At 37.9% G+C, this 144179-nt stretch overlaps 1 pseudogene; it reads right to left on the bottom strand.

Moving 5' to 3' along the window:
• Positions 1-55486: 55486 nt before the first annotated feature.
• Positions 55487-125844, bottom strand: LOC148110637 (small ribosomal subunit protein uS5-like; annotated as a pseudogene).
• Positions 125845-144179: the final 18335 nt, after the last annotated feature.

The raw sequence follows: 144179 nt of genomic DNA, 5'->3' as shown, positions 1-144179 counted from the left end.
AGATTGGATATGAGCAGAAACAAGATAGGAAACGGGATTGTGCGGATACAGGTCAAGGTGTGAAATTCCCTGCAGAAATTCTGGCATCACTCTCCTCTCCCCCCTCACCTCAGAACCTCTGAGCTATTCCTTCAAAGTTACCTACTCTTTCCATCCTGAAACTCTCTCAATGTAAACTACTGACACATCCTATGTACTTGAAAATCCTTACGAATTCCATTTCAATAATTGTTCATTTTCCTGAATACACCAACCCAAAGCAGAGGTTATTTTTAACAGGTAGTCCTATGCTTTTGTTTATATAATATAATGTGATAAGGGAAACATCTTAGAACAAAAGATAAAGGTGGTCCCTCCCCACAAAAGAGGTAAAATCCAGAATCACAGCATGAAGTGTTCCATACATCTTTCCTCAGTTCTTTTTATTATATTGTCAAGGTCTTGATACTCGTTTTTCCATCCATGACACCTTCACTTTTCATATCTGTGTGGCATTCAAATCATTTCTTGAATATAACATCCCCAATGCTTTACCGAATGTGTCTCTTCTCTAAAAAACATGTGTATTTATATACTCCTGTAGCCCCCTCATTTACTTTCCATTACTAAATTAAGAATGAAATATTAGGAGACTTAAAATAAATCACATTACTCTCCCTTGTCCAACTGGATAGGTTGATCATTTTCAAATACAATCACGAATGCTGTTTTAGTACAAAAGAGTTCTTAATTTTTCAAACCCAAATGCACTGAGTTATTTTAAGCCCTGCTACCATCCGTCAGTTGCCTGGTGTGGAAGAGCATATAACTTAGATAAAGCTGGAGCGATCACCACAAATCAGCAGGGAGAAGGCTGCTTACAGCCGTGATACAGGCTGGAAAGTGCCCCGCTCCCCCAAAAAACCTCATGAAGAAATTGATGTGCGTTAAAACTAATAGTTTTCAGTGGTTCGTGCCATCTGTCATCACACCGGACCACACAATTAGGAGATGAGAAGAAATGCATCTTTTATGCTGATGTCCCACGACATCATTTTTTAATTTACAGGCATTGATAAATTTCATTTACTATCAAAAATTAATCCATACATTTAGAAGTGAAAGCAGTGGTGAGAAAGTTTCAAATGAAGTTTCAAGTATCTCTACCTTGACCAAAAACCATCTAAGTTTTAGAAACATTTCTAACCTTCTACAGAATGAAAGCATTTCTCCTATAGTATGAGTTTTAGGTAAGGAACTTTATTTGTTCAACGGTCCCTGTCTTCATTAGGAAACATCTACCCACAAACATTATGTCTGGGTTCACAAATGCAGGTAGCAGGCCAATCTGAACAACTCCAAATGTTTTCCAAATACCAATTAAATTCAAAATGAGATTCCACTGCATACCCACCAGAATGACTAAAATTGAAACAAAGGTTACAAACGTTGGTGAAAATATACAGTAAATGAACTCTCATATTGTTGATGCTGGCACAAATTCATAAACTGGTGAAAAACCAATTTAGAAAACTGTAAGTACTAACTGTGAAAGCCAGTGGTGTGTTTAATGTTTAAGTGTTCAACAACGGATTCTCGGAAAGGGGTTGGGGGTCTGATATGCAGCATTTGCCTACTTCCATGGTGTATATCTCCCCTGACAGCCAGGTTCAAGCACTAATGTGACAGGAACCTGGGAAGAGATGCGCAAAAATAGATTCACATGACCTGGTACAGGCCATTCCTTCCTTCTTTCTTTCTTTTCTTTCTTTCTTTCTTTCTTTCTTTCTTCCTTTTTAAAGATTTTATTTATTTATTTATTTATTTATTTATTTATTTATTTATTTATTTGACAGAGAGACAGCCAGCGAGAGAGAGAACACAAGCAGGAGGAGTGGGACAGGAAGAAGCGGGCTCCCTGCCTGATGCAGGGCTAGATCCCAGGATCCTGGGATCATGCCCTGAGCCAAAGGCAGACACTTAACAACTGAGCCACCCAGGTGCTCTTCCATCTTTCCTTTGACTAGAGCTGAGTCTTCCCCATAACTTTAAAATTTTGCTCCTAATTATAATCCCCCACCGCAAAGTACATATATGTGTTCACCAAAAGCAACCTACAAGAGTGTTCACAGCAACACAATTTTTAAAAGCCAGAAACTGGCAACCGCCCAAATGTGCAAGTTTGGGGGAAAGAATAAGTTATTCTGTCTGCATACAATGGAATAATAGTCAACAATGAACAAATTACTGCTGTGCACAATGTCACAGGTGAATCTCTTAAAACACAGTGTTGATCAAAGGAGTCTGATGGCAAAGAATAATGATTTCTTATACATGAAGTCTAAAACCAGATGAGCCTAATCGGTAGCGCTAGAAATCAGAATAATGGTCACCTTTGTGGAGTGGTAGCACCTGTGAAGGGGGACAAAGGAGGCTTCATAAGCGGGAGATGGAAACACAGGTGTGTTCTTCCTGTAAAACTTCCTTGAGCTGTGAAGTGATGATTGTGCACTTCTTTTTTTCTGAACGAATGTTACACAACAATTAAGTAAGTTTACTTTAAAAAGAAAACTTTTCAGACACAGCAATTCTGTGAGTTCATTTTCCTCAGTGGTTCTTCTTTATATTATCTTAACTGTGCATCTTTATAAGTGGCATGGATGTTAGAGATAGATTGGACTTCCAGTCCTGGCTTTGCTGCTTACAAGCTATGTGACTTGGCACATATTACCCCTCTAAGCTTCAGTTTTTTCATTTTTTTATATGAAATCATAATAATATCATAATATCTCTTTCATCAGTACATAATGAACTAAAATAATATATTGAAGTGCCAAATATAGTATCATTTCTACAATCCATAATGCTCAGAGAAGTCAGGTTAATCTTTTTTTTAAGAAAATATACATCTTATTCTATTAGTCTTTTCCTTAAAACCCCCCAGTTACTTGGAATAGAATAAAATCCTTACCATGGTCTGCAAGTCTCTACATGGCCCCTGCCCTCCTCTGTGACTTCAGTTCTTGCTATATTCAATCTCACTCCCTGCATACCAGCCATACTGCCTGTTCTTTGAACTCACCTGGCTATTGCCACAGTGCCTTTGCTCAAGCTGCTGTCTGCTTGGAATCGAGCGCCACATACATGCAAGTTCAATTCCATCCTAAGGCAGGTCTTACATCAAAAATCATCTTCTCAGAAAAAGACCTTCCCTGAACACTCAATAAAGTAGTCTCTTCAGTCACTCTCTATCCCATTGCCCTGTTTTATTTTCAACACTACCTTTACTGGTTGTTGAAATTACATCAATGTATTGTCCTTCACCCATCATGCTAAGCCAAAAGAAGGCGGTGACAGTGTCTTATTCACTACTTTATCTTCTGGCATTAGAAGAATGTCTGGCAGATAGTAGATGCTCACTAGCTAGCTGCTGGTTGGAAGAATGGATTAATTGATGATTAAACCATAGGTATTTCCCTACCCCACCTCCATAAAAAGAGTCAGTGTTTCCCTCAAGGTTGCTCTCAATGCAATGTGGATTAGAGAGGAAGAAAGGGCCCCTTGGAACATCCTTATATCTCAAAAGAGTTTATGAACCAGGAAGTATACTGACTACATTTGCTTCTTGAATCATTCAGTCTTTATGTGATAATTCTCATTTCCTTTCTATTATAGACCTTAACTATCAGGACAAGATCAAGAATCACCTAAAAGAAAAATGTGGTATACCACCTCAAAATGGTAAAATGCATGCATATGACAGAATAAACGGTTTGAAATTGGAATCACTAAGGACATTGACTCTCATACATGGGATGCTGTGTTACACGTCATTTTTGTAACTGCATTATACCTCTTAGGGAACCACGCTTAGGGCCCTTTTTCTCCCCTGGGACTTCTCCTTGCCTTCTACATGACTCTTAAAATCAGCTCTTCTTGCTATCCCTGGGAAAACAGATCTTTAAAATCTTCGTCATTTTTCCAGGTGTAAATTGAGCAATCCTTTCAGGATACCAAAAATATTGCTCATCCCCACAGTCTCTCATCTCCTGCAATTTGTATTCTCTTCCTTATTATCTAGTCTGGGGCTAAAATAATTTATTAAAATTAAAACCAATCACCAACATGTAAACCAAATTATCAGAGGGAGTTTTTCCAATGTTTCTCTAAGCTAAATATTTAGATCTGCTCTATTCAAAATCACTTATGTTTGAAATTATTTAAAAACACGTTTAACAATCCCCAGAGGTATGAAAATGATATATAATCATTCTACCAAGTTATGAAAGCTGATACAAAAAATTTTATGTCACCTAATTAATTTGGGAGCCATCAGAAGGATTATAGTTTGAAACAACAATGAATTGTTATCTCCAGCTGCAATTTTTTTAAGTTACCTTATTAAATGGGGTTTTAACTCAGTCTAACACAAGGGGTTTCTGCTTTCTTATAGCTAGCATAAATAGAGATGTGCTGGGAGTGGGGCAGGAAAGGGTGCAGAAGAGAAAAATGGAAACACAACAATGATCTAGAAACATTATAGACTTAGCCTGGTAGGAGTGTGTCTGCTTTAGAGTGAATTAGTATAGAGGAAGAAAGATGTTGATGCCTTTGATCTCTGAGAAACCCTGGAGAGGCAAGACTAACACAGTTCAGAGTTAAAAAGAGATTAAAAACAAAATGCTTAGAGGAGATGGGGTGGCAAAGAAAGCCAGAACTTCTCAGAGTAATGGGAGCCAGCAAACATAGGAACTATGATCAGTCTCTAACTTCCCACACTTCATTCAGAGCTTTCTTCAAACTGCTGAAACCATGTTACTTCATAGCATTTGGGCCAGCTTTATGAAATATTTTTCTTAAACTGACTCGCAAAGAATGAAACTTCCCTTCAGTATAATTAAATAAATGTTGCTAAAAGGAAACTCTTATAATGAGTGTAGAAATTAGATCATTTCTTTTCTCAAGAGGCAGCCTTATTTTATAGTCCAGATGGTGATGCTGACCCTTATTAACACAAATTAAATTGCACATATCACCTAAATTGTGTCACATAGCTTTATCCAAGAAAAACAATGAATATTAACTGCCCAGCTTGACACAGAAATTTCTTCTCCGATAAAAGAAAGGGCACTCATCAGAAAAGATCAATCTTACCCTCTTACATTGAGATCTGAATCAGCCAGGTAATTACTACCTAAATGTAAAAACATAATTTTTGTATCAAAAACGTGTTGGAGAAAACCAAATTAAACCTATTAGTCTAATTTCAATTGCTTTGAGGAATGATGTCCCTGATACAATTGGATGTCCCAGTACAGTTAAAAATTAAAATGAATGAAGAGAAAATTACATGTGAGATGTTTCATTCATGAAATCCAACAAATGGGAGTTCCCTTTATTTAAAGTAATAAAGTTCTTGGGGTGCCTGGGTGGCTCAGTCGTTAAGCATCTGCCTTCGGCTCAGGTCATAATTCCAGGGTCCTGGGATCGAGCCCCACATCGGGTTCCCTGTTCTGCGGGAAGCCTGCTTCTCCCACTCCCCCTGCTTTTGTTCCCTCTCTCGCTGTCTCTCTCTGTCAAATAAGTAGATAAAATCTTAAAAAAAAAAAGTAATAAAGTTCTCTTCATTTAAAAGTTTGAAAACACATTTCAGTTGGATAATAATCATGCTGCAAATTATTCCTGACACGATCAAGGGTGAGAAACTCTATAGAACAAACATCAGAAGACATCTACACAAAGAATGACATGAATTTCTGACAAAGTCACACCAGATGCAAAGAAAAGCCATTGTAACGAAGGCAAATATGGCAATATCCCTAAGTACACGAAGCAGTGACTGACTACAGGAGACTGACTGAAGAAATCCACACTCAGCACCTGTTATTTTATAGCAATGGTTAACTTAACAATGTATGTAAACTGTAATAATTTTTCCATAATGTAAAATGCACTCAAAAAAATTACAAGAATCAAACTCTAGATTTGGACCATTTGGTGTATGACAATCAAATTATTACCCAGAGCAGCTGTGTAGGGTATTGGTTAGGAACGCAGACTCTGCAGGTGAACTGCCCAGATTCCCATTCCACTTCTGTTGGCATTGACCTTGCCCCAGTGACTCAACCTCTGTGGGTCTCACAGGGATAATGCCAGTGACAGCAGTGCTCATTTTATATCCAGATGCCACAATATCTTTCAGTCGTTCATTTGTTTTCTGATTTTACCACAATATGGTGCCACGTTTTCCACTTTGCAAGACTGGAAAGGGGTATTTATCCATAAATCCAGAATCCACCACATTCTCAGTAATAACTTTATAATAACTAAACTGCAAGAGATGGTAAGTAATTAAGAATGCCAAGCCTCAAAAATAATTCCAAGGGGGAAACATCATTACACTCGTGTTATGAGAGGAAACTAAGGTTTAGAAGTTGAACGCTCCCGAGATAACAAAGCAGCTAAATGGCAGAGCTGCTCTTTAAACCTAGCCTGTAACACTCCAATACCGCCCTGCAATAATAGTTCCCATAAACATTTTTATTCTGCAATAAAGATGTATAAGGACACCCATATTTTTATAATCTAGCACAGTGGTTCACTAAGTGTGATCTGGGGACTCCTGGGGGTCCTCAAGACCTTTGCAGAGAGACTGTGAGGTCAAAACTATTTTCATAATAATATGAAAACATTATTTGCCTTTTTTATTCTCATTCTCTCGTGAGCAGACAGTGAAGTTTTCCAGAGGCTATGTGACCTGTGATGTCACAACAGATTGAATGCAGAAGCAGATCTAAGAATCCAGCTGGCTTCTATTAAGCCAGACAACAGAAAACTTGCAAAAATATAAAGCAATGCAAACTTCTTGCTAAAGTTCTTTTTTTAGTTTTAGAAAGTAAGATTATTTTTCATTAAAATGTTATTTATGTCAACATGTAATGAGTTTGTTACTTTTAAGTATTCAATACATATTTTTTTAATTTTTTCAGTTTTAAGTTTGTACTAAAAATCTCTAGACGTGACACACATAAACAAAAGCTCATTGGGGGTGCCTCAATTTTTAAGAGTCTAAAAGGATCCTAAGAACAAAGAGTTTGAGAACCTTAAAGAGCACTCGGCATTTATGACATTGTCAGTACAGGAGCATAGGTGAGAAAACAAGACTATACAAGGAGTGGTTTTCAATGAGCGCCTAATTTAGCCTGGCAGTTAGCTCAGCACCCTGAGATTGAATGTCATTTTTATCACTGCATCCACCCAAACTGAGGGCATTTTTCCATGATGAAAGACTTTCCAAGAGACAATCATCAGGTGATACTGTGATTTTTAAAAATTGTATGGGTGTAAAATGGAATATGAATTAGGAAGTGAGAAGTTGAATGCCTTTTTCATGAGGTTTTAATGTGTGTGCTTTAACAGGGCTTCAAATTTTAAAAGATTATCAAGGAATTCCTTCAACACAATATATTGAAAGAGATGAAGAGCTTAGCCTGCCATAAACTACGATAAGTCTTCCACTTAAAAAAAAAAAAGTATATATGTGAGTTATAAAAATGTAACCATAATGAAATTGTATATAATTGCTATATTATACATCACAGTATGTGTTATATACTATGAGATATATAGAGATACAGATAATCTGAATAAACTAGTTAAGTAACAGAAAAGAAATTAGGAGATCCCCTTGTTCGGTGTCACAACTTTCTCAATATGTGGGTAGCCAGCTAAATGTTCATAACACAAACTAATATCCTTGTATATAACATGTGTATATTTAGACTGTGCTCGTCATCTCCAGTTTATCAGCAAAGTAACCATAGAAGATTTGTAGACCAAAGGTTTTTTTCAACTTTTATTTTGTGTCCTTTGTGGGTTTTTAGAAATTTTTTTTCTGCCTTATTTCCCCTATGTAGAGAATAGTAGAGCATGGACAGAAATAATTCTCACATACTTAGACCAACGCTAACGGTTAAAATATGTAATAAGCACAGCCTTCAAGAATGAAAATGATGAGGAAAATATATTAACAAAATGATAGCAATTTGCTAAACAAAGTCTGGCACATCCACATCAAATAGAGGGGTAGGAAGAATGCAGTCATAAAAATATTTGCCCCTTTAATAAAACAGGATCGAAATACTTTACATCAGACATTTTGACTCTAAGCTTTCTCAGAGCCACTATTTGACTTAAACTCTTTCAAGTATAAAAGAGCAATATGCAAAAGGAAGACCGTGAAAAAGAAAATGTGCCAAGCAAAAGGCCATAACCTACTTCTCAAACACAAAGAAAACATAATCAAATGCTTTGAGTCTTCCACAAACAGGAAGTCATTTTCTTAAAGCAGGTGGTGGTGTGGAGGAAAGAAAGAAATTTGAGTTTAATACGTAATGCTATTAGAGTTAGCGAGCATGAATGCAAGACTATTTTTCTCTTTGATTTACATAAAGGTCAACTCCTGACTGAAAAATCTGAGTTGCAGGTGGGATATTTAGTTTCCTAGATGACCTCCAACAGTCACCCAAGACGCACATCGGCATATGAAATAGAGCTGTTTATATTACAAAGTACAAAATGATCATATAGCAAATAGGATCCTGAAAATGTCCTTTAAGGTAACAGAAATTTTCACTTATAAAATAAATTTAGAGTAGATCAAAACACTTAAAATGCATACCATTAATCCTGAAATTCTACCTTTAGGAATGTATCCTAAAGAAAGAATTTGACAAAGGCTCCAAAATGTTATGAAGAGGGAAGTTTATTTCAGGATTGCTTAACAACAGAGTGTAATGGCCAGTAACATCAATTGGTTAAACAAATGATGGTACACCCACATACGGAAATATTAATACAGTCATCAAGAATAATAATGATGACGTTTGTTGAAAAGAAATGTGTTAGCAAAATATTGTCTAGTTAAAAAGTAAGTTAAAGTCAGGACAAAGTAGCATAATCCTTGATACCATCTTGGCTAAAAAATTATGTGTGTGTGTTTATCTCAAAGATATATAATAAGTAATTAAAGGATTAAAAGTTAATCTTTGATGAAATTATAGATTTCTTAGACAAACTAATTTTCTACTTTGTTCTATAATAAGTATTGCTCTGTAATAATGAATACGTTTTTATAAAAATTATATAAAAGGATATTAATCCATGAGATCATAGCCAACTTCACACAAGTTAAGAGAGAAAAGTTAAGAAAGTTTCCTGATCCAACTAGTCATTTCTATGACAGACTTTGCAAATATCCTCAGGACAATCTTTCTGGGCTGACTGACATGTTTTTTTCTTTCCCTCTAAAATAAGTTGAAAGATAATGCAGTATCCTGTGCACACTTTTTCCTTAGAGCTTTATTTTCCAAACCACACCTTAATTTACGAAACAAGAAAGCATGCCATAGATTTATTTTTGTTCTTGAAAGAATAAAAGTTCTTATTTAGGTGATTTTATAATAGAGTAATAACTCTAAAGTTAGATACATAAAAATAATTGACCATTCTCTTCCATCACTGTCAAATTACTTAGAGCATGTGTTTCATCTTCTATATAATGTTGGAAAGAATGATTTCTTCAGGGCACCTGAAAGCAACAACCAGTAGAAGCCTCTGCAAGAAAAGCAGACTTTGTTAGGATTACATGTGTCTGGATGCAGAAAAACTTGCTACACCTGACTGATTACAAGGAATCTGAGCAAATAACAGATCATCAGGATCAATTTCTCTAAACAGACCAGCAGATGCCCAGAAAGTTAGTCAATTTGACTCATGGTTTAATAGGCTACGTTTATCCAACTATCCATAGCAATAATGTTAAGAGTATTTATTAATAGTCAACTACAGAACTACAAAGCAGTTAATCATTAGAGCAAATTCCCATCCTCATGAATAATTTTTTTTCTATTGTATCTTAACCAGTTGTACTGATCCAGCAGGAGTTGAAATTTAAAACCAATCAAATTGATTCCTTTGTTAACAGGACCCAAACTAATATGGGTCATTGAAATTAGCGGATGTTTTTTCTTAAATCCAACGTCCTCCTCCACTGACTCTCTTTATCAAAACAGCCAATAAGCCAAACTGCAAGATAACCTGAGCTTGCCTTCTGCTTCTGGTTGAAATGCTTAATTAGAGTGCCCTAAATATAGACCCAGAAGAAAAGAATCTGTACCATCACAAAAAACTGCCCTTAAGCTAACAACTAAATTATTTAGAATCAGCTAGACTCATCAGAAGATGAAAACCACAACATGTTAACAGAAACACTTCAAACAAGAGCTGTCAAACTTGCACAAAACCATTGTTAGACATGGAATAAAATGAAACTGGAAACACCACTAAATTTCATTTAGTTTGTCTGGCAAAGTGAGTTGACTCAATAAACTTCAGCCTTACTTTCCTTATCTCCCTCCTCATCTGGATGCAGGAGCCCAAAGTGGAAGGAAGAGAATATGACTAACCCCTAATAGTGCGCATTTAACTGACACACTATCTTTAATCACATTTTTTCAGAATTCTACCTGCTCACAAAATGGTGCTTGAATTACAAATAACTTAGGGTGAAGGGAAGCACAGAAAAATTTATATCATGTAAGCGCCAAGAAAATTTTCTTTGACAATTTCCATCTGGCACATTGCATTTGACAGTGGCAATTCTCGTTCTCTTGTATGATGTAATGTATCATGACTGGTGTAATCCAGGCAGATCATCTCAAAGGAGCATTCTGCCAAGAACACCCAATGGGAAGTAACTTTTTTCATGGGTAATGCATGTATTACAGATAAATGCTATATTTTATGTTCCCTGACATGATAATGCCTAGAGCTATGACATACAAAGCATTTTTGTCAAATTATTTTATTTTTGTCATTTAGCTAGTGTATAAAGAAATATTCTAATATCATAGTTATATCATATGTATAAAATAAGTAGATCATGAAGTTCAGGCTGGATGCGGAGTGAGAGGAGGGAAAATTATTAGAAAAATAGTGTCTGTTCATAATATTGTATAATTCCTTTTAACTCTTGAGACATTTTATAAATATCTCAGATAATTGGCATCAAATTAACCAAACTGCCTGTCTCCATAACCCAAATTCACTGAGTAAATATTTGGCTCTTCAATTGATTCATTGTTTTAGTTATCTATTACCGTGTAACAAACTACCTCAAAATGTCAGGGGCTTAAAACAACATTTATTATCTCACAGTTCTCTGGATCAAGAATCCAGGTACAACTTAGGTGAGTACTCCACCTCTGGGCATCAATCAAGGAAGACTCCAGTCATCTCAAGATCCAATGGGAAGGATTCACTTCCATGCTCATTTATGTGGTGGTTGGCATGATTCAGATCTTAGCACACTGTTGGACTCATGCCTCAATTCTCATGAGCTATTGGCTGGAGATTTCCCTCAATTCCTTGCCATGTAGGCCTCTCCACAGAATAGCTCACAATAGGGCAGTAGCAAAAAAAAGTGCAAGAAAGAGAAGAATGCTAGCAACCCAAACTCAGAAGTGATATTTCATCTCTTGAGCCATTTGCTGTCCATTAGAAGCAAGTCATGAGGTTCCGCTCACACTCCAAAGGACTCCACAGAAACGTGAATACCAGAAGGAAGAGTTCATTGGGAGGCACGTCACAAGCTGCCTACCATTTACTCACACTTTTGTTATAAAAATGAACAGGCTGAATAATACTTTTACCCATGTAATTAACACATATTAAATCACGACTGCTTGTTAGAGAGTCACACTTCGAAGAAAGTGATTTGTTTTACAAAAAAGCCAACCGATGCCATTAGCAAAGAGTCTAAACTTCCATCAAAGAAAAAAGTTGAGGAGTTAAGATGGCGGAGGAGTAGGGGACCCCTTTTTCAGCCAGTCCCCTGAGTCGAGTTGGATAGGTACCAGACCATCCTGAACATCCACGGAATCAGCCTGAGACGCAGGAAGATACATCTGGATCTCTACAAATGAACATCTCCAGCACTGAGTATTGAGGTACGAAGCGGGGAGCCGTGAAACCACACACAGATATCGGAAGATAAACGGAAGGGGGAGGAAGCCGCCGCGTTCAGCGCTGGGAAGCGGTAGCCACCAGCAAGGGGGCGCGGGTGGACTCACAGACGGCACCCGCAAGACAGCAGACTGAGACCCTGAGCCAGGAACACGTGCGACCAGACTGAAACACAGCTCCGGTGTGCTCACTGGAACCAGACTGAGCCTGGGAGCTCCAGGAGCACGCGGGGGCGGCTGGCGGTTGGCAGTGTTAGAAACACAAAGGACAGAGATGCGCTGGCCTGGGAAGTGAGGGCCGGGACGCCGGATGTGGGGCGCACATCCCGGGACACTGCAGGGTTGAGCAGCACCAACAGAAACAGAGTTAAAGTGGCCAGAACATCAGTGGAGAACGGTCTGTGATCCCTCTGTTCTGAGACAGAGGCTGAGATTCGGCCACTGCTGCTCTGACTCTCAGAAGAGGCACAGCAAACCGCCAGGGAAAGCCACCAGAGAACAAATGCCTGGAAATACCAGCTCACAGTGTGCCCATCCCCATCCCCCCTCGCAGGGGACATGGAGACTCTACCTAAACAGTGTTGCCTGAGTATCAGTGTGGCAGGCCCCTCCCCCAGAAGGCAGGCTGAAAAATCAAGAAGCCCACATCCCTAAGATCCCCATAAAACAAGGGCACATGGCCTGGGTCTCGGTCAATAATTTAGGTTCTGGACAACCCCGCAACCTCTCCTCATCAGAATGATGAGAAGGAGAAATCCCCCCAAGCAAAGAAAAGACAATGAGTCTGCCACAGAACTAATGGATATGGATATGGATATAACCAAATTATCAGAAATGGAATTCAGAGTAACAATGGTCAAAATGATGTGTAGACTTGAAAAAAGTATTAACGAAAATGTTAATGAGAATATAGAACCTCTAAGGGTGGAAATGAGAGTGAATCTGGCAGAATTCAAAAATTCTATGAATCAAATGCAGTCAAAACTAGAGGCTCTGACGGCCAGGGTAAATGAGCCCCAAGAACGTATCAGTGAATTGGAGGATGGGTTACTAGAAAAGAAAGCTAAAATAGAATCTGGACTCAAAAAAATCCACTCTCAAGAATGTAGGTTACGGGAGATTACTGACTCAATGAAATGTTCCAATGTCAGAATCATCGGCATCCCCAAGGGGTGGAGAAAAACAGAGGTCTAGAAGAGATATTTGAACAAATTGTAGCTGAAAACTTCCCTAATCTTGCAAAGTGAACAAACATTCATGTCCAAGAGGCAGAGTGGACCCCTTCCAAGCCCAACCACGACAAACCTACACCACGTCACGTCATAGTTCATTTCGCAAATATTAGATCCAAGGATACAGTATTGAAAGCGGCCAGGGCAAAGAAATTTCTCACATACCAAGGCAAATGTATCAGAATTACATCAGACCTGTCTACACAGACCTGGAATGAGAAAAAGGGTTGGGGGGGACATTTTTAAAGCTCCTTCAGGGAAAAACATGCAGCCTAGGATCCTTTATCCAGCAAGGCTGTCATTCAGAATTGATGGAGAAATAAAGACCTTCCAGAATCGCCAGTCATTGACCAATTTCGTAACCATGAAACCAGCCCTACAGGAGATATTAAGGGGGTTCTATAAAAGTAAAAAGGCCCCAAGAGTCATACAGAACAGAAAGTCACAATCTATAGAAACAAAGACTTTCCTGGCAACATGGCATCATTAAAATCATATCTCTCAATAATCACTCTCAATGTAAATGGCCTAAATGCTCCCATAAGACGCCACAGGGTTGCAGATTGGATAAAAAGACATGACCCATCCATTTGCTGTCTACAAGAGACTCATTTTGAACCTAAAGATACATTTAGACTGAAAGTAAAGGGATGGAATACCATCTTTCACGTCAATGGACCTCAAAAGAAAGCTGGGGTAGCAATTCTCATATCAGACAGATTGGATTTTAAACTAAAGACTATAGTTAGAGACACAGAGGGCACTATATTATTCTTAAAGGATGTATCCAACAAGTGGATATGACAATTATAAATTTAAATATAAATATAATAATAATAATATAATATAAATTTAAATAAAATTTAAATAAAATAGAACACTACACCCCAGAACCAAGGAATACTCATTCTATTCTAATGCCCATGGAACATTCTCAAGAATAGACCATGTTCTGGGTCACAAAACAGTTCTCAACCGATACCAGAAGACTGAAACTATTCCCTGCATATTCTCAGACCACAACGCTTTGAAATTGGAACTCAACCACAAGGAAAAATTTGGAAGAAACTCAAACACTTGGAGACTAAGAACCATCCTGCTCAGGAATGATTCGATAAACCAGGAAATCAAAAATCAATTTAAACAATTTATGGAGACCAATGAGAATGAAAACACAACGGTCCAAAACCTATGGACACTGCAAAGGCAGTCCTAAGGGGAAAATACATAGCCATCCAAGCCTCACTCAAAAGAATAGAAAAATCTAAAATGCAGTTTTTATATTCTCACCTCAAGAAGCTGGAACAGCAACAGAGGGACAGGCCTAATCCACGCACGAGAAAGCAGTTGATGAAGATTAGAGCAGAAATCAATGAATTAGAAACCGTGAGTTCAGTAGAGCAGATCAACAGAACTAGAAGCTGGTTCTTTGAGAGAATTAATAAAATTGACAGACCACTGGCAAGATGTATCCAAAAGAATAGAGAAAGGACCCAAATTAATAAAATTATGAATGAGAAAGGAGAGGTCACGACCAACATCAATGAAATTGGAAGGATTATTAGAAACTTTTATCAACAGCTTTATGCCAATAAATTAAGCAATCTGGAAGATATGGAGGCCTTCCTGGAAACCTATAAACTACCAACACTGAAACAGGAAGAGATTGATTTTTTTAAACAGGCCAATTAGTTATGAAGAGATTGAGTCAGTGATAAACAACCTTCCAAATAACAAAACTCCAGGCCCGGATGGTTTTCCTGGGGAATTCTACCAACCATTCAAAGAAGAAATAATACCTATTCTCCTAAAGCTATTTCAAAAAATAGAAACAGAAGGAAAGCTACCAAACTCATTCTATGAGGCCAATATTACCTTGATCCCCAAACCAGGCAAAGACCCCATCAAAAAGGAGAATTACAGACCGATTTCCCTGATGAATATGGATGCCAAAATCCTCAACAAGATCCTGGCTAATAGAAACCAACAGTACATTAAAAGGATTATCTATCATGACCAAGTGGAATTTATCCCTGGGATGCAAGCGTGGTTCAACATTCGCAAATCAATCAGTGTCATAGACTTTATCCAGAAGGTAAAATTCAAAAATCATATGATTCTCTCAATAGATGCAGAAAAAGCATTTGACAAAATACAGCATCCTTTCCTGATTAAAACCCTTCAGAGTGTAGGGATAGAGGGTACATTCCTCAATCTCATGAAAACCATCTATGAAAAGCCTACAGCAAATATCATACTCAATGCGGAAAAGTGGAAGCCTTTCCCTTAAGATCAGGAACACGACAAGAATGCCCACTCTCACCATTATTATTCAACACAGTACTAGAAGTCCTTGCAACAGCAATCAGACAATAAAAAGGGATAAAAGGTATCCAAATCGGCAAAGAAGAAGTCAAACTATCTCTCTTCGCAGATGACATGATACTCTATATGGAAAACCCAAAAGAAGCCACTTCCAAACTATTAGAAGTTATAGAGCAATTCAGTAACGTGGCGGGATACAAAATCAATGCTAAGAAATCAGTTGCATTTCTTTACATGAATAATGAGACTGAAGAAAGAGAAATTAGGGAATCCATCCCATTTACAATAGCACCAAAAACCATACGTTACCTTGGAATTAACTTAACCAGAGACGTAAAGGACCTATATTCTAGAAACTATAAATCACTCTTGAAAGACATTGAAGAAGACACAAAAAGATGGAAAAATATTCCATGCTCATGGATCGGAAGAATTAACATAGTTAAAATGTCCATGCTACCCAGAGCAATCTACACTTTCAATACTATCCCAATCAAAATACCGATGACATTTTTCAAAGAACTGGAACAAATAGTCCTTAAATTTGTATGGAACCAGAAAAGGCCCCGAATTGCCAAGGAACCGTTGAAAAGGAAAAACAAAGCTGGGGGCATCACAATGCCGGATTTCGAGCTGTACTACAAAGCTGTGATCACAAAGACAGCATGGTACTGGCACAAAAACAGACACATAGACCAATGGAACAGAATAGAGAACCCAGAAATGGACCCTCGGCTCTTTGGACAACTAATCTTTGATAAAGCAGGAAAAAACATCAGGTGGAAAAAAGACAGTCTCTTCAATAAATGGTGCTGGGAAAATTGGACAGCTACATGCAAAAGAATGAAACTTGACCACTCTCTCACACCATACACCAAAATACACTCCAAATTGATGAAAGACCTCGATGTGAGACAGGAATCCATCAAAATCCTAGAGGAGAACATAGGAAGAAACCTCTACATCAGCCAAAGCAATATTTTTCATGACACATCTCCAAAGGTAAGAGAAACAAAAGATAAAATGAACTCGTGAGACTTCATCAAGATAAAAAGTTTCTGCACAGCCAAGGAAACAGTCAAAAAAACTACGAGACAGCCCACGGAATGGGAGAAGATATTTGAAAATGATGCTACAGATAAAAAGACTGGTATCCAAGATCTACAAAGAACTTCTCAAACTCAATACGCGAGAAACAAATAAACAAATCATAAAATGGGCAGAAGATATGAACAGACACTTTTCCAATGAGGACATACAAATGGCTAACAGACACATGAAAATATGTTCAAAATCATTAGCCATCAGGGAAATTCAAATCAATACCACACTGAGATACCACCTTATGCCAGTTAGAATGGCAAAAATTGACAAGGCAAGAAACAACAATTGCTGGAGAGGATGTGGACAAAGGGGATCCCTCCTACATTGTTGGTGGGAATGCAAGTTCGTACAGCCACTCTGGAAAACAGTGTGGAGGTCCCTTAAAATGTTAAAAATTGAGCTACCCTATGATCCAGCTATTGCACTACTGGGTATTAACCCCCAAAGATACGGACGTAGTGAAGAGAAGGGCCATATGCACCCCAATGTTCATAGCAGCATTGTCCACAATAGCTAAATCGTGGAAGGAGCCGAGATGCCCTTCAACAGATGACTGGATTAAGAAGTTGTGGTCCATATATACAATGGAATATTACTCAGCTTTCAGAAAGAACGAGTTCTCAACATTTGCTGCAACATGGACGGCACTGGAGGAGATAATGCTAAGTGAAATAAGTCAAGCAGAGAAAGACGATTATCATATGATTTCTCTCATCTATGGAACATAAGAACTAGGAAGATCGGTAGGGGAAGAAAGGGATAAAGAAGGGGGTGTAATCAGAAGGGGGAATGAAGCATGAGAGATTATGGACTCTGAGAAACAAACGTATTGCATGGTGCACTGGGTGTTATACGCAACTAATGAATCATCAAACTTTACATCAAAAACCAGAGATGTACTGTATGGTGACTAACATAATATAATAAAAAAACATTAAAAAAATGAAGAAGTTAAGTTCTCATAGTGTGAAATACGTATCACTTTTGCAGGATCATTCTTTTTAGGTTCTCTACTTCAGTCATTTATGTCACATTTCTTCCTTTCCCTGACAAGATGATGCCAAAATTAACACCCAGTGCTGAGAGAATTGGTGACCCTTCAGTATGATATGCTTATCAGTCATAGGGTCACTATCATTGAAATGGGCAGCAACAGAGTCAAAAGCGCATATTGAGTTCCATATACATTTACATTTACATTTACTTCTTCCATTTACAGCTAATAGAGCAGGATTTTCCTCTACTTACTTAATAAACATACAGTGAAATAATAAGTAGATAACACTAATATGTCCGTATAATAACTAATTCATATTGACTCCTTACTATCAGCCAAGCACTGTTCCAAAGCACTTAACTACGTAATACACTCATTTACATATATACTTAGTAATGTATGGATATCTACATGTAAACTCAAGACATCTTTATTAATTCATGGCTATTAATATTACTGAGATATTTCTATTTATAGTGCAATTAAATGAAAATTACTCAACTCTTCCAAAGCCCAAAATTTCTGCCAGTCGCCTTCAATCAACACTGAGACCCACTAAGTAATAAAAGATGTCAAGACAGTTACATGGTAAATATAAAGTGACTCTGCTTACTTTGTACTCAACTAGACTGGTTTACACACATTTTGAATTTGCTTCTTCCGAGTGAATAAAATAGTATGCTTGGAGAGTTGGTTACTTTATTTCTGCTGAAAGACATTATTTTTAAATTCCCAGAATTGCTTTATTTAACCCTGAGGTTATTTGTTTTTGCTCTCCTAACAATACATAGACACATTCAGGTAGAATGTTTGAATGCTTTTTCATTTGCTTTTTCTGTACAAAATTTATATTAATACTATATAAAATATACCCTAAGATATATGTAGTGTCTTTTTAAACTTAAAAACAGTAAAATAAATGTTATATTTTCAGCTCTAAATGTTGATTGAATGCTTACTACTTTCAAGGTGCTCTACTCATGCTAAAATGTGCTTTAAATTTTTCCACTTTTATAAGTTCTATACTTTGTTAGAAACTTCAATACAAACAAATTCATATGTTGATTTTAAATAGCAGCAATATGAGAAAAACAAAAGTCAGCCTTTTATACATTATTGAGACTTCTAATACGCAAACTCAAAAAAGGTGTACCTTACCACTTGCCTTAAAGATTAGCCAGCTACTGAGTTGTCATGCAATCACAGAATCACTTTTTCTCCCACGTTCATAATTAGTTGCATGGTGCATATATTTTTTTTCCACAAAAAGGGAGCCATTTTACTCTGAACACCATCTATGTTTATGCAGAAAATAATTTCTACCACTACTTTCTTTCGCAAAACAAATGTATATGCAAATATATATATTACTATGTTCAACATTCTCGTTTTCAGATTACACAAATAATCAATTCCTATTTAGTAAGGCGATAATCCTAGTTTTTTTCCCTACTCTTTTCAATGAAACATTTGGAAATATACTTTAGCAGATGTGATGGCTTGTATGACATTGAAGAATGTCCATGTTAAAGGACAAAAGCAGAAAAGAACAGTTCAGGGAATGAAGAGAAAGGATTCTTTAGAGAAGTAAAAGATGTTAGTAAAGAATGTAGAATTAAGAAAAAGAAATAGCAAGACTTTCTGGTGAATCTTCTTGCAGAAATATTTCACTTAAACGTAGTGTCTGCTAAAATGAGAAAGAGACGAAAGAGACTCCCCCAGCCTGCACCACCAGGCACTGACTCACTCAGCACCTGAACTGCATGGAGGTCCAAGGCAAATTAGACAAAGTGACTCCAAAATTCATATGGAAGTACAAAGGATCTAGATAGCCAAAACAATTTTGAAAAAGAATATCGGAGGACTTATACTACCTGACCTCAAACTCACTATAAAGCTATAGTAATCGATAGTATGATATACAGATCAATGGGACAGAATAGAAAATCCAGAAATAAACCCTCACGTTTATGGTCAATTTTTGAAAAAGGTGTCAAGCCAATTCAATGGGAGAAAGAATGGCATTTTCAACAAACGGTGCTGGGACAACTGGATATTCATACACACACACACAAAATAAACTTATACCTTAACTTCACACCATGCATGAAAGGCAACCCACAATGGATCACAGACCTCAGTGAAAGCTAAAACTATAAAATTTCCAGAAGAAAACATAACAGAAATCTTTTTGACCTTGAGTTAGGCAAAGATGTCTTATAAATGACACAAAAAGCATAACACATAAAAGAAAAAATTGATTTAAGTTGAACTTCATCAAAATTAAAAACTCCTGCACTTCAAGATATAACTGAAAAAGAAAAAGAAAAAAAAGACATAATTAAGAAAATGAAATATCAACACAGACTGGGAGAATACTTTCAGTGGTTGAATTATATTTTATGTAAACTATAATTGAATAAAATTGTTTTAAAAAAATCCTCAAACCAGGGCTTATGAACACCCAGAGGTACAGGATTAAATACAGTGGTGCCCTCTGAAACATTGATTTTCCTCACTGATAATTTCATACATTAATGTTAAACATTATCGTCTCGTGAAAACAAACATACGTGCTATAGAAATTGATAATAATTGAAAACAACCCAAATGAGAACAGAGGATATTTATTCAGAGCTTGCTATAACAAGGGAAGCAGCACCCATCACTTGGGTTTGGAGGAAACTCAAAGGCAGGTGCAAATGTGGGAAAGCTTCCTCAGGAAAAAAAGGGAAAGCTTCAGGTGTGCTCTGATTGGAGGTCATTGCTATGGTAAAGGTAGAGGAGACTCACTAAAAGCGGGTCATCTTCTGTGATTGGTTTGGAGAGCATCTCTGGCTTTATCTGGATGGTCCTGAGTTGGAAGTTGGGGCAAAAAGAGGGAACTTGACAGTTACTGAGGAAATCCTTACCACTCGGGCCATTTGTTGCATGGGGTTGTGGTTTGGCTTCCAGAACTGTTTACTAAAGAAATTGTGGTTTGGCATTCAGGTTTCTTACACAGATCAGAATTCTATTGTCATATATGCTTTGGCAACTGTCTGTTTCTACATTCAGTTTCTCAAGAGCAAAATACGAAGTCCGACAAGCAAAAGACAAACATTGCATTAGGTCAGATAAACCATCCTTTGCTCCCTTCTTCCTCTTTTGAAAGCCCCGCATGCTTTCATGCAAATAGACCTCCAACAATCAGCACTACTGGTTTTTCAGATAATCTAAAATTGTCTTCAATTCAAGTTGATGTTACCACTTCTCCCAAATTTGACATGTATTTTTGATGAGTGGGACAACAGCTAATTTTTAGGGAAAGGCCTCCTTGTGCCTCTCACATTTCCTCCCTCTGCACAATCCACTGAGAATAATGACGGGGGTCACATTTGTATTTTGCGGCTTCTCCTATTTTAGAAGCTTTATATGATTCTTCATAGTGTTTTTGTTATTACTTATAATAATGGGAATAAGAAGAGTTATCGACAACTCTGCAAGTGTTAGTTTAATCCCATTTTAGGAGAAAACTATCATTAATATGTCAGTTCAAAACCAGGGAAAGCAAGTGTTGGTAAGGTTAAAGAATTTATCCAAGGTCACCAGGTGCATGACCAATCAGGAATTCAACCCTAGGTGTGTGTGACTGCCCAGCCACATCTTCAACCACAATACCAGTTACTGGAGAAAGCAATGATGTGTCTCATTGGAGGTATTCTTTCTAGATTCAGATATAGAGAATAGTGGCTCACCTCACTTCTTCGGCACGTTCTGTGAATGCTCTGAAGTTCCGTTGTTGTCAGCTGTTTTCTGCCCTTCAAGGCACACCTGGCACATCGTAAAACATGTCTTAGGCAATTTTCCTCAAATTTAGAAGCAAAATTCCTACCAAGTCTTCTGATCTCTGTTAGTAATGTCAGCGGCACCCAGTTTCTCAACCCTTAATCATTTGTCTGGAACAAGTATTGATTTATAAAGATACAGTTAAGAATGTTACTGTATCTAATTTTATTGTATTGGTTATTTGGATTTCTGCATGTGCCACTGAAAGTCGCAAAACCCAGAAAGTTTTCAGAAGTCCTCGTTGTGAAGAAAGGAGGTCTAGAAGCATTTTGTCTCTTGAACATTTTCACCTCTTGTTTCCTTTAGGGGTCCCTCCATACCCACCTCCTGCCCACCCCATTCACACCTAACGCACTATTAAAATATAGGAGGGTGGGGCGCCTGGGTGGCTCAGCCGGTTAAATGTCTGACTCTTGGTCTCAGCTCAGATCTTGATCTCAGGGTCATGCGTTCAAGCCTAGCACTGGGCTCCACCCTGGGTGTGGAGTCTATTTAAAAAAAAAAACAAAAACAAAATACAATAAAGGAATGTGGGTCAGGTTATTGAAAGTATCCTCCAGGTGCCCTTGCTCCGTGTATTATGTCCCCAGGCCTAGCCCCCATTCACTGTTGCTACCGCTTACTAGTACAGTTAGTAGATGGCAGTTTTAATTTAAATAAGTCACTTGTAAATCCATGAGTTACTCCTGAAGAGAACATGCACAGCCTTGGCCTATTAATTTCTAGTAATAGTACAGATTTTTACCCTCTTGATTCCATTTCGAGCATAAATCCCACTTTTCCTACAGATCCAAATCTCCTACAAAACTGTGCTTTGAGGATTGTGTTACTACAAACAAGCTGTTTGGTTTCATTTCAATTAACTTATTAATCGGGTTTCACTCCCTCACTCTTCCTGGCTACACTGCTTATCTGAGCTATGCCTTCTCCCTCTCACTCCAGGGGACTAAGAACTGTTTCCTTAAGGGCATCATTCACAGAGGACCTCATGAGATTCTCACACCAATTCTCTGAGGCTGAATCGCTATATCAGAATCGCTACATCCCCCAAGGATGTTTTCTCTCTTGCTATGTAGACTATCTTCTATTGAGATTATGATTAACAATAATAATAAATATAGAATAAGAGCTATTACACCTCAAAAATCTAAGGTATCCTCAACAGAATGTATCCCTTGCAATCCAAAAATTTCATATTTCAAAATCAGCACAGTGACTTCTTGCTCTCAGCTCCTTACCCTAGAAAATCCTCAGTGTGATGTCATTAGTACCAAGGGGTGTTGAAATAATTTTAATAGTAATAATCAGAGTGTCAATCATACAAATGATTTACTTTCTCTTCTAAATTAGAATAGATTCAAGGTTATCCCCTGAATAGTACCACTCCCTCACTCACTTGCTTTCCTATCTGCTTTCTAAAATTGGAGAAATAGTTGAAGTTGCAGGTAAAGAGAATTAGACATAACCTGCAATTTATTTTTCCTCTGCCACATCCCTTAGTGAGCTATCATTAATGATACGCCATTTATAACTATAGCAATTATGAATCATTATAGTGCTTTTGGTGCTGATTTTGTATTTGGTTCCATTTTCCTTTTAGTTTTACCCACGGATAAATTTTTATTAAGAAAGGAGAGATAAAGAAACCATAACAAGGCATTTACAGCATAAGTTTTCAAGTATCTTCTTTGTACAGGAAAAGGAAAACTTTTTTCAAAGGAAGACTTTTGTAGAACCCCAAAATACAAAACAGATAAATGTGAAATTGCTCTAATTCAAACCCTGGGCTGGGGACAAGGCTGCCCACTTAGCCTTTAGCTGTTCCCCTTTGCTGACACTTGAGGCACATCCTTAGAACCCCAGGATTCCACCGACCATCATTTTAAAACCAGTGGTCTCCACTGGCCTGATACATGAGCCATCATGATGCTATTGACATTGAGTGACAGTACAAATGACCAAATCAAATGAAGACCAAGTGATGATGCTGGTGATATTAGCCATGATGTTCTTCATGTGATAGGTTAAAAATCCATAAATATTCTTAGCTGGCAAGAAGATATATTTAATAATAGTGCCTTCTTTCTTTTTCATAAGTAAGGTCCTTGTACAGAGTGGAGCCCAACACAGGGCTTGAACTCAGAACCCTGAGATCAAGACTTGAGCTGAGATCACAGCCCAAGTGCCCCAATAATAGTGCCTTCTTGAAGAGCTATCTGCCCTCCCATGTTCACTACAGCATTATTCACAATACCTAAGATATGGAAACCATCTATATGCCCATCAACAAAATGAATAAAGAAAATGTAATATATATATACACACACACACACACACTCAATGTGTGTGTCTATTGTTGTACACACACACACACTGGAATATTATTCAGCCTATTACTCAGCCTTCAAAAAAAAAAAAGGAAATACTGCTATGTGCAACAATATGGATGAACCTGGAAGACACTATACTAAGTAAAATAAACCAGACACAAAAAGACAAATACAGCATGATCTCACCTAACCTATATGTGGAATATAAAGGAGTCAAACTCATAAAAACAGAGAATAGAAGGGTGGTTGCAGGGGTGGGGGTAGGGGAGGAGAAAATGGGGAGACATTGGTTAATGGTACAATGGTATAATTGTGTATAATATTTGTTGTTTTACATCTCCATAACTTTTTCAGAAAGTCAAGATCCAGATGGGTCTGAGTGTGTTGTGGCAAGAAAAGAACATGTTGAAATAACTCTTTTCCATTGTTTGAAGTACTTATTCTTAATCTATCCTATCTTTATTATCCTCTCATTCAGGCCTTGATTCAATTGTTACAAAACTGATTCAATGAGTTAGCAAAATAGAAAGATGTTATATTTTAGGCACTTTGTAAAATTAACCACATACCAAAATGTATCAGGAAAGAAAATTTGTCAGAGAAGGATTTGTTCTAAAATAGAATCTTTTGCATTTAGAAGTCAGATTAAAAAAAAGTGTTGAATTCAGTACAAATCTACCTCAATTTATGATGGGATTACATCCCAATATCCCAACACAACCATCATAAGTCAAACGTGCATTTAATACACCTAACCTACCCATCATCATAGCTTGGCCCAGTCTACCTTAAATGAGCTCAGAACACTTACATTAGCCTACACTTGGGCAAAATTGTCTAACACAAAGTCTATTTTATAACAAAGTGTTGAATATCTCATGTAATTTATTGAATACTGTGAAAAACAGTGAAAGTGAAAAACAGAATGTTGTATGTGTACAGAATGGTCATAGTTGTATCGGTTGTTTATCCTCATGAGCACATGGCCGACTGGGAGCTGTCCAGCATCATGAGAGAATATTTTACCACATACGACTAGCCCAAGAAAAGATCAAAATTCAAAATTCAAAGTATGGTTTTACGGATTGTGTGTTGCTTTTGAATCATTGTAAAGTCTAAAAATCATAAGTTGAACCATCATAAGCCAGGGACCATCTGTATTCTTAATCATTTTTCTAAGATCATTTTTTTCTCCAAAGTATATGGTTAAAAATTTGGAAACAATGTCATCATGCTTCTCACTATGCTTTTTTCTTCTGCGGTACATCTTTCCGGTAGCCTGCTTCACACCACTCTCTGGGATGTGTAAGTAATCCCCATAGAAAAAAAGGAGACCCAGCTATGTTCTGTACTTTCAAATTTTAAAATACAACTGTTTCAATACACATAAGATAAAAGAAAAGAGGAATAAAAATATTTCCCTCTTAGTTTAGACCTTGCTTGGAAAGTGGGTAGGGGTAGCAATCATAAATTATGAATAAAATTTAAAATGCAGATGGTGATTCTATCAAAGTATATCAAAATCTTCCTAAAGGTTATCTCTCTCAAAGTAGGGACTTGCTGCCTTTTTTCCATATTTACTTTTCAAGTGGCCAAAGCAAGAATTATTCCCAGTATAAAGGAAAATCTTTGAGAAGTGCCTTATATCTTAATTTCCAATTCATCCTTGTTAGGGTTTATCTTCTTGATCCCAGAGAAAAATTCCATTTCAGAAGAAGTAAACCATGGCTAGTTAGCAAACACCTAAAAAGTAGATTCTCAATTTTGACCAAAGTGATAACTGAATAGTAAGTGCTCAATATATATACTTGTTCAACTAATTAACTAATTACTATATTAGACTTTTTTTTTCTCAACTACTGTATTAGACTCTTAAGAATTTCCCTTTCTCATTGGCCTTATGACAATACATTGGATGGGAAAGAAGACACAAAACATTCAAACCTAAGTTTTTTTCCTCTTCCTCCTGAGAAGTCAAAAGCTAAAATTTCTTTATCCTTAGAGTTACTGGAGAGATTCCTTTTTCCAATTTATTCATCTCTCACTCTCTTTGTGTATTCTTGCTGGTCCACATACACATTACTAAACTTTCGGCATGTACAGAGATAAATTTTAGATTAAGATATATACTATTTGTCTTGCTGTAATATTGGACTGTTAGCCTTTTCAATAGTGTTGTTTTAACTTACGTATTTATTTATAGCCCAATTCATCCAAAAAGAGTTTGGAATTTCTTACTCTCCTAAGTCCTTTGTGTACCTTATTTAATTAATCATATCCACTACTTACCCAGGAACTGTGGGGTTTAAAACCATGAGGAACAGGGTGTTCCTGCCTTCTAAAAATATAGCAGCATAAAAAGATATAAATATAAACCACTCTAATAACTGATATACTAAGTCTAAGATAAAATGCACTATGAAAGTACTTGGAAGAAAAGAGACATTCTACCAGAAGTCAGCTAAAATGCATGGCCATTCTACTCTAATCCTGATGGCATTTGCCAGTACTGATTCATCTCAATGTCCCACAACTTCTACATCAGCATATATGCGTTTGTGTTTATAGGAATGATTGCATATCATCAAGATATGGTTAAATTGTTTAATTTTAGTCTTTATACTAAGGTTAGGAAGTATATAATATAGTTTTCAGAATTTCAATTAGGTTGAGCTCAAATCATCTTTTAGCTTATTTTTTAACCTTACAGATGTCCAAAAATAGCATTTATCCAGAATACCTAATTCCCTTAGGACTCTGGATAAACTGAAGATGGCTGTGCGTTTTTATTGTTTCACTTTAAGCTTTAATTCTTTTAAGTATCATGTCTTTAAATAAGAATTCTCAATATGATTATATACATTGCTTAATATAATTCTGGCCAAGTACTAGGCATTCAATTTTGCTGATATGGATACAATTTTAAGTATCTCAGTAAGTAGTCATTTCATGCAAAATTCAGTTCAATTCAGATAATATTGAGAAGAGCATGCATTACATCTCATCTGTAAAGAAAACAAGGTGGAACAATCTAAATACCTTTCAAAAAGGAAACTGTATAAATTATAGCACATAAATACAAAATATAGTGCTTCCTTGGGTGTCTGGGTGGCTCAGTCGGTTAAGCGTCTGCCTTCAGCTCAGGTCATGATCCCAGGGTCCTGGGATCAAGGCCTGCATTGGGCTCCCTGCTTGGAGGGGGTCTGCTTCTCCCTCTATCCCTCCCCCCTACTTGCGATCTCTCTCTCTCTCTCTCTCTCTCTCTCTCTCGCTCGCTCACTGTTTCTCTCTCTCTCAAATAAATAAATAAAATAAAAATATAGTGCTTCCTTTAATAAAAACTGAAATACAGTAATACATTCTTATATGGGAAGGTATCTTCAAGTTTTAGCTTCTAACCAAGATGGGGTAAGAGAAACCAGAATTACATTGCCCTTCCCCCAAAATAAAACAACTCAAAAAACAGACAAAACACGTGAAACAATGATTTTTAAGACATTGAATATCAGGCACTGAAGGACAGTGGTCCCTGAAGGATAGAAAACAAATCCTATGACTTTACTACAAAATATTTCCAGGCCATGGTACAGAGTGAAGGAACCCAGATTGAGCCCATTAGTTTCCCTAAAGTAAGAGGAGAGATCTGAAGGCTCGGGAAGTCAAAGGGCCTAGAGTTTGTAGGGTACAGTACCCTAAACTAGAGAGACACACAGAAAAAGAGCTCTGAAGATTGCAGAGGGTGGCCCTCAAGTCTTTGGCTGCATACTCACCAATACTGACACGATTATCTACATAGAAAATAGTGGATTCTACAAAAAAGTTACTAGAATTAATAAATCAGTTTAGCAAGATTACAGAATCAATATATAAGTTCCACAAACAAGAATCAAGTGTATTTCTGTATATTAGAAACAAACAATTAGAAATTGAAACTTATCATTGAAAAAAATAGCATCATAACCCATGATCAATTGAGATTTATGCCAGGTTAGCAAGTCCAGTTCAACATTCAAAAAAATCAGTTAACATATATGATACTAAAAGTACACATAACGAATGCAAAAATCAAGGAGTGGGACTATACCAAAATAAGGAGCTTTGCACAGCAAAGGAAATAATCAGCAAAATAAAAAGGCAATCAACATAATGGGAGAAAATATTTGCAAACCATATATCTGATAAGAAGGTAATAACCAAAATATATAAGGAACTCATACAACTCAATAGCAAAAATAAAAGATAAAAAAACCCAAATAGCCTGTTTTAAGGATGGACAAAAGACCTGAATACACATTTTTCCCAAATAAGACACACAAATGGTAAATGGGTACATGAAAAGATGCTCAACATCACTAATCTTCAGGTAAATACAAATGAAAACCACAATGAAGTATCACTTTACACTGTAAGGATGACCATTATCAAAAAGACAAGACATAAGAAGTGTTGGCAAGGGTATGAAGAAAAACGCTTGTATACTGTTGGTGGAAATGTAAATTGGTACAGGCATTATGGAAAGTCCTCAAAAAAATAAAAATAGAACTACTGTATGATCCAACAACCCCATTTCTGGGAATATATCCAAAGGAAATGAAATCAATAACTCAAAGAGATATCTGCACTCCATGTTCATCTGAAACATTAGTCATAATAGCCAAGATAATGGAAACAACCTATGTGCTCATCTATAGATAAATGGATTTTAAAAATGCTTCTCTCTCTCTCTCTCTCTCTCACACACACACACACACACACATGCACAGGCACACATGCACACACATACAAACACAATGAAATATTATTATTTAGACATAAAAAAGAAGGAAATTCTGCCATTTGTGAGAACATGAGTGAACACTGAGGACATTATGCTAAGTGAAATAAGCCAGATCAGAAAGACAAATATCAAAAGATCTCACTTATATTTGGAATCTAAAAAGAAAAAAACAATGGCAGATTCATTGAACCAAAGGGTAGAACAGTGATTACTAGGAGCTGCAGGGTGAAGAAAATGGGGATGTGTTGATCAAAAGATACAAAGTTTACACAGTTATGAAAGTTATACAGTAATGCAAAGTTATACAGTTATTCAAGATGGATATGTCCTGGAGATATAACATACAGCATAGTGACTATAGTAAGTAATATTATATTACATACTTGAAATCTTCCAAAAGAGTAGATCCTAAATGTTCTCAACACACACACACACACACACACACACACACACACACACACACAGAGGTAACTGTGTGAGTGATGGGTATGTTATTAACCAGATTGTGGTAATCATTTCAAAATGTTCATGTGTATTAAATCATCACATTGCACACCTTTAAAATTTTTGTACGACCTAAATATGTACTGTTTTTGTCAATCATACCTCAATAAAGCTGGGGGAAAGAAAGAAAAAATCAATTAATATAATTTATCACATCAACAGGCTAAAGAAGAACAATTACATGATCATATCAATAGATGGAGAAAAAAACTGATGAACTCAATACCTATTTATATTACCAACCCTTATCAAGCTATGAATAGAGAGGAACTTCCTTAACTTGTTAAAGAACATCTACAAAAAACCTATAGCTAACATCAGACTTAATGTTGAGAACCTAGAAGCTTTTCCACTAAGATCAGGAACAAAATAAGGATTTCCTCTCTCACTATTCCTTTTCAACATCACTCTGGAAGTCCTGGCTAACTCAGTAAGACAAGAAAAAGAAATAAAAGATATACAGATTGCGAAGGAAGAAATAAAACTGTCTTTGTTTGCAGATGGCACAATTATCTATGTAGAAAATCCAAAGAACTGACAAAAAAAATTTCCTGGAGGGGCGCCTGGGTAGCGCAGTCGTTAAGCGTCTGTCTTCGGCTCAGGGTGTGATCCCGGCGTTATGGGATCGAGCCCCACATCGGGCTCCTCCGCTGGGAGCCTGCTTCTTCCTCTCCCACTCCCCCTGCTTGTGTTCCCTCTCTCGCTGGCTGTCTCTCTGTCAAATAAATAAATAAAATCTTTAAAAAAAAATTTCCTGGAACTAATAAGTGATTATGGCAAAGTTTCAGGATACAAAGTTAACATACAAAAGTCAATTACTTTCTCATATACCAACAATGAACAAATAGAATCAGAAATTAAAAATATAATGCCATTTACATTGGCACCCCCCAAAGTGAACTGCATAAGTATAAATCTAACAAAATATGAACAAGATCTATCAAAACTAGAAAACTCTGATGAAGGAAATTAAAGGAGAACTAAATAAATGGAGAACTATTCCATGTTCATGGGTAGGAGGACCTAATATTGTCAGATGTCAGTTATTTCTAACTTGATCCATGGACTGACTACAACCCCAGTCAAAATCCCAGCAAGTTATTGTGGATATTGACAAACTGATTCTAAAGTTTATATGGAGAAGCAAAAGATCCAAAATAACCAACACAACACTGAAGGGAAGAGCAGTCAGAGGACAGACACCACCCCATTTCAAGACTCACTATAAAACCACAGGAATCAAAACAATGTGCTATTGGCAAAAGAACAAATAGATGAATGAAACAAACTAGGGAGTCCAGACATAGACCTATAGAAATAGAGTCAACCGTTTTTTGACAAAGGAGCAAAGGCCATTCAGTGCAAAAAAAGATAGTCTTTGCAACAAATGGTACTAGAACAACTGGATATTCATTTGCACAAAATGAATATAAATATAAAACTTCCATCTTTCACAACAATTAACTCAAAATGATTCATAGATCTAAATGTAAAATACAAAACTCTAAAACTCTTAAAAGACAAGGTAGGAGAAAATCTAATGGACGTTGGGTTTGGTGATGACTTCTTTAGATAAGTCACTAAAAAGGCATCATTCATGAAAGGAAGAATTAATAAGCTGAACTTTATTATAATTAAAAATTTATGCTCTACAATAGATACTGTCAAGAGAATGAGAAAACAAGCCACAGACTGGGGGGGAAATGTTTGCAAAAACACATCTGTAATAAAGGACTGTTACACAATATATACAAAGAACTCTTAAAACTCAACAACAGAAAACTAACAACCCGGTTAAAAAATGGGCAAAAGATCTGAGCAGACACTTCACCAAAGAAGATATGCAGATGGGAAATTAGCATATGAAAATATGGTCCACATGATACATTTTTAGGGAATCGCAAATTAAAACAACAAAATAACATTGCACATCTGTTAGAATGGCAAAAATCCAGAACACTTACACCCCAAATGCTGGAGAACATGTGGAGCAACAGGAACTCTCATTCACTGCTGGTGGGAATGCAAAATAGTATGGTCACTTCGGAAGACAGTCTGTAGTTTCTTACAAAGCTAAACATACGCTTACCACATGATCCAGTAATCATGCTCTATCGTATTTACCCAAAGAACCTGAAAACTTATGTCTACACCAAAACCTTCATCAGGATGTTATTTATAGCAGCTTCATTCATAATTGGCAAAACTTAGAAGCAATCAAGATGTCCTTCGGTGAGTGAAGGGATAAAGAAACTGTGATACATCCAGACAATAAAGTATTAGTTAGCACTAAAGAGGAATGAGCTATCAAGGCATGAAAAGATAGGGAAGAAACTTAACTGTGTATTACTAAGTGAAAGAAGGCAATATGGAAAGGCTACATACTGTATGATTCCAATATATATGACATTCTTGAAAAGGGCAAAACTTATAGACAGTAAAAAGATGAATGTGTTCCAGGGATTAGTGGGAAGCAGAGATGAATCATGAAGCACAGGGAGTTTGTAGGGCAGTGAAACTTTCTGTATACTATAATGGTGACTAAATGCCATATGGATTTGCTAAATCCATAGGATGTACAAGATCGATAATGAACTCCAGCATAAACTATGAACTGTAAGTGATTATGATGTGTCAGCGTAGGCTCATCAGTTGTAACTAATGGACCACTCCAGTGGGGGGTGTTGATAGTGAGGAAGACCGCGTGTATATGGGGAGAGGGAGTATATAGAAACTCCTGTAACTTTTTGCTCAATTTTGCTGTGAACCTAAAATTGCTCATTAAAAAAAAAAAACCAAAAAACACTCCTCTTCATTTTAAAGATGGAATCTAAAAAACATGAAATGCTGAAGGATAAACCAAACTGCCAAAACATGGAAAAGACCGGCACCCTTAAAACTACAAAACACCGCTGAGAGGAATTAAAGATCTAAGTAAACAGAGAGCTATACCATGTAATTAGGTGGAACATTCAATATTGTTAATATTTCAGTTCTCCCAAATTGACGTGTAACCTATCACAATCAAAACCAAAATCTCAGCATAAGTTTTTGTAGATACTGACAAACTGTTTCCAGAATTCATATGAAAATGCAAAGGACCTAGAATAGCCAAAATAACTTCTAAAAAGACCAAATTAACATTTGGAGGATTAACATTATCTGATTTCAAGACCTATTATAAAGCTACAGTCATCAACTTGGTGTGATAATAACATAAATGCAGACAAATAAATGAAAGGTACTGATTATAAAATCCAGAAATAGATCCACACATCTATGGACAACTGAATTTCAACAGAGGGGCAAAGGCAGTGAAGTGGAGTGTAGGAGTGCTGATAGCACTGACTGCTTTCTAGGCCCTCCATCTTATTCATGTCCAGTGGATGACCTCTCCTGGGGCTACACATTTCAGGCCCCTTGGAGATTAATATGTATACTTAGAAATGATTAGCAAAGCTGGAATGTAGAGCCGCCTCCCCTGAACCTGTTAGAGATAACATAATCTTTCCCCGTCCTAATGCACAGGTGGCACCATGAGATCTAATTAAATGTTAGCTGTCAATTAAGAGCATGCAGACCCTTTGAGGTGCATGGGAGCCCTCTGGTCTCATCACAATGCCCTCCTGGCATCCCCTCGTTCTATAAAATCCATAGACTACGGTCTGGACTTTGCAGAGCAGAGCTGCACAGCTCTGGACTGACATCCAGCCAATCCTCCTGGTCAGTAAGCGTCTCTGAGAAAACTTTATGTACGGAGTTGCCTGCTTGGTTTTTTCTGTCTCAAAGTGCCTTCTCAGTCTGGAGAATACTTTGCAGTCCCTCCCCTCTTCCACCTTCTACCCACTGGCAAGCCAGGCAGGAGACAGAAAAGGAAACAAGTGTGGGGAAAGGGACCATGAGGGGAAAGCCCCACTATCTGGGGGAAAATCCTAAGCTGACCAGCTCCCCCCTCAATGCTCTGTGCATGACAAGACTCCACAGAAAAGGAATTACAAGTAAAGAGACGGTACTTTGAGATCTATCCCGTCTCCCTGCTTGTAACAAGCGATACAAAGTTCTTTGCTTTCAACACTCCCTTGGGTTATGTTGAATTTAAGGTACCTCAAACGATGAACCCCTTAAGTTTGGTTATAAATTTTGGCCACCCAGGTGCGCCCTGTGGATGGTTTGTGTGCCCGGGGAGGGAGGGCAGTCTGGGAGAAGGAGCAGAGCAGTTGCCGCAGCAGCTCACCTGGTGCTTACTTACTTACTCTAGACGACTGGTCACCTTGGGTGCTCCACGAGGACTGTCCCACTTGGTTCCTGGCGACTGAACTCAGCCATCCCACGACCTTGGACCTTTGGGGTGATGTGGCTGCCTGAACATCCTTTGTTCAGACTGAGGGGATTGGCAGATATGTGAGCTTGTGACCTGCCACAATCATTAGTGCTCTCGGTTTTGTTAATTGCAGAGACTAAAGGAACGCTCAGGGGGAAATGTTTAAAAGAAAGACCCAGTCAGTAAATGCCCTGTGGGATTAAATGCCTGCTCAAGTTGAGCCTAGGGTGAAGGAGGTCAGAAGAAAGGTTTTTAAAGGATTGTACTAGGATGGTTTTAACTCTCAAATGGCCTAAATGAGGATCCTTTAAAATACGTAATTACTGTATTTGCGGACCCGATTTGAGGAAAAGCTGGCTATTGAACTAAACAATCTGAGTGGGATGCATATTTTGATTGGTATGTCCAAGTTTCTAAACGCTGACAGGAAACTATCCTTGCAGGAAACTAATAAAATGGACCCAGAGAGGAGGAAGCAAATTGGGGAAAATGGAATCTGAGGAGTAGATCAACTTATAACGTTATTTAACTTGCAACCCACTTCTTTGAAGTTTAGAAAGCAGCTTTCTTACAAAATTTACAAAGCTAGAAACGCAACTCTAGAGGCCATCCAAAAGTCACCTATTCCTTTATTGATCCCAAATCTTCCCCTATTTATCTTAAAGGCTTGTACATTATTGGCTTCAGGAAACCGAAGTCCTTTCTGGGACAACTTGTGTTCTTTCTCCACCCCTTTTAAGTTATACAACTTGCCCTGTCCTTGAAATGTAAACGTAGCCCACAATCACCTGACACTGAAGGGGAAGAAAAGGTGGGATGGGGGTGGGAAGAAGACTTTTTAAAATACAAACTGCTCAGATGGCCCTTGAGTTCAAACTCTAGTACAGTCACCTCAAGACTCATTTCAGGGACAAATACAAATCTTGAAAATCTCCATAACTATTAGTACCTATAGGGTCTTTACATTTGTCTCTGTGTATATCCACATATGTAGGTTGTAGACATGAGATATTTTTCGACCTCCGGTATTGCGAAAGTTACTTTGTAAAAGAGCTCTGTTTAATTGGTTTAAAGGCAAGCGGTTACAAGAATTGGGCATTCTAAAGCTCCAAAAGAGGGACACTAATGCAAATGTTTTTCAAGTTCATGTGATCTGGAAAAATACTTAGTATTAAAGCTAATATAAGGTGGTTGTTTTAACAGACATGTGTTCAGTTATCAACATTAAAATTATAAAAAAAGAACATGTTTCTGGAAATTATAAAATATATTCATGAACTTGCCAATCCAAAGAATTCTGGTGTAACAGTTCACAATTGCTTACTACTTAGTTTTCACTGGAACGTTAAGTTTCTAAGAATTAAGAATTCTAACATGTAATTAGACTACTAGAAATAATAAGGGAAACAACTGTATGCAACCAAAGGAAGGCATGTGGGACGCCTAGGTGGCTCAGTTGGTTAAGCTTCTGACTCTTGATCTCTGCTCAATTCTTAATCCCAGGGTTATGAGTTGAAGCCCCGTGCTGGGCTTCATGCTGGGCCTGGAGCCTACTTAAAAAAAAAAGAAGTAAAACTATGTGTTTTTGGTAAGAAAGGTATGAAAAAGGGGAATACATTTTTGTTGAGAGAAAAGAAAGTAATTTTGTCCTAAAATGAGACTGGATGCTTGGAGGGAAAACTTAGGACAAAATCTAAATAAAAAAGAAAGTTGTAGGAAGTTTGTGAAATAGGAACCTTTGGAAAAGATTTTTATGCATGGTCAGGACCAAGACCAGAAAGAAAGAGATTTAGAAGTACTGGTATAAGACTAGAATTTGTTTTTTCTCTGTTAAGATAAAGTTTTTGCAGATTATTGGTCTACTCTTGATAAGAAATTGTAAACAAACGTTTTTTTCTCTTTGCCCAGAAAAAAAACAAACAAAACAGTTTCTATATTTTATCTTTATCAGGTCTTCAATTACTGAAGAAAACTGAATCTTATCAATATTAAAAGAAGTAAGTTTTGCTAACAACTATGTCACCTTTTATATTTGCCTTAAGAATCTCTTATTGCCACCTTGGTTAATTAGGTAATTAAGTTTTATAATGATCTGTGCTCCTATTTAGGCCTCTGCTTTAAAATCTTCTGATATTTTTAACGAACTTCCCCAAGTTCAAATTATAAATGAAATTCTTGATTAGTTAGTCTTGGTATGTCAAGTTACATGGGAAGTAATGTCAAATAAGTGATGATAAATCTTCTTAGGTTCAGTATCTGGAAGAATTCCATAACTATTCGAGAAATCATATAAAGTTCCTAAGATTTTGATATGTCCTGGTATAATGTCATCACTTGTAATTCTAAGTATTGAAGTGTATGTCACAGAAAAAAAAAAACAAATTTTCTTGTCCATTGCATTATAATAAACTTTCATCAGATCTTTAACCACGGCCATTTTTGAGTCTTTTGTCATTTACAGCTATTGTTCTGATGCTTTTGCTAAATGTGTTTCATCTTCAAGAAGACTCATGGAGAGAACTTTTGACAAATACAGGTTTCTTATACCCTGAGGATCATAAAACCAAGCTGAGTAAGAATTTCTGGCACTAATGGAAAATCTGCATTCAAACAGAACAAGAGTTATTAACATGAGACTTAATGAATTGAGGAAAATGATTATAGTTTTTATGACTCTTCTTTAAAACATTGCTGGTTCTCTAATGTTTACTCTTCCACATTTAAGGAAACAGTTATCCTTTTCTCCCTACCTGGTCTCTCCAAAATTTGGAAACTCTCAGTGAATATTCTTACCTTCTTTATGTTTTTTAAGATTTATTTATTTGAGGAGGGTGAGGGGCTGATGGAGCAGGAGACAGGTATTCTTACTTTCCTGGCAATTATAGTTATTTGCTTAAGTTCGATAAGAATCTGTGCTCCTATAACAGGACACCATTGGAAACATTGGTCATATTAACAAGGCTTTGACTAGAATGTCATATTTGTGAGAGGCATGCATAGACTCACATATGACCAGATAGCTTTAAGGAGCTAAGGTTGGTTTTATGGAGCTAATGAAGACCCTTGGAAATATCCACCTGGTACCTAGCTTACCGGGTTCCTAGGGGCCTTACCAGGTGGGTAAAGAAGGTCACTTCCTGGCAGGCTCAGGAATCTCAGAATGTTTTGGAGACCTGGAGAAGAAAGGAAGTAACCCAAATATATAGATCGCAGGCAAGTCTGATGGCAAGTATTTTTGCTTGGTTCTTAGCCTCAGAAGGCTGTTAAATGCTTAATCTGAAATTCCTTATGGAAAGTTCCAGCAAAGCTGATTTAAAAGAACCTATATGGCCAGCCACTATTTTTGCTGTACTTATGTAAATAATTAGGCCAAGTTTGTTAAAACTGGACTTGTTTCACAAACAGATTAGTCTTAGTTTGGCTATCTTTGATGGAAATGAGGGTGACTTTAGAGACAGAAAAAAATTGTGTTTCAATATTTTTATGGGTGTTAGATTCTAGTTCTGATTAATTGTCCTTGACTATTTCTTGTTCACCTATAAAACTGGGCTGGATCCTGAATTCTTCTGGTTTCCTTGCATATCTGGCTAATTTTCTACCTATAGGCCTGACTTTGAGAGCCCACCTGTTGGCCCACCTCCTGAAATGAGACAGCTTTTTAACTGAAGTGACCTCGTTACAAAGTGTGAAATGAGATGCTGTCTAAGACTTTACATGAGAGTTCTGAAACAATGGCTCTATGAAGGATGGGGGTTCAGCCTCGTACCAGGGAATATCTAAAACTGGATGCAAGGCAGTTTCATTCCTCCAGTCCTAATCTATGCCCCTTTCCAGCAGGAAGTAGCTAGAGTGGTTGTCATACCATCCCTCAAGAATGAGTAATGGTGAAAAGCCAGGGATGGTAGTGGTTCATGGGGACCAAACAGCTACTGCATTGTTACTAAATGAAGATTTACCATATTTATTGCCTCTAAAATGTTTGTCTTATTGCGTTTAGCCTCACACAGGTGATGTCCCTACCTATTGCCTCAGGTAATATCTCCCTGACACCACTTATGTTGAAATTCACACTCACTCTGACTGCTGGGTCTACAGAATGCTGAACTTAGTGTCCCATATGCAAAAACTTATTGATCATGTCAAGAAGATCTCTTTTGCTAACGCCTTCACTAGGTGGCTCACCTCTTTACAAGGTCACTGTGGAAGCATAGTTCCAAGTATTTTGTCTTACAGGTCTATTAACCTCACATTGCTGTCTATATTTTTCCTGTGGCATAGGGATGCAAGTCACTTCCTGATATCTGGCTATAGGGTCATTGCAGAAGAATGGCATGTAAAAGATTGCACTGGCCATAAAGATGTCAGGGGTGGAGAGTAGGAATGCTGACAATACTGACTAGATCCTTGGCCTTCCATCTTGTTCTTGTCCACTCAATGACCTGTCTTGGGGCTACATGTTCCAGGCCCCTTGGAAATTAATATACATACCTTAGAAATACCCACCATGTCTAGAAGGTAGAGAGACTTGCTTTGGCCTCCCATGAATTTGTTAGAGATAACATAGTCTTTCCCCTTCCTGATGGGGACACCACGAGATCTAACTAAATGTTAGCTGTCAATTAGGTGCATACAAACTGTCTGATCTCACTACAGTGCCCTCCTGGGCATCCGTTCACTCTATAAATTCTGTAGAGCAAGGTCTGGGCTTTTTGGAGAACAGCTGCAAAGGTCTGGATTGTCGTCTGCCTCATCCTCCGTATCAGTAAGTTACCCTGAATAAAACTGTGTCACCTGTATGAAGTTGCCTCCTCATTTTTCAGTCTCAAAGCGCCTTCTCCGTTTGGAGGATACTTTATAGTCCCTCCCTTCCTCTACCTTCTACCATGGAGAAAGCATGGTCTTTTCCAATAAATAGGGCTAAAAACAACTGGATATCTAATGAAAAAAATAATTTAATTCCTACCTCAACAAATATAAAAATTAATCCAAAATGGATCACAAACCTAAATTTAAAACCTAAACCTATAGAACTTTTAGAAGACAATATAAGAGAAAACTCCTGTGATCTTGGCTCAGGCAAAGCTTTTTTACATACACAAAAAGCATAAGCCAAAAAACCAAACTTGCAGCAGCCGTGGAAAACAGTATGATGATTCCTCAAAAACTTCCTTATCCAGCAATTCCACTTCTGGGTATATATCCAAAATAATTGAAATCGGTATCTTGAAGCGATACCTGCATTCCCATGTTCACTGCAACATTATTCACTATAGCCAAGATATGGAAGTAACCTAAATGTTCATCAATGGATGAATGGATAGAGAAAATATAATATGTACATACAATGGTATATTATTCAGCCTTAAGAAAGAAGGAAATCCTGCCATTTGTGACAACATGGATAAACGTGAAGGACATAGACTAAGTGAAATAAACCAGTCACAGAAGATATCTGCATAATTCCATTTATATGAGGAATCTAAAATAGTTAAACTCTTGGAAGTGGAGAATATAATCATGGTTGCCAGGGTATAGAAAGAGGGGAAGTGGGGAGCTATTATTCAATGGGTATAAAGTTTCAATTCTGCTACATGAATAAGTTATAGAGATCTGCTGTACAACACAGAGCCTATGCTCAACAATACAGCATTTTAAGCTTCAAAATTTGAGAAGAGGAGAGATCTCATGTTGAATGTTCTTACCACAAACAAAACAACATAAAACAAAGGGACCCACAGAAATTCCAGGAGGGGTTAAATATGTCTATCACCTGGATTGTGGTGATGATATCACAGATGTTTGCATGTGTCCAAACTCATCAAATTTTACATATTAAGTATGTACAATTTTGTATGCTATTTATACAACAATAAAGCTGTTTTAAAAAAGAACAAACTGATAAATTCAACTTAATCAAAATTTAAAACTTCTGCTCTTTGAAAGACATTGTTAAGACAATGAAAAGTCACAAACCAGGAAAAACTATTTGCAAATCATATGTCTGATAAAAGATTTATACCCAGAATATATAAAGACTTCTTAAAGCCCAATAATAAGAAATAGCCTAATATTTTTAATGGGCAATCTGAACAGACACTCCAACAAAGAAGATATATGAATGGCTATTAGTACATGAAAATACTAGTCATTACGAAAATGCAAAATAGAACCACAATGAGATACCACTACATATCTATTAGAATAGCTGAAATTTTTAAAAAGACAAACTATAACAAGTGTTGCCAAGGACACAGAGTAGTTAAAAGTCTTATACAATGCTAGTGGGAATATAAAAAGGTACAAGCACTTTGGAAAACAATGTTGCAATTTCTTTAAAAATTAAACCTATAAAGGGGTACCTGGGTAGCTCAGTCGGTTAAGCATCTACCTTCAGCTCAGGTCATGATCCCAGGGTCCTGGGATCCAGCCCTGCATCGAGCCCTGCATCAGGCTCTCTGTTCAGTGGGAAGCCTGCTTCTCCCTCTCCCTCTGCCTGCCTCTCTGCCTACTTGTGCTCTCAATCTGTCAAATAAATAAATAAAATATTTTTAAAAAATTAAGCCTATATATACCTTTTGATCATGTCAATCTACTTCCAGGTATTTACCCAAGAGAAATGAAAGTATATGCCCTTATAAAAGCTTGCATAGGAATGTTCACAACTTCAGATTCAGTAACCAAAACTGGAAACAACCCAAATGTCTGTCAACAGGTAAAGGGAAAAACAAAAGTGTGGCATAGCCACACAGTGAAACACTACTAAGCAAAAAAAGGAAAAAGAAAGTCAAGAAATGAAATATTGATACACATAATGACATGGGTGAATATCAAAATAATTATGGTAAGTGAAAGAAGCCATATGAACAATGAGTGCATAGTGTATGGTTCTCTCTATATGAAATTCGAGAAAATGCAAACTAATCCAAAGTGACAGAAAGCAGATCTGTGGATCCCTGAGAAGAGGAGAGAAAAGGGAGAAAAAGAAGGCTTTCAAAGGGGCACAAGGAAATGTGTGGGGTAGTGGGCATGTTCATTACCTTGATTGTGCTGATTATCTGACAAGTACATAAATATGTCAAAATGTACCCAGATATGTGCCGTTTATTATATGCCACTTTTACTCCAATCGAGCTGTAAAGAAAAATGAATAAAGATTAGAGCCCCAAACAAAATAAAAAGTCGTTCTGATCACACTGCCCTTCTGGGCTCCCTGACTTATACTGGTAGCAGTAGCTGCAACCTGTCAAAGCCTCTGATCTGGCAAGCCGTGTGTGAGGCCACCATGTGTTCCTCACAGCTGACCACTGGCCACCTCTGCTCCCCTGCAGGGTTTCTGTGACCACTAGATTGCATACACAACTCCTTCACAGCATTCGGAATTGCAGTTATATTCTTATATGCCAAAGTTCATTTAGAACGATACAATGCCGGGGCGCCTGGGTGGCTCAGTTGGTTAAGCGTCTGCCTTTGGCTCAGGTCACGATCTCAGGGTCCTGGGGTCCTGGGATCCAGCCCGGAACCAGGCTCCCTGCTCAGCGGGGAGTGCTTCTCTGGCTCCCTCGGCCCCTCCCCCACCATGCTCTCTCTCACATGTTCTCTCTCTCTCAAATAAATAAATAAAATCTTTAAAAAAATAAATAAAATAAAAAAGAACAACAATATAATTCCTTGTTCATCTTTATCTCCCCAGGTCTAGAAGGACACCTGGTTGAGGAATAAATCTTCAAGTCAGGGAATAAACTGTTAAAAATCTTTGTGAAGTGTTTCCTTCTAAGGTGCTTAGATTCTCGTTGGGGATCTACAGTTCTTGGAAAATGTCTTTTTTCCTTGGCCCCACATAGTATATACTGTGCCAAAAATAAATTCAAGAGCTGAAGAATAAACTCAATCAGAATTTAAGGGGTTATATATAAAGCTCAGACTCCAAAAGATCTTTCACAGTCCGTGTACTCAACACACACACACAAAATTTAACTTTTGACTCTGTTGATACTACAGTGTTCAAAACACACCATGGTTTGAAAAAGCCATATTTGACACTAGGTTTCTAAACAGTCTTTTTTCCTCCTTGTATAAATGGGCCTTAAGTGGTTACCGTTTTACCTCGATGAAAACAAAGAGCAGGCAATTTTTCCAGACAGAAAATTGCTGAGAGATATGGTTAAAGTGTGTGAGATGAAGAGCACAGAACTGACAGGCCGCACAGCAGTTGGTAAGTAATGAAAACAAGAACCGAGGCAGAATGTCCAAAGAGCCAGGGAAGAGAAGGGTTCTTAGCTTATAAATGGGGAGGAGTGATTTGCCTTGTAACCTAAAAGTGGATTTGCCATGTTAGTGCAATTCAGTTCCATAAACACTTCTCCGAAAGTGTCCTTTCTGAGCAGCCAAAGAACATTTTCATAGCACCCACCATAAAGGTAAGCACCTTGGACATAGACCATCTTCTGAAAAGATTTATACTTATTTTGTATGATGACATACCTTATAACCTCCAAGCTACTTTTACTGGCTTTACGTCAAATGATCTTCACCCCACAGTCATGGGGGAGATAAGGATGGTGTTAGCACCTCCATTTCACAGGGACTCGGAGCGGCCAGGGATGGTGCCCAAGGTAGCTCTGAATTAGTGATTGAGCCTGATCTAGAAACAGACCCCATTATTTTATCTATACTCTTTCCACTGTCTTCCTCTTTATTCTTGCTGACTTTCAAGAAATTTATGGATGTCATCTCCTCCCAAACCGGGAAAAAAAAAAAAAATCCCTTACCTAAACCCTTCAGGGTTCTACCCAATTTCCCTCTTTTCTCCTTCTCTGCCCGGCTTCTTGATTGAATTCCTTGTTGATACTCACATCCCTGCAATCTGGCCTCCCTCCTTACCACTCATGAAATTGCCCTCTTAAAAATCACCAGCAATTGCTAAATATTTCTTCCTCCCTCCTTCAGCATTTGGCCCTGTTAACGATAGTTTGCTTTTTCTAAAAACTCCAAACTTGCTGAACCACCAGCCCACAAGGGTTTAGGAAAATTAAATGATTCCAAGGCTTTTTAGACTGCAAATACCAATAGTAAATTATTTTTAAAGAACCTTTATTACAGGCTCCTGTTTTGTAAATGAGGACTAGATGATTTCATATATTTGGTCTCATTTGATTTCACAATAATCCTGGGAAGCAGACTTCGCCATCTCTATTTTACATCTGAGAAAAGCTGGATTCAGGGAAATTTAAAAGCCGGATCCAATGTAACAAAGTTGCGTAAGTGGCCCCAGTTTCCTGATCATAGTGTTTTTTCCTTCTTGTCATAGGTAGATCTCCCTTCCACGGCCTGGCACTGTTAGAGAATGAGATGCTTTGTATAAATTAATTTTCCAGATAACAGGAGTTTACCAATAAAACAAAAATTTTAAACAAAGTGTTTTTAAATCATTTTTTACAGATACCTTGCCAAAAATGTGTTCTTCTACAAAGATCATAAACATAATTTAACTTCTCCTTAATGCCACAGTCATACTATGAACATCTGTTACATTCTGTGCAAAAATTAAGTTCTATATCCATTTTTTTGTATTTCTGCTTATTCATTCAGCATTAGAGTCTTGTTAAGATCTGCTGATAGTTTGGCTTTTTATAATTATTTCAAACTATATCTATTCTACATCGCTCTTTTAAAAACTATTAACTAGGTAATAAAATAGCCAATGTACTATGAACTACTTGGAAAATATAAGTCAAATTCTTTCTGTGTGAGATTAAGAGTGCAGTGTTTACCTTTGGTTAAGGGCTACTTTTAGACATGTTTGGGGGGGGGCTGTTTGTTTGCCTGTTTGTTGGGATTTTTTTTGCCCTGTTTAGTGTTTCCTGTGGCACTAATGAGTATTTCACTAAGAAAGAATTGCATGGGTAAATACATTTAGAAAATGTTGTAAATTCCTTAACCTTGGGTACTGTGAAGACATTCAATCTTCTTTTTTCTCTAACTGTGAAAAGTCCCCCAGTATTTCCCAAATATACTTGACTGTAGGACCCTTTCTTATATCACAAGAACCATGTAGAAAACATCATTCTACAAGTATGAAGTTGTTGCAAGACCAACCTCTGGATATAAAGGGTATAAAAAATTCAAGTAATAATGAATATTTTTAAAAGATTTATTTATTTATTTGAGAGAGAGAGCACAAGTGGGGGTAGGGGCAGAGGGAGAGAGAACCCTCAAGCAGACTCCCCATTGAGCACAGAGTCCAACACAGGGCTCGATCCCAGGACCCTGAGATCATAACCTGAGCTGAAACCAAGAGTTCGACGTTGAACTGACTGAGCCACCCACACATCCCACAAATATTTTTAATGTTATGTTCTTTCTAAAGGAAAACTAAAAACAGAGAGGGAGCCAAACCATAAGAGACTCAACTATAGGGAACAAACCGAAGGTTGCTGGGGAGATGGCATAACTGGGTGATGGGCATTAAAGAGGGCACTTGATGTAATGAGCACTGGATGTTATATGTAACTGAAGAATCACTAAATTCCACCCCTGAAACTAATAATACACTATATGTTAACTATTTTGAATTTAATGCTTTTTTTTTATTTTTTTTTTATTTTTAAAGATTTTTTTTTATTTATTCAACAGAGATAGAGACAGCCAGCGAGAGAGGGAACACAAGCAGGGGGAGTGGGAGAGGAAGAAGCAGGCTCATAGCAGAAGAGCCTGATGTGGGGCTCGATCCCAGATCGCCGGGATCACGCCCTGAGCCGAAGGCAGACGCTTAACCGCTGTGCCACTCAGGCGCCCCTGAATTTAAATTAAAAATTTTTAAAAATACAGAACATAAAAATTCTTTCACTCAAGTAACATCTTTTCATTATTATCAATGAGTTTTATATGATTTTTTTCATACTGTGTTCATCCTATTGGTCTTTCTATATAGTCATTTATAACCAGCTAGCTGTTGATAGCTAAAGAGATGATAGATACAGATATAAATGTAGATCTAGCTATAGATATTAGGTTTCTGTCTTACTCTATCTTGGGAATAGAGTCTTACATGTATCTTACTGTCAACAAATGCTAGCTATAAATTTTTATGAAGTCAGCATTGAATAACAAATATTTAGACAAACAATTTTTTTAAAAAAAATAGTGAAAACAGGATAAAACCCTGTTCTAGCCATCAAATTTTACCAGCACATGGCATTTTCACTCTCTCATTTACCATTTAGCATTATCATAATGGTGCTGTGATTCCTATTATTCCCAGGCTTCAGTGACCTGAATCATCATAATACTAACAATAACATGAGTAATAACATCAAATGAATCAGAATATTGACTTTCCCATAAGACAATATTTTAGATCTGATCTAAATGAAGTTCATTATTTAAAAAAAAAATCAAATTAGAAAAACATGGTGGACAGGAGGCTGAAGGGAGAAGGAGTATAGAGATAAGGAAAAAATTGTATTTTTCGTCCAAGAAAGATTTTGGTGCTAGATGATCGCTAAGCAAGTAGACCAATGACAGATCAATAAAACTGAGGTTCAAGGAGGTTAGGAATTTCCTAAAGTCAAACAACTAATCAAAAGCAAAGCTAGAACTAGAATCCAAATCTCCTGGCAGCCTAGCTGCTGGTATGGGTTTCACTGCACATAGTTTCCAACATAGTTTATTGGCATAAAATTATAGCTCATTATGTTTTCTAAGATTTTAAAAAAGGACCTAAAAGAAAACAACACAAAGGATACAATAAAAGTCCTTCTGTCCGATGCTATTATAGCCAAGAGTTATTTCCGCAAGATATCAATATTCAGTAAATAGATGAATTTCGGTTTGGTACCTTCAAAGTGGAGCGAGAATGTATCACTTCCTTAGCAAACATTGATACAGTGTTTCTTACATGTGGGCACTGTTCTAAGTGCTTTTCAGACATTAACTCTTTTAGCCACTGTATAATGGAGCATTCAGCCGGCTTTTGTCCCTGATTCCTGGGAAATAGTCTCCAAATCCATGATATATCCCAAGTGAGAAAAGTGTCTTTATTATTTATGGGGGGCCCTCATAGTTGATGGTAATGAGATGATTCATGGAGCACCCCAGAATAGTTTCTGTGAAGGAAATGACTCAGAACAAGGGCTGGCCATGTCACACAGACCAACCATGTGATTAGAGGGTTGGGGCTTTGAGCCAGGTGGTATTAGTCCAAACTCCGAGTCGCAGAGAGGGCTGGGAGACTTGAGTTCAACTGTGTGGTCAGTTACTTAATCAACCATACCTCTGTCATGAAACCCCAATTAAAACTGCGGGCAACAAAGCAGCTCAGGTGAGCTTCCTTGGTTGGCCATACTTTTGAGTGTTGCAACACATCGTCGTAGCTGGTGGAGGTAATGATGTCTGGAACTCCGTAGGGAGACGACTGGAATCCACCTCGTACTTGGGCTCCTCCCAGACCTCACCCTAAGCATCTGTCCCTTCAGCTGGTTGTGATTTGTATAGTTTCCCTCTAATAAAAGTGCAGTCTTAAGTATGGCACTTCCTGGAGTTCTGTGAGTCATTCCAGCCAATAATCAAACTTGAGAGGACCGTGAGCAGAAATCCTCCGTTTGTAGCCAGGGGCTCAGAAGTGAGGATGGCCTGGGACCCCTCACTTGTGGCTGGTGCCCTAAGTGAGAGGAGGAGTCTTACGAAAAACTGTGCCATTAGCCTGTGAAGCTTGGCCGAACTCCAGTAATTAGTAAAAAACATAAGTCATTGCAGCCACACTGGTTGAAACTGGGGCTATTTATTATTCCTGTTTTACAGATGAGGAAACAGGCACTGAGAGTCACCCAGTTGCCTAGGGGGTGAAGCAGTTTTCAACTCCGACAGGTCAGGCTCCCGTTTCATGCTCGCCATGATCTTGCCTCGTGCAAAACCAAACAAAATAAAACTAAACAAACCCAAGTGCAGAATGTCTCAATATTTTTTTCAATCCTTTATGTTTCTCTCACCCACATCTACTTGGAGAGCCATCTTTTTTAGCAATTAAATTTTATTGCATCTCTACACATCATTCAACTTAAATTTTCGTGGAAATAATGTGCCCATCTTTTTGCATTTATATTTCATCAGTTTATGTGATGTTTAAACAACTGACATAATTTCAGGTGCAACTGGCATAAAGAGATTTGGGGGAAAACAATACTTCTGTAAGCGGACAGTTCACATGGGGAAAGCAATGTGTCACGGCTTGCTGGAGGGCAGTCTTCTAACGGCGAGTGTGCACCATGTCCGGGCATCAGATTTATGGACAAGAAGAATTACGGAGAGCAAGAAAAGCATTCATGAAAAAGAGGAGCTAGGTTACGAGAGGTCTAATGTGTAAAAGAAAAAGTCTGAAAGGACCACGGCTTCTATTGATCCTTTCCACTAGCTCACTTCTGTGAATCTTGTTCTCACTCATAATGGTATCTATTCCTTTGGTCTTCCCTTATTATTCCATTCTATTACTGCTTTCCAGATTCCCAACATCGAGGCAGAGCCAATTTAGTAATTTAGGCACGATTCCATCATTAAGCCCGGCAACCTGACCAGCACCATGCCAGGTGCTTTCACATATATCACCTTCAGTAGACCCATTTGACCAAAGAGACATGGCTGAGAACTGAATTTGTGTCCTCTCATTTCCCGTCCACCACCTCCTCTCACATCCTGTGCCTCTCTACCCACTGTGGATCGCGACCGTTTCAGTGATGACCTCACTATCGCTCTGGAATCTGTAGGCCTCTCACTTCACCTTACTGACTTTATCCAACCTTGGGAAATATCCTGGGTTCAAAAGCACAGGGACATACAAATGTTTTTAGCTATGGAATATTGCTGGAGAAAGGTTCCACATGCCCAAGCTGTCTGAGTCACTCCCCGATTTCTCCAACTGAAGGAAATGATTTCTTCTGGGGAATTATCACAAAGTTGTATAATGATCTTTAAGCATTTAGAAGTATTTTTGTACATATCTTATTTGCCTTTCTTAGACAAGTTTCCATAAAACTCTTATCCACTCATTCAACAAATATTTAACTCATGCAGTTCCTTGTCTATTAGTGTATATGATCTTGATTAAATTACCTGCACATACAGATGGGAGAGCTCCTGCTTGCCACTTCTCTACTTTATCAATATGCTCCAAGAATCACTTAGGTATCGTTTACTGAGAATCGTACAACTAGCCTACCCACAAAATGGGCAATAAATTCTTCAAAGAAGGAGTCAGTTTCTCATTAGATTTAAGAGGCATATTTGCATTATTTTATCAATAAAGAAATAAAAACAGGTATGAATTCCTGTATAATAATTTGAAGTTATAGCAAATTTAGTTGCAGCTCTGCTTTTCAGAATCAATACAAGCAGAGTCACTGGAGTGTTAGTGATTTAGTTAAGCCTACTATCCCCCCTAGATAGCCCATTTTAAATTTCCCTTCTTCTTGATTTATTCCTCAGGTGGTAAAATCAAACTGCTCTCAGATATAACTAGCACTTAAGTCCGCTGACAGGACAAAAAGCTACAATACGACCATAACCAGGAATTCTTTTTAAATTTCAAAAGAGTAATCCTTCATCTTCAGCAACATAAAGGCTAGCAATGACCTCAGAAAACATCTCCCCAGACTCTCATATTAATTAACTCCTTTCTCCATAACCAGAAGGATGGAATCCACCCTGTTGGAAATACCATACATGCCCACAGTTCGTGGCAGGGACTCCCATGTTTACAGAATGTGGCCCAAGAAAGCTGCTGGAAGTAGCTGCTAGACAGAGACTCTAGAATGAGGTCTAATGCTGACCTATCTCACATTCTATTTTGAGTTTCCCCTATGTACTTCATGTCTTTATTAACCATTCATGGGATGTTGAAATGACATCTTGTTAAGTTCACAACCTACATTAATTCTAAGTTTACAATCTGGCACAACTTGCCTTAGAATATAGTTATGTTTGAATAAGGAATGGCATTTTGGAGAGCCCTCAAAAAGAAGGAAGGGAAATGGAAGACTTTTTGAAGGGTCTTGAAACTCCTTGTACATAAATACTTTTCACAGACTAGGCTTTTATAGATTGTATGGATTGGGAAGAGATGGAGTAATTATTTTCCATGAAACAAAGGCTTAATCCTCATGGGGAGAAATTCTTGACTAAAAGCAACTGATACCTTGCCAAATTCAATCTACTCAAAGTATATCCATTAACTATTCTGCTGAACCCCAGCTTTACGGGGTCCTACCATCCATTAAAGCTGACTCACAATGAGACCAAGGCTCCCAACGTAGAGGTCACTATGTTAAAAATGGAAGTCAAAACACATAGGTATCGTTCCTCTTCATGGCTAAAGCGATGTTATTGACAATAGCTTTATTCCAAGACCTAACTGCGTCTCAGTTGTAATTAGTGATTGAGTAGATCTTTGACATACCTCTAAAGCAGCATGCTAGGGTGATGGATGCTGAATAAATTTAGTGCGGTAATCATTTCATAATATGTGCATATATCAAATCATTATGTTGTATGCCTTAAAATTATATGTTACATGGCAATTATATCTCAATAAAACTGGGGGGAAAATAAAGCAACATGCTCGGTGGTGATAGTGGTGGTAATGATTGTTTTAACAGAATATATAATCTCCAGGAAAACACTTATTAAAAAACAATAGTTTTTGTTACTCTGATAGCCAGCCTCCAGGAGGGCCCCAACAATCTCTGCTTCCTGGTATTCATATGCTGGTATAGTCTGCCACGTTGCATAAAACAGACATTGGTAACTAATGGGATGTTGCACAAATGACAGTGTAACCTCCAAGCTAGATCACAAAAGACATTAAGACTTCCATCTTGCTTTCCTTGGTCCCTCAATTTGAAGGAAGCTAGCTGCTGTGCCAGGAAGACACTCAAGAAATCCTACAGAGAAATTCACATGACAAGAAACTAAGGCCTCCTGCCAACAGCCAAGCAAATTAGCCATCTTGCAATCAGATCTTTAGGGTCACATGAAGCCTTCAGATGATTGCAGCCCCAACTTTCATCTTCACTACAACCTCATAAGAAACCTCAAGCCAGAATCACCCAGCTACACCACTCCTGACTCAAGGAAACCATGAGATAACTGCTTGTATTAAAACAATGTGTTTGGGGCTAATTGGTTATACAACAGTAGAAAACTAATACAGTTACCAACACAAAGATGATTGACCAAGGTAGAAATACAATATTTGACAAATGAGTAAATATTCCAGTCAGAAAACTGTTGGTGGTAGAGAGCCCTATGCCTTCTCTTTTCTGATTATTGATATCATCCATATTTTAGCACTCTGTAATGAAGTTCCTGAGTTTCTGCCCTAAACCTATGAAGATAAGTAACAAATTGAGTTGTGGGGACAACGTTAAAGTGTAGATAGTGCTAAGTGTTAATTTAAAAAAAAAAAGACAGATATAGGATGAAGGTTGAATTGTTCTTAGTCCAACTGGTGTGAAAACCTTTCAAAATATAATGTATTTGCAAAGAACATGAATTAAAAATGAATATTCTATTTGGATTTCAAAAGACATTTGATCCTGTATCTTAATTTTACCAGGTGAAGCCAATGTTGGACTCTGCTTTCATCTTATCCCACATAGCCTGATGAATAAAAAGCAATTACATGTTCCATGGACAAGAATTCTTTATCCTAAAGGGATTATATTTATTAATTTTCTTTACTGAAGGTGTAATTGGACATTTCTAGGTTTCAGAAAAGCCTAAGAATCGAGTCTCTGAAAAACCCTAGGCCTGAAGTCCAACTAAATGCTCATTAGTCCTCTCCCCTTTAATTTGTTATTTCTACCCCCAAACCTTATCAGTGCCTGTGGCCCAGTCTTCCAGATGCCAGCCTTTCTTCTTCTAGAATCTACACCAGGAAAAATGTGGCAAAATGAAAAAGCAGTTGAAGCTTCAGGGCCTAGGAGCACCTGATAAGGTTTCCCTCATGTTGGCGTTCCCCCAGAATTCTGTTCTGAGACTTTGATTCTTCTCTTTCACGTCGCTTTTTGTTGGTGTCTCAGGTTCCATCTCTTCACACTCTACCTTAATGGTTCTTAAATTTTCAGGGTAAAATTTCATAAAACCTCAGAATACCCGTCCCCAGAAAAATGCACATAAATGTTAATTTTTTTTAAGAAAGAAACAACCAAGAAACAGACCCTTAACTATAGAGAACAGACTGATGGTTACCAGAGGGGAGGTAAGTGTGGGGATGGTAAAATAGGTGAAGGGGATTAAGGAGTGCACTTGTCATGATGAGCAATGAGTAATGTATAGAATTGCTGAATCACTGTATTGTACACCTGCAACCAATGTAACACTGTACATTAATTATACAGAAATTAAAAAATAATAATTAAATAAAATTTTTAAGTTAATTTTTTCATACAAATTGTGAAGGTTCAAGACTCACTAAAGCCCATGTGTGCGTTCTCCAGCTAAAAAGCTTCAACAATATATATTTTCCTTAGATGAACTTAACCAGTATCATAGCTTCAAGCCTATATTTCCAGCCCAGGCACCTTCCTAAGTCCTACAACTCTACCTCCAACAACCCACTGGACATTTTAACTTAGAGGCTCCATTCTCACTTCAAATTCCAAAATCTTCTCCTCTTGTCTTCTCTATTCAATGACTAGGATGACCACCCAGACAACTGCCCACACCAGAAAACAAGGAGACATCCCCGACTCTCTCTTCTCTTCACTCTTCGCATACCATCTATTACTGATTTTCAAAATCCACCCCTTCTTAAAATCTCAACTCTCCTAGTTTATAGCAACAGCCTTCTAATTGCTCTACCTGCCTCCAGACTTAGCACCTGCTAATCAGTCTGAATCCTAAACTATCATTTTAAACCCAAATATAATCATGTCTCCCCTCCCTGCAAAAATAACCTTAATGTATCTGCATTTGTTTCAAGATAAAATTAAAAGTCCCTGAGTGACTTTGTATGACCTCCCCCATACGCTTTCATAGTAACACTTTCTACACTTAACATGTAATGTGTTGTTTCTCTTCCCTACTACAATGTAAACTACTCTCAAAAATAACTTTTAAAATTTTAAATTACCCAAAAATATGTATTGTAACTTTTGACACAATGCAAGCAAGAATAAAAAGAATAATAGACTCCCTCTTTCCCCAGTACTCTCACTATAGATGTGCACATGTAGCATAGAGATTGCTCTTTTTCATAGACATATAGATAGATATCTTCTGCGTCTGCCTACGTTACAGGCACCAAATAATTTTTTTTAATAAATTGGTTAAGTCATAGAGCATTATGGGATGAAAGCCTTCTAAATCAGATGGAGGATGTGCATTCCCTCTCTGCCCCTGCTATTCAAAGAGTGGTCTGTGAATCAGAGCCGGAGGACAGTCAGGAAGCGACTACACTGGGAAATGCAGGATGTCAGCCCTGGTTCAGACCTGGAGATTCACAAGATCCCAAGGGTATCAGAAAGCACCCTGAAGTTTGAGGAGCACTGCACTAAAGCACACTTCCAAGCAGCTGCCCTGACTCACCCACAGTCAGTCTACTTAAAACACACCAGTAGAAGCCATCTCCTAGTGACGTAGGCAGATATAGTAAAAGAACATCTAAATATCAAAAATCATGTTGGTCAGATTAGTGCATCCTAGTAGGTGCTAAATACAATGGTTTTGGTTTGTGTGCTGAGTCAAAACACCGCACTCTCTGATACCTGTAGTTCAGTTTGGGGATTTTCAGCGAAAGCTGGCCTTGACTATGTGGCTACAGCAGAAAGCAGAGCCAATCAGAGACTGTCAACATTGGCTTTCATCAAGGAGAGTGGTTTCTTTCCATTAACACAATTGGAAGTTAACTATTAAATCATCAACATATTAGGTAGGACCACTTCAGAGCAAAGCAACTATTAATATATGTGTTTTCTAATACACAGGCAGCAAGGCAAAATGGAAAATGTGGCAGTCCGAAATTTGTTTTTGGTTCTGTCACTGTGCTAACTTATTGATTTTTCCAGCCCTCTGACCCTAAAATGTCCTCACCTGTAAAATGGGAATAAGACTCTCTACTTCATAAGGTTATTGTGAGGATTAACATGATATTTATAGTGCCTGGCACATAAGAGGCACTTGATAAAGGGTAGCCACTTGTAAATATGATGATTTCATTTAATATTCTCAGAATCTTCACTCGCTGCTTCAAAATATGTGCCTAACCTCAGAGAACAGATCAATCTAATAAAACACAGAAGTTTAACCTGGGCACCAACACTGTAAAGCTTTGATATCCACATCCTCCTTCCTGCATTCCCTGCCCATTTCCTTGGTCTGTTTACTACACCCTACAAACATTTCTACTGTGATAGCACTTAGTTGTTATTTGTACTTTCTTTCTTTGTAGCGCATCTTTCTCCTCCCTCTATACAGCCCACTCTCTAAAGTCAGAGGCTTAACACTTTTTCTCTGGAGAAACCTCTACATCTAACACAATTCCTTACACATACCGAGTAGTCAATAAATGATTGAGGAATAAGTTAATGAATAAACATCAAACCCTCCAGAAACTTTCTTTGCCAATGATCAATAACTCCCTATTGCTCTGTCTTTGGTAGAAAATCATTAACAAATTCTCAGCTTTTCTTCTGTGACCACCTCTTTGGAAGTCTCCACCTTCTTCACCTACTCTCCCCACCCTCCTTTCCCAAACCCCTACACACTTAGGCCACCTCCCCCCCTTTTTTTTTTTAATTGAGGTATGATTGACATACAACATTATATTAGTTTCAGGTGTAAAACATAATAATTCAATATTTGTATATATTGTGAAATGATCACCATAGTAAGTGTAATTAACATCTGTCACCATACATATAGATTTTTTCTTGTAATGAGAACTTTTAAGATTTATTTTCTTAGCAACTTTCAAATATGCAATACAGTATTAACTATACTTGCCATGCTGTATATTACATCCTGATGACTTATTTATTTTAGTTTTTATTTATTTTTCAGTAATCTCTATTCCCAACATGGCGCTCAAACTCATGACCCAGAGACCAAGAGTCACAGGCTTTTCTGACTGAGCCAATCAGGTGCCCCATGACTTAATTATTTTATAACTGAAAGTTTATAACTTTAGACTCTCTTCTCCCATCTCACAATCCCACCCCTGACCTCTGGTAATCACCAATCTGTTCTCTGTATCTATGAGCTTGGTGTTTCTTATGTTTGGTTTTATTTTGTTTAGATTCCACATATAAGTGAGATCGTATGGTATTTGTCTTTATCTGACTTATTTCACTTAACATAATGCCTTCATGGTCCATCCATGTTGTTGTAAATGGCAATATTTCATTTCTTTATGGCGGAATAATATTCCGTTGTAAGTATATACCATATTTTCTTTATCCATGTATCTGTTGATGGACACTTAGGTTATTTCCATATCTTAGCTATTGTAAATAATGCTGCAAAGAACATGAGGGTGCATATACGCTTTCAAGGTAATGTTTTTGTTTTCTTTAGATAAACACTCTGAATCATATGGAAGTTCATTTTTTAGTTTTTTGAGGAACATCCATGCTCATTTCCATAGTCACTATGGAATACTATGTTGTCACTCAAATACTATGTTGAGTAAAAATGGTGAGAGGAGACATCCTTGTCTTATTCTTGATGTAGAGAATCTTCATCTTCTCATCCGCATCTTCTCACTGTTGAGTATGATGTTAGCTGTGGGCTTGTCATATATGGCTGATGTTGAGGGATGTTCCCTCAATACTTACTCTGTTGAAATTTTTTTATCACAAAAGGACATTGAATTTTGTAAACTGCTTTTTCTGTATCTATTGAGATGATCACATGACTTTTATCTTTCATTTTGTTAATGCAGTATATCAGGTTGATTGCTTTGCAGATGTTGAACCACCCTTGCAACCTGGAATAAATCCTATTTGATAATGGTATCTGACCCTTTTAATGTATTCTTTTAAGATTTTATTTATTTATTTATTTATTTATTTATTTATTTATTTAAGAGAGAGAGCACACACACATGTGTGCATGCAAGGACAGGAGGTGTGGAGAGGGAGGAGAGAGACAAGCAGACTCTGCACTGAGCATGGAGTCCAATATGGGGCTTAATCTCATGACCCTGAGATCATGACCTGAGCTGAAATCAAGAGTTGGATGCTTAACCAACTGAGTGACCCAGGCACCACACTCTTTTAGTGTATTTTTAAATTTGGTTTGATAATATTTTGTCGAGGATTTTTGTATCTGTGTTCATCATGGATATTGGCCTGTAATTATCCTTTCTTGTGGTATCCTTGTCTGGCTTTGGAATCAGGATAAAGATGGCCTTGTAAAATGAGTTTGTAAGTATCCGCTCTTCTATTTTTTGAGAGTGTTTAGGAAGGATTGGTATTAATTCTACTTTGAATGTTTGGTAGAATTCACCATTAAAGCAGTCTGGCCCTGGACTTTTGTTTGTAGGGAGTTTTTAACTACTGATTCAATCTCCTTACTAATAATTGATCTTTTCAGATTTTCTATTTCTTCATGATTCAGTATTAGAAGGTTGTATGTTTCTAGGAATTTACCCATTTCTTCTAGGTTGTCAAATTTGTTGGCATATAATGGTTCACAGAAGTTACTTACAATCCTTTCTATTTTTGTTGTATAGTTATAACCTCTCTTCTTTAATTTCTGATTTTATTTAATTGAGCCCTCTTTTTCTTGATGAGTCAGTCAGGCTATAGGTTTATCAATTTTGTTTAACTTTTCAAAGAACCGGCTTTTTGTTTTATTGGTCTTTTCCATTGCTTTTTTTTTTTAGTCTCTACTTCATTTATTTCTGTTTTGATCTTTGTTATTTCCTTCCTTCTACTAACATAGGGCTTTGTTTGCTCTTTTTTTTCTAGTTTCTCTTAAAAAAAAAGACTTACTTCATTTTATTTTTCTTGTATAAAAACTATTTGGTGGCCACAGATACTGCCTGGGTTCTCTGCACAGAGACTGGTGTGGGTCCTTAGATGTGGTCAGTGAATTCTTGATAGGGAGACTTGGTGAGTACATGTCTTTCCAGAGTTCAGGGGTGAGAATGCTGTAGGTCTTGGATATGACATTAACGGTAGCCTTGGTGAAGTCACACAGGGTGGTGGTACAGCCCCTGGCCAATGTGTATCAGTCGTTGATGCTGGCCATCTTAGGCACAGTGGCCTAGATGATGACAGTGCCTCTGGGGTGGGGGGTGCAGGGCACTAGCACAGAGCCACAGTGGCAGTTCTCCTTGCAAGCAAAGGTATGGGGCTTGCTGATCTTGTTCCCCCAGTAGGCTTACTGCACAGGAGAGTGTAGCCAGATGTCGGCACCATAGATAGCAATGGCTACCTCCTGGGAGCACTTAACCCCCAGAACAACATGTCCATTGTAATCCCTGATGGTGACAAATCCCTTGATCCTGGTCCACTGGCCAGCACAGGTCTGCTTTTACACAGGCATGATCTTCAAAACCTGTGGAGTTATTCTTAGAAGATGTATTGTAAACCCTAAAGAGTGAAGCATCAGCAGCATTCCTGTTCTCGGGCTATTGAACACAATGGCCTGAAGGAACAGGATCCCATCATCTCCTGGGACAGGGCATAGATATGGGGCTATGAAAGAAAGTAACACTCAACTCCCCTTCCTGCCTTGGGCTATTGCTAGCATGAACATCTGGTTCCTCCCTTATCCCTTAACCCCCTCCCTGAGTGCCCAGGTGTAGGGGAAGGAGCAGGCCTGATTTCCAGGTTCAAGATAATTGCCATCTATTTGTATTCCTTCCCCATACTTTGATACATCTGTCCTTGCTTTGCTGATTAAAAAAAAAACTAAATAAAAGCTATGTGCAGAAGTCAACTGCAGCCATTCTCCCTTGTAGAGGCAGCCCTGTGTGACCCCTCAGATTGGTGTCTGAGAGTATTTTTTCTGTGCACCACAAAAACTTCATCCTAGAGGGACACCCCAAGAAAACATCAATGATCTCAAATTACTTGATGGGAAGGAAGAAGAGATAAATCTCTTCCACAGACTTGATTTCCTGTCTTTGACCAGTTTGGTGATGGAGATCTACTCCTTGTCCTCAGCCTTGACTCTCAGAACTCGGTGGCCTCAGCACCAGCTCCAGATGCCACTGCTGAAGCCTCTAGAAGCCACCACAGCCTCCCACCAGGGCCCCCTAGAGACTCTGGGACCTCCTGCCACACTAGCATCATCCACTATTTGGTGTTTTCTTAGTTTTTCTTCTCTCCCTCTCTATTGCTCTTTCCTTCCTAAAGAGTCTTAATTCTTCAATTGCAACAAGGGAGATGAGGTTGTCTTTTGCTCAGGTATATCACTCAGTACACTCTAGTCAGAAATAAAGCTAATAGAAGGAAATCTCTATATAAAGACCTTTTTACCTGGTCTGCCCACCATGGGCACCTGATTCTTATTTTTAAGAGACACGAAATCCACCCAACTTACTTAGTCTTTCATTTAAAAAAAGCAGAGATTTGGGGGATTTCAGTGTTCTGTTTTCATTCTCTTTCTCTCTCCCCCACTGCTGTCCCCACCCCATTTGACTATTCAACAGATCCTGAAATAGGTTTAATTACTTATTTAATAGCTTTCATGATATTTGTGCTTAAAAACTCACAAGGGGGAAAAAGGTGATTATAAACATTAGGAATACAAAATTTAAACGGAGTCAACCAGAATTTTGCCTCATGGGTGGTTTTATTACTTCTGAGGCAGGTGAAGAAAAAATGGGCTCATAGAGGTTCCTCACTCATTGCTAAGAACTCCCTGTAGGCTCTCAGGGAAGACAGCCTCTCCTTGTGCTTCACTGAATGCTATTTTCAGTCTAATTTTTTTTAAATTCCTGTGCTTTAATCTACCTATTTTCAAGCTGAATCTAATAAACTGTTGGTAGTAGAAATAAGAGGCAGTCCTTAAATCAATATTAATTCCCCAGAGATGTAAAAAAAATTAAGTCAGGATCAGATGGAATTTAGTTCTTATTTTTACAGTCACAAGAAACAAATGAGCCACTCCTGAGATAGTTTTAGATCAGATTTAGAACACCAAAGACCTTTTATATTTCCAAGCATTTTGCTTAGTTACTTTTCTGGGCAAAATTTCAGGATCTTGTAGCATATTTAAAACTCCCATGACACCAATTTCATTTTCTTTTAGTTATTTAATAGACTTTTTTTAAAAAATGTGATGCCAATTCTTACTTGGCAGAATCTACATATCATTTCGAGCCAATTCTTCATTTTCACATATTCTTGGGATTAGAGTAAAATTGCCAGATTTAGCAAATAAAAATGCAGAATGCCCAGTTAAATTAGAATTTCAGATAAATAACAAATAATTTTTTGGTGTAAGTATGTTCTGTGCAATATTTGGGTCATAGTTATACTGAAAAATCATTCAGGTGACTTGTAACAACAGAAATCTTCTCTTACAGTTCTGGAGGACAGAAGTCTAAATCAAGTCGACAGCAGGACCACAATCACTGAAAAGTCTCTAGGAGAGAATGCTCCCTTGCCTCTTCCAGCTTCCGGTGGCTCAGGCATTCCTCGGTTTATGGCTTCATAACTCCAGTCTCTACCTCTCCTTCCACATCACATTCTTTAGTTTTTCAGACCTCTCTACCTTTACCAGGACATCAGTCATTGGATTTAGGGCTCATCCAGTTAATCTAAGATGATCTCATCTCAAGATCCTTAATTACATCTGCAAAGACCCTTTTTCAAATAAGGTCGCATTCACAGGATCCAGGTATTAAGACATGAACATAACTTCTGGAGGCCCACCATTCAATCTGCCACAGAGGAAAATGGCTAAAATTCCGAACACCACCTGAGGCTGATAAATTCATGGCTCAGTTGTAACATGTAATACACCCAAGTCAGAAATGAAACTAATAAAGTAAATCTGTATAAGGCTCTGTTTACCTGATTTTTCCATCATGGACACCAGATTTTTATTTGTAAGAAGCATATGAAATCCATTTACTCACTCCTTCAAGGGACCATTTGTTAAGGTCTTTTTATGTGTCAGTGTCCAAGAATCAGAGGTAAATCAAACAATCTTAAGGAATTCTTTCTCATGAGGAGACAATGGACCAATCAATAAGCAAACAAATAGGATTGTTATTAATTGAATAAGTGCTGTGAAGGAAATAAACAAGGTGGCTGGTAAAGAGTAACTGGGAACAAGATGTGCTGCTTAGAAAGAGCATCAGCAAAGGTTCTCAGAAGAGATGACATTTGCGCCGCGTGTCAAGAGATGAGGGTAAGCCAGCCACACAAAGATCTCCACAAAAGATTTCTTGGAAAAGGAATAGTGGGTTTAAAGGTCTGAGGTTGGGAAGGGATCACTGTGCTCTAGAAAAAGGCAAATGCCAGAGTGGCCAGAACATAGTGACCAGGTAAGAGCATAAGACAAGAATGGGGCTGGATAGACTAGAGCTGGGTTATTGCTGGGTCTTTTTTTTTTTTTTTATGATTTATTTATTTATTTATTTGAGAGAGAGAGTGAGCACACGCTTGAGTGGGGGAAGGTACAGAGGGAGAGAAAGAATCCCAAGCAGACTCCCTGCTAGGCCCCGTGTGGTGTTCAATCCCAGGACTCACACGAGATCTTGACCTGAGCCAAAATCAAGAGCCAGATGCCTAACCCACTGAGCCACTCAGGTGCCCATTGCTGGGTCTTATGGCTCATGGTGGAAAATTTAGACTTGACTCGCTAGAAATGAGAAGACACCAAGGGCTTAAAAAGAAGAATGATGAGATTTGGTTTACATATTTAAAATTCAGTGCGTACTATGTGAGAAATGACTTAGCGAGGCCAGAGGGAAGCAAGGAACCAGTTAGGTTACTATAGTAGGCCAGGCAAGGGATGTGGAGTATTGTTAGGCATATAGAAAATAATGGAAATCATTTGGAAGTCAAAATATCAGAACTCACTTATAGATTACATATTGGTGGTAGAAGACAGAAAAGGAAAAGATGGGCATAATTTATAGGGCATTAATTTTCCCAGTTAGAAAGTACATCACTCAGGTTTATGGGCATAAGTTTTCCCAGTTAGAAAGTACATCACTCGGGTTTTCTTGCAGTTCAGTGTGACCATGTAAGTTCTAGACAAGAGGATGTGAATGGAAGAGATATGAGCAATCTCTGGGTCACATCTGCAAAAAGGGAAGCTCAACTTTCCTCTTTCACTCTTCTAGATGGCTGGGAAACAGGACACTTAAAGGAACTGCCTTAGAACTAGAGAAAAAAGTCACATGATGATGGCAAAGCTGTCCCACCACCCAGCATTCTTGGATGGTCCCATTGATTAGGTCATGCTATCTGCCCGGGACTGCCTGCCTACTTTATTCTCTGGTATGTGAGAGAGAAGTTAAGATTCAACCTCGTTTAAACCCCTACACTTTAGAGGTTTGGTTACAGTAGCCCTGCTTATATCCTAACACTCTCCAAAACGGCTGCAAGAATCCCAAACTCTCTTTCTTTCTAACCTGAATGCTCTGTGTAGGTGTTCTTGCCTCCTACCAAGACATGGGTTCTGGGGCGCCTGGGTGGTTCAGTCGTTAAGCGTCTGCCTTCAGCTCAGGGCGTGATCCCAGCGTTCTGGGATCAAGCCCCGCATCAGGCTCCTCCGGTGGGAGCCTGCTTCTTCCTCTCCCACTCCCCCTGCTTCTGTTCCCTGTCTCGCTGGCTGTCTCTCTCTCTGTCAAATAAATAAATAAAATCTTAAAAAAAAAAGACATGGGTTCTGTTCTCTGTGATAATGAGGGCTGGAGCATAGGGGATCATTTAAAGCCATGTTGATGGAAAGAATTCCTTCCTCCATAGAGTCCAAAGTGAAAAGGATATCCTGTTGCACAGTGTAATGATAGGTCTTGTACAATGCATTAAATATCACCTCAGGTACAGAAAATTACAGGTGTTAACTGTTCATATATTTTATATTAAATATTGTGTTTATTACACAGCGGCTTAACATTCAAGTTAAGATTTGTCAAGTAAGGGTAGATATTTAACATTTGTCTAGGAATTTTGTAAAGAGCCTGAATCTCAGAACTTATGACATTAATTATAACAAATGAACAGTTAGTGAAAAAAATTATATAAATTATGTATATATTTTTGGCACTTGTATACTGCATGTATTTTTTCTTTATTCCTGGCTTAAAGCCTAACATGAAATTAATCCTTTCAGTTAACTTTAGCTGTATTCAAAGTATATACAATTTATAGTTACTCTTCTATGTCTAGGATTTTATTTTATTTAAAGTAAGTAAATTAGGGGCACTTGGGTGGCTCAGTCAGTTAAGTGTCCAACTCTTGGTTTCAGTTCAGGTCATGAGCCCCATGTCGGACTCCCCCCTTAGTAGGAAGTTGGCTTCTTTCCCTCTTCCTCTGCCCCTCCCCCTCCTCCCTCTTTTCCTCTCTCTGAAGTAAATAAATAAATCTTAAAAAAAAAAAAGAAGAAGAAAGTAAGTAAATTAGACACATACACACAGATCTACTCCATCCCTGCTGTTAGGAGGGAGAACCATAAGAATAAGAATTATCCCTTTGAATACAAGAGAAATCACAACATTTAAGGTACATTCAGGGACTTTTTAAATCTGTGTTTTGGTTTACATTAGATTAAGCTATACATAATGTTCTCTTGAATACTTGTAATTATTAAATATAACAAAATTCATAAACATAATTAAGATGTTTTAATTTAATTATGCCAGCATCAGACTAAAAATGAACCCTTAAGTATCTTTTTCAAGGAAAATGTTCCTTGAAGGAAATTATCATGTTTAATTAATATTTGTTAAATATTACCACATATTTAAACTTCACAGTTGAAAAGGGCCCCTGTATTTTTCATCAATCTTTACAAGAATCCCACTATTATCATTCATCTTTTGTAAGATAAAAGCTTAATGAGGTTACACGGATTGCCCAAGTTCACCAGTCTAGCATATAGAAAAGTCTGGCCCTATTCCACTACCTTCTAATTTCAAGTTCAGTGCTCTTAAGACTCAACACCCTGACTGGAGTCTAGAAAGACCAAGCACCTTGCCACTCTAGATAATTTTTCATAAATTAAAGTAGGTAATGCTATGCAATTACTGACTATATTTTCTATTTGTCAAGACCTTCTTAAATTATATACTAAGGAATTAAAATATGCCTAAATAGCAAGAATAAAAACACAAATTCTATATTAAGGACTTATAATATGTATAAATAGCAAAATAACCATATTTTCTTTGTATAATACCAATCTTTATCTCACCCCTACTTTGGCCACTTGAAACTATCCTACCACCATGACCCTGAGACTTATGAAGCTCAAAGACAAATACTTCCTTTCCTCCCATCTCTCTACACTACTTCTCCCATTAAACATTCTCCCTGTCTTCATTAAGTCATTCATTCCCTTGGCTCCTTCCAGTTCTCTCAGACCAATCATCCCAATCTGTCTTCTTTTATTTTTCTACCCAGCCTGGGTCTCACTGTGTCATTTTCATAGTATATAGTTCATTTACTGCCATACTGGTTGTGTTTGATCTCTTGGCCCTCAGGAGTTCTCTGTGTGCTGATTCCCATGGTTCACTGATTCTGATTCAATGTCCAGAGGACCAATGTTATTGTAAAAAAGTCACGAAGCTGTGACAATTTATTCACTGTGAGTTGATAGTATCCATTCTTAGCTGGGGTCTTCATAGTCTTTTTATTTGGCTTATTTCACAACCAACAAGCACTTGTTGAGTACTTTCATGATGCCAACTGTTGTGCTATGATTTTAGGACACAAAATGAATAAGATAAACTCCCTGTTCTGGAAAAATTCATAGTTTCATGGATATACCTAAAAATTCTTTGAAAACTTCTCTACTTTCAAGCCTCTTCCTCACTTCTATGACATATCTTAGTCCCCATTATACCAAAAAGATTGACATTACAAACCTGAGCATCTTCAAAACCCTTACACTTCATCTTGAATCTATGTATTGGTCAGGGTTCTTTAGAGACACAGAACAAGCTGGATGTATATACATTGTTAGAGGAGGTCATTGAGAGGACATGACTGCTGGTTGACCCTCGAGCTGGAGCTGAACAATCTGAGGCTCCTTAACTATCCACCCCCATCCTTGGAATGTAGTTTCCACTCACTATTCCTGCACTAGGAGCCACTTCAAGGATGCAGCCTTGAGACAGCAACGTGTTATTGAGACCATCTGGACTCAATACATGACTGAACCTGATAAGCCTTCTGTATAAGTTCTTAAGATTCTGGCAGGCAGGTGAAATCTACTTGTTTTATGGCCTCCCAAGACAAGCCTCATATCTAAGTCCCTTTGCCTAATAAAACTGCCAATCTGGAGTGGTCTCTTTCTTAGATCTCTGCTTGTACAGAGGCTAGTTTCAGATTCATCCAGGGGACTCCTGAGATTGTAAACCAACATATATAGAGAAAAAGAGATTTATTTTAAAGAATTAGTTCACACAATTGTGGGATTGGGAAATTCAACAGGGTGGAGACTGGGGGAAGGGTTGATGTTGCAGCCCAAGTCCAAAAGCCATCTGTTGGCAGAATTCCTTTTTTCTCAAGAAGCTCAGACTTTGCTCTTAGGACCTGCAACTGACAGGATGAGGCCCACCCACTTTTTGGGAAATAATGTTTTACCCAGAGTCTGCTAATTTAAATGTCAATCTCATCTAAAAGAATACCTTTACAGCAAAGCCTAGACTGCTGTTTGACCAAACAATTGTGTATCATAGTCTAACCAAGTTGACACATAAAATCAACCATCACATTCTGTATCTTTGTAACTCTTTCTCACCTCATTTTAGTCTCTCAAGAGGTATTCTGCTCTGTGCTATTGCTAACCCCTCCACATGAGCTCTTGATCTTTCTCGTTCTATCTTCCTACAAGAGTATTCAACAATTATTCCTGCTTTTTTCTATCGTCAATCTCTCCATCTTCACTGGCTCTTCTTCTAGGTAAACATGCTCGAATCTACTCTAGTTTTAAAGAAACTTTCCTCATTCTAATCCATTCTTTGGCCTCCTTGACTTCATGATCAAATTTCTTGCAAAATTAGTCAATCTGTGTTTGTTGCTTTTACTTACCACTCATTCAGTCCTCCTTACTTGAAGCTATCTGGCTTCCATACCCATGACTTTTGGAATCTGCTACCTCTTCCCATTTGGCTGCTCTCACGCCATTCTTACGGAAATGCAATTCTATGTCCTGGTTCTCCACCCCAACCTGTCTCCAAGTCTCACCACAAGGTCAATCAAGGGACTTTTGTATGGAAGGCGAAAGACAGGAAAAGGATAAATGACTCAGAACTTGAAACCCAACAAAGCTTGATAATATTGCACTAAATAGCACCACTTTTACTAAATAATACTTGTTTTCAGGAAGAGAAGCAATCTTTCAGTCACTGAGTTAATCCTTCAAAGATATTACAGAATATAAATTTTGTAGAATTACTTACAAATTGTAGCTATGACAAGTTGAGTATCTCTGCGTATGAAGTTTTTCCAAAGCATAATTATAGATGATTGATTACCAGCTGAGCATCTGTATCCGATAATGGAGAGGGTTGATTCAGACTAACAAAAATCTACCCAGAAAATACATTATTTAGAAATATTCCTGGGGCACCTGACTGGCTCAGTCAGTGGAGCATGCAAGTCTTGATCTCGGGGCTGTGAGTTTGAGTCTCATGTTGGGTGTAGAGATCACTTAAAAATAAAATCTTAAAAAAAAAATATTCCTAACTAAGGTACTGTCATCCTAACTGTAACAGAAATACATGAACAAGAGTATGTCAGAGGATAAGCATATTACTATTGAAATCTATATAAACAGGAAAACACAAAAAGAAAACAGCTCTTGCTTTTCCTATAAGACATGAGATCACCAAAGTTAAGGAAAAGGCTGGCTTGCATAGGAAGATTCAAGACTTGCTGAAATTCCCAGAGATGGAGTTAATTTTTCTCTCAGTTTAGAAGTGAGTAAAATAATCAGAATGAGAAAAAGATCATCCTCAGGTTGTTCTAGAAAAGGGACCTATTAGATGAGATAACCTGGTGGTGGGAAACAAGCGTCCCTTAAGTTAACAGACATCCAAATTAGTTTCGGAGGTAAGGCAAAGGGATATTTATGAATGCTTCGGCAAAATGAAATCATCTCACTCAACCCATTCTGTTTCAGGGGATGTGGTTGAAATAGCTAGATCTTTGCAAATGAATAATTTATGAAAGCTCCAGTAGCCTTTGAATAACATCATTTAAATGGAAGTTGTTACTGAATAAAAGGTAAAAGAGGAACTCACTTCAAATTCCTCTAATTTCAACATGGATTATCACATAGTTTTGATTTAAGATAATCTAATAACCATTTTAGTTTATTGCACCAGTCTCAGATAAATCCTTGCTTATTATGCGGCAGCCAAAGTACTACAAAGAAGTTAGAATTCATAGGAGCTTAGCTTGAACAAACTAATAATCTAAGCCGAGTAATGGTTTAAGTCCATTTATAAAATAAGTTTTATCATACAGTGGTGCATTTTTTTAAATTTTTATTTCTCGAAGATTTTTATTTATTTATTTTGAGAATGAGAGCATGCAAGTGGGGGGAGAGGCAGAGTGAGAGGGAGAATGTCAAGCAGACGCCATGCTGAGTGCAGAGCCCAATGAGGGGCTCCACCCCATAACCATGAGATCATGACCTGAGCAGAAACCAAGAGTCGGACACTCAACCAACTGAGCCACCCAAGTGCCTGGTGCACTTTCATTTAAAACACATTCTAATTCTAGATTTAAAAGAAGAAGAAGAAGAAGAAGAAGAAGAAGAAGAAGAAGAAGAAGACGACGACTTAAGTACAAATAAGAATTAACCTGACAAACCATGCAAAAAAACCAATAGACTATCATTTTTATTTATTGTGTCAAAAAGAACCTTTTTTTTTCTTTTAAGATTTTATTTATTTGACAGAGAGACACAGCAAGAAGGGAACACAAGCAGGGGGAGCAGGAGAAGCAGGCTTCCTGCTGAGCAGGGAGCCTGATGTGGGGCTTGATCCCAGGACCCTGGGATCATGACCTGAGCCGAAGGCAGACGCTTAATGACTGAGCCACCCAGACGCCCCAAAAAGAACCTGTTTTATGTCACTGACAATCTTATTTAAAAGTTTATGTTCTAGGGGCACCTGGGTAGCTCTGTCAGTTAAGTGTCTGCCTTTGGCTCAGGTAATGATCCCACGGTCCTCTGCTCAGCAGGGAGACTGCTTCTCCCTCTCCCTCAGCCTGCTGCTCCCCCTGCTTGTGCTGGCGTGTGCTCTCTCTCTCTCAAATAAATAAATAAAATCTTTTTTAAAAAGTTTAGTTCTAATTAATTATACAGGAGTTACATAAATACAACATTATTGTTGATTTCAAATTTTTTATTAACAGGCCTATGTCTCAGAAATGAATAAAATAGAGCTAGACTAAAGTAGCCTTTCTACCCTATGATTAAAAAAAAAAAAAAACATGCCCGAAATAACACAGTAATCAGTCAGCTGGTTAGCACTTCCATAGTCCCCTTGCTAAATACATTTAAATATCTCATTCTTAACACCTCACATACCTCACATGGGTGTAAGCATTTTTTTTGCATCAGTACTATTTGTACCCCTTGAACATACTTATTATACATAAAATACTATATAAAATTAATTTGTATACTGTATATTTACCTTCCTAGATAATTTAAATACCTTGAAGTACAGATTATTTTATTCATTGCTTTTTCCCTAGTACATAGCAAATTGTAGACTCAAAAATCATTTGTGAGTTGGAGAGTTTTCCTATATTTGGAGGAAGATAGAGAAGGAAAGGTGAAGGAAATGAGCACTGGAATAAAGTTCCTGAGGAAGGCAGAGGTAGCCAATGTATATGTGAATAAAAAAACTTAAAAAAAAAGTCGCTTCTAGGCCTCTACTAGTTGTTTATTAATGGGTTTTTGTCTTTGTACTGTTTTTACTTTTTTTTTTATTATGTGCTCCTCCCACATTAAGGTTATTAATGCTGTTTCTTTTTTTTTTTTTATTGTTGTTCCCCCAGCTTTATTTAGGTATAAATGAGAAATCAAAATTATATATGTTGAAGGTGTACAACCTAATATTTTAATGTACGTATAAATTGTGAAATGACCACAATGATTAACTATTAACAAAAGCTAGTATTTCAAAAGCTAATGTGTGGTGTGTATATATACGTATACAGACATAGGCCATTTTCTTTATACATTTATTTGTTGACAGACATTTGGGTTGTTTCCATATCTTGGCTATTGTGAATAATGCTGTAATGAACATGGGAGTATAACTATCACTTCAAGATCCTGATTTCATTCCCTTTGAATATGTATTCAGAAGTGGGATCAAGAATAGTATGGTACTGGCATAAAAACAGACATATAGACCAATAGAACAGAACAAGAAAACCAAAAATAAATTCAACCATTTATGGTCAACTAAACTTTGGTAAGTCTGCCAAGAGCAAACAATAGGGAAAGGATAGTCCCTTTAATCAATGGCTTTGGGAAAACTGGATAACCCCATGCAGAAGAATGAAATTGGACCCTTACACATACACAAAAATAAACTCAAAATGGATTAAAAACTTAAATGTAAAAACCAAACCAAACCAACAAACAAAAAAACCTTACATGTAAGACCCTAAACCATAAAACTACTAGAAGAAAGTAGAGAAAAACCTTCTTGACATTGGTCGTGGAAATGATTTTTTGGATATGACACCAATAGCACAGGCAACAAAAGCAAAAACAGACAAGTAGGATTACACCAAAACAAATGTTTCTACTCAGCAAAAGAGACAATCAATAGAGAGAAAAAGCAACCTACGGGTCGGGAGAAAATATTTGCACACCATATATCTGATAAGGGTTTAATATCAAAATATATAAGGAACTCAAACAACTCAGTAACAGAAAAACAAATAACCTGATTAAAAAATGAGCAAAAGGTCCATAGGTATTTCTCAAAAGAAGACACACAAATGACCAACAGACACATGAAAGGATACTCAACATCACTTACCATCAGGGAAATGCAAATCAAAACCACAATGTGATAGCACCTCACACCTGTCAGAGTCGCTTTTATCAAAAAGACAAAAGATAAAAAGTGTTGGCAAGGATGTGGAAAACAGAGCACCTGCATATACCATTGATGAGAACGTAAACTGGTATAGAGACTACGGAAAACAATATCAAGGTTCCTCAAAAAATTAAAAATAGAACAATTCTATGTTAGTACTGGGTTTAAGACTAGACATCCATTTATCCCTTAAAACTTCTAAACACAGATTCAATATTCCCATCACTGCTGGGAATGCCACCAGGCTTTGACCCGGGCCTGTTCTATCTGATTGGGCCACCTCCCTGTGCACAGCTCCATGTCAGCGTTGATGAACGATGCACAGTTTATAACTTGTAACCAAGTTAATTTAGCAGAGGTTTCCTGCGGGGGTCCCAAATAAACACAAACGGTGGCTCCTAGGATCCTCCATGAAACTTTCTTCTCTTCGTTATTCTCATTTTTTTTTTTAAGTAAAAAGCCAACCTGATAGAATAGGAAATACAACCTGGGAGAGAAGGAGAACAAAGCCCATTGTGAAGCTAGGCTTTTTGTCCAGGTCTTTGCTACAAACCTCTATTCAGACCCCTTGCAAACTTGGGACTCTCCCCTTTTTCGGTTGTAGGTAAGAACTACAAAGGTGAGGCCCTTATAATGGAGGGAAGAAAAGCCTGGACAGGCCTCCATTCCACTAGAATTCAGACACAGAAGCTCTTAAGTGAAAGACTCTGGAAATTAAAACCTTGGCCTATTATACACCCTAAGAATGTAATCTCACCAATCCACACTGCCTCTCTAAGGGCTTGATTTAGTCGGCGTTCCACTTCCACACCTTCTAATTGTGGAATTTCCTTTCATTTTAATTCTCCTCAGAGCCAAACTCTGATTAAACGAACACATATGGTTTCTCGGATTTTGAAACTGAGCTCCGTCGGCAAGAAGCTACTTAGAGAGTAAGCCAGTCAGCCCTCTCCAGCTTTCCCTGCCCAGAATAGACAGGGCGGTACCCCAGCAGGCAATTAATTGACAGGGGCCCCCTTGCATTTTCTCTCTGCAGCAAAGAAACAACACAAAAATCCTCTGGCAGCTACAGGCGGGATATGCATTTACCACTAGCTCAGCACATTCCAAGTTAACGTACTTAGTTTTTAGAGATAAGTACAATGTTAACATTATTCACATCTCAAAGATAACCCTCCTCTTGAAAACGTAATTGAAACTTCCACTTTTTTTTTTTTTAAGATTTTATTTATTTATTCGACAGAGATAGAGACAGCCATCGAGAGAGGGAACACAAGCTGGGGGAGTGGGAGAGGAAGAAGCAGGCTCATAGTGGAGGAGCCTGATGTGGGGCTCGATCCCATAACGCTGGGATCACGCCCTGAGCCAAAGGCAGACGCTTAACCGCTGTGCCACCCAGGCGCCCCTCCACTTTTTTTTAAAAGAAAAAGCACTGATTGCTGCTCCGGGAAGATTTACAAAAAGCATCCTTTTGCAGTTGACCCTTGAATGTCTCAGAGAAATGGCAGCTGGCAGGAAGACGCAGTAATATGGATACTTGCACGTTCATACTAATAACAGAGCTACTCACACTGGCACTTGACTTCTTCCCTAGTCACTTGAACACATGGCTTTTCCCTGCCTCTGCCTTTCTCCCATGGAGCTCACAAAACTACTGATCTTTTGCTTCCTTACCTTATCTCTGTGTCAGTTGGTAGTTTTAGCAAGTCTGAAACGTTTCCATAGTTAAGGAAAGAGAGGTAAGGATATTTTAGCTATCTTTTTAACTCCTAAGAAGATATATGTCTGCATGTTCATCGGCATATCCACTCATTATATTTTATTGAGCACCTGCACACCATATGCCAGGCACTGTTCTAGGTCCTGGGATATAATATGGAAGAAGAAAGGCAAAATCCTTGTTCTCTGCTCTCATGGAGTTAGTTTCTGTTCCAGAAGGAAAGTTCACAATCACTTTCTATAGTTTAACGTCTACAAAGAAAATAAATTAGGGGGGGCGCCTGGGTGGCACAGTGGTTAAGCGTCTGCCTTCGGCTCAGGGCGTGATCCCGGCGTTGTGGGATCGAGCCCCACATCAGGCTCTTCTGCTATGAGCCTGCTTCTTCCTCTCCCACTCCCCCTGCTTGTGTTCCCTCTCTCGCTGGCTGTCTCTGTCAAATAAATAAATAAAATCTTTAAAAAAAAAATAAAAAAGAAAAGAAATTAGGGAATGTGATGGAGCATGATGGGGGGCTACTTTTGTAGACCGGAGCTGAAGTCTGAATGACAACACGAGCTAGAAATGGCAAGATTGGGAGCAAAACACATGCAGAGGGTACGGCAAGTTCAGCAGGCCCAAATTTCAGGAGTGACCGTGGCCTAGTTGATGAACAGGAAGAGCGTCATTGTGGCTGGAGATTGGTGCGAAGTGTAGAACAGGTCAGGTGGAAGAGGAGGAAGAACTTATTCAAGTCCTCAAAACCACAGTAAAGAGTCCAGATTTTATTCTAATGGTAGAGGGAAGGCATTCTAAAGTGGCTTAGGATTTTCTAAATAGCACTTTTGCTGCTGTGTGGAGAACAGATGATAGAGGGCAAGAATGGAAGCAGAGAAATCATTTATTTAGAGGCGATTACAGAGGTCCACACGAGAGACAGTGGTAGCTTGTTCAAGCGAAAAATGGAAAGGTGAAGAAAAGTAGACAGATTTGAAAAAAAATTTTTGAAGGTATAGCTGTCTGAACTTACTGATAGATTGTACACAGAGAGGGGAAGGAAAAAAAGAAATCAAGTAGCCATTTACTTGAGATGATTAAAACATGGATTTGACTTAGAACAGATTTGGTTTGAGAAATTAGGAGGTATATTGTGGACAATGTTAAATGTGGGATTCCTGTCAGACAGTCCAGGGGAAGAGTTAAGGAGGCAGCTGGACATTCAGGTGTGGATTTCCAGACAGTGGTTAGAATTTCCTGCAAAGTCAAGATAGCTTACTATTTCACTGTGGAAGGGATCTGCCTTGGGTGATTCATTCATCCATTTATTCAACCAACATTTAAAATCTGCCAGACACACTCTAGGTTTATAAGATGAATATTCCCTCTCATAAAAATTACCATCTCATGGGAGGACACAAACAATAAACAGACAAATAAATAAGAATATACCAGAGAGTGATAAATGTCATAATAAAAATAAATCTCGGTAGTAACACACATGATGATGACTTTATCAGCATGTTCTTTTTATGTGAAAACACCTTAATTGTTGGCATATATATTTGGGGGTGTGTGGAAGAAAGATTAATGTATTGGCAATAAAAGAATCAGCAATCCATTTAGTTATCTGGCATGGGCTTTCAGGTGAAATACAGATGCTCAAAATTCAGAAAGAACTTATAAATGTATTTACAAGTAGAAGAGGTAAAAAGAAAAAAGACATTTGGTAACAATCTAAATTCAGCCTAATGAGATTATCAGAGTTCTTTTTCAAGAAAGACTTTATGGCTTTCCATCTCTTCAGCTCTTTTTATGCTTCTAGACGAAAAAACTAAAACAATAAAACATTTTTATCTGCTTCTATAACCTGATTCTATGTGAAAATACCCAGAGGGTATTTCCATTCTTTTTTGCCTTAAAATTCACTGATATTGCTTCTCTCTAGTTTACTTCCCTCGATCCTTGATGTTCAATTTCCTTCTCTGTGACTAGTGGTATCAAGTTATCTCTATCCCTGAGAGAAGGGACAAAGGTCAACACTAAAATAGTCGAATCTGTGAGTGAGAGAAGTCATAAAAGGTCTCAAACCAACCTCTGCAGCTGTTTTTCCAAAGTCAAAGAAGAAAGTGTGAGGAAAACTAATAATATGGAAGCTGATACAAATCTGTTCCTAACATTTTATCTATCTCAGGAAGAAGTATATAGCCAGGTATTGGAATTTGGGGACTCTGAAATCACATTTGTAGTATAAGCTTAAAAGAGAAGAGTAATATTCTGGAGACTATAACAAAGAAACCTTTACTATGAGATTTCCTGTTTGATCTGTAGCAATAATGTTGTTACAACAAATAAAAAATTTTCATATCAAAAGCTGAATAAATGACCATTCTCTTCCAAAGTGCAGTTGTAAACCACCTTTTATCTCAGCGCTATGTATTCTATGCAATGAATTAAAAAATAAAACTCCTCTGACCTTACTAATCCTCTACAAATCTCCCTCCTGGTAAAACACCAGCAACAAATCACCAGTCGCCCTAAAAATACAAAATACAGTTTAACTCTCAAAATAAAGTTACTGAAAATGATCTTTCTGGTCAAAAATGAAAGTGCAGGGACACAGTTTCTCTTCCAATTTCCAGCCCTAAATCTTCCCTTATGAAACTATAATGCAGTACATCCCCTCTTGGGAACAGGCTTCCCAGAGATAATCCAAATTAGAGACATGGATTTAAAAAAAAAGAATCAGATTTTGAACATTCCAATAGATACTGTTCTCATAACTTGATGGAAATGGAGTGATAACAAAAGAGTTTATAAAACTCTAATAATATCCCACTTAACTAAAATCACATATCTTTGTAAAGTAAAATTTACATCTAAGGGTGTATATCAGTATTTTCATTTTCGAGATTATATTTCCATTAAAAGTCAACTAGATATACTCTCTACAAGATCTCTCACAAATTTTCCTAATACTCCCAGACTCAATGAGAAAGTAAGAAATGTTCTTTCTGCTAAACATTTGTCCTTTGGCAAACATCTCTGTATTTCTCATTTTTCATCTGTATCTCCTAAAATGGCAATGTTCTTTTATTTATTTCTGGGCTAAGTATACCAGCCTTAAAATAACACCAAAGTGCTGCTCTTAGAAGACATTTTATTAATCAAATGTGGCTATAGGAATATGAAAAAGAATATATACCTAATTGATAACAAAGTAAAGAGAAGTGACAATAAATTTGAAGGACCATTAACCTGTCATTTCATAAAATTAACATACTTAAAAATCAAGACGTTCAATAACCAACCAAAACTAACTAGATTAGAAAATTATGTTTCTGGGGTGCCTGGGTGGCCCGGTCAGTTAAGCATCTGCCTTCAGCTCAGGTCATGATCCCAGAGTCCTGAGATCGAGCCCCAGGTTGGGCTCCCCACTCAGTGGAGAGTCTGCTTCTTCCTCTCTCTGCACCCCCCACCCCCACTCATGCTCTCTTGTGCACACTCTCTTAAATAAATAAATAAATAAATAAACAAATAAATAAAATCATTAAAAAAGAGAAAAGAAAATCATGTTTCTGCATCTACTTTCTTTTCCTTGAAAAGATGTGAAATGCTGCAAAATGAAGGCAGGCTTTTCAATCTACCTATGATGACTTCAAATAGAATTATTTGCCTATTAATACCATTTCTGAGTTTCTGCTTTTTTATTTACCTTAATTTTATTTCAGATGATGTTACTTCAAAATTGAACCTAATTTTTCCTGAAAAACTCATAAGATTGATGAGACAATTAGGAAAATTATCTTCCAGAATCCTATAGTTTACAGCTAAAACTTATAGGCAATAAACACTTTGACTATGGAGATAATCTGCAGAAGTAGATTCTGGACAACAGGAATTGTCCAGTCCAAGGTTCCTCGGAGGGAGTCCATCTTAGTACATGTGGAGCCAGTAGAAGCTTTTGGGCAAAAATGACCAGCTCTGACTGACTTTTAGCAGGATCATTCGGCTCACTCAGTAGAAGAACAAGAGTACTTTTAGAAAACATCATAATTTCTATGAATACTTGCCTGACATTGTCAGATCATAACAAAATCTACATAATCTGAGGTGACCATTATGAAACAACTTTTATTATCTTTTAAAATATATTAATATAAGCAAAGATAATCTATATTTAATAGTAGAAACTTAGTTACATGTCACTTACAATTTATAATTACCTAAAAGATATCTCGTGAACACTACTTTCACTAACAGTGGGGCCAGTGTTTATTGAAGAGAAAAGTCAACATGTTTACATTTTGTTCACTCAACAAATACTTACTGAATACACTACTATGTGCCACGCAGAATATGAAGTGTGGGAAATACAAAAGTGAGCAAAAAAAAAAAAAAAAAGGATATGGTCCCTCCTTTCACAAAATGTCTCATGGTAGTAGTTACAGTAAAGCATCTTGGAGACAAAAGAGGTTTTACTCACTTTTTTATGAGCGAGTTTCAAGTTAAAACCTTCTGGTTGGAAAACACATTGTCAGAGGCTTTTCAGGCATTTACCAATATCATGCTGATATTCACGCATCCATTCCTTCTTCAGCTACATAGATGAGAAGAGCTCTGAGGCAGCCAGCTTGATCCACAAAACAAAACAAAAACCTTATTGTTTATCATCATATTCAACTTCATTTCCTTCTACAAAATTGTACTACCTAGTATGATCAGCCACTTTCTTTATCAAAGTTCACACCAAATAACACTTGGCTATTTCCAAAAATCAAACTTATCCAGAAATGGTTTTAAAAAAAAATTGTCACTATTGAGAATATGCAAAAGAATTTGCTAAAACCTCTAAAGGCAATTTCTATAAAGATTTTAAAACATTCTAAGTAAAGGCAGCAACATCAGAATTCCTTACTTTTTCAGTGAATACAAGATTTATTTGAATGTAAAATTCATGTTATATTTACTAAAAAATAAGTCTCATAAGAAACACATCTTTTGTAGTTTATTGGCCACACTTACAATGGCACATGCAGTAGACAAGGATGCTAACAAATACTGTTCATCAGTTTACAGAATAACTATTTAGCTGCTAGTTGTTTCCTGAATACACACAATGGGTATGCACATATACACGTCTTAACATATCAGTGGTTGGGAGTCACCAGCAGCCTCTGGAGGAATAAGAGAGTCCATCAGGAGCTAATAGCTTCAGCAATGGTCCAGGTGAGACACTTCCCCTCGATTGCTTGGCGGTAATTTCATAGCACTGATCCAGACCTTTGTGCCAGCATATGGGCACTATCATATTGGCTTAGCAAGCACGATCAACTGAACCACAGCAATGACAACACAATATGGGCAACTGTGCCAGACGCTGATATTTTTCTTGGTGAACTGGGACAAAAGCTGAACTTTCTATTATTCCGTGAACATTTGCCATCCTGTATGATTGGGAGCCGCAGTAAGACTGAAATAAGTAAAATCTTATCCCTCTGCTATTCTGTGAATAAATCTTGGAAAACTTCAGAAGTAGATGTGGCTAATCATCTCTGGTGTGCTTGAGTAGAAAACACAAAGGAGTTCCATCTAAATAGGGGCTAGCGTTTTCTAGGGGGAGAAGCACTGCCCCGGGGTTACCAGTGCGATAGACAAAATGACAGAAATTAAGGGAGTGGTACAATTGTGGGAAAAGCCCCTCTGGAGAGTCTGCCTGAAGGTCTCCCTTACTCAGATCTCAGGGGGCTTTTTGTTCTGCTTCTATCAAGGATAATACTTCCCCTAAAATAACTCTGTTGTGTTATTGTTGTTTTATTATCACTGTTCTTCCCTCCTACAAGCACGATACTGTGCAACACAACAATTATTTTGCCAACTTCAGTAACTGCATTCCTGAAGTCACTGCTGAGGCATGTGTCCAAGCTAATTTCTAGGCCCTTGTAATTTAAACTCTTCTGGCTGGATAATTGGACTAATGTCCAATAATCTATCCATTAAAACCAACACAGTTTATTAAGCTGTCCAAAGTAACAGAAATTTCTCAGACTCAAACATAATAACACAAAACAGCACAACTTCTGAAATCAACTTCAATCCAATTGTTTATTCACACTGTGTCTCACGTTGGAAAGATTTTTCAAATGATCATAAAACCAGTCTCTGGGGGCGCCTGGGTGGCGCAGTCATTAAGCGTCTGCCTTGGGCTCAGGGCGTGATCCCAGCGTTCTGGGATCAAGCCCCGCATCAGGCTCCTTCGCTGGTAGCCTGCTTCTTCCTCTCCAGCTCCCTGTGCTTGTGTTCCTTCTCTCGCTGGCTGTCTCTCTCTGTGACAAGTAAATAAATAAAATCTTTAAAAAATTAATTAATTAATTAATTAATTAATTAATTAAAAAAACCAGTCTCTGGATTAAGGATTGCACACTAAAATACTTTTAGGGGTCAGCAAGAAAACCTAAGTGTGTGAAGTACCATATATAGAGCAACAAAGATATGTGGAAGTTGTTGCAAACTGGTAAGTACATTCCAACTCAAAAAAATTGTTTAAACGACTGTGCTGGCCAAATAAAACATGTCTGCAAACCAAATTCTTTAAATTTGTAGCTGTACCCTCAAGCATAGCTGCATAGCATAAGTTGGTTAGTACTAATCTTTAGGCCACTGGTAATAAGGAAGAGTTAAATAGCACCACCATAAAATGATACACAATTGCCCAAAGCCATACCTTGCACTGGACACTAATAATCACCAAAGGACTTTAACTGCAGCAGGTTGATTCATATTTCCATTTGTCTTATCACCACTTTATCTTCTAAGACATTAGCTCTATGCTCTTCCTTCTACTCTTCTCTCTTCTCCCTTTCTTCTTTACATCTGCAACTTTGCTATCTGATTTTTTAAAAAATCGTTGACCTTGTTTTCAAGTTCTAATTTATGAGTCTCTTTCTCCCAGGTACACTTCCTATTTCTTTTCAAGCAAAGTTAAACATTCTTCCCTAGGATTCCTGTAGTTTATGTTAATATTTACATATTATGAAGTACATTATAGTTTCCTGTGAGGCCTTGTGGGGAGGGACTATGTCTTATTCATCTATATGTAACCAAGGCCTAGCACCACCTTAGCCTGAAGTATGTGTATAAGAAATGATTGTGCCTAAAGGAATAAATGAAGGAATAAGTAGGGTTATTAGTTAATGTTACAGGAAAATGTAAGAATGCAAAACAATTAAATTCAAACCTTTCATGGATGAGCAGAAAGGTCCAGACCTTGTCCTAAAATTTCTTTTCACTATCTCAGCCACCTTTATTTCAAAAAGAAAAAGTAGACCATTTATTAACATTAGCCTGTTATGTTATTTTACTAGAATTTTCTGTATAAATTGGTCCAGGTTCTCTTACTTGGCAAAATGGAGTTTCACTGTACATTAAAATTTAACCTATGTGACATAAAGTGACATAAAACCACTGTCACCCACTCTTCTGGAATGCATTAGTACATTCATATTTCTCCAGAGTCCTGTCCTGAGTAATGGCTTAAGAGAAATTAAAGCAGATGACTTAAGGATTTAATTTTCCCCTTCCCTGTTAACCTGCCTCTGACCTTCCAGCTGCTCGAAGCAGTGACCTAGAGCCTTTCTCTGCCCTTCAATTGTATAAAATTATATATATTTTTCAATGTAAATATTTTATTAGTGTTAAAAGAACTCAACCCAAATACTGATAACTTACGACAAAATTCGGTCTAGGAAAACCACTATTTAAAGCCCTTTCTAAAAATAGAAGTTTCATGAAAATCTCAGTTTCAAATTTCCATTTCAAATATTTCTATTTTGTTCAATTCTTCCATTTTTATTCATTTATCAATATATTTGTATGTTCAGTGCTACTAAGTGCCAAATAATAAGCCAGATATAAAACAAGGTAAAGCCCTCATCCCCCCATAGTCAAAGGGGTATATAAACAAGTAAATAGATTATCACAATTTAGTGTAAAGGGTACTGTGATCAGGAAAAGTACTAAGCAAAGTTTGGGAATATGAAAGGGAAAAATGCTAGTGGCTCAAACTGCTGAGGCATGAAGAACACCAAGAATTAAACACCAGTCCCCAGGGAAAGGGAAAACAAGATCAGGCTAGAGAGAAAGGAAAACGTTTGTAAATATTCATCTAATCACTTCCCAAATTTCATACTTCATTATGTGTACATTATGAATACAAAATATTCAGTTTGAAACTCATTTTGGAGTCCAGTTTTAGTTTATTTTAAGTAAGCCCCTGAAAGATAACAATTATAACTCTACACAAAATAAATTAAAAAAACAAACACCTATTGAAAGCACTAGAGAGCAACCATAAGAAGGCAGAAACTGTAGAAAATTAGATCCTTCAAAGCAACAAAACCACATTCATTGGGCGAGGCATTTCCATTTCCCCTGGGGACACTTCCAGTCCACATTTGATGCAGGGTAGGGAAGACTCAAGTGAAAAGACAAAGTTTAAAGTTGAGTTTTACAAAATTAGAAGGGTTTAAGAGACATTAGGGCTTTCCAGTGTCAAAAAGAAACATCAGGTTCAAAATGGAGTCACTTACGTTAAGCCCCACCAAGGCTTAATACCACCTAAATGCAGTTTTGGCCTTTCCTAGGAATGGAATTTTAAACCTGTCTGGGATTTCCTGATCAGCACCTGTGAGGTAATCTGCATATTAAGACCTCCTGCCTTTCCCCCTAAGGGACCTTGCCCATAGCAATCCTTTCTTTTCTTTTGTTAGTAAGTTGCTTGTCTGGCCTATAGAAGCCTTTCATTCTGTACAACTCCTTGGAGCTCCCTTGTATTTGCCCAATGGGATGCTGCCCAGTTCATGAATTCTTAAATAAAACTAATTAGATCTTTAAATTTACTCAGTTGAATTTTGATTTTTAACACCAGAAGTGTGTGTTTATGACAAAGCCTAAGACCAAGCATACTTAAGATCAAGGTGACAAACTAGTAACTGAAACTAGACCAAACAACCAACACTCATGAAAGGAAGATGATGGAGTCTAGAGTCTCTATAATGCATTATATATAATGTTGTGTATGTAATAAAAAATTAGTATACAATTTAAAAAATGGGTTATGGTGACCCACAATCACGGAAAAAAGAAAACCGCATCAATAGAAACAGACACTGAGGTAGCTCACGTGTTAGAATTAGTATAGTAATACTTTAAAGGAGTTATGATAATATGTTTAAGGACTTAAAGTAGAAACTAAATCATAATAATCTTTTTTTTTAAGATTTTATTTATTTATTTGACAGAGATAGAGACAGCCAGCGACAGCAGGAACACAACCAGAGGGAGTGGGAGAGGAAGAAGCAGGCTCCCAGAGGAGGAGCCTGATGTGGGGCTCGATCCCATAATGCCAGGATCACGCCCTGAGCCGAAGGCAGACGCTTAACCGCTGTGCCACCCAGGCGCCCCTAAATCATAATAATCTTGACAGAGAAATAGAAACCATGAAAAAAAAGCCAATGAAATTCTAGAACTGAAAATTATAATACCAGAAACAAAAATTTTACTGATAAATGTAAGAGCATATTAGAGGATAAAAATTAGTGACCTTGAAGAAATATCAATAGATATCTATTCTGAGGAAAAAAGAAAGTGAGAATTAGGAAAAGTGAGCAAAAGTTCAGTGACATAAATGACAATACTACACAGTTTAACCACAGAATCAGAGTCCCAAAAAAGAGAGGAGAGAGAATAAGATGGAAAAAAAATACTCAAAAGAAATAGTGGCTGAAATTTCCCACTTTTGGTGAAAACAATTAGCTTACAGATACACAAGCTCAGAGAACTATTGATACATGGAACAATAAGGACAAACCTCAAAAATATTATAGTAGGTGAAAGAAAGGCAGACATAGAAATACACATAGATGAGTTTATTTATATGATATCCTAGAACACGCAAAACTAATCTATGGTGACAAAAAGAACAATGTTTACCATTCTCTTGAGAGAATAGAAATAGAAATAAAGGAACTTTCTGGGGTGATGGAAATAACCTATATCTTGATTGTTATGATGGTTAAACAGGAATGTACATTAATCAGAATTCATTAAATTTTACATATGCTTAAGATCTGTGCATTTAACTCTAGGAAAAATTTATGTCAATAAAAAAAAAGAAGCATAAAAAGAAACTTGCTTTCATCAAATTTGGCTCTAGGCTAAAATTGTGAGTATTGACCATTCTGAGTGTTAAAACCAGCATCTGAGATAACAGGAGAAAATGTTGCTTTTGCTGTAAGTTACCCCTTGCTGAAAGGTTTATCCACTTTGGACCTAGTATCTTTCATTAGAACACACAACAGTTTCTATTAAACAAGTTCCTAGAATAATAAAGAGTATCATTCTAAACATCTCTGAAATAACTCACAAGACTTTGAGAATTCCTTAGTAATATGAAAAAAAAAAAAAACCCGAACTATGGGATGGCAGCTGCTGTCGAGCAGAACACGGTAGCATCTCAAGTTGAAACTAAGCTGCCTCCCTTTGAAAGGACTGCATTCATAATGCTTCAGAATCACTGCATCTCCCTCTCCCAATTGAGCTTGCCCTGTAAGTAACCTCTGATGAATTGAGTGTCTCTTAGTAACGCTGACCAACTGGAAACTAAATAAAATGCCCTCTCAAAATAGAGAACCAAAGCCATATTCTAAAAATGACAGACAGCTGGCATAGCACATGCAAGATTCTTAATGGCTGCTTTTTCCAAATGGTCAAACTTGAGTCATGCTGCAGTGGCGGCAGAATCAAACGCAGTGAGACTTAAGAAGTTCATTGTGCTTTAAGGCAATGGCTACACTTACAGGGAATTCTTCATGTCTATTGCCTGTCTCTTCATTTTCCACAATCAAGAACATCCCTTATCTGAAGTTGTAGAAGAGAGCATACATGTGCTATCAGAACCTACTAAGATTCAAATGGGATGCTGGCCACTTTCCCAAATTGATTGATAAAGACTGAGAGTCAGTTGAACACCCATACCCAAGTTAGGTATTCCAGAACCTTACCTGCTCCATCCAATTAGTATAGAATTACTTTGATTTCAGTGTAAATGGTTTCTCTTAGAACTCTATATCGGTAAGAGCAAAGATACTAAGGCATAAAGGAAGAGGGGCACATCCACAAATACTGTCATAGTAGAATCTTTGCCCCACTTCCAATATCTGCAGCTGAGCTTCATACTAGGGTTGGATCCCTATTCTGCCTCCAAATTTCAGCCTGTGATCTTAGGCCAATTACATATCAAATGCAGGCAGCTATGAAAGGGAGACAAGCATACATGATCAGAACCCCAAACATGCATTTTGGGGGAAAGATCTTCCTTATCCTTTTCATTTCTAAATGAAGATATGAAACATCTATCTTAAAAGGCAAGGTGATATAAGAAATCTTTAAATTTCTGTCTATTCTCTCTTCTATTATAGCATTTTTCATTTTATACTTGACATATCAGCACAAACTCATATGAGAATGTCAAGTGAGGTCATCTTATTCTGGAAATGAGGCTAATACCCAAAGCACATATTAACTATTTCACATTCTATATAGACACCAGCCCCAATGAATGGGCTACTCACATTCCCACAGGAATTACTGAGAAGCATCATGTCAGAACAACCCCAACCAAGAAACAAACATTCTTAATTCCCAGCAATGGAAAAGGAACCCTGGGGAGAAATAAGTCATCAGCCTTGTAGGGCATGCAGAGCCTGTTGAGAAAGGCTACTATTTCCTCCCTTCTCTACCAGGGAGGGAAGGGAGGTGCATTCTCTTACCCCAAGCTAAGAGAGCTCCAAGAGAACCCAATCAGGGCACCTGTAAAAGATGAAAACTGGCACCCCTCATCAACTAGAAACCTGCTGAACTACAGAACCCCCTCCCCCACCAAACCCTTTGGTGTTTTACATATAAATTTTTTTTCTTTTATGTGGCAAAATAGACATAATATAGAGCTTACATTCTAACCACTTGTAAGCACAGTTCTGTGGCATTAAGTACATTCACATTGTTCTGCAACCATCACCATCATCAATCTCCAGTCATATTCGAATATATTCATTGATATCTGGATCACCCAGGTAATATCACTCACATTGGGAGAGGATCCTATAAGCTTAGGTACTGATGTCCTATCCAGCCCCTGTATCCCACAGAAAGGCAGAAAGTGATGCTTGCCATTAAGTTCTCTCAAATTTGGCAGAGTACTTGAACAAAAAAATGAATGCTGAATTCTGGTTTAGATTTTTCTGGAGGCAGTAAGTCTGCTGGAGTAGAGCATGTCGGAAGAGCCTGAAGGAACTAAACTATAGAATGTCTCTGAGGACTTGGGGAGAAAAACTTTACAAAATTGAGAGGGTATGAAAGAGGGCCTTGGGAGTTTGGTAGCTCCACATGAAGAAATGTAGAAATTAATGAAGGGACAGAGCCCTGAAGCCGCTCAGGCAGCCGTAAGACCAAGCAATGGTATTCCCAACCTAGAGAAAGCAACGTTGGGAGTATCAGAATAAGTAAGACACATCTGCTCCTCTAGGGAAGTTCCTCAGAGACAGAATGGGACAGGTAAAACCTGCATGGAAACCACATCAGCAAAGGCCACCAAAAGCAAACTAAATCAGATTAACTCTGCTTCTCCAACCGTCTTCCCTACTCCAAACATTTGAGCAGCTGGTGCTTAGAAGAGATATAGAAAGAAGATATCTCAGAGCCAGACCACACCTTTCTCCGGCTGACTTGAAGTGAGAGTTTGAAGCAAACTCTGAGCTGATTTTGAGGTGAAAAGATTTTCAATAGGCCAGACTGATTCTTGGGCACTGAAATTGGGCTATTCTGATAAAAATGACCAGAAAGTTATAGAATCATAATAAAACTTTTAACGAATGATTATCCAATGGAAAAAGGTAACTTGATAGGGTGTGTTGTAAGAAAAAAATCCAAAAATTCATATATATACTTCAACAAGATATAATTCCTCAATAAGCCTGTTTCCTACACAAGGGAGAATGTGCTGGGAAAGTGAGAGAGAAACTAGAGGAAGATAACAGCAACCAAGAAATGAATGAAAATTGTGTACCAATCCAAGGAAACAGTAAGCCTCTGAAGGGTCTGAAAGAAGTCATAGCATTAGAATTATAGTATGTAAAGCACTGCAAAGGAGGGGTGAGAAAAAAAGGAAAAGCACTTAGGAGGTTCTATTTTCATTCTAGTAAGAACTAAGGACATGAACCACAGCAGTGACATAGTGAATACGGAGAAAAAAAATCAAAAGGAGATAGAAATGACAGGACTACAGAACAAGTTAGAATTAGGAGTTTAGAGAGAATGTGTGTCTAAGGAGATGTCTAGGTTTTGGCTTGGTTGAGTGGAGAGATAATAGTAATTCACCTCTCTGACAAAAGAAATACAGAACAAAGAGAACACTTCTTTGTGTAATAAGTTGATGACCATAAGCTCCATGAATGTAGGAATATGTATATCTCAGGCATGTAGTGGATACTATTTGCTGGACAAATAAATTTAGTTTGGGATAAGTTTGGAAAGAGATACTCATAGAATAACTGAGTGGATATGGTTGGCAGAGTTGGATATGCTGGTCTTAGAGTTTAGAAAGGAAGATAATATGACAAAATAGGTTAAGGATCATCAGCATATAAGTGTTTGTGGATAAAAGAGCACCAAGTTCAGAAACTTGGGGAAAAAGCAATATTTCAAAAGGTGGGTAAAAGAAAAGAAGCTGTCAAGTAGAAGAGATCAGAGAAAATCTAAGAAAACTAGTGGAAAGCGTTATCTCAAAATCCAAGAGAATCCAAGCTTCCAAGGAGTGATCAGCAATGATAAGTGCTACAGAAAGATCAAGTGAGATAAAAACTGGAAATTTCTGACTACAGGAAATAGAAAGCCTTTGGTAACACTAGTGAAGGCAGTTAGGAGCAGATGCCAAACTGCCGTTAGTTTAGAAGTAAATGGGAGGTGGAAAAGTGAAGCCTGTCAGTGTTTACTGTTTTTAAGAAGTTTAAATTCAAAGGGAGTCATGAAGACAGAGTGATAGCATAGTAGTTAAGGAGAATGTTGGTTCAGAAGAGTGAGAAGAGGGTGTGGTACAGAAAGACAAGTCAAGGGAGATGTGTTACCTGGTTTTCTGGTATTGGTAATCACTGAGAATGTTCATAAGCTGAGGGGAAGGAGTCACCAGTAGGGAAGAAATTGAATACACCGAAGAGAAAAGACAAAAATAGAAAAAAGTAGAGAAGAGACTCAAGATTATGAAATCGATAATATTAAGTAATGGAGTTAATCTTCAATAAGAAGAATTAAGAGTAGGGGCACCTGGGTGGCTCAGTTGTGCATCCAACTCATGATTTCAGCTCAAGTCATGATCTCAGGGTTGTGGGATTGAGCCCCATGTTGGGCCCTGCACTGGGCATGGAGCCTGCTTGGGATTGTGTCTCTCCCTCTGCCCCTCCTCTCTATGTTTTTCCTTCTCTCTCTCTCCCTCTCTCCCCTTCTCTTAGAAAAAAAAAAAAGAATTTAGAGTAGATATCAGAGAAAGCCACCCTCTCAATGGGAAGGGCAACATCTGTATTTCAGTCAGGTAAAGACTAAATGAGATCTTCTACTTTTGGCCTAGGCTGACTAGGTGTTTTGGAAAACTCTCCATAGAAGAGTAACTAAACCTGGGAAAAGACACACTGTTTTGAGACATCACTGGGAAATGTGTCCAAGGATGTCATTTTATAAAAACAAAAACCCTGTACTGCAGTCCAGAGGAAGTCCATAGGAGGAAGTAGAAGAGGCTAAGTCACAGCCTAAGCTGCAAGGTTGCCTGAAGTTGATGCCTCTTTCACCACCGCTATTGAAAAAGTAAATCTTGGGTCAGGGGTAGAATGGTAAATTATAAGATTCACACACTGAGCAGAACTTCAAGAGAGAATGAAATAGTTCCAGGTCAGTGGCATCTCCTGAGCTTCCAGCATGAATAATGAGTAATTTTTCTCTGAATCATAGCATACACAGTCACCAACTTAAACCCATAGGACCACATATTTTCAGACCCAAATAAATACAAAAATTCTGAACAAAGCTTAGCAAACTAAATCAATAAGTGCTTATAAAAGATAATATACAACTGAATAGAAGACCAATAAGGAAGTTGAAGACTTAAACAACACTATAAACCAATAAAATCTAACAGACATTTATACAATACTACCCAACAGAATACACATTCTTCTTAAGTACACATAAATCATTCTCCAAGGTAGATCATGTTAGGCCATAAGACAAGCCTCAATAAATCCATGGGGATTGAAATCATACAAGTATGCTCTCTGACCACAATGAATAAAATTAGGAATCAATAAGAAAAGGACATTTGGAAAATTCACAACTATGTAGAAATTAAACCCACTTCTTTAAAAAAAGAGCCAAAGAAGAAATTAGGAAACAAATTAGAAAATACTTTGAGACAGATGCAAATGAAAATAAAACATCCTAACAAATATAAGATAGGGCTAAAGCAGTGTTGGAAGGATTTTATGGCTGTAAAGTCCTATATGAAATATCAGAAAATAAACTTCCACTATACAAACTAGAAAGAGAAGAACAAACTAAACCCAAAGCAAGCAGAAAGAAGGAGATAATAATGGTTAGAGCAGAAATAAATAAAATAGAGTATAATGGGAAACAATACAGAAAATTACTGAAGACAAAATTTGGTTATTTGAAAATATAAAAAAAAGTGACAAATAGGTAGACTGACCAAGAAAAAGAGAATATTCAAATTACTAAAATCAAGAATGAAAGATGAGACATTACTACTGATTTTACAGAAATAAAAGAATGTTAAGGAAATACTGTGAGCAGTTTTACACCAACAAATGAGATTACTGAGATGAAATGGACAAATTTCTAGAAATAGACATATTACCAAAATAGAAGAAATACAGATAATCTGAATAGATCTAAAAAAAATAAAGAGATTGAATAAACGAAAACTTCCCGCAAAAAAAGCCAAGGATGAGATGATTTTGCTCATGAATTCTACCAAACATTTAAAGAAGAATTAATATCAATCCTTCATAAATTCTTCCAAAAGAGTAGAAAATAAGGGAGCACTTCCCTATTCATTCTATGAAGCCAGTGTTCTGATACCAAAATCAGACAAAAATATCTAAAGACAATTTAAAAAATACTACAGACCCAATATCCCCTATAAATATAGATGCCAAATGCCTCAACAAAGTACTATTTAAAAAACGAAGGTACATATGACAAATTTATATACCATATCCATATGAGATTGATCTCAGAAAAACTGTATTAAACCATGCTAATAGCATAAAGAACAAAAATCACATAGTGATATCAATAGATGCAAAAGCATTTGACAAAATCCAACATCCCTGCATGATAAAAATATTCAACAAACTAGGAATAGAAGGGAACCACCTTAACCTAACATAAAGTATCTACAAAAATCAAGCTAACATCATACTTAAGAGTGAAAAACTAAAAATTTCCACCCAAGTTCAGGAACAAGGATATCCCCTCATAAACTTCTTTTTTTTTTTTAAAGATTTTATTTATTTATTTGACAGAGAGAGAGCCAGCGAGAGAGGGAACACAAGCAGAGGGAGTGGGAGAGGAAGAAGCAGGCTCTCAGCGGAGGAGCCTGATGCGGGGCTCGATCCCAGAACCCTGGGATCACGCCTTGAGCCAAAGGCAGACGCTTAACAACTGAGCCACCCAGGTGCCCCCCTCATAAACTTCTTATAACATTGTACTAGAAGTTCTAGTCAGGGCGATTAGGCCAAAAAAAAAAAAAAAAAAAGTGAAATAAAAGACATTCAGATTGGAAAAGTAGAAATAAAATTATCCTTACTTGTATATAATATGATCTCATATGTAGAAGATCTGAAGACATTCATCCAAAAATTGAATTTTTAGATTTTTTTCCAAAATGGAAAAGAGGCTAATAAAAGACTTTACTTTAGCAAGATTGCAAAATACAAAATCAATACTTAAAAAATCAACTATATATGAAAACAATTTAATTTATGATAGCAACACCAAGAAGAAATTACTCATGAATAAATCTTTTAAAGTGCAATACCTATACTATGAATACTACACAATATTGTTGAAAGAAAAAAAAAGATCAAAATAAAAAGAAAGACATCCATGCTCATGGAAAGGAAGACTTAATATTGTTAAAGTGGCAATGTTCCCCAAACTGACCTACAAATTCGAAGGAATTCCTATCAGAATCCCAGCTGCTTCTTTGTAGAAATTGATAAACTGACCCTAAAATCCATATGAAAACTCAAAGGACCCAGAATAGCCAAAACAATCTTGAAAAGGAACAAAATAGGAAGGCTCACCCTTCCTGACTTCAGAGCTTACTATAAAGCAGCCGTAATCTGTTGTATGGTACTGAAATAAGGATGAACATATAGATCAGTGGAATAGACCTGAGTGTCCAGAAATAAATGGCCATGTATCTATGGTCAGTTGATTTTTGACAAAGGTGCCAAGACTAGTCTTTTCAACAAATGGGGCTAGAACAACCAGATATCTATATGCAAAAGAATGAAACTGGACCCCTAACTCACACCATATACAAAAAGTAACTCAAAATAGATCAAAGACCTAACTATAAGACCTAACTACAGAACACTTTAAAAATATATAGGTGTAAATCTTCATGATCTTAGATTTGGCAATGAATTTATGACAACAAAAGCACAAGTAACAAAAGGAAAAGATAAATTGGACTTTATCAAAACTGAAGACTTTTGTGCTTCAAACAAAGTGAAAGGACAACCCAAAGAATGAGAGGAACTATTTGCAAATAACATATCTGATAATATTTTAGTATCCAGAATATATAAAGAACAAAAAACAAATACACTAATTTGAAAAATAGGATCTCATTAGATACTTCTTCATTTTTTTTTTTTTTAAGTAGGCTCCATGCCCAGCATGGAGCCCAAGACAGGGCTTGAACTCACCCTGAGATCAAGACCTGAGCTGAGATCAAAAGTCAGACACGTACCCGACTGAGCCTTCCAGGTACCCCTCATTAGACATTTCTAATAAATAAGATTTAAAAAGATATAGAAGGGGTGCCTGGGTGGCTCAGGCAGTTAAGTGTCTGCCTTCAGCTCAGGTCATGATCCAGGGGTCCTGGGATCGAGCCCGAGCCAGGCTCTGTGCTCAACGGGGAGTCTGCTTCTCCCTCTCCCTCTGCCCCTCCCCCTACACTCTCTCTCTCTCCCTCTTTCTCTCTCAAATAAATAAATAAAATCTTTTAAAAAATAAAAAATAAATAAAATAAATTAATAAGATATAGAAGTGGGGGCTCCTGGGTGGCTCAGTCGTTAAGCGTCTGCCTTCGGCTCAGGGCGTAATCCTAGCATTCTGGGATGGAGCCCCGCATCAGGCTCCTCCGCTGGGAGCCTGCTTCTTCCTCTCCCACTCCCCCTGCTTGTGTTCCCTCTCTCGCTGGCTGTCTCTCTCTCAAATAAATAAATAAAATCTTAAAAAAAAAAGATATAGAAGTGGCCAAAAAGCAAAAAATACCAAAAAACCACACATGAAAAGCTGTTCGATATTATTAGGCATCAAGGAAATACAAATCAAAACCATAAGGAAGTACCACCTCACTCCTAGTGGGTTGGCTATAATCAAAAAGTCAGACAATAACAAGTGTTGGTAACAATATGGAGAAATAGGAGCCCTCATACGATGCCAGTGAGAATGGAAAATGGTACTACTTCTTTGGAAAACGGTTTGGCAGTTCCTCAAATGATTAAAGACAGAGCTACCATATGACCCAGCAACTGCACTCCTAGGTACATACCCAAGAGAACTGAAAACCTAGGTCTACACAAGAACTTACACAAAATGTTCCTAGCTGCATTATTCATAAAGCAAAAAGTGAGGAAACAACCCAAATGTTCATCAACTGATGAGTGAACAAAATGAATACAATGGAATATTAGGCACTCATAAAAGGAATGAAGTACTGATTCATGCTACAGCATGGCTGAACCTTGAAAATACTATGCTGAATGAAAGAAGCCAGACACAAAAAGCCACATAGTCTATTGTACCATTCATATGAAATATCCAAAACATGCAAAATCCATTGAGACAGAAAGTAGATCAGTGGTTGCCAAAGGTTGAAGAGAGGAGGGACTGGGGTGTGACTTCTAATGAGTATGAAGTTTCCTTTGGGGATGATGAAAATGTTTTGGATTTAGATATTCATAATGGTTGCACAACTTTGTGAATATACTAAAAACCACTGAATTGCACAATTTTTAAGGGTGACTTTTATGGTATATGAAATGCATCTCAATTTTTAAAAAATGATAGAATACCTATGAAATACAAAACCTAACCTTTGTCAATGCCCTCCAGCTAAAGCCTACCAGGACCACACATCTAGTTGGACAGACCGGGTTTATTACACATTGCAGCAATTAAATAAAGCAACCAATGGGAAATTGATGGGCATCTCAGTAGGAAGGTATTAGAAAGGACTTACAGGACTCAGGTTTATGTTAGATGACTTTGAGCAGAGTTTAAGGAAGCTGGGCTGTGTTTTAGATTGGATGCTGTCAATAAGCAGGGGTAATTCTATGACTGGATACCTCAAATTTTATCTAATATGAGGGATGACTATACTGAGGCTCAAGATATAACTGGTATTAAAAAAGAGAGAGAGAAGTAAGAAAAGAAAGAGAAAAGAAAAAGCTGTGGTCACTCACTTAGCCAGGATAGAAGGCTCTGTGGCTTTTCTTGTGGTTTGAATGACGTTCATGTTTTTTGTTCAGACATAATTAGAGTGGGCTTGTTCGTGCCTTGATCCATCATGGTCGCAGAGCGACCATGAGAACACCAAGGTCAAGTTGTGAATGCTTGAGCAGCTCATGGAAACACAAAGACCTAGCTGATAGCACCAGGACACATCTTCTACATTAGAAGACTAGAAAATATAAAATACATGAAGAAAAAAAACACATCTGACAAAAGTCACTACCAACCCATGTTTTAAATTATGAACTAAAACTTGAAAGTAACTTCCCTAATTGGTAAAAGGGTAACTGTATCCATTTCCTTTTGCCGTTGTCACAAATTACCACAAATCTAGTGGTATGAAACAACACAAATTTATTACCTTAGAGTTGGAAGTGGAATCTGGGTCTCCCTGGGGCTACACTGAAGATGCCATCAGGGTTGTTTCCTCTGGATGCTCTAGGGGAGTCCGGCCTCTCTTGCTTTTTAGCTTTCAGAGGCCATCCACATTCCTTGCTCATGGCCCATTCCTCCATTTTCAAAACCAGCCACAGAGCCTGAGTCTTTCTCCTGCTGTCTTCTCTCTTGTCGTGTCTTCTGCCTCCCTCCTCCTCTTACAAGGACCCTGTGATGTTAGTGAGCCTATCCAGATAATCCAGGATAATCTTTTCATCTCAAGGTCATCCGATTATCAGCCTTAATTTCCCTTCACCATATAACCTAACTTATTCACAGCTTCCAGGGATTAGGAAGTAGACATCCTGGGGAAAGGAGGAAGGCAGGCAGGGTCAGGCATTATTCTGCCTACCATAGCGCCTTAAAAAGCCTCCAGCAAATGACGGACACTTTTGAAAATCGGGACTGAGAACGCCCTCAATTGCTGATTCTGTTTACCATCAGAATAAAGAGTTTTGATTTGTCATTGCAATACTCCTCAGACGACACACACCGCCGTGGCTAGTTTCTAAAATGCAAGCGATGGTCCTAATAACACCATCTACTCACAGTTGCACCCAACCTGAGAACACACATTTCAGTAAGCTCTAAAGCAGGGCTAGCAAATGCACGGCACCATCCCTCCCCCTTGAGTCCTCAGCCTGGGGGAGGGGGATGTTATTCACACAGCACTGTATTCTGGCCCCTGGATGGGGGACAAAGACGCAGAGTCCTCCTCAATACATCATGTGCAGCAACCACAGCCTGTGGATAAGGGTTGGCACATGAAATGAAATCTGTTTGCCGATCCTAACCTAGAGGATTAAAACTTGATCTATAAAGAAACGAGAAGGGTTGGCTTCTTTTGTTCTAAACCGCATATAGCAAACTGGAAGTGGGAAGCTTTACAACCAGATTTAATTTCCCAAAGATGCCACAGACCTTTAAATTAGTATTTAATAAACCTCTAAGGACAGTGGAATAATAGTCCCTAGACTCATTTTATCCTTGGTACAAAAAGAGAACCCCAAATTTGCAGCATCGCCTGCTTATGCTCACCTCGTTTATACATAGATGAACCCTTTTTCTTAATGTCCGAGGATTAGACACCAGGGTAAAGGTATTGCAAGACCAGGTCATTAAAGTAACTAGCTAATACAAGCGGCTAACAGCTCAGTTATGAATACTTGCTTTAATTCATAAGGAAAACAAATGGAAACATTAAGGCAAATATTTTATTGCTCAAAATAATTGGAAAGCCAAATTGGAAAACTAAAATGTTTTCCAATTGCATTTGAAGGATTCTAAAGTAAAGATAACAACAGTATAGTTCCTAGAATCCAGTTCCCTTTAAATCTGTGTACCTTCCTTCTGAGGAGCCTGAACCTCACTAATGAATTTGTGAAAATAGAGACCATTTTATGACCCAGCTCTGTGGTATAGTTTTAAAATAATAACTGCCCCCCAATAGATCTGTTTTTCCACTTGAGATGAAATTGTTATAGACCAAGTCTTGAACTATGTTCGAGGGGGAAGAAAGCCCATAGAGTCTCCTAGGAGGCACTTACAGACACACTGACTGCCACATACCACTCAGGGGGGAGAAAAAAGATTTCATTTCCAAAATTGCTCTGGCAGAGCCAAGCTCTCACCACAAACCACCTTAACTTGGTGTAAGAAAACCCCGCCACAGGATTGATAAAGTTTAAATTTCCCATAGCCGAGTTTAAGAGGTAGAGTTTTCAAACAACGGTAGAGATTTTCTTTGGCTCTTCCCTTTTCCCTAACTCTAGGAAGTTCTGGCAGGTTAGAGGAAAAATAGGATAGTAATCAAGGCACTCAGGCTAATCTTTTTTCTTTAGGTGTAAGTCAGTTTATCACTCCTTTGCATAAAGCCATCTCATTGCTACCCATCCCATTTAGGGGAAAAAAATCAAACTCCCTGGCAAGACCTATCAGACCCTGCCTGCTAGGCCCTGCCTGCTTCCCTCTCTAACCTCCTACCATTCTACCACCTGCTCAATGGACCTTCTCACACCAACCTATCCATGTTCCCTCTAGCAGGCCAAATTCCTTCATGCCTCAGGACCTTTGCACTTGCAATGTTCCTTCTCCCTAAAACAATCTTCCCTGAGATCCTCACATGCCTTATTCTTTCATATCATTTGGGTCACTACTTAGATGTCACCTGCTAACTGAGGTTCTTCCTGACTCCTCTAGCTCAGAAAACCCCTCTCTTTTTTTCACAGAACTTATTAGTATGTACTTGCACACTCTGTCTATTCTGCTGAAACAGAAGTTTCAGAAGAGCAGGGAGGGACCAGACACCAGAATAGTTCCTAGTACTCAGTGCATGCTTAATCAATCTATGTTAAGTGCTTAAAATGAGTGCCATCTCAACAGAAAAAAAAAAAGTCTGGTGGTTTCTGCAAATGTCTCTCCCTTTTAGGTCAGTTTCCTACTCCCCAGATTGGGCTCTAACCCTCTAAAATCCCATCAACCCCTTTATTTCATTCCCTCAACCCTGCTGATGTAGGTCACTGCGTAAGTCGTTTGGAATATGGCCAATGCCCCTTTACTGTGGTATGTCTGAATTCTGACATCATAAGAACTGCCTTGCTCCAAGAAGTGACTGTGAATTAAGCAGGGAAAGATAAAACAAGATGTGATACAATATAAATGTGGGGTTTTAGGCATGTTCAAACGTTACTACTCATATAAAGCTTCTCTTCCTTTTACAAAAATAAAACTTTCAGATGGGAACTCTAAACAATATATTAGCTAAAAGAAGAAAATAAAAATTGGTCCTAATTCCCTCAGAGAGCCACTGCTAAAATTTTGGTACTGTATATTTATAGTTTTGTTTTCTATTGGTGCATGTATAAACTTCTAAAACAAAATTTAGCTCTTACTCTGCATCTACCTTTGTCAGCTGCTTTATTTTAATCTAACAATATGTAATGAGTATTTTTATGTCATTAATTATTCTTCCACAGCTTGATTTTAATTACTTTGTCAACAAACATCTATTGAGCTTTAATGAATTATTGTCCTTGAGGAAAGCAGGTAGGGTTCTCTGGGGTCAAGCATTTTACTGCAGCTACCTCAGGGAGAAATGGAAACTTCAGATCAGTTGTTTTAGAATGCAAAAGAGCAAGATGATCAAGATTTTGGAGAACTAAAACTTCACTATAGTTTTATTAGGAGTTCCAAGATGAAGCTTGACAAAACACAGAATGAGTCCATCCAGAGCAGGCAACCAAGACTCAAAGTGCTAATTGATTAAAATAGAACTCATCCTACTGCATCACGTTAAGATTGAGAGTGAGATAAAAAGGACATTCTAGGGAGATCAGGAAAGAGGGGTTGGGGAGAGTAAGAGCACACTGGAAGTGTATTCTATGTGGAAAAATAAAGTTGGTTGTCCCGACCCCCAAACCAAAAGAAAGACTCATTGGAGGGATGATAGGTGGACAGAGCCCAGAGGGCCAAGTAACATGGAGTAAATGGCTTCCACTTAAGTCACAGAGGGCTTACAATGAGGAAGCTTGCTGTCCTGGCAGGACCAACAAGTTCTAGAACGTTCAGTGTAGACCCAGCGATAGATGTGGGTACAACAGGAAAATAACAACGCTTGGGGCTTGGAGAAGGGAGGGACCTGCACACTACAAGAGGCACAGGGTACTAAGTTCCTCAAAGACAGTGTCGGATCTTTAGCCATGTGCCAAGCTTCCCCCAGTGAGACTACCAAGGACACAACTGAGAAGACGGAAAACTTTCCTGGTGGCTCTAGCAGGATGATCAGCCTAGAAAGGACACTGCCTTGCCTTCTGGCATTTGGCAAAGCTTTATATGAGCTAGAAGCTCTATCTTACAGGGGCTCAGATTGGTCAGGGAGAACCAAGAAGAAGGACACAAGAACATTACGTGTATGAAAGGCAAATGCCTTGAGGAGTTAAGATGGCAGAGGAATAGGAGACACCGTTTTCAGCCGGTCCCCCGAGTCGAGCTGGATAGGTACCAGACCAGCCTAAACAACCACGGAACCAGCCTGAGACGCAGAAAGACGCATCTAGATCTCTACAAATGAACATCTCCAGCGCTGAGTATTGAGGTACGAAGCGGGGAGCCATGAAACCGCGCACAGATATCGGAAGATAAACGGAAGGGGGAGGGAGCCGCCGCGTTTGGGCGCCGGGAAGCGACAGCCACTTGCACGGGGGAGCAGGCGGGCTCGTGGTCGGCACCCGCAAAACAGCAGACTGAGACCGTGAGCCGGGTGCGCGCGCCACCAGGCATCTCGCGGAACACCGGAATCCCGGTGCGCTCACCGGATCCAGACTGAGACCGGGAGCTTCCAGAGCGTGCGGGGCGGCTGGCGGCTGGTGGCTGGTGGCGTTAGAAACACAAAGGACAGAGACGCGCCGGCCCTGGAAGTGAGGGCTGGGACGCTGGGTGTGGGGCGCACATCCCAGGACGCTGCAGGGTTGAGCAGCACCAACAGTAGCAGAGTTAAAGTGGCCAGAACATTAGTAGAGAACGGGCCGCAATCCCTCTGTTCTGTGACAGAGGCTGAAATTCGGCCGCTGCTGCTCTGACTCTCAGAAGAGGCACAGCAAACCGCCAGGGAAAGCCGCCAGAGAACAAAAGCCTGGAAATACCGGCTCAGAGAGTGCCCATCCCCATCCCCCCTCGCCGGGGACGCCGAGACTCTACCAAAACAGGGTTGCCTGAGTATCGGCGCGGCAGGCCCCTCCCCCAGAACACAGAAGGCAGGCTGAAAAATCAAGAAGCCCACAACCCGGGCGCCTGGGTGGCGCAGTCATTGAGCGCCTGCCTTCGGCTTAGGGCGTGATCCCGGCGTTCCGGAAAGGAGTCCTTCATCGGGCTCCTCCGCTGGGAGCCTGCTTCTTCCTCTCCCACTCCCCTGCTTCTGTTCCCTCTCTCGCTGGTTGGCTGCCACATAAATAAATAAATAAAATCTTTAAAGAAGAAGCCCACATCCCTAAGATCCCTATAAAACAAGGGGCACGGCCTGGGACCCAGTCAATAATTTGGGCTCTGGAAACCCGGCACCTCTCCTCATCAGAATGACAAGAAGGAGAAGCCCCCCCCAGCAAAGAAAAGACAGTGAGTCTGTGGCCTCTACCACAGAAATAATGGATATGGATGTAACCAAATTATCAGAAATGGAATTCAGAGTAAAGATGGTCAAAATGATGAGTAGAATTGAAAAAAGTATTAACGAACAGGTTACTGAGAATATAGAATCCCTAAGGACAGAAATGAGAACGAATCTGACAGAAATTAAAAATTCTATGAGCCAAATGCAGGCAAAACTAGAGGCTCTGACGGCCAGGGTCGCAGAAGCAGAGGAACGGGTTAGTGAATTGGAGGATGGGTTAATAGAGGAAAAAATTAAAATAGAAGATGGTCTTTAAAAAATCCAAGCACACGAATGTAGGTTACGGGAGATTACTGACTCAATGAAACGATCCAATATTAGAATCATCGGCATCCCCGAGGGGGTGGAGAAAAACAGAGGTCTAGAAGAGATATTTGAACAAATTGTAGCTGAAAACTTCCCTAATCTAGCGAGGGAAACAAACATTCGTGTCCAAGAGGCAGAGAGGACCCCTCCCAAGCTCAACCACGACAAACCTACACGACGTCACGTCATAGTGCATTTCGCAAATATTAGATCCAAGGATACAGTATTGAAAGCGGCCAGGGCAAAGAAATTTCTCACGTACCAAGGCAAAGGCATCAGAATTACGTCAGACCTGTCTACACAGACCTGGAATGAGAGAAAGGGTTGGGGGAGCATATTTAAAGCTCTTTCAGAGAAAAACATGCAGCCAAGGATCCTTTATCCAGCAAGGCTGTCATTCAGAATTGATGGAGAAATAAAGACATTTCAGAATCGCCAGTCACTAACCAATTTTGTAACCATGAAACCAGCCCTACAGGAGATATTACGGGGGGTTCTATAAAAGTAAAAAGGCCCAAGAGTGATACAGATCAGAAAGTCACAGCCAATACAAACAAAGACTTTACTGGCAACATGGCATTATTAAATCATATCTCTCAGTAGTCAGTCTTAATGTAGATGGTTTGAACCATCCCATAAAACGCCACAGGGTTGCAGATTGGATAAAAAGAAATGACCCATCCATTTGCTGTCTACAAGAGACTCATTTCGAACCCAAAGATGCATTCAGACTGAGAGTAAGGGGATGGAGTACCATCTTTCACGCAAATGGACCTCAAAAGAAAGCTGGGGTAGCAATTCTCATATCAGATAAATTGGATTTTAAACTACAGACTATAGTTAGAGATGCAGAAGGGCACTATATTATTCTTAAGGGAAGTATTCAACAAGTGGATATGACAATTATAAATATATATGCCCCCAACAGGGGAGCAGCAAGATACACAAGCCAACTCTTAACCAGAATAAAGAGACATATAAATAAAAATACATTAATAGTAGGGGACCTCAACACTCCACTATCAGAAATAGACAGAACACCCTGGCAAAAACTAAGCAAAGAATCAAAGGCTTTGAATGCCATACTCGACAAGTTGGACCTCATAGATATATATAGAACACTACACCCCAGAACCAAAGAATACTCATTCTATTCTAATGCCCATGGAACATTCTCAAGAATAGACCATGTTCTGGGACACAAAACAGGTCTCAACCGATACCAAAAGATTGAAATTATCCCCTGCATATTCTCAGACCACAATGCTCTGAAATTGGAACTCAACCACAAGGAAAAATTTGGAAGAAACTCAAACACTTGGAGACTAAGAACCATCCTGCTCAGGAATGACTCAATAAACCAGGAAATCAAAAATCAAATTAAACAATTTATGGAGACCAATGAGAATGAAAATACAACAGTCCAAAACCTATGGGATACTGCAAAGGCAGTCCTAAGGGGGAAATACATAGCCATCCAAGCCTCACTCAAAAGAATAGAAAAATCTAAAATGCAGTTTTTATATTCTCACCTCAAGAAGCTGGAACAGCAACAGAGGGACAGGCCTAATCCACGCACGAGGAAGCAGTTGACCAAAATTAGAGCTGAAATCAATCAAGCAGAAACCAGAAGTACAGTAGAGCAGATCAACAGGACAAGAAGCTGGTTCTTTGAGAGAATCAATAAAATTGACACACCACTGGAAAGACTTATCCAAAAGAAAAGAGAAAGGACTCAGATTATTAAAATTATGAATGAAAAAGGAGAGGTCACGACGAGCACCATTGAAATTGGAAGGATTATTAGAAATTTTTATCAACAGCTATATGCCAATAAACTAAGCAATCTGGAAGAGATGGAATCCTTCCTGGAAACCTATAAACTACCAAGATTGAAACCGGAAGAAATTGATTCCTTAAACAGGCCAATTAATTATGAAGAAATTGAGTCAGTGATAAACAACCTTCCAAATAACAAAACTCCAGGCCCGGACGGTTTTCCTGAGGAATTCTACCAAACATTCAAAGAAGAAATAATACCTATTCTCCTAAAGCTATTTCAAAAAATAGAAACAGAAGGAAAGCTACCAAACTCATTCTATGAGGCCAATATTACCTTGATCCCCAAACCAGGCAAAGATCCCCTCAAAAAGGAGAATTACAGACCGATTTCCCTAATGAATATGGACGCCAAAATCCTCAACAAGATACTTGCTAATAGAATCCAACAGTACATTAAAAGGATTATCCATCACGATCAAGTGGGATTCATACCTGGGATGCAAGCGTGGTTCAATATTCGCAAATCAATCAGTGTGATACATCATATCAACAAGAAAAGACTCAGGAACCATATGATCCTCTCAATCAATGCCGAAAAAGCATTTGACAAAATACAGCATCCTTTCCTGATTAAAACCCTTCAGAGTGTAGGAATAGAAGGTACATTTCTCAATCTCGTAAAAGCCATCTATGAAAAGCCTACTGCAAATATTATTCTCAATGGGGAAAAGCTGGAAGCCTTTCCCTTAAGATCAGGAACTCGACAAGGATGCCCACTCTCGCCACTATTATTCAACATAGTACTAGAAGTCCTTGCAACAGCAATCAGACGACAAAAAGGGATCAAAGGTATTCAAATCAGCAAAGAAGAAGTCAAAATGTCTCTCTTTGCAGATGACATGATACTCTATATGGAAAACCCAAAAGAAGCCACTCCCAAACTATTAGAAGTTATAGAGCAATTCAGTAACGTGGCGGGATACAAAATCAATGCTCAGAAATCAGTTGCATTTCTATACACGAATAACGAGACCGAAGAAAGAGAAATTAGGGAATCCATCCCATTTACAATAGCACCAAAAACCATACGTTACCTTGGAATTAACTTAACCAGAGACGTAAAGGACCTATATTCTAGAAACTATAAATCACGCTTGAAAGACATTGAGGAAGACATAAAAAGATGGAAAGATATTCCATGCTCATGGATTGGAAGAATTAACATAGTTAAAATGTCCATGCTACCCAGAGCAATCTACACTTTCAATGCTATCCCGATCAAAATACCGTTGACATTTTTCAAAGAACTGGAACAAACAGTCCTTAAATTTGTATGGAAACAGAAAAGGCCCCGAATCTCCAAGGAACTGTTGAAAAGGAAAAACAAAGCTGGGGGCATCACAATGCCGGATTTCGAGCTGTACTACAAAGCTGTGATCACAAAGACAGCATGGTACTGGCACAAAAACAGACACATAGACCAATGGAACAGAATAGAGAGCCCAGAAATGGACCCTCGGCTCTTTGGGCAACTAATATTTGATAAAGCAGGAAAAAACATCCGGTGGGAAAAAGACAGTCTCTTCAATAAATGGTGCTGGGAAAATTGGACAGCTACATGCAAAAGAATGAAACTTGACCACTCTCTCACACCATACAACCAAGATAAACTCCAAATGGATGAAAGACCTCGATGTGAGACAGGAATCGATCAAAATTCTAGAGGAGAACATAGGCAACAACCTCTACGACATCGGCCAAAGCAACCTTTTTCATGACACATCCCCAAAGGCAAGAGAAACAAAAGATAAAATGAATTTATGGGACTTCATCAAGATTAAAAGTTTCTGCACAGCCAAGGAAACAGTCAGAAAAACTAAGAGGCAGCCCACGGAATGGGAGAATATATTTGCAAATGACACTACAGATAAAGGACTGGTATCCAAGATCTACAAAGAACTTCTCAAACTCAATACACGAGAAACAAATAAACAAATCAAAAAATGGGCAGAAGATATGAACAGACACTTTTCCAATGAAGACATACAAATGGCTAACAGACACATGAAAAAATGTTCAAAATCATTAGCCATCAAGGAAATTCAAATCAAAACCACACTGAGATACCACCTTACGCCAGTTAGAATGGCAAAAATAGACAAGGCAAGAAACAACAATTGTTGGAGAGGATGTGGAGAAAGGGGATCCCTCCTACATTGTTGGTGGGAATGCAAGTTGGTACAGCCACTCTGGAAAACAGTGTGGCGGTCCCTTAAAAAGTTAAAAATTGAGCTACCCTATGATCCAGCCATTGCACTACTGGGTATTTACCCCAAAGATACAGATGTAGTGAAGAGAAGGGCCATATGCACCCCAATGTTCATAGCAGCAATGTCCACAATAGCTAAATCGTGGAAGGAGCCGAGATGCCCTTCAACAGATGACTGGATTAAGAAGTTGTGGTCCATATATACAATGGAATATTACTCAGCTATCAGAAAGAACGAGTTCTCAACATTTGCTACAACATGGATGGCACTGGAGGAGATAATGCTAAGTGAAATAAGTGAAGCAGAGAAAGACAACTATCATATGATTTCTCTCATCTATGGAACATAAGAACTAGGATGATCGGTAGGGGATGAAAGGGATAAAGAAAGGGGAGGTAATCAGAAGGGGGAATGAAACATGAGAGACTATGGACTATGAGAAACAAACTGAGGACTTTAGAGGGGAGGGGGGTGGGGGAATGGGATAGACCGGTGATGGGTAGTAAGGAGGGCACGTATTGCATGGTGCACTGGGTGTTATACACAACTAATGAATCATCGAGCCTTACATCGGAAACCGGGGATGTACTGTATGGTGACTAACATAATATAATAAAAAAATCATTAAAATTAAAAAAGAAAAAAAGAAAGAAAGAAAGGCAAATGCCTTGAAGGTCTCGCAGCGCCTCACTGTGTGGGGTTCTCAGGTGACGGCAGTAAGACTATCTTTCTCTGCCTTTGAATGCTACGTTCTTTTCTGAGTTACTCAAGCAGCTAGCATGTTCCCCAATGCCTTCTAGAATGTATGTGTTTACTCACAAGTGCCTCTCTCTTCCTGGGGACTGGATAAGCACAGGGCGAGGTCAATGTGGGACTGCACACCGAAATACCCCGCGTACCTCAATTCAGAGGATCTGTGGCTGGAGTCACTTCAAAAAGACTCAGAGTCTTTTCTATGAGGAGACTGCTCAGTCCTTCATATAAATAGACTATGCCAGCCCGTTTACTGGGCACACCCAGATTTATACTCAACCTGGCCTCCCTGCTAACAACTCTCCTGCCCCCAGTGTATCCTTTACCCCACATGCCCTTGAACCATAATAAAGATTAAATAGTACTTGGATTATTATATGACCTAAACTACAATAGATGACAATGGGTCAGGGAGTATAACTGAAAAGCAGAGATGTCAACCAAGACCACCTTGCTTTTGAGTTCAAATGAATCAACTAGAATACCCATTTCTCTTGCTTCAGGAAAGCCAGTGGCCCTGCGGTCTCTCTGAGGAAATGCTTCTTTCTCTCTCAGTCACAACTGGCTCAAACATTTTGTATTCCCTCACTTCATTCCTTTTTTGGAACATCTGGCCATGCAGTACAGATGTTTGCACACTCTATTGCCTCGTGTTGGACACCATCTCCAATCTCTTCACTCCCCCAAATGCCACAGCAGAAGGTTGCATATAGAGCAGATTTTAATAGAAATTTCAAGTAATGGGAAGAGTTTACATCACATTGCTGCCAACAATTTAGAGTCAAATAGTAAATTTTATTCTTGGATTACTTTGACTGCCTTTCCACCTAGTTTTCTCTCTGGCTTCCTTCCTGAGAAGAGCCTGTCATAGGGTAACCTCCCTCCTGGTCTCCTCTGACCTCCTTCCCTTCTTCAAATTCCTCTTACTTCTTCTGGCGGAGGCGTCGCATTGCTTACCATCCCATCGTGACACACGGTCCAGATCATAACCGTAAGACTTGCCTTCCTCCTCTACAGCAGCCATGTTGGTAATGTCCTTAAACATAACAAGCATCTCTTCAAGAGCAACTCTGAGCTGGTTATTGAAAGAACATGTTGTTATCCTGCTACCGCTGGAAAAGAAGAGAATGTTTAGAAAATCTATAAACCTAAGATTGTATTCTTTGGAAGAAAAAATAATTCTTTATTGCCCACCCACCCCAGCCCCTCCTGTACAACGAATGACCCTTAAACCATGATGGCAGTGGAGACTCCAGCCCTGGGGTGGGAGAGCAGGGGGAGGCACACGTCTGGGTGGGGTGCCATGTGTAAGGAAAAACGGCAACACAAGAGGGAAAGCACACCTGGACGTAACCGAATATATGGAATCCAAAGCTACACAAAACAGCATGAAACTCATTCTTGCTGAAATAAAACCCCATCTGTCCCACACAATCATTTTTCCCTTATTAAATAAGATGCCAAGTTACTTTCATCAGATTGGCATTTGGCCTATTCAAGAACAAACGCGAAAATCTCCCTAAGTTTGTTCCTGGATGTGAACAATGGGGGTTGCTGCTGTTGTTTGTGGAACGTCCCTGTCAAAGCAGCTGAGTGACTGGCAATAGGCGGGCACGGGAATGGCAGAGCAGAGTATGCCAGTATCTATTGCAGTCATTTGCCAGGATAATGGAAGCTTGTCAATTATGTTGTCAGGCAGCAACTTATGTTGAATTTGAAAACAGTAAATGTCATACAAAAGCATAAGTGATTTATATACGAGAGCACAGCAGCACTTAAAATCTGCAGTGTAATGAAACGAGATACCAACAGATTGCATGTTTTGTGGTTATTACCACAGAGGGGGGAAAAACCCTCTAGAAAAGAAATAACTATTTGAGAGCAATCAGCTCCAATGCATGAACCACTTCCCACCTCACCCCCTCTCCCAATTCTTGGAACATTCAGTCAATCTATCAATCTGACTAACTAATAATGCCTTAGTACTTTACTTTAAGTAACAAAAGCTATAGCACTCAAATCAAAAGTCAGTCTGTTCTCTGTTGCACTTTGCAGCCTGACAATACACCATTTGACAAAATGCAAAAGGCCTCACTAAAGGCAAGGGGGAAAAAGCCCAAAACAGAGCGGAAAATTCAAGATACGTTATAAGCTATAGCTACACTGACCATACACAGGGTGACCTATTTTGAAACAACCAATCTTTCACTGTTTTTTTGAGGCTTGGTTCTTTGAAACCACAATTTTATATAGAAGTGTTGAAATGTTTGCTTCTGTTGGTAGATCCGTTAGCAAGAACAAGACAAGTTCGGGGAGGAGAAATCAGGAATTGGTCACACACCTCACTCCTCTTGTGCTCTCTGATGTCTGCCCCTGCGATTCCATCATGGAGGCTGTTCTCGCCTGTGCCCATCTGCTGACAAGGACTTCAGTCTCTCCCCCAGCTCTCCTTTCCATTGCTCCTGGCTTTGTTCTCGGGATTCCTATGTGGATTCTAACCTGTTTCCATGGCTATTTGACCCCTGGATTGGCTTCTTGCACTCGGCTTACATATTTTATCCTCCCCGTTCTGTCTACACCCCCTGGGCGGCCTGAGCTATTTCCTGTCTTGCCCTTTTGCCTTGTAGACTATTGGCTTCACCACTCTTTGAAATCTTCACTACTCTTTTTCCGACAGTCGTTTTGCTGTGGCTCCTTTAACTGTACGTCCTTATACCATCCGCAAGCTAGCCCCCAAACTTTCAAGGCAGAAAGCTTGCCTCACCAACGCACAGTGAAAATTTCTGCCCTCCCTGTGCCCAGTCCACCTTGACACGTCTGCAGGGAGCCAAGCTACCTCCGCTCAGGCAGAAACTCATCATCCATAATTAAACATAATACAGAACAACTCTAAATTATTCCTGCCCACCAGAAAGAGACACTGGATTCTTTATTTAAAGAAGTGGAAATTTGGAGCTTTCAGACAAGAGCCAAGTGCATTTTCCAGCCACTACATCTGAACTGTAATATTAATTATTGTTGCCAAATGAGGGAGCTCAATAGAGGATTTTCTTAAGAAAAGGGAAACGTGGGGGATTCCAAGCTGGGAGGTTCATCTTGATTTTTAATTCTTGCCTAGCCAAGATGCAATTGCAATATCAGAAGTTTATGAGGTGGGGCAGTCTTCACCACATCCTTTCCTGTGTGCTTTTATCCTGGGATACTCTGACAGACCACCATGTCTGTCTGTCTTACAGTGGAACCCTCATAACTCAGTATATCCTGTGCATTTTTTTTTTCATTTAAAATATGTAAATGGGGTCATTGCCCCTAAGGAACATGGAAATCTCTTTCAAATGTAAGTGTTCTGTTCTGTTCTGTTTGACATATACTGCTAAACTCCTTGGCATCATCAACAAGGAAAACTAGAATATAAACTCCAGGATTACATGTAATGAGCCATTATCTCTCAAGTCCTAAATTGTTCCCTTATCATAAGGGAGTTTCTGCTGAGAGGCACATTAACTCCTTTATTTATCACTGAAACTCAGTCCTGATGGGTTTATATTTAAACATGACGAAGTACAGTGGAGAATGTAAGATTGAAATGGTTCGTGACTCCTCGTAGTTTACTTTCTTGTGCAGAATGATATCACACATTTAAAAAGAGATAAGAACTATGCAAATAAAAATGAATACAGGACATTCACAGAGAAGCTCTTCAGTAAACATCCCGAATTCTTTTATCAAGAAAATTACCTAAAGTGGGAAGTGTGTCTAAAATCAGACATAACCCTTCAGATGCCAATTCTACCACTTCTGGCTGGGAAAACCTGGGCAAGTTATTTAACCTTCTAGAACCTTCTTTTCTTCTTATCTGGTAAAAAGGGATAATTTCTAATATCTTCAAAATTAAAGGGAATAATATAGATAAAAAGCCTCAATAAATGCTGGTTCCTTTTCCCTCTTCCATAGATGCTATTCAAAATTCTCATCAAACCACCACCCCTACTGACCACTCTCCAGAATACTGGACCAGATTGGCACCTCCCCAGGACCTTTGCACTAGGCTGTTCTCTGTGCCCGGAAGGCTCATCCCCAAGATCTTTTCATGGCTAACTCCCCACTATTCACTTTCAGCCCAAATCTTGCCACGTCGGAGATGTCTCCCATGTTGTAAACGCTATCCTGTCATCTTTTTTTTTTTTTAAGATTTTATTTATTTATCCGACAGAGATAGAGACAGCCAGCGAGAGAGGGAACACAAGCAGGGGGAGTGGGAGAGGAGGAAGCAGGCTCATAGTGGAGGAGCCTGACGTGGGGCTCAATCCCGTAACGCTGGGATCACGCCCTGAGCCGAAGGCAGACGCTTAACCGCTGTGCCACCCAGGCGCCCCTATCCTGTCATCTTTGTGGTACTTACTGCTACATGAACTGATCTTATTATTTGTTAGTTTCACAATTTATTGATTGGTCTACACACACACACACACACACACACACACACACACAGAACAATCTTCGAAAAAAAAGAGAGAATCTAAATACCTAGCTCACTGTCAGACCAGCACAGTGTTTATACCTGCCTCTGAAAACAACGGAGAGCCAGGAGAGTGAATGAGGAGGTTACCATCGTAGAAAGAGCTCTCTAGCCATGGTGAAAACGGATTGGCTCTGGAAAAGGCAAAATTATGGAGACAGTAAAAAGATCAGTGGTTGCCAGGGGTTAGGGGGAGGGAGAGATGAATAGATCGAGCACAGAGGATTTTTAGTATGATAAACTTTCTGTATGATACTATAAGGGTGGATACATTGTTATCATCCATGTGTCAAAATCTATATAACCTACAACACCAAGAATTACCCTAAAATGAATATGGACTTTGGATGCTAGGAATGTGCCACTGTTGGTTCATCAATTGTAATAAATGTACGACTCTGGTGGGGATGTTGATATTGGGGGAAGCTGTGGCTATGTGGGGGCAGGGAATATATGGAAACTCTGTACTTTCAGCTCAATTTTGCTGTGAACCTAAAACTCCCCTACAAAATTGAAGAAAGCAAAACTTCAGAGGGAAATGGGAGTAAGACTGGCACAATCCAGGCAAGATATGACAAAGGCCTAACCAACAGCTAGAGTAGACTCCTACACAGGCTAGGATTTATGTTCTCTTGGTGTGTAAGTGTCCTTCTCAAGCAGAACACCTTGACAGGAACATAATACCATGAATGTGATCCTTCTGGCATCTAGTATAATAGGTCTGTTACGTGCATTGATTTATCTCTGGCTTTCTATTAATTAGAAAAAGATTATATTAATTTGAACAGCCAGTTCCTATAATAGGCTCTTAAGCAGTTTATAGGCAACTAAATCAAAGATATTTCACATATTATATTGTCAAAATACATGTTCTCCACCTATTTTCAAAAATTTTTGTCGGTTTCAAAGTGATCTGCTTTGCTACTGTGATCTTTTTGATTCCTCATTCTTCAATATAATATCAGGCTCATCTGTCTCTCTAGGATGTGTGTCACCCACATATTGTAAAAGCAAGCCTTCTATATTTTTATCCCATTGCAGCAAATGAAATCTTTATCAGCAACCAGAGAGTGGAGAGATTTTCAAAGCCTCCCAATGCCCTTCACCTCTTATTTCAAGCTGTTCTTACCATACACTAAAGTCCAGTGCAAAGAAGAGGCTGCCAGGAATTTTTATATTTCTTTATTTGTGAAAAAGTTGACCATTCATTAGAGGGCTAAGAGGTCCCTTGGGATAAATCTAGAGAACTTCATCCATTTTTATATGAATGCATTAATCTAATCCTGTCATTTTAGTTGTCAAATCACATTTCTCCATCTGGTTCATAGGCTATCAGGAAAGGACTCACCGATTTTGGGGGCCGTGTTGACCGAGTATAGTGCCAACTCGGCACACCTGCTACATGCCAGGCCCAGTTCTAGATGGATACAGCACTGATTAAAAGTGACAAAAATCCTTGCCCTCATCGAGCCTACTTTCCAGGGAAATGACATTCTAATGATACCTGAACATTGTCATCTTTTCCATAAACTTCAAGTTATTCTGTTTATTAGGCTTTCTTAGAGGATTTTCAGGTCAGGATACCCTTAAAAGTTTATGCCTCTTCTGGGTATTGGTCCTCAGTTTCTCACCCCTTCTAGTTTTATACATGCCCTCTTAAAATTCTGAGCTCAGGCGCCTGGGTAGCTCAGTCGGTTGAGCATCTGCCTTTGGCTCATGGTCCCAGGGTCCTAGGACTGAGTCCCAACATTCGGCAAAGTGCCCAGCACATAGGAAACCCTCAGCATTTATACACACAAGACCTAATGCTCTTGATTTACGCTCTTGTTCTGAGTGTCTGACAATGTCATCAAATCTCTTTCTTTCCGAAATTTTAAATTTGTGTGCTAGCTTAAACGTCACTTATCCCCAGATATCATAGCTTCCTATAGCCCAGATAGCCACTGTCACACCTATAAGATTGTGGTTTCCATGAGGACCAGGGGCTTGGTTTTCTCTCTTGTCCAAAACTAGTATAGTTGCTGGCACATAAAAAGGCATACAAATATTAATTGAAAGAACTGACTCAATTTAGGAAATGTGTGCCTGTGCCTGCTCTCCCTTACTCTACTAACTCAAAGATGACAGGGCACTGTCTCAACTCCCATCAATTATAAATCACTAACCACATTTTCTTGTCTGTCAGAATTAAGTAATGAAAATTCTCCTCATTGATGCTCTGTATTTTGAGTGATGACACTGTCATCTTATTAGACATAGAAATAAACTACACTCTTCTTGAAAGCTTAACACACCCTCATACTGTTCTTGTGGCTGTTACGTTACATCTGCCGTAGACTTCTATGGTTGTTGACACAACATGTTTGAACACAAAAATATGGGACCGTTTTATATACAGTAGTTTTGGTCTCTATCTGACATATGCTAAAAATCTAACAGTGATAATCTACTGAGTATGCAGGAGGCCACATAGGCCAACTACAAATATTAACAGAATAATTCTATACATTACAATGTTGGGGAGTTCATAAGTATTTAGTGAGAATCTACTGTGTGGACAGCACTGTAGTAGTTACTATGATAATATCAAAAACATATCTATTCAAAAGGTAAAAATCTATATTAAAAGCATACAATGACACTTGAACTACAGATTCTGTTCTTGGATTCCTCTTTCATACCACAGTCTTAGGTAATCTCTTCTAAGGTAGAGTAACAAGTGGCAGGTTTTGTAAAAACCTACAATCTACAATCTCCACAGTCCAACCCAAACATAGATCTCCTTGGTTTATTTCCATTTTCCTGTGATGAAAAGAAAACACACAAGGCCATTTCTCTAGAAGCAATATTAGGCAAGCATCACTTTCTGAGGGATAAACTGATAAGAGAATCACCAACTGGGAACAGGGGTGCAGTGACCTGAAAAAGACATTTATGTATCTGTGTGTCCATTTTCTCCCTCATCCTGTAAATGTATCTCCTGGTGGTTGCCTATTCTGTAATACATGTTCAATATGTCTTCCCTGTTGAATTCCCAGGAATGTCCAGGAGACTCTGTGCATGGTCTCTCCTCACCTAGCCTGGCACCAGTCTTCCTCTATTTTCAGGACTCAGGTTAACCCAAATACAATTAAGAATCCAAAATCCACTAAAAAAAGTAACTTCTTTTAAAATAGTCTTTAAAGGGAGAAAAATCCTAAAGGCCTATATGTATGTTAAAATTGTAAAGAATACACAGATCCACAACATTTTCTGTGGATATGATTTATAAACTATTATTTTTTAGATTGGGATAGTAGGAGCTTATGTCTATTATGTCATGACTGAATTTTTTCTGTATATTATTTCTTTGAGCTACTTAGGTTAATTATCCGCAAGGGATATCTTGTAAGATTTTCAAAAAATTCCATGTTTGATCATCACATTGTATACTTTAAATATATTAACAATTATGTCAATGACACCTCCATTAAACTGGGGGGGGATATATAGAACATATCCAGAACCATTTAAAAAAAATCCATGTTTGACATACCACCCAAAAATATAAGCTACTTCATCTACAAAATAAAATCATTGGAAGTAATCATTATTAGGTAAGTAAATGGCAAAAAGGTAACAAATGTCACATAATATTGAATTGTCCAGCAGCTAGAACACCAAAGTACAACCTGTGGCCCAAAACTGGCCTGTCTTCTGCTTTGGTAAATGAAGTTCCATTGAATGTAGCCACCCCCTTGTGCACTATCTATGGCTGCTGTCTCACTACAGAGGCAGAGAGGAGTAGATGCAATGGAGATTATATGATAATCAAAGCCAAAAATATTTACTATCTGACCCTTTACAGAAAAAGCTTGCTGACCCTTGATTTAGATTATATAACTTGCTCTGGTCAAAAAAGAGGACAATGTATTTAGTACTGTTGATAAAATAAAATCATAAAATAAAATAAAATAAAATAAAATAAAATAAAATAAAATAAGAAATTAATTCTTTGGTTATCTCCAAAGCCAAATCAAATTGAAGGACTATAGAGTGTAGGCATAATTGTCAAGGTTTATAGTTGTAAAAAGACCTCAATAAACTCACGAATTAATAATCAACATCTATTGTGTTCCTACCATTGTTCCAGCTACTCTGGTAGCCACTGTACATACATCATTTCTAGCTGTCAAAACAACCGTCCAGGTAACTACTGGATACACCCATTTGACGTATAAGGAAATTGAAACCAAGAGAACTTTCTGAAGGCCACACAGATCTGCCCAGCTCCAAAGTCTGCATTTTAAAGAACTTACCAGGAACTTCTTTTATAAGCAGTGCTATAAGCATGAATTGACAAATATCTCCAACATGCTTCTGCACCCTGCACCAAGAAAATGCTAATACGAAAAAGTACTTCTGAAGACTTCTGATTAAAAATGGAGGAGTAAGGCATTTCTCCTCCATTCTCTTCTTTGAAACCAACTGAAAAATGAGACACAGAATGAAATACAATAAATAGAAGACACAACTCCACACCATAATTAATTTAAAAAAGGCACTAAACGCAATGAAAATTAATATCTAGATAGAACAGTTAAGAGTGGACACAAGAAGTTGTTGTTAAATAGTCCATGATTTATTTATCTGTTAATCTGCTCTATTTGTTTTTCTTCAAGCTAAGCCTTTGCAGAGACAGGGCTCATTTCCCCCATGATGTAATCAACTGAGTATATCAGTCTACACAGTTTGCTTAGACTGTCAGGAATGACATTAAAACCCCACAAGAAATAAACCAGCTGATCTTATCAGTTTGTCATAATTCCCTTCCATATTCAGCTCTTCCTAACTTTTCTCTCTCCTTAAACCCTCAGTTTCTGGTCCTTTCAGCAGATGATCCTGTCTCTTACTTTGCTTTGTATTAAACAAGACCAGATGGAATAAATAACTGCTTTCATGGTCTTTATTAAAATTTTTGTTATTATATGAAAATCACGAGATTGCCATGTGTTCCATACTCTGGTCAAATGGACCACTCTCTGCTCTTCTGTTTTTATACTAGCAGTATTTTATTGAGGTAAAATTTACATGTAGTGAAATGCACCAATGCTCTATGAATTTTGACGAATGTGTACACTCATATAACCATCATCCAGATAAAGATCTAGAACAATTCTATCACCTTAGAAGTTCTCCCATGCCCGCTTTCCAGACAATTTACTCCCATACCCTGAGGCAAAAACTACTCTAATTTCTATCATCACAGATTCGTTTTGTCTGTGCTAGAACTTCATTAAAGGTGTTCAGTGTGTACTCTTTTGTCTGACTTATCTAGCCCAACTTGTTTATGAGGTTCATCCATAAACAGTCCACATGTTCATGCTGCACGTATCAGCAGCTCATTTATTTTTATTATACAGATATAACAGAAACTGTTTATCCATTCTCCTTTTGATGAGAATTTGGCCTATTATTAATAAAGCTAACATGAATATGCTTGTGGGTCTTTCTGTGAACATAGGCATTCGTTTTCCTTGGGTAAATAAATACCTAGAAGTGGAATTGGTGGGTGATGGAGCAGGTGTTTGTTTCACTTTATGAGAAACTGGAAAATAGTTGCCAAAGTGATTCATAGAATTGCTCTTCTTTAAACATACCACATCCAACTTTCTCAGTTCTGCATCCGGATCCATTCTCCTCTCTATTCCTGGAATGCTCTTTTAGCGCTTGTGTGTTGAATTCCACCAGCCTGTTGGGTGCAATTCATTGGCCTCATCTTCCATGAAGTTTTTCTACCTCAACTCTTATTCTAAACAGTCCCAATTCATTTTTCTCTGCTCTAATCTCTCTTAACATGTTTTGTTACTTCTCCTGGGACCTTTTTACTCAGCTTTTTCTATACTATATCTGATGAAAGCAAGATTATACTGTACACTGTGGCATCCATCAGGCCTCGCTCATAGACATGCTAATCATACAGCAAGTGCAGGCTAAAGATTTGTTAAATGAATATATGTACATATATTTTTTAATCTTTTTCCTAAGACTATGAACTCCTTGATGGTAGAAACCGTGTTTTATTTATTTCTATAATACCCAGAATTCCCTGAACTAAGATAATTGAACAAATATCTTACATGTGTTTATAACAATTTATTAAAAATACAAGGAAATTATAATGAAATTAGATTTAGCAGATCTGCAAAATAATCAGTGGATTTAAATTTTACCACATGGTTCTAATAATCTGCGTTTCTCATTCGATTGAAAACCTATCTTTTGTTGCAATATAAGGTGAAAGTGGAGGCATATAAATGTTCTTCCTGAAATCTTTATTTCAAATCAGAACTAATTTCACATACTGTTTTCATAATACATATGAATGCAAATGTATTCAAAAAGATCCTTAAATATTAATCAAGGGCACTTAAGCATTTGGTTGTTCCAACTGATCCTCATTTGATAGGAAATTTAATTTTTTGAAAAGACTGTTGTATTACAACTCAATTATTTCCTAGGATATAGTTGTATTAATGTCCTTAATTTTAAATTGCTAGGCATTGTATTAAATGACAACAATAAAATTAATGTATAATTGAGTGAAAGCTTCTAGTTTTTAAAATAAAATATTTCTTTCCAGAGAATCTTATAGGGTTATTTAAACTCATAAAGTGGGTACTTATTTTAGAAGGAAGAAGAAAAAAATAAAATCTCTGAAATGTTGCTCCATTATCTAGAATATCCATTCACCTCCTGAACTCAGGAGGCTACTTCAGGATTCTGTTAGATAAAGGCGGTTATTAGATGTCTTCTGATATTTTATCTCCTATTCCAACACTTAGCTCTTACGAGAAATGTCATAACACAAAATGCATTTTATTGTCTGTGGAAATTTAAAAGGAACTGTGGACATGACACTGAATTCCAATATTTTATTTAACTAGTTTAGGAGAAGAATTTTCAAGTAGCAAGGGTAGAAAAAGAAAAAAAAATGAAATAAAAAAAAAGCAATACATAGCAACTTTTCTTGATGAGAGAAAAATGCAAAACATAGACAACTAAACCTTTGGAAATTGTTTTCACAAAAATAATGTCTTAAAAAATTGAAAAGACTTGTTTACTTAAGGTTGCTTGGGGCAGGTGTGTGCTTGGTCTGATGCTTTAAAAAGTTTGTTTTCATCATTCAAACTGGGGGTTTCCAAACTTTTTTTGTAAAGGACCAGATAGTAAATAGTTTTTGCTTTGCAGCCATATGGTCTTGGTTACAACTACAGGACTCCTCCTCTACAGCTGAAGAGTAGCCACAGACGATATGCAAACAAGTGGGCGTGGCTGTGTGTTAGTACAACTCAACAAAAACAGGCAGCAGGCGGATTTGGTCTGTAGACTGTAGGTTGCTGGCCCCTGATTTACACAATACCAGAAAAATAAAATCCAATAGGATTTTTTTCCTCCAGTTTGAAACAAATTCTCTCCACCTCAGCATTGTACAACTTCTTAATGATAAACAAGGTCCAGCGATACATCATTTGAGAGAGATGATTTTATATGATCCTTTTTATCACCATACCCCTGGTCATTCTAAGATCTTAACACACAAAGCAAGTTCTGTGACCTGCCTTTCCAAGGAGAAGTAAGCAGTCACCATCACTTAGTTTAAGACTTTGTCTATGCTATGGCACTGGAAATTTCCAACCACCTGCTTGGGTTTCTTCAGCATCCAAATGATAAATGCAATATTTCATTTTTTTGTATGACTATATTGCCATCTTCTAGATAAGTGAAAAATACATATTTTATATATACACACACACACACACACACACACACACACACACACACACACATATATATATATATATATATATATATATATATATATATATATATAGGCAAGATTCTATTCAAAATATTTAACAACAGTCAACCAAAAGGTCTTGGGTGTCAGAGCAGAGTCCTAGAGTCTTCCCATTGCATCAGCCATTAACCCATTCAGGAATAACGTTTAGTTGCCTGATCATGGGGAGGTCCAGGAGACCCTGGGGGAGGGTTGGGAATGGACAGACTTCGTGTGGGGTGGGGACATGCATGGGACTCGGGAGCAGCTGTTCACTAGTATTTCACTATGATAAATGTATGCCAACTGCACATTACTTGCAAATCTGATTATTTTGAGCTGCCAATGGGCAATGGTACAAATAAAATACATCTCACAGAACCACATACCTCTCCAAATTGGAGCCATGTTTGAATATTCAACTCCTACCTCTAATCAGTCACAGGTCTTATCATTTTTTCAATTCAGTTTGTTGCCTTAGTGGCTTACTGTTTCATATTAGTTTTAGATTCCCCAATGGACTGTAATGTACTTGAGGGGAAGTACACCCATAGTGCTTAAATCAGTGCCAGGCAAATGAACTTCAAAACTTTGGGTCAATTGATTTAAAAAATATATATAGAACTATGTTATAAATATATACATATCTCCCTGATAATTTACAAGGAATATAACAGGTACCAGCTGTCTGTATTGACATTTTTATCTTCACTGACACTATTTTATTAAAAAATACAGCCATATAGTTAAGGCCAAAAAATATTTTTCATGAAAATAAAGAATTCCAGTTTTATTTTTATTTTTAATAAACTCTTTAACTCAACAAATAGTAACAATTCCTCAAGATCACTTTACCCCATTTGATCTTTTAATAATTCCCATTACTGTACCCCTTAACTAAAATGGTTCTACCAGGAAGAAATAAGTCTTGTGTGGCATATTTTTAAATGCAATAAAGGACTTCTGATTTCAGCTCCAACGTGAAGAGTTTGGAGACCCTCACTTCTGTCTTTACAACAAGAAAAAAGCTAAACAAACTGCAGATCAATGACTTCTCTTAAGTCAATTGCAGAAATGAGGTCACAGGGAAATGATCATCCTGCAATCTGACGAGACAGGCAAATGTAGAGAATAACAATCAACATCAGCTCATCTGAAGCAAAAGCCACTGGAGCCATAGGCTGATAGGAACACTTAACTGGTAATTTTGACCAATTGTTGGAGGCAGAGTGTGGATTAGCTTTACAAGTGAGGAACTTGTGGGGGCCCAGTGTGTTATAGGTTTTACTTCCAGGAACTCCACAGGTTCTCACAGTGAAAATCTGAGAGGAAAAGCCATATTATTTCAGGCAGGGGCAGGGGAAAAGTAACATTTTAAATCCAGAACATTCTACATAGCAAAGGCTTGCCATTCAAGAGAAACTAGTTTATCAGAGCCTTATCTATCTAGGAGCCTTATTTTCCTTTCACCTAAGGGGAGGAAAAAAAGGCCAAGAACACCCTATGAAGACCAAGGCCCAGGGATTCAGGTGCACTGAAAGACTGTGATTCAGTCATAAGATTATAAAACATTCCTCCTCCTACCCACCTTATCACCACAACAGCAGGGCTCCAGTATAATAATAGTGAATTTCAACGGGCTACAAGACAGACACTATCTGAAAAAGAGTTCTTAGGGAAACCCAAAGACAAGAGAGGAGGAAAACCACAGGATACTACTAGAAACTACAGCTATAGAAAACCTTAAACATTCTAGCTCCTAGCCAGATTAACACAAAACTCCATGTGTGAGTCCTGTTTATCTCAGTTTCTATTACCTAACACATCAAGTCTGGCTTTCATCAAAAAATTACAAGATATGTTAAAAGTCTAGAAAAAAATAGTCTGAAGAGACAAAACAAGCATCAGAACAAGATTTGAATATTGCACAGATTTTAGAATAATCAGCAATATAACTTCCCATGATTAATATGTTAAGGATCTAATGGAAAAAGTAAACAACATGTGAGAACATATAGGGAATGTAGCTGAGAGATGGAATCTCTAAGAAAGAATCCAAAGCAAATGCTAACAGTCACAAACATTTCTGTATCAGAAATGAAGAATGTCTTTGATGGGCTCATCAGTAAACTGGACATGGCCAAGGAAAGAATAAGTGAACTTGAAGGTATGGCTATAGAAACTTCCGTTGTTTAATAGAAACTTCTTATTCAGTTCCAGTAGAACTGAAACACATTCTATTCTTTTTAAAGAACAGAATATTCAAATAGTGTGGGACAATTACAAAAGTCATAACATATGTGTAATGGGAACACTATAAGGAAAAGAAAAAGGAAATGGATTAGAAGAAATATTTAAAGTAACAATGGCTGATATTTTTCCAAAATTAATGACAGACACCAAACCACAGATCCAGGAAGTTTTAGAGAATAGCAAGCAGGATAAAAGACAAAGACTCTACATGTAGGCATATAATATTCAAACTGTAGAAAACCAAAGCAAAGAGAAAATTTTGCAAGAAGCCAGTAAAACAAAACTCCATATCTATGAAGGTATATGAATAGAAATTACATCAGACTTCTCCTTAGAAATCATGCAAGCAAGAAATGAATAGAATAAAATATTTAAAGTGGTAAAAGAAGAAAACCACCAAGCTAGAATTTTACCAGCAAAAGTGAATGATAATATAACTCAAAACCACAATGAGATATCACCTCACAACAAATAGAATGGCTATCATCAAAAAGACAAGAAATAAGTGTTGGTGAGGATGTGGAGGAAAAAAACCCTCCTGGCCTGTTGGTGGGAATGTAAATTGGTGCAGCCATTATGGAAATCAGTGTGGGCGTTCCTCCAAAAATTAAAAAGAGAGCTATAATATGATCCAGCAATTCTACTTTCCAAAGAAAACAAAAACACTAACTCAAAAAGATATATGTACTCCCATGTTCATTGAAGCATTATTTACAATAGCCAAGATATACACAATGGTATATTATTCAACCATAAAAAAAATCTTGCCATTTGCAACAACATGGATAGAGCTTGAGGGTGTTATGTTAAGTGAAATAAGTCAGAGAGAGAAAGACAAATACCATATGATCATACTTATATATGGACTAAAAAAATAAGCTCATACAGAGAACAGATTGGTGCTTGCTGAGGTGGAAGGTGAGGGGTGCACAACATGGGTGAAGGTGATGAAAAGGTACAAACTTCCAGTTATAAAATAAGTAAGTAATGGGGATGTAAAGGACAGCACAGCAACTATAGTTAATAATACTGCATTGCATATTTACAAGTTGCTAAGAGACTAAAATCTTAAAATTTTTCATCATAAAAAAATGTTTTCATCATTAGAAAGAAAAATCTGTTAACCAAGTACGGTGATGGATGTTAGCTAGGGGAAAAAAATGAATGATAATTAGACTATATCAGAAAAACAAAAACTGAACTTGTTGCCAGTAGACCTATTAAAGAAATAGAAAAAGAAATTCTTCAGAGAAAAAGTAAAGGATATAGGTCAGAAACTCAAATCTACATAAAGAAAGGAAGTATTCTAGAGAAGGAATAAATGAAGATTGCTTTCAAGTTTGAACAATTATGAATAAAGCTGCTATAAACATTCATGTGCAGATTTTCGTGTGAAAATGCTTTTGACTTCTCTGGGTAAACAGCAAGGAGCATGACTGCTGGATCGTTGATAAAGGTATGCTTAGTTTTGTAAGAAACCACCAAACTCTTTTCCAAAGCGGCTGTACTATTTTGCATCCCAACCCGTATGTCAGGCTCCAGTAAAATAGTCTCCCTCGACGCAAGATTTATTAAGAAGAAAAGGATGCGTGTTTCAAATGATTGCTTCCCCCCCCGCCTCTGAAGCAGAATGGGATTTTTCTCCAATCTTCACTGACAGAACCTGGTCGGGCTCCTGGAAACAAAGTTTACAAAAATGTGAGGTCTTTCGAAGACTGGAGTTTTTAATTTTCAGACTTGTCCACCCTGAGCCTCCAGGAATTCATCACAGTTCAGATTTTCCTACTCTTACACTGATTCCCATTGAAGTTTCTGCTCATGGGCTTACACTTCAATAACTGTGACTCTCTTTATCTACCTGCCTGCCTCTCCAATTTGGGGGGCAGTGGTTTGCCCTGTGACTTCAATTCTCTGACAGATATAAGAAGAGATGCTGATTTTTCAGTTTATTCAGACTTTTACTTGTAAGGATAGAGTGATGACTTCCAAACTCCTTACACAGCAGACCAGGAACCAATGTCAAAGGAAAACAGTGCTGGACACTTGCTCAAGGCAGCAGGACAGATTCTATTCAGACCACTGCAGTAGACTCCAGTAGAAACTGAGCTCAACCCTAAGCCGAAGGTGACCGGGAGAACAAAAAAGGGACTGACTATAGGGAAATGAAAAGCAGGGGAACAAAAGAAGGCTTGAGGGGAAGGGATAATTACTGAAAGTGGTTTGGTAAAGTGGGTTGGGACAACAAACACTTTGTGGTTTGGCAGCATTACATTTTCTTGAGCAAAACTCAATATGGGAGCTGGGGTCACCATGAGGAAATAGTCTAGTGCAGGTGGAAGCCAGGCTAAAATTTGGTCAAATCTCTTAGCACAGTGTTGGGGCAAGTCCTTTGTGCCCTGGAAGGGTTCATAGTTCACACCAGCCATCCCTTCTTTTATATATTTGACCAAAACACTAAACCTAATAAGTGTGCAATGACTTTATAGCTGCTTAACTGGCACATTCAATAAAACTTTATAAACCTCAAGAAAATTAACTTTTAAGTATTATAGCCTAGGAGCGCCTGGGTGGCTCAGTCGGTTAAGTGTCTGCCTTCAATTCAGGTCATGATCTCCAGATCCTGGGATCGAACCCCCACAGCAGGTTCCCTGTTCAGTGGGGAGTCTGCTTCTCTCTCTCTCACCCTCTGTCCCTACCCCCTGCTCATGTTCTCCTTCTCTCTCTCAAAAAAATAAACCAAATCTTAAAAAAAAAAAGCGAAGTATTATATGCTAATGGATCTGTTAAATAGTAGCCAGATGTGTATATGACTTATAAGTTTTATTTAGACTATCCTTTCCAAGGCATTGTATATCTGCCAATACTTTACCCTTTGTAATAGCTCTTTTTGTCTTTCTGCTGGTTTCCTTTTTAAGAGTTAAATTAAACTTTGGTGTATAGTACAAATATATGTGTTTGAGAAATTTGTTTTAACAAGTATCTAATCTTTCCATATCTATTCCACCAACGATTTGAAGACCTATCTTGGTTTTAACTCAACTCTCTCAGAAGAGAAAGAGAAACTCAATTTTTCTTTGAAACGTTTCAAAAAACTTTTAGTGCTTCAACTTGGCTTTGTTAATAGGAATGATTCATAAAGGTTATATACTGACTGCTCCATAAAGATTTAACTCTTGATAAATAATGTTTCATCTCAAAGCAACTAAGGGAATAATATAATATAATCGAAATTAAAGACAAGTTTACAGTTGATTCAGTTTGCCAGTACATGTCCACAATACTTTGTTGTAAAGACACAGCACCAAGGGGCACCTGGGTGGCTCAGTTAAGCATGTACCTTCAGCTCAGGTCACGATCCCAGGGTCCAGGATTGAGCCCCATGTAGGGCTCTCTGCTCAGCAGGGAGTCTGCATCTCCCTCTTCCCCCTGCTCGTGCTCTTTCTCAATCTCTCTCTCTCTCAAATAAATAAAAAAATTTTTAAAAAGAAAAGAAAAGCCACAGGGCCAGATGCATTTGAGAAGTCAGAATTTTTTGGATTTTAGAAAAGTAATATGGCATATACACTATTTATTATGTAATACCCACAGCAGAGTCTAGAAAAGAACCACAGAATGAAATTCATTTTGTTGCAAAATATGTGAATATTCACATAGAGTGTAGCAAATAAAAACATATATAACCTTATGTCCGTGTAGGTCAGGTTTCATATCCAAATGCATTTTGGTGCCAAACTTACTTTAAAAACTTTCATTTTACAGAGAATTTTAGATTTCTGAATTGCATCTGAGGGTTGTGAATTTTTACTGCCATGTGCTTTTTCCTTACTAAGGTGAAGTCTTTCAAAATGAATTGAAACCAGTGTGAAACTGATGCAGACAAAAGGGATTTAGGATAACTGTTACATCCAATAACTTGTAACAAGACAGACTTAGAACGTCTTTTCCCTCCAAATTAATTGTGATTGGTAAATGTGTCTAATACTTGATGGCATCATTCCCTTGGGGAGATAATGTGGTGTATTGACACACACTGAATTTGTGTGTGAATTTTTTTATTATTAGACTTTCTTCAAGTGAAATACTTTGTTTTAGTCTCTGTTGTTAATTGTCAGCATGCTCGAGCGTGACAACGTCTGGTTCCTGGGCTCCCCCAAGCATACAGTCTGTCAAGCTCCTTCTTGGCAAGCTCCCTCCTGGGCTGATATTTTGACAAGCGTCTAATATGCTGTAGCTCTCAAAATCCATTTTTTATTTGGTAAAGGAGTTAGAGTGACCACAGGTTTTATGTGTCCCTTCGGCCCCTCCCCCACGCATTCCTTTTGGAGGTTTCCTGTGACAGGCAGTTTGAGGAGTATTGTGTTAAGAGACAGCTCTCCTCTCAGCTCCTCAAATGCTACTTTAAAATTGGTTTGAATGTACTTTTTCTTCAGTTTTTCTTCTAATGAAAGACTTCCTTCCCAATCAAGCCATATCCATGCGTTTATCATTGTCAGGAAAGATGAATGGCAATATTATCGCCCAGAGGAATATTAAAACTCAATGTTTTAATACTTTCCGATTCATGTTCTATTACTCTTCATGGAAGCTTTAAGACTGTCAGTGAGAGTCAGCAGTAAAATTCTGCCTTGGTTCAAATTCTGGATTTTCTCATTAATAGATGACCTTGAACAAGCTATATTACTGCTCTGTGTTCTTAGTGTTCCCTGTATGTCATAGGCTAGGTGTGAGGATTAAATTAATTAATGCTTATAAAGTACACAGAATATAGCCTGCATATAGTAAGCACTCAATAAATGTTTATTATCATTATTAAAATGTATCTGGAACTGCCAAGAAAGCTCTATTCTGTACATAAAGCTTTAAAAATATATATAAAATATACTAATAAAAAATACATCTCAAAACATATAACCTCTGAACAGCAACTCTCTGACTCCATTTTTTCCTATGGTATTATAAATTCATATGTGATTCCAGTAGTGATGGAAGTCATAAATTACTCCTCCGTGCATATACCCAATGCTCAGCAATTTTTTCCTGAATCTAAAATAGAATGACTCAAAAGGTAATTCTGCCTCTGTCCCTGAAATAGCCTTCTCTTTTGTAGCTTCAAGGTTAATCTTAACCATCCTTTTAGACTAAAGCTGACATATCTCGTAAGAATCCTTCATAGATTCCCTTTCCTACCTTTAATGTGCATCTCTGTGACTATTCTTCTATATTGTTTAATAATTTTCTCTATTTCTCTCTCTTCCCCAGCTTCCTAAGGGCAAGGAGAGCTTTATTCGTCTCTGTCTTCTTAATGATTCTTATAATGTTCAGTACAGCACTGTAAGATGGGATAAGGGATACAGGATGAGTTAATCAAGGAACTAATTGAATGAATGAATGAAGCAAACCAAGGTTATGTCAAGGCAAAATATTGACAATTTCTCACCATATTGGTCTCATTTCACATACATTGCATATCTCACTTGAACATGTTTTGAAATAACTGAAAGAGTATTTAGAATTCAAGTAATTTGTGCCTGATCAGTAACAAATTAGTTCAAACTGCCTCATTTTACCTATCTTAAAATTCCACTGAAATCTTCCTTTTCTCAAAGAAGAGTACTTTATAAAACAAGTTAATTAGAAAAATACATTTTCCCCAATGCGGCAACAAGTATTGTTGGTCTTATTGGCAAACCTTACAGCAAACAAATATTACAGGAAAGACATCTAGAAATTTCATTAAGAAATTCCAAGAAGCTGGCACCTGGGTAGCTCATAAGCCTCTGCCCCTGGGTCAGGTCATGATCCCACGGTCCTGGGATCAAGCCCCACGTCAGGCTTTCTGCTCAGCAGGGAGCTTCTTCCTCTCCCTCTGCCTGCCTCTCTCTCTCTCTCTGTCAAATAAATAAATAAATAAAATATTAAAAAACAAACAAACAGAAATTCCAAGAAGCCAGAATATAGGGAAGCATGGCATCTACCTATTTTTGGCTAAAAACTGACTTTCTAATTATGTACTATACCCTTACCTTAATCTGAACTATTCACTTTTAGTGATCCAACAAATTCTTAAACAGCTACCACCTTATCCCCCATTCTAGCTCTAATTCCATTTGGCCATTTCTCCCAATACTCCTTGTCTTAATTGCTAAATTCTCCTAGAAGAATGGTTTACAACATTGGCTGTACATCTGGAATCACCTGGGAGCTTAAAAACCAACTGCTGCTGGGACCAACTCCCCAGAGATTTTGATATCCATTAGTCCATGATGAGGCTGGTCCATCAGGAATTTTAAAAGCTCCTTGGGTGATTCTAATGCATAGCCACAGCTGAGAAACACTGCCCTACATCATACTTCATGTTTATCAGGTCTGTTTATCTCAGTCGAATCCTTAACAAGAACCCAGTACCTCCACCTAATTGCACATTGCATCTTGAAGAGCCCTGATGCCAGTGTCGATTTGGGCATTTGGGTTAAGAGAACCGTATGAGGACACTGTTCTTTGCATTTTAATAATAAGTTAGTGCTACTTGCTCTCTAATATTACCACTCTGTCCTTATTACTTACATTGAAATTTTGTGTAAGAATTATAGGTCTTTGTCCTTGTATGCCCTCAAACTTGACCAAATGAAGCTCCTCAATCCATATGAACAAATTTCTGCCCCACAACAAGCCCTGGTACTACTGCTGTCCTTATGCTTGGAATCATCACATGGCAAGTGGAACTTCTCTTGTGTCTGGTTGAGGTCTGGCCAGGTTCCCAGGTCACCACCCTGAATTACGAGACTTAGTAACTGGGCTTCTGTTTTGTTCCCTTCTAAATGAGTCTTGAGTGCAAGCAGCCCAGCACTCCCAGCAGCTGGACTTTCTAACTCTGAGAACCACCACTCTTTACCTGAATGCCATGAACCAAGCACCAGACAACATGGACCTTTATCTGCTGCTTGGACGGACAATATTCAATGGCTGGACCAATGCACTCAACCTTTAAATAAGGGGCACACACCATCCTGTCTCCCTTTTGGATCTATTGAAAACACATCTCCATGTCTCTTTCCCAAATAACCTATGCCTGATTTACTTGACCTTGTCTGTGAATACAAATCTTTTTTATGATTCTGTGAATCTGCCTGTATTCTTATATCTACTCTTCTCATACTTAGTCTAACTAAGAGCTACTTCTGGTAGGAAGTGGAGTGGAAAATATATGTAATATAGCATATTATTAAAATTAACTTTACCTGTTTCTCTCCTACCTTATAATGTGGCTACTAGAGATTTAGAAATTATATATGTGACAGGGTTTCTGTAATATACCTTTTAAAGTTCATGCCATTATTATTTTTCTCAATTCATCCAGCACAGATTTAGAAATGTATCCCAATATCTTTTTACCCCACCTTCTTTTTTGATCAGAGTGCCTATAATTTTCAGCTGGGTAGGTGACTGCCAGAAGGAAGACCACAGTTCTCAGCCTTCCATGCAGCTGGGGGGGCAGGGGGTGCGGGGTGGCCCCCTGGCTTTGCACTTTGAATGGTATATGAAAACATGAAAGGAAGTGATGTGTGGCTTTTAAAGAGAAAGGATATCCTCTTCCATCCCTTTTGCCTCATTCCCACTACTTGCTGGAATTTAGACAAAGTGATGAACCACCTTGGACCTTGCGAATGAGAACAAAAGTCTACAGATGGCAGAACAACAAGATAAAACAAGACTGATCCCCTGATGACTATGCACATCACACTGTTTCATGAGAGAGACCTAAAATTCCATCTTTTTCAAGGCACTGTTAATTTGGGTCTCTGTTTCAGGCAGTCAAAATGACAATTTAACAAATACAACTGATCATTATAAAATATCAATTTCATGGTACATTCATATAGCAATTTTTCAGCTACTTCTCTGTGTCTCATTTGATGTTCACAACTTCACCCAGTTGCTAGAACAGATATTACTATTCTGATTCTATAGATGGGGAAACAAAAGCTTACAGAGTCTTTGAGACCTCTCAAAAGATTAGATAGCCCAAAAGCCACACACCTGGAATGACTGTTCAGGTTTTGGACTCATACTGTAATGCTCTTTCCATTGGGCTGCCCTACAATGAATCCTGGGAGTGAACCCTGAATCACACCCACGAAAACAGCAGATTTTACACTTGATTAGGCCTTCTGTAAATGAAAACAATAAATGTTTGACTTTCTATGTGAGTCATATTTAAGACTGGAGAACATGAGGGCAAAGATCATGTTTTCCATAACTCATATCTTCCTTGGCACCCAGTACTCTGCCCAGTGGGTCCTATCAGTGAAAGGAGACATAGGAAATAGAACAGATAGATCTCAGGGCCAAGGTAAAGACCAGAAGTGATGTGTCACAGATTTTTTAAAAAGCACAATACGAATGAAAAAGAATAAATAGAACACGTGCCATGAAATTAAGCCACAACCAGCAGCAGAACTTAAAGATGAGGAAAATCAGAATTCTGTTCAATGACAGTGCTATGCTAAAGGAATAAAATCACCGATACCTAAAGCAAAGGTTACAGCTGTCCTTAAATTTAACTACTTTCTTTTTCCATATACAATATACTATAATTTAAGAAGAGAAAGGAAAGAGAAAACAGTAATCATAACTAAATGAGACTCTAGGAATCTTTGCAACACATATCATTTCTTAGTAACCTGACTTTTAGTGAGACACCAGATGTAGTTTGATCCTGTGAAAAGAAAATCCTTGTTTCAACAATTGAGGTAGTGGAAGTTCCCACACCACTTCTTACTTAAGCCTCTCAGCCTGTATCCAAATCCATGTTCAGGGATAAATCAATGGCTGAGATTCTGCTCATTCTGCTTTAGCCCCTGATGCTAAGGCTGCCAATAAAGTAGCGAATGTAGTAGCAATTTAGGGATGAAGACACTGGCCTATAAGAAGTGGAATTGAGAACAATTCATTTTACACAGTATCCAGCCATCAAGTGATATAATTCAATCTCTATCAAGCCATGACAGAAGCGAAAATGCTTGAATTCCCTTAGGAATAGAAATTTACTCCCTACCCATCTGCATATTTTTAAATGTGAACATTTTTTAATTGGAATATTGCAAACAAGCACATTTAAAACCACTTTAGGGAGAATATATAAGTATGTATTCTGCAAGCTTAAGATTACAGTAATCAGGTTATTTTTGTAAAAATTGCATGCAAATCATTATACTTTGTTTTAGATGACTTTCTAAAATTATTACTTTTTTAAATTCAAAGTTCTGAACTCAAGCCATGGTAACTCATACACTTCCACAAATGACTTCCAAATTAGTAAAACCAGAATGCCTTAATGATGAATTAAATACCAATTTCCACATTAAATACCTCAGAAATATCGGAGGTACGACCAACACATGCTCTTCTTTCATCCTTTCATCAGTTACTAAATTGTGACAATGCTCCTAAAAGCTTCAGGATCCATCAATTTGTCATCTTCACTGCCAATACCTTAGTCCAAGCTATCACCACCTCAATACTTGAACTACTGCAAGAGATTCTCCATTTCTCTCTGCATCTACTCTTGCCTTCCCTCCACTTCATTCTACCACAGAAGCCACAATGTTCTTTTTAAAACTAATCAACAGAAATCCACATTTGTACTATGTTCACCAAAAGACATGTACAAGATTATGCCTTGCAGTATTATTTGTAATAGCATCAAACCATATACAACCCAAACGTCCATAACAACAGGAAGGGTACACTAGAATTCTACATGGCAAAGAAAGTAGAATGAGCTATATCTAGGCATAGCAATATGGAGGAATCTCAGAAACATGATGTTGAATGAAGCAAATCAGACACAAAGAAGCACATATAATTCCACATACGTAAAGTTCAAAATTAGGCAAAACCAACTTGTTCCTTTTCTCTAGCTTTATTGAGGTATAACTGACAAATAAAATTATATATATTTAAAGTAAACAATATGACTACTTGATATACATATATTTTATGAAATGATTATCAAGATCAGCTCAATTAACACACCTATTACCTCACAGAGTTACCGTGTGTGTGTGTGTTGTGTGTGTGTAGTAGAATGCTTAAGATCTTCTCTCTTAGCAAATTTCAAATATATAATACAGTATTGTTAACTATAGTCACCATGCTGTGCATTAGATCCCCAGAACTTATTCACCTTAGAATTGAAGGTTTGTACTCTTTGACCAGCATATCCCCAACTCTTCCACCCCTAAGCCCCTGAGAACCACCACTCTACTCTCGGTTTCTATGAGCTTGACTTTTTTTTTTTTTTTTTTTTTAAGATTCCACATATAAGTTAGATCATACAGCATTCACCTTTCTCTGATTTATTTCACTTAGCATAATGCCCTCAAGGTCCATCCATGGTGTCACAAATGGCAGGATTTCCATATATATCACATTTTCTTTACTCATTCATCTGTTGACAGACACCTGGGTTGTTTCCATATCTTGGCTATTTTGAATAATGCTGCAATAAACATGGAAGTGCACGTATTTCTTCGATATCCTGTTTTCATTTCCTTTGGGTATATATCCAGGAGGGAAATTGCTGGATCACATGGTAGTTCTATTTTTATCTTTTGAGGAACCTCCACACTGTTTTCCATAGTGACTAAACCAATTTGCATTCCCATAAGCAGTACACAGGGTTTCCTTTAATCCACATCCTCGCCAACACCTGTAATCCCTTATCTTTTTGGTAAAAGCCATTCTAACAGGTGTGAAATGATAGTTCATTGTGGTTTAGAGTTGCATTTCCCTGATGATGAGTGATGTTGAGCACATTTTCAAGTATCTTTTGGCCATCTGTATGTTTTCTTTGGGGAAAAAAAGTGTCTATTTAGGTCATTGAGGCAAAGCCAATTTTTGATGTTGGAAATCAAGATATTGGTAAGCCTGGGGGTAGATAATGACTGGAAGAGGGAATTCTAGGGTGCTAGGACTTTTGTTTCTTGATCTGGGTAGTAGTTTCATGAGAGTGTTCACTTTGTAAAAATTCATTAAACTACATGCTTATGATTTGCACTCTTTTCTCTACATATTATACTTCAACAAAAAGTTTACTTAAAAAAACCCACTAATCTGATCATGCCATCCTCCTATTTAACATCAGTTTTAGGACTAAACTCAGCACCATTGCCACGCTACAATGTTACAACTTTACCTTGGCAGCGCGACTCCAGCTTCAGAAGAATCACTCTCCTTTTCTGCATATTTTCGATTTCCTCAAATGCACAGTGAGCCTTCCCACCTCGGGGCCAGTTCATATGCTAGTTCCTCTACCTGGAGGTCTCTTCACATGCGCTTTCCCTGGTTAACTACCACCCAGCTTTCAGATCTCAGCTTAAACTGACTTTCGCAGGGAGGTTTCCCTGAACCCTAGACGAGGTCACCTCCTCCCCTTATGGCTTTTCGCCTCTTCTCAGCACTTGTAACATTCATGGCCCGCTTCACCAATCTCAGATCTAACCACAGCGTGCTCTCGCTCTCTCTCTCTCTCTCTCCAATTAGCTGCCCAAGAACCCACCAGCACCATAAAGAAGGAAGTCTACCATCTCCTTCTTGAGGTTTCCCTTACATGGTCCAGGCACTCTGCAATCCAATCAGTCTAAAAGGCGTTTACTTCCAAGTGCAGAGCACACTGGAGACTGTGTAGCCTGTCATAGCGTCATTTCCCTCTCAGCTTCCACAGAGGACTGGGCCCAAACCGTTGACTGCCTTGCTGTGTGGCTCTGGTGTCTGGCAGATGGCAGTGGCATCCCAGGCACAGTTCTGCTTTGCCAGCACAGCTCTCATTCTCAAGACCAGTACACTGGGCAGGAGCCCCAGGTGCCTGTGCCCGTCCTCCCCACACTGTATTAAACCTGTGTATGTGGCAGCTCACAACTCAAACTCCGCCTACAGATAAATTCTGTTTGGCCCAAATGGTGCTTTTCTGTTGTCTGTTTAAGATTGACCTTTATTTATTTTTTATTAGAGAAGGCACTTTTTTTCTTTCTTTTTTTTTTTTTTTTTTAATTTTTTAAAAATTTATTTATGTGACAGATAGACAGCCAGCGAGAGAGGGAACACAGCAGGGGAGTGGGAGAGGAAGAAGCAGGCTCCCAGCGGAGGAGCCAGATGTGGGACTCGATCCCCTAACGCCGGGATCACACCCTGAGCTGAAGGCAGACGATTAACGACTGCGCTACCCAGGCGCCCCTCTTTTTCTTTTTTTTAACAAGGCACTTAAAAAAAAAGTTTTTATTTTAATACCAACAGCATTTTTCACAGAACTAGAACAAACAATTCTAAAGTTTGTATGGAACCACAAAAGACCCCAAAGAGCCAAAGCAACCTTGAAAGGAAGCAAAGCCAGAGACATCACAATTCCAGACTTCGAGTTATATTACAAAGCTATGGTGACCAAGACAGTATGGTACTGGCACAAAAATAGACACACTGATCAACAGAATAGAACAGAATAGAAAACCCAGAAATAAACCTACAACTATATAGCCAATTAATCCTTGACAAAGCAGGAAAGAATATCCAATGGGAAAAAAAAACAGTCTCTTCAACAAGTGGTGTTGGGAAACCTGGCAGCGACATGAAGAAGGATGAAACTGGACCACCTTCTTACACCAGACACAAAAATAAATTCAAAATGGATGAAAGACCTAAATGTGAGACTGGAAACCATAAATATCCTAGAAGATATCCTAGAAGATAGCATAGGCAGTCATTTCTTTGACATTAGCCATAGCAACTTCTTGCTAGTCATGTCTACTGAGGCAAGGGGAACAGCAAAAATAAACCATTGGGACTTCATCAAAATAAGAAGCTTCTGCACAGCGAAGGAAACAACCAACAAAACTAAAAGGCAACCTATGGAATGGGAAAAGATATTTGCATATGACATATTCGATATTTCACATGGAAATGTGGAGTGATAGCTTCTCTTGAAAATTTGGAAGCTCTTCCAACAATGGGCCCAGATTCCAAAATGGCAACCTGGGCTGAACCTGAGTAGCAGCTGTTCCCTTTAACGCGGCATTCACCCTCCTGTCTGCCACAGTCCCTGCTATTCCCTGCTGCCTCCCTAACTTGAGGCCAAACGTCAGTTGGCATTTATCAGTGTGGTTGCACTGTTTTTTCTTTAGAAGAGCTTAGAGAAAAATGAACTATTTGTTTTACATATGTTTGCCTCAGCTGTGGGGAAATGAAAGGTAGACCAAGCATTTTTGTGTCTTAAGAAAAATGGGAAAAACCTATTTATTTCAACCTGTGAAAATATTCCTACATATTTATTATACAAAGAAGTGTGTCTCTGTCAAAAAAAGACAACTTAAGATACCATCATGACACAATCACAGAAACAAAGCAAGCACTGTGACCAAATAACCTAAAAGGCTTGATGAAAACTTAATGCATTTAAAAGAAGACTAAAATTTCAACTGAATTTGTTTTTTTAATATAAATATGCTAAAAATAAATAAATAAGCAAGCAAAGTATATGAGGCACATCAAATATTAGATAAACTAATTGCCAAGGCATCAATACATTTAGTATATTATTAATTTATTTTTTTAATGTGCCTAATGACTACACCAGAGATTATGTATTCTGAAGGGAAACAAATTTCTGTAATTGTAAGTCTCCCCAGAAACACTATTGTTCAACATGCTGAAGATATAGTGAGAACCTAAAGATCAGGCTGTAGGAGATGACGTATGTTCTGTTCTCAGAACTCCTCTGTGTGGCTTCTCTGAACTCGTCACGTCAACACAGGAAGCAATTTGCAAGCAATCTGCCTCCTCTCCCAAAAAAAGGCCTTATTCTAAACCCAAGGTAAAGGTTGCCCATTCATTTTACAGTTACATAACTATTAGGCCTCTGAAGATCAGCTCAAAGCTGACTCTGTGTCCCTGCCTAGAAGAGGCACTGACACTTTCCATGGACTTTAAAACAAAGCTGCTGCCATTGTCATAATTGTAATTAAATGATTATCTGTGAAATTAGTTGTTTAATACATATCTCGTCTATCACACTGAAAGTTTTGTAAGGGTCAAAATCATTTCTATTTGTTCACCACTGTATCTCCAGGTTTCAATAATATGCTGGGATGAAATAGGCTTATTAAAGGCTATGCAGGTGGCTAGACAGGTAAGATCAAAGGGATGGTTCAAATCTTATATTTCTGACTTCCTGTACTGTAAGCTATCCACACCTCCTCAAGAGTCTTGAAATTAAGGCTATCTCAGCCAACTAGCCATATGGGCCTCAAGCAAACCATTATAAATGGGCCAGCTGCCAGCGGGTAAAGTCTTGAAGGCCTTTTAGTGGGTACATTCTACAGACTCCACCAGCTGCCTTAGAGGACTAGCGGTTCTTCCTCTGCGCAGCTCACCTGCCTCTGTATGGTAGACAGCTTCCAGAATGGCTCCCAATAAACCCTGCCTCCTGATACCCACCCTCTTGGGTTGTCCTCTATACATTTTACCAGAATCAGTCTGTGTGACCAATAGCATATGTCACTTTCAAGGTTAGGTTATAAAAAGACTGTGACTTCCACTTTGGGCACTCGCTCTCTTTCCCCCTCAGATTGCTTACTCTGGGGGAAGCAAGCTGTCATGTTGTGAGCAGTCCTACAGGGAGGTTTACATGGTGAGGAACTAAAGCCTCCCCAACAGCCATAAAAGAACAGAGACTTGCTGATCCTGATATGAGTCAACTTGGAAGCAGATTCTCTAGCCCCAGTTAAGCCTCGAGATGTCCGCAGCCCCTACTGACAACTTGTCAGGAACCTCAAGAGAGATGCCGAGCCAGAGCCACCCAGCCAGGCCACTCCTGGATTTCTGGCCTTCATGAACCCTGTGAGATAATAATTGTTTGTTGTGTTAAGCTGCCAAGTTTCAGGATACTTTGTGGCAAACCACTAGGTAAATAGTGCACTCAGAGAATAATTTTCAAGCACAGCTCTATTAAAGTAGTAGTTCTACGTTAACATCTGACTCAGTAATTCTCACTGGTACTATTATCCAATATTTCTTGTAATTTTTTTCATTTCCCAAAAGTCTTAAGCTTTTGACTGGAATGAATATTATAGAACTTTTGTGTTGCCCCTAAAAAAGCACAATGCCAAGTCCATGGTAAGCAATCAAAACAATCAAATAGATATATAATACTTGCTGAATTAATTTTTTAAAGGATGTTTCAATAGAGCATATTATTACATATTTGTTCACCTTAACGCTGTTAGAAAATTACTCAAGGTACTATGAACTAAGTTACAAATAATAAAATACACAAAGAAAATAGTTCTCTCTGAAGGACTGATGCTAAACACCAGTCAAGTAATTTGGCACAAAGGACATTTTCATTAAATAAGACCTCTGACAAGGATCTCTGATCTCTATTACTTTGATTTCTCTTTCGTGAAGCCAAAGTTGACAGGGAAACGTGTTAGGAGAGGAGAAGCATGAGCATGAAATAAAAAGGCACAGATGAAAGAATTTGACAATTAACATGAAATAGTGACATGATATTGAAGTATATAAAAATGTAAAAAGAAATATCTAGAGCAAAATTTCTCAAGAAATTTCAAACACCTTGCTTAAAGTATTTTAACACAAAAGAATAATAAACAAAATGAAAATTTTTCTGTGTTGAGACCCACTAGCTAAATGCATTTTCCAAAGAGATTTCTTACCTTCAAACTTTGGTTTCTTCAATGATATGTCTATGACGATTGATTTAAAAATAGGTAATATGCCATTTAAACGAGGCCACCAAATACAAACTTTTAACATTTACAAAGCAAAGATTTATTAAAATTCCTCAATATCCTATGATATACAGCTGATTTCTCTGTCAATTGCTGTCAGTTTGATGTAGCAATGATAGATTTGTCAGACGACTGTCTTTGGGTCCTAGATGTAGACAGATCTTTAATAATTTTCATCATGAGATGAAGATTCCATATGTGAACAAAATGATTCAATTTTACATTAGATTTATGACACTGCCTGATTCAAATTATTAAATCTACATCTTGTAAGTCTTATTATGCCATAGAGTTAGAAAATGTTTGAAAATAGGATGGGGGAGGGAGTGTCACAAGGACACAGGAGATAGCTTGAAGGGAATCCCACAGGACAAATGTGGGACAGTAATGAATTTGTAAGCCATTAAAAAAATAGGAATCCATGAGTCCAAACTGATAATAAACAGATTAAAATACAAATAATAAATGGAAGAAAGAAGGGTACTTGTTTCAGCACTCAGTTGGCTAAGTGCCAACTGGTCCACATGGAGGAGAGCGGGCTCATGTTGCAGAGCTACCATTTCGCAATCATCACTGGAAAGCGGGAAAGACTAGTTCGGGCAAGAAATGTCAATGGAAGCCGAACTGAGGAGGAAATTTGGAATGGGAAGCAGTGTATTTGCACAATCTTAATGCATCTCCCCACAAGTTGCTTATTAAATATGCAAGGAAAAGACACTAAATATATGGTGAAGAAATTGGATGGCACCTTGACCGGGTGATCAGATATCACCACCAAAGAGGGGCAAAAGGATATTGTGTGCCTCCAGACATTGTATCATCAGAAGGTCTCAGAATCACTTAAGTAGGATTCCTACAAGGAATACCACCTGAGAATAGCCATGAGGAAATATCTGACAAACCTGAAATGAGAAGTATCTTATTTAAAAGAAGGTGATTGTATTCTCTAAATATGGCAGTGTCAAGAAAGACCAGGGAATGCCTCCAGATTGGAGAAGATTAAAGAGCCATGCCAATTAAATTGATACGTAATCCTAGACTGGATCCTGTACTGGTAGGGGAAATGGTATTAAAAAGGACATCACTGGGTCAATTGACAAAAGTGGAACACAGAAGGTAGATAAAACTATTGCATCAATATTAAATTTATTTACATGGATAACTGTATTGTGTTTATATAAGAACATATCCCCCTTTTTAACCAATACACACTAAGTACTAGGACAATGATACATGTGATTTACTCTCAATGGACAGAGGTGTGTGTGTGTGTGTGTGTGTGTGTGTGTGTGTGTGTGTGTTGAGAGATGGGGAGAGAGATAGGGACAAAGCAAATATTATAGCATTTAAATGTTAACAATGTTAAACTATATTAAGATTATGTAAAACTGGTAGAGGACGTTCAGGGTTTCTTAGTGCTTTTGTTACACCTTTTCTGTAAATTTGAAACTACTTACAGATAAAAATTTTAGAACACCAAATCTTTATGCAAAATTCAAATATACAGAAAAAGGGATTAATGTAGCAAAAATTTAAATATTAAAAAATGCACATTTTTTAGGATGCAAACTTCTGTAAGCCCTATGCACAACTGGTGTTAATATAAGTCCTGAGAACACCAGCCTTCATGTGTGATTTCAGCAACAGTAATTTTGATATGTTGAGCCTCTTTGTTTTATCATCTTCAGGATTATTCCAATACTTGCACAGGCATTTGAGGTTCACAAGCTTCAAAGCTCGCCATGAGCTTGAGTATTCTGGCATTACGTACAGCCTTTGATCCTATAACAACAATACTTAACCCCCAACTATCTAAAGTGGCATCACACAATGCAGACGCCTCCCTTGGTATGTCTTCTCTAAGTGCTCTTTTCATGCTGCCAAAAGAATGTGGCCACAACTAATCCCTTCTGTTCCTGGGACTATATTTATCTTGCATATAAATTAGATCTGAACATTGAGGAACCTGTGGGTCCCCTTATTTCTTTCCGTGTTTTATTCTTCCTGTTTAGTCAGGCACAGCCTCGCCTCACAAATCTGTCCTTGGGTTGACATTAGCTTCAAAACCCAATGGCTTCATTCATACTCTACGTGTAAACCAACTGCAATCAAACTTTTTTTTCTCATTCGCTCCTTCCACACTACATCTAACTGTTCAGTTTGGAACTATTTTCAATTCTGTAAGTCAGCATCTTTTTCAAATCTGTCCCGCCTGTCTCTCTCCACCACTGCCACTATTTGAGTTCAGAACTTATGATCACACCTTCCTACTTCCAGGGGCAAACCACTTGAGTCCATCCTCCAACTAGACTGTTGCCAGTGTGCTTCTGAAAATGAGCATGCTGATATTTGCACACCCATGTTCATAGCAGCACTAAAATAGCCAAGAGGTGGAAGCAACCCAAATGTCCATGGACAGATGAATAAACAAAATATATACAACGGAATATGATTCACCCTTAAAAAGGAAGGAAATCCTGTCACGTACTTACTATGCAGATGAACCTTGGGGCCATTATCTTAAGTGAAATAAGCCAGTTACAGAAAGACAAATACTGTATGACTCTACTTATATGAGGTATCAAAGTAGTCAAACTCCTAGAAACAGCAAATAAAATGGTAGTTACTGAGGGCTGGGGAGAAGGGGAAAAGAGGAGATGTTGCTGAATGGCTATAGTTTCAGATTTGTAAGGTGAAAAAGTTCTAGAGTTCTGTTTAATAACAATGTGAATATACTTAATACTACTGAACTATATACTTAAAAAATGGTTGAGATGGTAAATTTCATGTTATATGGTTTTTACCCCAATTAAAAAAAAATAAGTATGCCACTCTTTTATTTAAAATTCCTCAGTAGTTTTTTATCACCTTTGGAGAAAGTCTAAAGCCCTTTAGCATTTCAAGCACTGTCTTGCGTGATCTGGCCATTGTCTGTCTGCTTTTTATTCTCAATCAGTTCAGACTACTCGGTTGTATCAGATACAAGTAACGCCCTCAATTCACCATTTTCTCTCATTCCTTCTTGTCTTTGCACATGAACTGTCTGGGACAATCTTCTCCATTCTCATCCACCTTCAAGATTAGTTAAAGCATCATTTTTCCCTTGTATTCCTCTTTGAGGAATAGATTTGAGACCCCTAGATTGAGGTAGGACCCACCCATCCCCTTTTCTCATCTTACCCCATATGTCTTTCAACTTAGCACTCTACTGCTATATGATCACGGGATTCATTGCCTGTCTCCCCAAGTGGGGATGATCTTAAGAATAGAAAAAACAAAAATACACAGATTTGCTATTTCTGTATCTTTAGCCCTTGCAAAGTACCTTATTCATGGTAGCAAGTCAGTAAGTGCTTGTTGAATGAATAAATGAATTCCCAATCAAACTGACTCTTAAAAAAATAATCTTTTTTCTTTTTAAACACCCTAACATTTAAATATTTGTCAATAACATAAAACACTTTTTAAACAAACACTCAGTGTTATTCAGTAAATAAATGCCTTGTAAGTATTTTTGTCAAATCAATATTCATTCTACCTTTTTAAAGGAGATTTAGCACAGCCTCCACTGGATAAAGTGGTGGAAATGACATTCAATGTAATCTGCTCTCTTCTAGCCAAGGTGTGCATACATGCTAGGTCAATTTATGTTTTTATTTATAGAATTTGAATACTGAGCAGAATGACAAAAGAACTGAAAATAGCTGTGCCTAAAATAGGCATCCATCAGCTACTCTTCTGAGATCCTCATTATATCAGTTATGCTTTGCCACCATAATATTATGTGACCAACTCTAAAACCCAGTTCCTTGAAAGAAAAAGCATTATTTGGCTCTTAAATCTTCAGATCAGTGACTAAGTGGTTCTTCTTGTCATGGCTGAGCTTGTCCACGTGTCTGGCAGGGAGCTTGTTGTTAAGTGTGAGGATGGGACACTGGGCTATGTGACTCTCATTCCCAGTAGGCTAGCCTGGCATGTTCTCGTGGTAATGACAGAGTAGTTAATAGCAAACAAACACCATTGTGCAAACACTTTTCAAGCTTCTGCTTATGTCACATTTACTAACATCCCATTGACGGAAACAAGCACCAAAGCTGAGCCCGGAGTCAAAGAATAGGGCAAAAATCCCCATCCATAGTGGAAGAATATTGCAAAGTTACATATTGCAAGTTACATGATAAAGAGTACGGATAAAAGAGGAGATGAAGAATTCCAGCCATTAAATGTAATCTATCTGTTACATACACCAACCCAAAGCTACTCAAGCTCTTCTGTTTCTTACCCGTTTTCATTCTAGTTCTTTACCCTTCCCCTCAATCCTGGGAGCTCTCCCACGTCCCTCCAGGCCTTTTCCCATTCTGGTTAATTGATTTTGGTTGCTTACCACCAAAGAACACTAGTGTAAGCTTTCTTGAAGTTCAATATAAATATGCTTATGATATATGAAGTTGTCATCTTTTATTTCCCTAAATTTCCTAAAACAAGAGTAAGAAACTTATTTTTAGAACTGTGAACCTCCATTTGTCGGGTTTTATTTGACTTGTTTAAATTCAAAATTGGGCTTTTGCACATTTCAATGTTATACAGAATCAGCAATTTAACTAGAAACTTAATGAGCTTCTGATATATTTGGAGCAGTAATACCTAATACTCTTATTTTCTCCATCATTATTTTTATTATTTATCTTATAAAACTAATAAAAATACAAAATTACTTCACTTATTTGTTTAGTTGCTTATTATTTGCCTTCCCCACTAGAGGTAAGCTTAGTGAAAACAGGTCATTGTCCATTTTGTTCAGTATATTTTCAGCATCTAGAACAGGGTTTGGCATACAGAGAACCTTCATAAACATTTGTTCAATTGACTTAATTGGGTAGATTCAGCATCCAGTTTTTAAAAACAGTCATTTTTAAGCAGATTTACCAACTATTACAATTTTTATTTTCATTTTCTAACTCAACTGTAAATCAAAATTTTATTCTTGACACCCTATAGTATTTGGAGTGAAAAAAATAAACAGCTTCCTTGTAGTTATCATAATTACTAATGGATTGTGGGCTCTTAACCCTAAAATATTAAGGACATATGCTGATTAAGAATAGATATAAAGGAAAGCACAGAATAGATAATGCGATTATATGACTTTATTCAGAAGGCAAAAAATAACAAAATACAAATTCTGAAGTTGAGTGTATTTGCTTCACCAAGAGGTTGCTTTTGTTTGTTGTGTTTTTTTTTTTTCAATGACAACCTCTTGATAAAACTAGGAGAGAAAACAAAGCTAAGACATCTGTGTTAGATTATAAAAATGGCTACAAATTCTTTTGTTCCCATACACATACCCTTAGCGGTATAACTTCACAGCTCCTCCCATATTTCTAGGGGTGCCTGGATGGCTCAGTTGGTTAAGTGTCTCACTTCAGCTAAGGTCATAATTTCAGGGTCCTGGGATTGAGCCCCGCATCAGGCTCTGCACTCAGCAGGGAGTCTGCTTGTCCCTCTCTCTCTATCCCTCCCCCTGCTTGTGCTTTCTCTCTCTCTCTTAAATAAATAAATAATCTTTAAAAAAATGAAATATGGCCTACATCTTTATACTTTGAATCTGTGTCTGGCTGTGCAGTTTGTTTTAGCCAATGAGACATCAACATACATGATGTAAGCAGATGTGTGAAAAGTGCTTGTTCATTACGGCTCTCTCACTTTCATGTTTTTTTTTTAGAACCCTGAGACCGCTATGTGAAGAAGCATCTGATAGCCTATGGGATGACGAGCATGGAACAGAGATAAGTTGTCCCAGCTGAGCCCCATCTAGACTAAGCTTCCAACCAATGAAGCTACTACAGAAGCTTTTAACCAAGACTAACTAGTCAAACAATGGCCAGCCACAAGAGTGATGCCTTCATAGACTATCCAGCTCTGGCCAGGCCAGCCCAGACCAGAAGAACTGCCCAACTAATAGAATCATGAAAAATAATAAATGTTTATTGTTTTTACCATTAAGTTTTTCTGTAGTTTGTTATATACCAAAGCTACTTTTCCTCTGAAATAGTGGTTGTTGACAATAAGAGAGCTAAAATTGTCACCAATACTGAGGCAGTGAAAAATCATTTAAGATGAAGTTATAAATAAAATAACTGGAAAAGTATAGTAATAAACTGAAGTGGGTTTTATAAAATGGCTCTTTTAAGTTTAATTTTAAATGGACTAATCAAAATATCCATTTTAAAAAACAGATTAACTACATCTTTATGAAAAAATCTGTCAGATATAAAAGACCAATATTATTGATAATTTCACTAAGCTGATTGATAACTTTCATATTTTTAAACTGATATGGTTTTGTGATAATAAGCAGGATTTGTTTTGTCAAGTAACTAAGAAATCAGATTTTTCTCTTAGAAATGTTTCTAAAAGAGTGGCATGATTAAGCAAAAGACTAAATTTTTTCTATTTCCCTATTTGGCAGGCTAAATAATAAATTTAAAGTAATTTTCCAATATTTCAGTATGGAATAAGAGTGTGACCATGTAGAATGTAAGCTGATACAAGCCACTCATAATACACTCCAGGCTTTTCAGTAAAAGAATATTGTCTCATTTATAGCCCAGAAGAGATTGTACCATATCCCCCTCTTATTGTAGCCTAGGAGACTTCAGATACGCTCCTATTTTCCACACTGGTAACTTTAGAAATCCTAATGACTTTCATCTGAAGAAGACAGGTAATAAAGAAATGTAACAGGATGTTAAGATTAAAGTTTTGACTGAGATAGAAGATACAACTAGATAGAAGATTCAAAATTCTAAAAACCCAATCATCATCTACATAATTCACAAAGGCAGAAAATTATTCTTGGGGTTTTGAAATGCCTCATCCAGTAAAAAGACCTGCATAGAGGAGACATATTTTTGAGATGATCACCTTTAGAGAGAGTTGGTGGCCATGTTGTGGCTGGGGGAGAGAGTGAGGTGATAACAGAGGTTGGAGGTGTAGCGGAGGCACTACATCTCACTTCAAGGATAATGAAGGGGTTTCTCACAGGACCCCAGGGAGAACTGGAACAATGTTTCTTGTAGATGGAAGTCTTAGAGAATTTGTGCTAACTCATGTTAGAGAGAGCTAAAACAGATGGTGGCCTGAGCTATAGTTGGGCAGATGTTGTCTATGGACTAGATGTGGACCATAAGGAGAAGGGAGTTGGTATAGGTTGTCTCCTGAAGCAGATTTGTCTAGGCAAACAAAAAGCTGGAGGTAAGGAGGAAGTTGTTCAAGGTGCAGCCAGGAAAAAAGACAGGAATTTTTCCAGGTCCTGTGTACTGCAGAAGAGAGCCACCCAGCATGAAACCTCTGCCAATCCACAAAACATACCCACAAGAGCCAAAGTCTGCTTTGAACCTATGCCGGGGTCAAAGAGTGCCAAGTCAGCTCCCAAGGGTACCAATCCCTATAGGAATTTTCCATGTCTAATCATTCCTCTCTTCTAGCTCTAGTGTTGGAGTTGAAGTGGGGGTAGAGGGGCAGGTCAATTTTAGGGAGGAGGAAATGGAGAAATAGAGAAGCTGTCAAACCCTGACCCCCCTCCCCACTCAGTGTTTCCAACCAGCCAGGAAGGGTGTGAGGATGTGGCATTAAATCAAATTTGAGTTTTGATTAACTATACATTTTAACATCTGAATTGAATTAAGCCTGTGTTTATGACTTAAGTAACTATAGTACTGTCATATAAGAGGGAGCAGAAAAGTAAAGGGCCTGCTGAAAATTTCACCTGGAGGAAAATAAAAAGATTACACATGGAAAAATTATAATGTGACTGTATTTAGAGACAGGATTTTAAAAAGGTCATTAAGTTAAAATGAGGTCATTAGTGTGAGTCCTAATCCAACATGACCAGTGTTCTTATAAGAAGAGAACCTTAGAACACAGACATACACACAGGGAAAACCACATGAAGACACAGGGAAAAGACAGTCATCTTCAAGTGAAGGAGAAAGGACTCAGAAGAAACCAACCCGGCTGACAGCTTGATCTTAGACTTCTAGCCTCAAAAACTGTGAAAAACCAATTTCTGTTCTTTAAGCCACCAAGTCTAGAGTATTTGGTCATGGTAACCCTAGAAAACTAATACAATACTTTCCATAAATAGGGAGAGAAGTATTTAGTAACTTGTAGAAAATGTGTATAAGGTTGAATTGCTTTTTTGAAAATTTGCCTTGACTAATTATAACCTCTGTCTTTCCTTCTCAAGTATAAAATACATACTCAAGGACAAGAATCCTAGTATCCATCACTGCTGTAGCATGCTTTGATCTGAGAAAATATTTAAGGCTCTTTGAATCTTTTATCAACTTTCCATCATCGCCCTTTGATTCTATAAGGAGGAACCATCTGTGCTAATAAATCATGTGTAGATACAGATGGGGCTTCCTTGGAATAAACATCAATACATACTGTTAGGTCCAGGTTGGACATTTCATTTCTTCCTGTTAGCAGAAGAATTGCTTGTTATCGTACAAGGTTAGGTTGTATTTTAATTTATAATCTATCTTCTACTTGTTTCTAGTGTTGGAAGCATACACACACAAATAACTACATACTACTATATGCAGGGCATTTTGTCAGATAAGAAGATGAAAAAGTGAGCAATAATCTCTAACCTTAAGGAGACTCTACATGTTTACAGTAGATTGTTTGCATAGATGGCCCTAATTAATGGCTTCTCTGTATCCACACCCCTTGTAATGTGCCCTCGAAGCTTCTCCTATCAAGAGGTAGAAATTGTTTCCTCATCCTTTCAGTCCAGGCTTGACTTGTGACCTGTTATGGGCCAACAGAAAGTGGTGGAGGTAAAAGTATGGCAATTCTGAGCTTGGCTTCAAGAGGCCTTGCATGCTTCTGCTCTCTCTGGTTCCTAAGTCTTTGCCATGAGAACATTCCTACAGTCTTACACTGGATAACGAGAGACAGACAGCCTACTAACTCATCGTTGCTCTAGTTGTCAGCCAGACAACTCTACACATAAGAACCAGTCCATCCTAGACTAAAGCCATACTGTAGTCAATCGGCCAGCTGAATACAGATGCCTGAGCAAGCCCAGCTGAGAACAGCCCAACAGGGTTTAAAAGCAAATTAAGACCAAGGCCAGAAGAGACCAAACGACCCATGGACTAAGAATAAATGCAATAATAAATGGTTTAGGGGTGGTACGATATACATGAATAGCTAACCAATGTAACATCTGTTGCCAACTGAGTCCTAATACTTATCTCAATATGATCTGATTGTAATCCACCAAAAGTAGAGCTCTTATTTGGCACATGTAGAATCTAAGGTATTAGTCAAGGCTTGTGGAGTTCGATTTGGATTTTCTTTGAATGCAACTCCATGCAGAGGCTGGAGACCAATGACTATCTTCAGCCAAATCCTGCTTTAAAATACCTTTTGTTTGGCCAGAAAAAAAACCAAAAGACAAAAAACAGTGGTTTTTAAGTCTTTGGATTTGGTTATCTTTTATCTCTATCTTTAGGAGGTACATACATTCTCCAGTATACATTCCCATCAATTACTACTAACTTACCCAATTTATACATATTATTTGCCTGGTCCTAGGGTATTTTAGATCACAATCCCTGGTGTACATTTTGACTGTAAGTTTTTTTTTTTTTAAAGCAGTATATCTCTGAATCAACATATTAATAGAAATTCTAACCATTGCAATAAGGCAAGAAATTAAAGGCACACAGATAGAAGAGGAAAAAATAAAACTGGCTCTATTTACAAATGACATAATGATCTACATAGAAAGTACCAAGGAATCTACCAAAACCAAAAGCAAAACAAACAAATAAACAAACAAACAAAAACCCTTCTAAGTGCGTTTAGCAAGGTTGCAGGATACAAAGTCAACAAAAAAAATCACTTGTATTTCTATATACTAGCAATAAACATGAAGAAGCTGAAATTAAAAATACAATGCCATTTATAATCACTCAAAAAAAGGAGAAATATTTAGGTATAAATCTAATAGAACTTATATGCTGAAAACTACAAAATACTGATAAAAACATAAAAGAAAACCTAAATAAGTGGAATACATACTGTTTTCACTGATTAGAAAACTCAACATATTAAAGATGCCAATTATACAAGTATGTAAGCATAGTTGCAGCTGTATTTTTGGTGAGAAGATATACACGATGCTTGGCGGCATCTTTGTTGACACTTCCATGCAAACATACAAAGCTATAGCTAGCAAATGGTCAAGTTAAGCGCTTACATTTTCACAATAGAATGGCAACTCCTTTGAGCCAAATGACATCTATTTGGAGATGGAAATGGAAAATAATAATTATTATCAGTTGTAATATTATAATACTCATTAGTTATGACAATAATTATGGACAATACATGAAAAACGTGATTCTTAGCTGTATGACTGTGGAAAGTAGGCATGAAGAATCAAGGATACTTGACACCACCAATGGAACACAGTAAACTCCCATTAATTGAATACAAAGAAATGGAGATACATGAATTGTCTGACAAAGGATTCCAAATAGTTGTTCTAAAGATGTTCAGAAAGCTACAAAAGAAGATGCATAAACAATTCAATGAAACCAGGAAAACAGTAGAAGAACAAACTAAGAAGTTCAACAAAGAGAAAACATAAAGAACTAAAAAATTTTGAGGCTGAAGAATACAATGACTATATGAAGAATTCAATAGACAGCTTCAAGAGCAGACTGGACCAAGTGGAAGAAACAATCAATAAACCCCAAAACAGGTCATTTGAAATTATCCAACCAGAGGAGCAAAAACAAAAAAAGAAAAGGACAGGAAGAGAGAGACAAGGGATTAATAAAACATCAATAAAAGGAACAATCTATGCATTATTGGAGTCCCAGAAGAAGACAGGGAAAGGGGAGCAGAAAACATATTTAAAGAAATAATGGCTTAGAACTTCCCAAAACTGGTGAAAGATTTGCACATCCAAATTCAGGAAGCTAATAGGTCCCCAAACAAATTCAACTCAAAGAGATCTTCTCCAAGACACAGTATAACAAAACTGTCAAAAAAACAAAGACAGAATCTTGAAAGCAGCAAGGGAAAAGAAGCTCGTCGTTTACAAAGAACACCTATTATAAGGGTGTCAGTGGATTTCTCAGCAGAAACCTTACAGGCTAGGAGAAGGTGGGATGATATATTCAAAGTGCTAAAAGAAAAACACTGCCAACAAAGAATACTCTATTTGACAATTATCTTTTAGACATGAAAAAGAGATTTAAAAAAATGAAAAAGAGATGAAGACTTTCCCAGAGAAACAAAACTGATGGAGTTCATCACCACTAGGGCTGCCTTACAAAAGATGCTAAAAGAAATTCTTCAAGTTGAAATGAAAGGTTGCTAACTAGTAACATGAAAATATGAAAATATAAAACACACTGGTAAAGATAAGTACAGAGTCAAATTCTGAATACTCCAATATTGTAACATGGTGATGTGTTACTTACTTAACTCTAATATAAAAGTTAAAGGACAGAAGTAGAAAAATAAATATAGCTACAATAACTTGTTAATGGGTACACAATATAAAAAGATTTAAATTGTGACATCAAAAATATAAAATATGGGTGTGAATGTAAAAAGGGTAGAGTTTTTAAATGCAATAGAAGTTAATTTGCTATCAGTTCAAAACTGATTGTTAGATCTAAAAGATGTTTCATGTGAGCCTCAGGGTAACTACAAAGCAAAAACCTACAGTGGATGGACACAAGATAAGGAGAAGGGAATCAAAGTATAGCACTACAGAAAATCATCAATTCACAAGGGAAGACAGCAAGAGAGAAAAGAAAGGAATAAAGAAACTGCAAAACAGAAAATAATGAACAACATGGCATTAGTAAGTCCTTACCTATCAATAATTACTTGAAATGTAAATGGAATATTTTCCAATCAAAAGACATAGAGTGGCTGAAAGAATAAAAAAATAAATAAAAAAGAGACCCGAGTTTATGTTGCCTACATGAGATTCATGTCAACTCTAGGGACATACACAGGCTCAAAGTGAAGGGATGGAAAATATATTTTACATAAGGGAAACTTAAAGAAAGCAAGGCTACCCATACTTATAGCAGACAAAATAGACTTTAAGACAAAAACTGTAATGATAGACAAAGAAGGAATATATAAACTATTATACAAGGATGAAAGGGTTAATTCAACAAAACGGTATGACAACTGTAAATATTTATATACCCAACATTGGAGCACCTAAATATATACAGCAAATACTTATAGATCTGAAGGAAAAACAGACAAAACATCAATAGTAGGGGACTTTAAAACCACACATTCAACAATAGATAGATCATCCAGATAGAAAATCAATAAGGAGGGGCGCCTGGGTGGCACAGCGGTTAAGCGTCTGCCTTCGGCTCAGGGCGTGATCCCGGCATTGTGGGATCGAGCCCCACATCAGGCTCCTCTGCTATGAGCCTGCTTCTTCCTCTCCCACTTCCCCTGCTTGTGTTCCCTCTCTCGCTGGCTGTCTCTATCTCTGTCAAATAAATAAATAAAAAATCTTTAAAAAAAAAAAAAGAAAATCAATAAGGAAACATTGGACTCAAACAGTACTTCAGACCAAATGAACCAAATGAACCAAACATATATAGAACATTCCATTCACCAACAGAAGAATACATTCTTTTCATCAGCATACAGGACACACTCCAGGATGTGTTAGGTCACAATTCTCAGCAAATTTAAAAATATTGAAATCATACTGAGTATCTTTTCTGATCAAAATGGTATGAAACTAAGAATTGACAAAAGAAGGAAAATTGGCAAATTAAAAAAATGTGTGGAGATTAAACAACATACACCTGAACAAGTAATTGGTCAGAGAAGAAATCAAAAGGGAAATAAACAAATATTTAAAAAAAAATGAAAATGGAAATGCAACATACCAAATCTTATGGGATACAGCAAAAGCAATTCTAAGAGGGAAGTTTATAGCAAATAAGTGACCACAGTAAAAAAAGAAAGAAAGAAAGAAAGAAAGAACTCAAGTAAACAACTAACTTTATACCTCAATGAATTATTCTAAAAAGAACAAACTAAGCCCAAAGTTAGTAGATAGAAGGAAATAACAAAGATCAGAGCAGAAATACATGGCATAGGTAATAGAAAAACAATAGAAGACTTCAACAAAACTAAGAGTTGTTTTCTTCAAAAGGGAAAATTAACAAAGCTTTAGCTAGACTTACCAAAAGAAAAAAAAGGAAGGACTCAAATAAATAAAATTATAAATGAAAAATAAGATATTAAAATGGATACCACAGTAGCACCTGGGTGGCTCAGTTGGTTAAGTGTCCAACTCTTGATTTTGGCTCAGGTCATGATCTCAGCATCATGAGATCAAGCCCTGAATAAGGCTCAGCACTGAGTGTGGAGCCTGCTTAAGATTCTCTCTCTCCCTTTCCCTCTGTCCCTATCCCCCAACTCCCATGTGTGTGCACAGATGCTCTCTCTCTCTCTAAAATAAATAAATAAAAAGGAAAGCCAGATACCATGGAAATACAAAAAATCATGAGACTATTATGAATAATTATATGCTAAAAATTGCACAACCTACAAGAAACGCATAAATTCCCAGAAACATACAACCTACCTGGACTGAATTACAAAAGCATAGGAAACTTGAACAGACCAATTAGTAGTAAGCAGATTGAAACAGTAATCAACAACCTCCCAACAAAGAGAAGCCCAGGACCAAGTGGCTCTGCTCATGAATTCTACAAAACATTTAAAGAAGAATCAAATGCCAATTCTTCTCA

Source organism: Ursus americanus, chromosome 2, assembly GCF_024610735.1.
Source record: "Ursus americanus isolate L20-20 chromosome 2, mUrsAme1.1.p, whole genome shotgun sequence".
NCBI lineage: Eukaryota > Metazoa > Chordata > Mammalia > Carnivora > Ursidae > Ursus > Ursus americanus.
The sequence above is the reverse complement of the archived record's forward strand: the minus strand, read 5'-3'. Positions and strand labels throughout refer to the sequence as shown.